This window comes from Sarcophilus harrisii, chromosome 4 (assembly GCF_902635505.1).
Source record: "Sarcophilus harrisii chromosome 4, mSarHar1.11, whole genome shotgun sequence".
Taxonomy (NCBI): domain Eukaryota; kingdom Metazoa; phylum Chordata; class Mammalia; order Dasyuromorphia; family Dasyuridae; genus Sarcophilus; species Sarcophilus harrisii.
The window spans coordinates 257,208,937-257,348,089 of NC_045429.1; the positions used below are offsets into that span (position 1 = coordinate 257,208,937).

The 139,153-nt window shown below is 34.7% G+C and overlaps 2 protein-coding genes across 7 annotated transcripts; both read left to right on the forward strand.

Annotated features, from left to right (window-relative positions):
- Window positions 1–9,018: 9,018 nt before the first annotated feature.
- On the forward strand, window positions 9,019–93,515 carry CILK1 (ciliogenesis associated kinase 1). Of its 6 annotated transcripts, XM_031964721.1 has the most exons (17): window positions 14,821–15,244; window positions 17,060–17,133; window positions 18,468–18,535; window positions 31,520–31,566; window positions 32,149–32,424; window positions 40,206–40,260; window positions 48,522–48,643; window positions 50,673–50,752; window positions 63,954–64,086; window positions 65,108–65,279; window positions 69,584–69,751; window positions 74,701–75,018; window positions 78,002–78,189; window positions 78,604–78,752; window positions 80,439–80,567; window positions 87,250–87,372; window positions 89,305–93,515. In XM_031964721.1, the coding sequence occupies exons 5-17, from the start codon at window positions 32,324–32,326 to the stop codon at window positions 89,457–89,459; spliced, it is 1,893 nt and encodes a 630-aa protein (XP_031820581.1). In that variant the 5' UTR covers window positions 14,821–15,244; window positions 17,060–17,133; window positions 18,468–18,535; window positions 31,520–31,566; window positions 32,149–32,323; the 3' UTR covers window positions 89,460–93,515. The 6 variants fall into 6 exon arrangements, with proteins under 6 accessions (XP_012404581.1, XP_023358804.1, XP_031820581.1 ...); XM_012549127.3 differs by lacking the exons at window positions 14,821–15,244; window positions 17,060–17,133; window positions 18,468–18,535 and adding exons at window positions 9,019–9,249; window positions 9,984–10,053; XM_023503036.2 differs by lacking the exons at window positions 14,821–15,244; window positions 17,060–17,133; window positions 18,468–18,535 and adding exons at window positions 9,292–9,581; window positions 9,984–10,053.
- A 7,054-nt stretch (window positions 93,516–100,569) lies between these two features.
- Window positions 100,570–120,132, forward strand: LOC100927091 (glutathione S-transferase). Its single transcript, XM_031964724.1, has 7 exons — window positions 100,570–100,674; window positions 106,705–106,809; window positions 112,247–112,298; window positions 113,391–113,520; window positions 114,313–114,454; window positions 115,314–115,445; window positions 119,322–120,132. The coding sequence occupies exons 2-7, from the start codon at window positions 106,723–106,725 to the stop codon at window positions 119,439–119,441; spliced, it is 663 nt and encodes a 220-aa protein (XP_031820584.1). The 5' UTR covers window positions 100,570–100,674; window positions 106,705–106,722; the 3' UTR covers window positions 119,442–120,132.
- The last annotated feature ends 19,021 nt before the right edge of the window (window positions 120,133–139,153 follow it).

A 139,153-nucleotide genomic window follows, 5' to 3' on the forward strand; every position in this document is an offset into this window, starting at 1 on the left:
CCACCAACAGCATCAGTTTTCTTTTTTGTCAGCTGTGCCAATATAATAGTTGTAATGTAGAATATTAGAGCTACTTTGGTTTTCATTTTTCTAATTCTTAATGATTGGGAATATTTTTTCTTATGGCCATAGATATCTTGAATGTCTTCTTATTAGAACTGCCTTTAATCATTTATCCATAAAGGACTGATTCATTTTTAGAATTTAACTTGGTTCTTCATATATTTTATAAATGAGACTTCATTAGACAAACTTGTCTCAAAGGTTCCTCTTCTCTCCCTCCCCATTTATTTTAAATGTAATTTAACCAAAATTATCAATTCTATCTTTTCTGATCCTCCTGTCTCTTGTTTGATGATTAATTCTTCCCATATCTATAGACCCAAATTTCCTCTTTGCTCCTCCAATTTGCTTATGATATAACCTTTAATTTAACACATAGTCAATATTACAAAGTATTTATTATGATTATTTCATATCTAGGTTATATCCATTTGTAGACCTTCTAGTTGATCTCCCTAACTCAAGTCCCACTCCTACTCCAATCAGCCCTCTCCATATAGCACCCAAAATGATTTTTTTCCCCTAAAACACAGATCTGACCATGCTAATCCTCTCTCCCCTACTTAATAAACTGCTTTGGCTCCTTATTAACTGCCTCCTACCACTACTACCAACAATTCAAATCCAGCCTTAATACAGTTACTTGCTGTGTGATCCTGGCCAAGTCACTTAACCCCTATTTGCATCATTCCTTTATCTGTAAAATGGAGACACATTGAAGAAGGAATGTCAAACCACTCCAGTACCTTTGCCAAGAAAACTCCACGGACAAAAATCCTTGGAGTCAGACACAGCTAAACAACAACTTCTACCATCAACAAACACCAACACACACATCAACACCTATACACATGGGTATGTGCATAAATCTAAATTAGCATGTAAATCTATTCACATTCTGCCTTTCTAATCTTATACATTACTTCCTTTATGAACTTTACATTCAGCCCAACAGACCTCAATATGCACAGCACTCTATCTCTTCTCTCCTTCCCTCCACCTCTTAGAATCGTTACTTTCCTTCAAAACTCAACTCAAATGCCATTTTTATATGAAACGACTCTTAATTCCATCCCGTCCCCACCCCTTCCAGCTATTAGTGTCTTCCCTGACCAAAATCACCTTATAAATTTACTTTGTTTCTACCAATATCATATCTACATCTTATCTCCCTCATAGAACATAAAGTTTTTGAGCTTGACAAAATGACTTCAATTTTGTTTCTGAATTCCCACTGCCTATGACAGTTTGGGCACATAATAAGCACTTAATAAATACTTGTTGATTAATTCTTCTTGAGCACCTCACAGTAATTTGGTGAACTGTGTTTTGAAGGTATGGTGATAGAGATCTATGTTCTGTCATTATGAAATTTTTGTCCATATTCTCTCAATTTTCCATAAATGTTCCAGAGAGTAGTCTATTCTTCCTAAAAAGCACTACATACATGTTGGCTCTTGGAGCTGTAGCCTATTATTGCTCGATGTGTGAGTGGCCTCCACCGTTTTTCTTTAATTATGTCATTTATGTTAATTATGAAAACCATAGTTTGTAATATAACACAAACTACTTATGCCTTTATATTTCCATTGACCTTTGAGTTAGTTGTAATTTTCTCTCAAATGTGGATTTTCTAGGCTTAATATTCATATAGCATTAACAGGAGAGTATGTTAAAAAAAATGGTTTTTTGAAGGAGGAAATCATTTGAGATTACTAAAATATCTGAGTAGTTTTTCAAATGCCACACAGTTGATTCTTCTCTACTTCAGTTTTGCTTCCATTTTGTCCATCTGTCATACTTATATAAATATATAGATATAGATGTGTAGATATATAAGCCAGTTTGATAAAATTGTGGTCTGGGGAATTTGTATTTTTTCATTTGTCTAATGTAATTCTAAATGTAATAGGTTAAACATATCCCTAATCCTGATAAACTGGGCAAAAGAGCAAAAGAGGATAGAGAGTAAGGTCTGTGGACTGGTGTTTTTTGTCCACTTTTTAAAGTACCAGTTATGTTATTCCTCAACAGAGACTTTCCACCAAGTTGATACTCAGATCTTACTGAAAAAATGGGTGCGAGGGAGTACTATACAAAGTATGTTGGAAAAAAATGAATTGAATTCAAGAGAAATGAAGAAAACCTGTGTGTGTGTGTGTGTGTGTGTGTGTGTGTGTGTGTGATCATAGATGGATTTTGTCTCTCTTTCACAGTGAAGTGGGCTTCCCCTTTCTTCACCCCTCCCCAAATTCTTCAAATGCAGTTGCTTTTAAAAACAGGTTGCAACAATGAGGTAATTTAGGCCTATTCTAGTACACTTGTGAGGGAGAGAGACATTTACGTAGTATTTTCACCTTTTTGTTATTGTTATTTGCTTGCTTTTTTTTTTTTCATTCTCATTTTTTTTCTCTTTTTGATCTGATTTTTGGATTACTTACTATCTAGGGAAGGGGAGTGAGAGGAAGAGAGGGAGAAAAATTTGGAATAGAAGGCTTTGCAAGGGTGAGTGTTGAAAGCTATTTTTGCATTTATTTTTAAAATAAAAAGCTATTATTAAAAATTAAAAAAAAAAATAAACAGGTTGCAATCTAAGAATCCTGAAAAGAAAATCACACTTGTTATTTGGGAAATCTCTAAGCACAAATGATCTTTCCCCTTATCTCTTTTCTCCTTGTCCTCTTTATACTTGACTCTATATAACCCAGGGTTTCTTAACATAGAACACATGAAGAATCCCCTGTTCTGGTAGATTTTGAGGATTCCATGTACTTATGTAGGCAAAAAAAACAAAACAAAACAAAACAAAACAAAACACATTTTCACTAACTCTTTACTGAAATTTAGCATTTCCTTCAGTTATGATTTTTAAAAAGGTTTTTCTGATCCATAAGTTTTATCAGACTATGAAAGTCATTTGTGACATACAAAAAAGTTTAAGAATTCTTGCCCTATAATTGTAATTATTCATTTCTTTTCAGCTTTATTATTGGTTGTGAAGTTAGATTCCTGATGGGATTGACTGACTTCCTACTTCATATTTTCATAATACCAAATTGGAAATATTCTGCTTTTAGAGATTTTAGCAAGTTTTTTTTCCCCCTATAAGATTTGTAACTTAAAATTTAGAGGTGACATATTACTACATCATTGTGTTGGGAAGGGGGGGAGGAAAGGGCAGAAAGTTATGAAAGTAGCATGTGCTTAAACACATTAAGCCTCAAATTGTCATAACACATTCCCTCACTTTCTTCTTCTCTGCTTTTTTCTAAAACTGGAATTGTGGAGTAGAGACCCTGAAATTCTAAAGTGATTTTTAGTTCTTAGGCATAAATACTCAATAATAAGGAACGATTTGGGCCATAGCAACATCTAAAAAGACATCGTACTTTTTAGCAGTCCAGACAGGTGCTTGAAGTATGAGGGCAACCTGAACTTGAAAGGGATACATAAATGGGTAAAGAAACACTCCGGACAACTTTTTATCAGGGATTTTGGGCATAATCTGACTGCCGATCCCATTTTGCTACAGATCCCTACATACACTGCTTCCCTCTTATCTAAATAAGGTAACAGTGAGGCATGCTGGGATCTGTAGTCTTCCAAATTAGTGTTGCATGCTGGATCTGACACAAGCTACTAATTCTCTACCTCTTAAAGGTCAAGTGCATTTATTTAATTTCTGCTAAGGTGCAATCTAATTTTGAGGCTCTTACCTACTCAAGTGTTCTCTTACTTTGAGAACCTAAATCTTTTAGAAACTACTTCAGAACAGGGAGAAATGCTCCTTTTCATGCTCCATGAAAAAAAAAATTAATTTATTAGTAGCTAGAAGTAGGGCCTAATGTTAAATCTTTTACTTTATCTTTTTAGGTCCAGGAAATATATCAGTTGGGAAATGGGGTTGAAGGTGACTGTCAAAGGAGGATGGTGACAGTGAGAAAGGGACAGACAGATAACAAATGCCAAATTTTGTATACCTGGGGCCTAACTGTGGATTCATACCTTGGAGCCCCTTCTTAAAATTGTGTTTTAGCACTAGAGGAACTAGAATTTAAACATAATCTCAAAATATTAATTTGTGTCAGTTGACAGTATATTTTTTTTAATCCATTAAGGCTAAGAAAATAAAGGTAGTAGGATAGAAAATTTTATTCCAAAGTAAGATTATTATATTTTGGGGGTCAGTTGAAATATCTGGTTCTTTTTTGATAATATCCCAAGAGTAAAAAGTGCCCTTGAGCCATTAGAGTTCAAAAGTTTAGTTAGAATATTTCATTAAATTTAGTTACAAATTTCTTGAGGAAATCATCATTCTTTCCTTTACTTCCCATTATTAAAATTCACAAATTCAGTTTTGAAATTAAAATGATATGGGGGAGAGACTGGAGACTTTATAAAGAAACAATGAATCCCCTGTCTTAGAATTAAAAAGATTTTGTTTGCAAACAGGATGTGAACAATTGAGCAGTCCTCTGAACCTGTCAACTTTCTGCTTGTCAAAATATTCCATTGTGGCCTATCCAGTCTGGGCCTATAGGTTTTATTTTGCTTGACGATGCTATAATGAAGTAAGAATTTTAAAAAATATTATATATATATATATATATATGTATATATATATATATATATACACACACACACATATATGATTTCATTAAAATAGCTAATTCATAGTTCTTGATTTTCTATTCAAAGCTAGTGGCCTAAATAATGTTCTCAGACTTGATTCAAGCATCAGTCTTCTCCACAGAGTCATGAAAATTTCCAGAATGTCTGACTAGTGGTTAGTTTCCAGGACCAGGAAGTACTCCACTTTTACTCTTTCCCCACCAAAGAAAAGTACAAGTTACCCACCAGGCTATCTGACTGCCTCAAATAGTATATTTCTTCAATATAATATTTGTACCATTGATTTTTAATTTATTTTTAAAGGTAAGGATTGAATTCCTTAAAAAAAAAAATGCTATGTTCATTATATACTTCAACAACAATACGATATGATGATCAATTCTGATGGACCTGGCCATCTTCAGCAATGAGATGAACCAAATCAGTTCCAATGGAGCAGTAATGAACTGAACCAGCTACACCCAGTGAAAGAACTCAGGGAGATAACTAAGAAACATTACATAGAATTCCCAATCTCTATATTTTTGTCCGCCTACATTTTTGATTTCCTTCACAGGCTAATTGTACACTATTTCAGAGTCCGATTCTTTTTGTACAGCAAAATAACTGTTTGGACATGTATACTTATTTTGTATTTAATTTATACTTTAACATATTTAACATGTATTCGTCATCCTGCCATCTAGAGGAGGGGATGGGGAGAAGGAGGAGAAAAATTGGAACAAAAGGTTTGGCAATTGTCAGTGCTATAAAATTACCCATGCATATAAATAAATGTAAATAAATTGTAAATAAAAAGCTATTAAAATATTAAAAAATGCTTTGTGTTAAGAATTTAAAGCAATTTGTTAAAGTACTTTTTTACCTCTCTACTTCTCTCATTCATTGATAAAGATTTCCTATTGACTTAGAGTTTGGATGGTGTATAGAGGTTGTTCACTCATTAGCTGGAGTCCTTAGCAGTGAGTGAAAATCTGGACAATTTTGATCTTATTTCAGAAGGAGTAAGAGTAAGAAGAGAGGAAATTTGTTTTCTTTTTTAATTTATCCTGAAAAACATTCTCCTCTTCCAGCTTCATGAATTACAATCTTTTTCATTCTAGTTAAATTCCTACCTTCCACAAGAAGGCTTTCCCCTTTCACTTTACTTCTAGTGCCCCCTCTTAATTATTTCCATTTTATCTTGCATATAACTTGTTTATACGTAGTTGTTTGCATGCTGGCTTCTCTATTAGACAGTGAGCTACCTTAGAATAGAGACTTTTACCTTTATTTATATATTTAGCACTTAACACTGTGGCACATAATAGACTTAATAAATGTTTATCAACTAACAAAAATGGTGAACAAAAGCAAGGAGGATTTATGCTGCAGTTTTTATTTGTCTTTTATGGCCTCTTCTTACTTTAGCTTCCAGAATTCTTTAAAATTGTCCCAGCTGCAATATTGGTGAATGAAGAAAGTTAAATTCATAAATAACAAAGAAAACTGGAAGGAATATTACAACAAAATTCCAAACTACATAATAAAACAAAACAAAAATCTTCAACATAGGAGGGGAAACTTTGGTTACTTATTTCATATTCTTAAATTTAATTAAAATATTTGATTACCTATTTCATATTCTTAAATTTGCAAATTTTTTTAAAGGGTCTCCTTCTAGTCTGTTACTCCTAGACATTCTCCTGCCATAAGAACTAACCTCCCTACTTTGTACGATATTTAATCATATCAACTGAATTGAATTAATGTGATTGAAATTTCTTGGACTCACCTTTGCAGAAGCACTCACTCTCCTTTAAAGTTGTGTGTGTGTTTTTATTAGATATGCTTATTTTCCTGAGTTTATATCGTTGGTATGTCATTAAAAAACTAGATATAGACAACTTTTGTTGTAGTTGAGTCTAATTCATTTTCACACATTTCTTAAATTTAATACGTTTGTATCTAGTAATCATTTAATAGGTATAACATATATATGTACATGTGGGCCTATACACGTATGTATATGCACACACATTTTAAAATTTATCCTCAAGTACTTATTAGCTGTGTGAGCTTGAGCAAGTCACTTAACCTGCTTGTTTAAATTTCCTCAGTTATAAAATGGGATAATAATAGCACCACCTGTCTCCTAGGGTTATTGTGAGGATAACGAGATAGAAACTAATATTTTAAAAATGTTTAATATAGTGCTTGGCAATTTGTAGGTACAATATAAATGTTAGCTATTATTATAATTATATATATTATGATGTGGTTGATATAAACATCAGATGATACTAGGCACCAAAAGTTGGTGAAGAATTCACAGAGACCATTCTCTTTGGCAAAAGGTAGATTTATTTAGAGGAATAAGTTACAGAAAAATGAAGAGATATAATAGACATTAGGAAATAGAGTGGGAGAACATATGAAAGACAGGTTCCTCAGAGGAACTCAGTTACCCAGTAAAAAGGGAGCACCCCATGAGATTGAGACATGTCCTTTATCTGGCAGGCTAAAACCTGGAAGGGACATAGCAGCCCAAAAGAGTTAGTTGGTTATAAGGAGAAGTGGGGTCAGGAGAAACACCATAAGGAATCGTGGGAATAGGAGGGTTGCCATAAGGTATGGTGGGGTTAGGAGATACCTCCTCCATTGGGAAGGGGAAAGGAAAAAGACACCACCAGGCAGAGTCCTGTGGCTGATTGACCAAAAGGAAGGCAACAGCCATGGGAAGGGGCCATAAATAAATTTATAGGGAGAATTTAACCTCAGGGACAAGATTGGGATTTCTGATAGGATATGGCAAGTGAGACTGTACAAGACCCTTATAGAGGGTGAGTTTCAGGTGTTTGACATACCTTGGATTTCTGACTGGACCACTTCCCCAGAAAGTGGGACCAAGGAGCTAAACTGATCAATATCAGTACCTTCTTCTTGCTTGCCACGGGGATCAATTCTTCAGTTTCTCTCTGCCCAACACATTATTCAGGACCTCATCAATTAGACAAATATTTATTTATTTATTTAATAGCCTTTTATTTACAGGATATATACATGGGTAACTTTACAGCATTAACAACTGCCAAACCTCTTGTTCCAATTTTTCACCTCTTACCCCCCCTCACCACCTCCCCTAGATGGCAGGATGACCAGTAGATAGTTAGACAAATATTTAGCAATGAATCCTAAAAATTATGAATCAAAATTCTTAACTTATAATTTATATAAATAAAATCCCAAATATAGTTAGTTCTTGGCTTTTACTTTTGAGTTCTATTTCAGAGATTTTTTTTTTTTTAGTTTCTCTAAAGCTAAGGGATCTCAGAAGCCTCATTTTAGGGATAAGGAAACCAAGGCCTAGACAGGTTAAATGACTTACACATTGTTAGAAGTCAGAGGCAGTATTTAAACTCAGATCATCTGACTTGAGCTCTCCTGTGTCTGTAGCCAAATGTTAGAATTTTGAAATTGAAAACAGTATCTATTTTCAACCCTTAGCACTATGTGTAGTTAAAACTTTACAATAATGTTGGATATATATTATAGCATCTTCTCTCTCCCATAGGGGTAAAGGTATATATATGTGAATTTGTATGTATTTATTAATAATATATTTACTCTGTGTCTACACACACACACACACACATATATACACTTGCTTTCCCTCATTAGAATATATATTCTTTGCAAGTAGCAATTATTTCATTCTTTGTATCAACAAATAAGAATACATATTGTTTGACAGTAAATCAATCGAATATTTATTAAATGGTCTATTATGTGTCAGGGGATGATGCCTTGGGGATATAAATACAAAGAAACAATCCCTACTTTCAAGGAATATACATTTTAATGAGGAAAACAAGTACACAAACTATATACAGAATAAATATTATATTAATAAATGCATACATATTCACACATATATACTTTCCACCCCTAGCCTCAACTGATCAGATGGTTCCTCTGGAAAATCTCCATTTAAGGGGTCCACTCAGGACAGCCCAAATCTCATAGATCTAGAACTCTGGACTTCTACCACAATCCCACACTGAACCTTTGTGTCTCTTGCCTCCAACCCCAGTCCCTTCTCAGCTTTTAAAATTTTTAATATGCTGAATTCCCCCATTAGAATATAAACTCTTTGAGAGCAAATACTGGCTATCTTTCTATTTGTATTTGTATTCCTAGTACTTAACCCAGTATTTGCTACATAGTAAGATATTTATTTTTACCATCTTTCCCCCTCTGTTTGAGGTTAACCCTAACCAGTCCCTCCCTCTTCCCTTAAAAGAAAACCGGAGGGCTACAATGTTAGAAAATGAACAAGGGTGCAGAAATACTCAAAACCAGCAAGGGGAGCTACAGTGTAACTTTGACCAGAGAATGCTACTAGTTGTCCCTGATTAGAAGCCACATTGGCTTTTGTTTGTTTTTCTCCTGGTGGGTGGAAAGCTGCTCTCTCTCCTGTGATATTTACCATGAGCTCGCTGGCCAGTCTAGGCCCGTTCACTCACAGAACCTCCCAGAGTCCGCAGGATGGACCTCATGGACTCTCCTAGCAGGGTGGGTACCACGTTGGTAGTTGTTTTCCGGTGGGGTAGGGGGAGGGCTGTCTCCAGGCTCTGCAAGACTGTGTTTATCCATTGCCCGGGGCTCAGCCTTCTCCGGTCTGCTTTTGAGAAGAGGATTTAGGGACTGGGAATGGCTGCATGTGTTCTGTGAGGGGGAATGGCTTTCTGCCTAGCAGATCTAATTGTGCAGATGCTTAAACGCCAGAGAAAAGGAAGGAAAAGATATCTAAGGGAAGGTTGGCTTTGCATGACTCCTCGCATCAAAACTCTGTTTCCTGGGAGACCGGAAGATTTAGATGACTGTTTTCCTTTCAGTCTTAAAGGGTGAGGAGACGCTTTCATGATCTCAAACCTTTTTTGGGGAGTGGAACCCCAAGTAGCTGCACATGGAATTTTCCCGATTAGGCCACTGACTGCTCTACAAAGGGGGAGGGGTGGAGGTCTAAGTAGCAAGCCTCACATACTTAGTCGCAACCATTTTTTATCGGCTTTGCAGATGGTGGTTTTATTTCCGATTTTAGCTGGAGTAGCTGTTAAGGAATAGTTATGTTTGGAGTTTTCAGGAGCAGTCCTATTCTTCATATTATCATGTATTTTTTTAAAAGTTCAACTCTGAGACTTTTAAATGAGGGCTTTTAAAAAAAAAATTTAATGTGACTGGGTAGATCAGGGAGGAGTTGGTTTAGTTGGACTTAAAACTAAGTCACATTCTTCTTTTTACTAAAGCTGGACTCTGCAGAGAGACATCTGCCACTTTGAGTGTTGAGCTTTGCATGCTGGGCTGAATTTCTCAGAGGTATGTTCGTTTTGGATTTTTGATTTTGATCACTTGGTAATGGTTAACCGGAAGTTTCCTATAGAACCGTCATTCTTACCTCTTCCAATGAATTAGATTGCTGGGCAGCCAGTCCAGTGATACTATATTGTTTTGTGATGATCAGATTTAAAATGCTTTAATTTTGCAAAGCTAATATGCCTAAATCACCAACAATAACTTATATGTGGTCTGCCTGCCAACTATGCCAGGAATTATTTGACTTTGAAATGTTAGACTTTGAGCTGTCTTTTGCCTTTCTTTGTATTCCCAGCTTAGTACTGAATTGGACACTTAGTAAGTACTTAATAAATGTTTATTGGCTGGATGATTTCTCTTTATCAATTTGATTTTTTTTCTTATTTGAGAGAACCTATACCTAAAGAGAAGCCCATTAGTTCTATTTATATTTTATTGTAGTTTTAATTCTGTACCACACTCCTCCTGAGGACAAACTATTTCATAAATACACCTCCTACCTTTCCTAGTTAGGAACTGTATATCTAGTACTAAGGAGGAAAAAATGAGAGCCTTTCAACTTTTTAAAATTATTGTTCAGAATTTTTACTTTTATTTTGTTATAGGATCACATGAGTGAGTCCTTAGGATATCTAATAATTGTATTTATTTATAGATGAGAAAATAGAAGCTAGGGGAGATTGGGTAATTTGTCCATATACACATATATCCTGAATGATGGAAATGGGATTTGAATTTAGTTCCTCTTATTCTAGTACTAGTGCTCTTTCCACCATATCTTCTCAGTTAATTAAGTCCATGAAAGCAGGATGAGTAGAAACTAAAATAGAGTGACTCATAGAATTTAAAGTCTTAGTGAACCTTAGAGATTTTACTTCAGCAGTTTTCAAAGTGTAGTCTAAAACTATTTTTATAATTATACCAAGGTTAAAACTATTTTTGTATAATACTAAGATTCTATTTATCTATTACACTATTCTTCTCTTTTCCAACTATCATTTTTGTGTAAGGTCAGATTTTCTTTTCATAGAGCAAAAAGAAACAAATATTTACTAATTACCTACTGTGTGCCAGGCACTAACCTAAGCACTTTACAAATATTTTCTTATTTGATCTTCAAAAAAGCCTTGTAAAGAAGGGCTATTATCATTATAACATTATTTTTGAGGAAATTAAGGCAGACAGAAGTTAAAGGATTTATCCAGAGTTATTCAATTAGTGAGTATCTGAGGTAAGAACTGAACTTAAGTCTTTTTGATACTAGGCCTAGCACTTTCTTAAACTAATACAACATCAAAAACAGATTTAATGCAGTAAGAAATATTGATGTGGTTTGAGCACCAATATGATGTAGTTAATGTAGACACCAGATGATGGTAGGCATCAAAAGTTGGGGTTCACTCATGGGGAGAGTTCACAATAGCCATTCTCTGGCAAAAGGTAGATTTATTTAGAATAGGTTGTACAGACAAAATGAAGGGATACACTGAGAATGATAAGTATGAAAAAGAGTGGGAGAGCATATGAAAGATGAGTTCCTCAATGGAACTCACAATTAAGCAGTAGAAAGGGAGCACCCCATGAGGTTGCAGCATGCCCTTAGCTGGCAGTCTAAATCTTGAAAGGGACTTAACACTCTAAAAGAGTTAGCTGTAAGGAAGATCAGTGGGGTTGGGGAAGATACCACATGGTTTGGAGGATTGGGTAACGAGAAAGACACATGAGCCAGAGTGCTGTGATGGACTAACCCAAAGAAAGCAGCAACCATGGGTTGGCCCATAGATTTTATAGTGAAAATTTAACCTCAGGGACAAGCCTGGGATTTCTGACAGGGCATAGCAAAGTGAGACTGCTCAAGACCTCTACAGATAATGGGTCTCTGGAGTTTGACATAACTTGGATTTCAGACTGGAGCACCTCCTCAAAGGGTGGGATTATGCAGCTAAACTGATCTCTATCAGTGTCTTCTCCCTGCCAGCCCCAGGGATTAATTTTTATCAATTCCTCTGCTAACCACACCTAACACTGAAGATCTCATTAGATATGAGAATCCAGCTGTCTTCTATTAAGTTTGATATTAAAGAAATTTTCAAAAAATATGTAAAATTGTGCTGTTCTTATTGCTAAAATTTTTTGTTTTGAAAAATAGTTATGTTAACTACTTTGTTAACATAATGAATTTATTATTTTAAATGAATTAAATATTATAAAATACCATTTTAAATTTCTAATACTATAAATATGTACATATAGACTACATATGTAAAAGCTCTTTAGGTTGTCAATGATTTTTAAGAAAAAAAAAGTTGTTGATACAAAAAAAAAAAAAAAAACATTAGAACAACTGGCCTAATCCAAACCTTTCACTGGCCCAAGGAAGCTAAATGACTTTCACAAAATAATATGTGACTTAGAATTTTAGTTAAAGTTCTTTGACTTAAAATTCATTGTTTCTGCAACTTACTGCCAAATGATAGACTTGAGAAAATTATAATCATACCTTTTGTCTTCTATTGATCCAATCCAAAAATAGATTTTATTGATATTGTCTATATTTCCCCCATATCCTTCCCTCTCCCCTTCCTAGAAAACTGTCAAAAGTAGGAGAATTTAGCAATGCATTACATAACTATTTTATCTACTTGAGTTCTTTTTAATCAATTCATAATGCTTGAATTATGTTGCTTCCTGCAGTGTCTAATAAAGATGGAAACTGCTAAGATCTCAAAACCTTGGAGTTATCTTTGACTCTCTTTCCTTTATCTCCTATATTCTGTCAATTACCAAGTCTTATAAACATCTCTTATACTCATGTGCATCTTTATTTCCATTGGTATTACCTCAGCCTTGCTGTCCATTAATTCTTTGGATTGCTGTAGCTATTTCCTAGCTGGCTTCCTCAACTCCAGGATATCTCTATTCATATCCATTCTGCACACAACTAGTAGACAACTAGTAGACTAATATTTTTAAATACTGCTCTCATTAATTAGTTCAATTCATTAAACATTTATCAAGGATTTATTAAGTACCAGTGTTTCAAAGAGAAAGGGAAGAAGAAGGAATAAGCATTTATATAAAGCCTACTACATTTACATAAAGTCAGGTATTGTACTAATTGTATTTTTAAAAAATATTATAATCTCAAATGTTCCTCACATCCACTCTTCAAAGTAGATACTATTATTTCCCCATTTTTCAGTTGGGAAAACCAAAGTATGCAGAAGTTATTTCTTGCTCAAGGTCATGTAGCTATAAGTGTCTTGAGACCAAATTTGAACTCAACTCTTACAGGATCTAGGCCCAGAACTCTGTCTTCTACACTATCAAGAAATCAAAATAGTCTTTGCCTTCAAGGATCTTATATCTTGCTGGGAGAAATAACAGGTGTATGTCAAAAACTATAAAGAAGTTAGAGAGAGAGAGAGAGAGACACACACACACACACACACACACACACACACATACACAGAGGGGGGGCGGGGAGAGAGAGAGAGGGAGAGAGAGAGAGAGAGAGAAAGAGAGAGAGAGAGAGAGAGAGAGAAGAAGAGGAGAGGGTATAGAGATAGAGCTGGAAGGAGGGAGCGGGCTAGGGCTTCTTTTATGGAGAGGCAAGGAAAGAATGCCTTTCCAAACACAAAGGACCATTTGGTGCAAAAACACTGAAGCAACAGATGTAATATTTTGTACTTTCCTCCTTGATAATATTGCTAGTGGAGAGGCAATATGGTATAGCAAATACAGAGTTGGCCTTGGAGTTAGGAAGATGAATGTTTAAGATTTTCCTCTGACATATGCTGACCAGGTAGCTCTGGTCAAGTCATTTAACCATTCAATGTCTCATATAGCTCTCTAAGACTATAAGTTGGAAAGCAAGTACACATTTGTATCAGTAAAGTGAATTTTCTCACTGAGAGATGCAAATATCAAATGATTCCATAACAGATCTAGCTTAAACAAAAAACAAAACCCACTCTAATACCATGCCCTAAAACTGCAATGATTTTGTGCCAAGTAGCAAGCTCCTGCCTTGCTTTCAAGGAATGCCATCATTTGAACTCATTGTTCACAGGCAACCCCTCAAGTTCCCTGGACTAGACAGGTTGGTGTCCTCTTTGTCCATACATATACTCTTCATTGCCACAATGTTTTCCTCTTCCTCTGCTTCTTATCCATAAAATGTGAGAGATTCACAAAGATTTCATTCCTGATCTTAGGGATTTGCAATCTACTTTAGAAGACCAGTCATGAAAAAAATAATTAAAGGGAAAAAATTATGACAGCATATGGTAAACCAGTCTTCTTTGCTGTCTTGACTTGTTTCTTGATTTAGTTTATAAACTCCTTAAGGACATGAGACTAGTCTGTATGAGCTCATATATTCTTCCTTGTCCTTTGCCTAACAGAATTCAACATTCTATAAAAATTGGCCCATTTCACTCATTTAGTCAACAAACACTTATTAAATGGACACTATGTGCCTGGCACTATGCTGAGTACTAGAGATAAAAAGATAAAAACAAAGTTCATGCCTCCAAGTAATTTACATTCCACTGGGAACAAACATATACATTGAGCAGTTTGGGGTTGGATATTTTAAAGAACAAAGCATCATGTTCAGTATGGATATCCAGAAAACTGAAGGTAAGGTGGGGGACACTATTTGAGCTTATAGGTTCTGACTACAGTGGCTTCTGGCTAAGACATTGCTCCTGGAGACACATTGTCTTTTTTTTTTTTCTCTCCACTTGAAACTAGCCAAGAATGCTAATGCCATTTTGTTTTGTTTTAAATTTAAAACTGCCTTGGTCTCTCCTTCCCACCCACCCCCACCTCAGTTAGGTTAGCCCTTCTATTGTGTATTCCCCTGGAGATTTCACTGGCATAGAACATTCATTTATGCTCTCACGTTTTTGTTGAGAGTGATGGTGAGGGGGATAGAATCCAGGAAGTATACTGTGCCCAGGTTCCTGTTCTGTAATGGTTTTTTGGGAGGTTCCTAAATACAATGAAAATTTTGTACATGCTACTTTGTAAACCTGTCCATAGTGTCAGATTCTGCACTGGCTTCTTTGACCAATTGGCTGGAGGAGCAGAAGGTGTTCCAGGAAAAGGGAATGAAGAGCAATTCAGAAATTTGCTGTTTATAGAATTGATCCTTGTTTGTGGTTTAGAGGAGAACACACAAATAGAGGTGCGCCTTTATCTTAAGCAGGCATTGGTTTTTGTTATAAAGTAGTACAATTGGTTACTTAGTCAATCTTTGAAATATAACTATACATCTTTTGAATTTAAAAAGTTCTTGTTTTCTGACTTGGGCAGTTCTCCCTACAAAGATTATTAACTCTCCCATGTATTAGAAAGTCATTGGAGCTTAAATTTAGAACCATAATGGACCTTAGAAGCTGCCAGGTCCAACTCCCCCATTTTACATTTAAGTAAACAGATTTATACAACAGTTAAATGACTTGCCCAGTCAGTGGGTATTGGAACAGGTGTTCTGACTCCAAATAGTGCTCTTCCCAGGATACCTCTGTTGTTAAATGAGGAATGATTTTTGAGGGTCCCTACAACTTCAAAGTTCATTGTTTCTATTTCTATACTCACTATAAAGTGTACTCAGTATAGTTGCTGTGAACATTTGAGGGCTTAATTTTATATTTGGATTCACATAATATTGATTATGCTAATGATCATATGTTTGGTGTTTTGTTTTATTTTATCCAAGTCTATGATTTCATTGGTATAGAGAATTCATGGTGAAGAAACTATGGATCATCACTAGACTGCAATTTATAGTTTTGTAGATTTGGCTGGGGGACTGAGAAGTTAAATGACTTGTCTAGGATCACAAAGTATCAGAGAAGGAACTTTGAGCTTGAGTTTTCTTGAGTCTGAAACCATTTATTGATCTATTACATCATGCTGCTTTGCAATTAATATCTTTTTATATTTTTTCTTAACATTTTTCTTCATGTCTAGTCTTCTAAAATAAAATGTAAGCTTCTTAAGGAAAGGGATTATATCTTTAGACAATTAATAAATGCTTACTGATTGATTTATAAATCTTTTTCATTTCCCACAGTGTTTAACTTTAAACTGAGTCTATATAGATTGAATTTAATAAATACTTGTTGATTAGTAATAGTTATTCTTATGACATCTACATACTTATGTTGAAGGTCTGGGTGGCATTGTATTAGATGAGTCACATTGCATTCATTCTAAAGGTGGGGTTTGACCTACATTAACTTCGGATAACATGTGACTGACTGGCCTGAAGGTTACAGTAAGCAATTATAGGAGCTTAGCACCAACAAGAGAAGGCATTATTGTATAATATCCAGGTGCCTATTTGCTCAGATTAAAAAAGTAAATATCTTTATCAACACCCAATGCCTTGGAGATCTACACAATAGTCTTGCCCAATTGTTCCTATATAGCATTTTTTTTAAAGAAAACGTATATCAAAAATGAACTCCACTAAGGTAATTCCCTCTCAGCCCTAGCAATTTGTTAAGTTTGTATATTCTAAATCTAAAATAGTAGACAGTTTGTTGAAGATCCAGTCCAAAATATGTTGAAGAGAAAAGGGATTGCCTACATTGTAATCATTAGCATTTGTGTATGTGATTGAGTAAAATATCGCTGGTGAATGAAAGCTAGTTGGCCATTTTGTTTAGCTATATATCCCATTATGAATTATTTTTTCAGAATACTGTCATACAAATCATGATAATTTTTTGAAAATAAGATCAATTACTTTTGTGTCTAATAAGTACACTATAAGAGACCTTCAAATTCATTTCAGAATCTATTAGGAGAAAAGCAGAATAGTTGAGAGGATGAGGTAATAAAATTAAAAGGAAAACAGAATAGCTATTATAATATTGAATATCATAATTAATATGATATTGTAATACAGGCAGTTTTGTAAGTAGTAGCAATTACTGTATGACAAAACAATCATGTCTCACAAAGTTCTTTTTTACTTCTCTTTGTGAAATAGATAGGATTCAAACTCATTTCCTACATGGGAGATATTGACAACCAACAGCGAACATCATCACTTATCTAATCAAGGTTTGTTTAAAAGAAATGCCAGATACTAAATCAAATAACAAAAAGTACTCTCTTGTGCCATAAAGCTTACAAGGGCAAACTTGAATATGAGAAAAGGATAAATTAGGCAGTGTAGCACCTATAAGCTTTCTAACTATAGGAAAACAACTGAATATTTAACAGTAAAAAATTTTAAAACAATTGAGGAATTACAAATACTATGTATGCATGGCTTTACATATACTGTAAGTAATGATACCTCCTGGAATACCATCGTAACTCAGGACTCTGGGATTGTACTCACATGAAGGATGCCTGATTCAGATTTAAGATGTGTTGTAGGTCCTTACTCCTGAAATTATAGCTTTTGAACTCCTATTGGTGCATTTATCTTTAAGTCAGTCATTTAACACAGTTTAACACAGACTGGACTTCCTGGTCCTGTTTATTTCTATAGTCCAGCTGACTATAAAGTTAATAGCTAGACTCTTCTCAATGACCAGAGTTCTTTAGAGAATGTTTTGTTCCTGGAACTAGCTCATTTTTTTAAAGACTGAGGATATAGCTGTTTTTTTCAGATAGGCACTAGATAGTAGCCTTATAATTCCATCAAATTGATGGAGGAACTTCTTCATGCCTAGTATGGAAGCCCTGCAGTGTATAAAATTATTTATATGTACTTTTTTCAGCAGTGAATGGCTACTCTCAGGTTCACACTTTTTTATTGTTTAGAATAGGCCATTCTGAATGTACGGCATTCATAGTATGAGCCACTTTAGGTCTGAAATGGGTACAATTTAAAAAGGGGCTTTTTTCCCACACCTTTACACATATTCAACCTTCCCATTCTGTCATATTTTAATTCTATAATAAGGTAGAAATCACATAATCATCCTACTTTTGGGCCTTTGTCATACTCTTTAGTCATCACTATTCTTGGGTCGCTGTTATTGTTTGTCCCTCATTCTTGGAAGAGAACCATGATATTAGGAACAGGGTGCCATGACTTGCAAGTAAATTGGATTTAAGTAAGGGAGGGCTGTGCAAAGTCACCAGCTTCACTCTCTCCTTCAGAGCCAGCTGGTTCTAATGGGAAGCTATAGATCAGAATGATTAGAGATGGTCCTTCTTGGATCACTAAGAAAACCAATGGGAAAGTAAATTAGAAACCAAATCTTATATTTCTCTTATGAAGATTTTTTTTCACTTCCTTTGTACTTAAAGCAAAAGGCTTTGCCAAGTAAGATTTCTTTTGTGAGTGAGGTGGTTTATACATGAGCAAAACTTGTATTTGTAGATATGATTTCCTTTCTTTTCAAGTTTCAGACCTGGAATACTTTGACCTTTTGTTTCAGGAAGGACCAGACAACTATGGCAATTCTAATTTAGTACCTTCCCCTCTTCATAAGGTTGGAAATGCATTGTGAGTACTAATTAATAATGATGCTAAATAGCCCTCCCCTCTGGCCCGAAGGATGTAAGAGAGAGAATGAAGGAGTAAAATAGCTATCTGTGGAGAAGAAGAGGGGGGAAAAAAGGGCAAACAAAAGACATTTACATGATAACTCTATTATATATTTAAAAGAAATGTCAAGTTGCACATAATACATTTGCAGTTTCATGTACAACCTTTTTAAAGTTCTGTTATGGAAATGCATGTTTTATTTCATAAATTAAAAATAAAATACATTTTAAAGTGTAACACCATAATTAGAAGGCTGACTAACTTTTTTCTACTTCAGTTCAGTTAATGTTTATTCTTTTTTTTTTCTACCCAAGACAGTGGCAAACAACTGATTGTAGCTTTCACTTAATTTTTTTTTTTTTTTTTTTTTTTGCTTTGGCAAAGATAAAAGCAAGTTAAACTACCTCTGACACTATTTGTGTGACTTTGGGCAAGTTGATTTCAGCACCCTGGGTAGGGCCTCAGTTTCCTCCTCTGTTAGATAAGGGATTGGACTATGGTCTCTGAAGTTTTTTTCTACTTCTAGATCTGTATAATCCTATGATCATATGATTTAAAGCAGGTCTCTTAACACTGTCTGTCTTCTAAATAAGAAAAGAGAAAAAAGTAAGAAGCATTCCAAACTTTTTTTTTCTCTCTGAAAATTAATGTGAAAAGATTTGAAGGAGACAAACCCTTTGGATAAACTTTGTGTTATTAGGCCTGCTTTTGGAAACAAAAAGTTTAATTTTATTCTTGTGTTTGATGGTTTTGAATCTGAACTACTGACTGAGTTTTATCTACTATTTATAACCACTATAACTACTAAAATATAACCAAGGTAGAAGAGAAGCTGAGTACAATTGCAACGATCACAGGATTGGTGTGTGTGTGTGTGTGTGTGTGTGTGTGTGTGTGTGTGTAATAGAAAACTGGGATTCCTAGATCAGAGAATCAATCCTTGCTGAGAGATGAAGTCTGTAATGAAGGATATCAATTGTGTGTGTGTGTTTTTTTTTTTTTAAGACAGCACTTTCCCTACTCCTCTCATCTGAGGTGACTACAACTTAAACTTATAATTGTATACTCTGTTGAATATCATTAACACCAAATAATTTTCTTCTTAAATCTACTTTCTCTTTTTTAGGCTCATAGATATAAAGACAGAAAGGAATTCATAAATTGTCATTGTCCTTAGGTGTCCCTATGTCCCTAAGGTGCAAAATGGGATAAGTCTACTACTAACTGTTACTGAAATTTGAATCTATTCTTGTATAAATCTCATCTCAGTGAAAACTGAACTTAGGCAATTAACTTTAGCTTTTCCTGTATAAATCTCATTTCTTTGCATCTTAGGGATATAGACATTTTTACAGAAGACTCAAATCAGCCAATGATATTAAAAAGAAAAATATATGGCATATTTTAATTCACAAAAGGGGAGGTCTTGTGCTTTAACTCAAGACATTTACTCCATGGGTGAGGAAAAAAAAAAGAGAAAAAAGTTTTGACTGGGTCTTCAGGGAAGCAGATTATACTTATATCACGCAAGAAGAGGAATTTGGGTCTTGGCTGAGATGCTCTTGAGTCATGGGCAAGAAGAGGAAGGGGATTGATAATGATCAAAGAGAGACTTCGTGGGGGCCCAGCATCCAGGTTATGCTAGGTTTTTCCTGACTCTATTTAGTTTCTGTCTTATCTCAAACTATCCTTTCTTAAACTAACCTAAGCTAGGGGCTCAACTGAATTATCCTTCCTCACCCTACTTTGTATTTACCCATATCCTTAAATTTTATCATGATCATCTCTTTGAACTACCCATGCTCATATCTCTGTCTGCTCATTCAATGTATTCATTTGTTAATTCATTCAACATATATAAAGTGTCTAACATTTGAAGAATACTATGCTAAGCTTAGGGATTATAGTTTAGCTAAAGCATGTTGGTCTCTGCCCTCATGGAAGTATAAGTTTGATTACGTGGCTAAGACTCAAACACGGATAATTATAATGCCCAATATTACATGACAAGTAACTTAAAGAGTTGAAAAACAAAATTCTATGTGTGATAAAGAGAGAGGGACAAGGACAGGCATTTCTCAAAATGTGCACAAGAGGAGGAATAGATTATAGCTAATTGTGTACATTTATACATGTATATGTGCATATATATACATACACATAGAAATTTTCTCCTTTAGAATGTGAAATTGTTTAGGATAGGGATAATGTTTTCTTCATTTTTGTAGTCTTCCATAGGCAGCTAGTTGGTGCAGTGAATAGAGTGCCAGCTGTAGAATCAAGGAGGACTCGAATTCAAATGTGGCCTTAGATTCTTACTAGCTATGTGACCCTGGGCAAATCACATCCCTTTTTGCCTCAGTTTCCTCATTTACAAAATGATCTGGAGAAGGAAATGGTAAAGTACTCTAGTATCATTGTCAAGTGAACCCCAAGTGGGGTCACAAAGAATCATGTATGACTGATTGGCAAAACAATAAGAAACCCCTTCATGGGGCTTAACACAAATTGCATTGTGTTTAATCATAAGATAGTTTTAAAATGCAGAATTATGTGTAGTTTATTATTGCCACACACACATACACACACACACACACACACACACACACACACACATATATATATATATATATATATATATATATATATTTCAGGTATCTTACGTGAACATGTAAGCTAAAGTTAATTGCCTAAGTTCAGTTTTCACTGAGATGAGATTTATACAGCAATAGATTCAAATTTCAGTAACAGTTAGTAGTAGACTTATCCCATTCAGGATAGTGAGAATGAATATTTGAATTTTGACACTGAATTCCCTTCTTTGGTGTTAACTAAAAGAAGGCAGAAGCTTATATGTCTGTTATAATTTAAGTTTAACTCTGCCTCTAGGTAGGGAGATGACCTAATTCACCATGAGATCTTTTTTTCTCCCATATCCTTTTTTTATCTCTTGATTTTCACAGTAGTTCAAAAGTCATTTATCTATATAAGCTATTCTGATGTTAGTCACCTATGTAGCACGGTAAAAAACAACACTAATTTTGGAATTAGAAAGTGTAGGTTCAAATCCTGTCTCTGATACTTATAAGTTGTGTTTGTTCAGCTATTTTTTAGTTGATGAACATTTAGATTGTCTTAAGTTTTTGCTATTACAAATAAAGTAACTATAGTTTTTTTTTTTAAAGATAGGTTTTCTTCCCTTTGAACTATCCATACAATATAATCCTTTTAACAGCATTACTGGATCAAAAAATATGACTATACTATATAAACTCAACTTAAAAAATTGAAAACACTCTCTACCCTGTTCTTTTTATGAGAAAAACTTGATCTTGCTTTATTTTTTATGACTATTTAAAAAATTTCTTCCCATCTAAAAGGTTTCATATTTATATAGAATGCAAATTCTTAGAAAAAATGTGACCATTTTTATCCCTGTTTTTTTTAATAAAGCTTTTTAATTTTCAGAACACATGCATAGTTTTCAACATTCACACTTCCAAAATCTTGTGTTTCAAATTTTTTTCTCTCTCCCTCCACCCTCACCCTCTCCCCTAGATGGCAAGTAATCCTATATATGTTAAACATGTGTAATTCTCCTATACATATTTCCACAATGATCATGCTGTACAGATCTTGCTTTATTTTTAAAAAATTATTTATTTATTTAGACATTCATTCGTTTTTATAAACTTTTATTATCTTTCCTTCTCAGTATTTCCTCCATTTGAACAATTAAAAAAATCCTCAAAACAAATCTACAGAATCCAGCAAAATAAATTCCCACATTGGCCATTTTAAAAAATATATGTCTGCAATGCAATTTGTGTTTTAAAACCATGACCCCTCTGGCGGGTGGGTGTTTCATCTTCAATTCTCTGGACTCATGATTTAGGTTTCTAATTTCCAAATCAGGCAAAAGTAAAGCTAAGGACATCAGGATTAGAGTTAGAGTCTGGCTTTAATTTTGGATGAGGTATTTAATCTCTTTGGGTTTTAGTTTCCTAATGTGCAAAATTTGAATGGTTTGACTATATGATTTCTAAGGTCCCCTGCACCATCTAAATCTGTCATGCACTAATATTAGTAACGTAATAATACAAAAAATTATCATTGGCAGATAATTTAGAGCAATGTAACTAAATTATTCTTTTCTTTTTTCTTTTTCTTTCTTTAAAACTTAAAGAATAGGAAAAGAAAAAAATACTGTCAGGTGCACAACAGAATATAAGAGAGGATTCAAAATATAAAGTAATAAATTACCATTTCTAGAAAGCCTATATAATAAACACTCCACATTGTATTCAGAGCTGTCCATTTTTTCTTTACATCCTTGTAGACTTTCTTTTGTTCTGTTCTGTGCACTTTTTACTTTATTCTTTCCCTCCCTTCCCCACCCTGAAGACTATAATTAAGCAATATTTGTATATCACATATACATATTCACACAAAAACATATCTACATAAATATCTATAATTATACACATATATAATACATATATACATTCAAGTGCATCTCCATAAGACCATACCATAGTATTTTTACTTTTCATTTTTCATTTTTATTTTCTGTTTAAATATTATAAACAAAACAAATAAATAAATAAATGAGAAATAATATTTAAAGTAACAAAAATGCATTAAATGGAATCTGGAAATTAGTCTACCAAGAAACATGTAAAATTTACATAAGTACAACCACAAAACAATTTTCAGAGAAGCAAATGAGGGCCCCATTAAATGGAGAGAGAGTCTATGTTCATGGCTATGTCCTTACAATCAGAGGAAAATGATTATTTCCAAATGATTTAAAGATTTGTTGCTTTACTAATGTAATTATCAAGGGGATATTTTATCAAGTAGCAAAAGTCAAGATTATTATATGAGGAAGTAATGAAGCTGAAATTTAGAGAAGGGAAGTGATTTGTCCAAACTGTGATTATCTGTAAATGAAATATCAGAGCTACAGACAGGTTAAGGTTCATGCCTAAAATGGTATAGAAAAAACAGAGCAGAAATTAAGAATTTATGATGCTAAATCCCATGGGCTCTTTTATTCCCCAGTAGTGATGGGTTGCATAGTACCAGCATTCTCTATAGAGTTTTGTCTTCCCTCCTCTTACAGAATTCCCATAGAGGAAAAAAGAGGATAGACAACTTTGTCTCATGCATATAACTGTCAAGTTCATTGGAACATATGACTTTTGCCCTCCTAGGGAAAAGTATTGAGTCTATACAGCTGATTACTATTAAAAAGTAGGTTTCACGTCTTTTCCAGTGATACCATTTTTCTGTATAGATCAAGGATTCTTAACCATTTCTATGTCATAGACTTCTTTGGCTTTTGAAGCCTGTCAGGAATAATGTTTTTAAATGCATAAAATAAAATACACAGAATTACAAAGGAAACAAAATTGTGCTGTAATACAATGAATAATCAAAAAATATATTTAAAACCAAATAAATGGATTCAAGGTTAAAAGCCCCTGGCGTCCTTTATTCTTAACTGACCACAGATGGTGTAATGACAGGAGATTCATTTTTACATAGAGACTGACAAATTAGAGCTGGCAGAAATGCTGCAAATATCAGCTTGCAGTGATGCTTAATCAAAAAATTAAGCCAATCTTGATTGGGCAATGAGACTTTCTCAGTCACCATCACTGTTTCCCATAAATGGGTTTAGGATTAATGATAACGATGAATACTTATATAAGCACTTTTCCTAGTATTTTAAGGCATTTTACCAATAGTAATTTTGGCAACCCACCATTAGGTACATAAATATTTTTGGCTTCATTGACAAATTGGTAAAATAAACATGGAGCAGTTTTGGTAAGCAACTTTTTCCAAGTGATACATGGAGTTGCTGAGGGATCTAGATGTCCTACCAGGTCTGGAACTGCTGACTCCCAAGGTGGCTGATGGAGCCATTGCATCTAGATGTCATTGATGGAGTTTGGGAAAGTACTGCTAATATTGCAATAGATATCATTCACAAAAGTTTTGCAGTTGTCATTGAGAAAATTCTGTACCTTCTCACCTCTAGTATACCTATGTTCCCTAGATCATCTTATACCAATGACAGGGTCCCCTCAGAGTATAGACCCTGGGCTTTGGAACTGTGACCTGTGAATAAGAGTGCTGCCTGATCTCTTCACCCTTTTCATTTTGAATGAGACAGAGGGTATAGTACAGGCTGGACAAGCATGAATGGATCATGATCATCACCAGATAACATTATCTCTCTTCTCCGAACCTACCCCTTGTATGAATTTCCCTGTCTGTATTGAGGGATGGTGATCATTCCTCAAATAACCTGGTCCCATAACCTCTTTCATCTCTACTCCTCACTGTCTCTTGACCAACTACATTTAATCATTTGCCAAATCATCGTTTCTATCTCTAAACATCTCTCGCATCTTTTTCCTTTTTTCTACTTCCATAATCACCCCCTTGGACTGTTGCAATGGTCTCTAATTGGTCACCTGCCTCAGGTTTCTCCCCTGTGTTATTCATCCACCACACAATTACCAAAATTATTTTCCTAAAGTGCACTTCAGTCCATGTTACCATATTAACCAAAAATTTTGTTGACTCCTTTTCTCTAGAATCAAATATTTTTAATTCATCTTGCTTAATGTACATAAAAATTAGTACAGTAGTACATGTATATAAATTATAAGTAAATATAGGGTGCTCAAAAGTCTCAGTAAGCAACAGGTTTGGAACAAAACTCTATTAGAAAACAGTGCAGTGCAGTAACAAGAAGTTGTTTAATGGATGATTGATATTTGAATATCAATTGTTACTTGAAATACTGTCTCCCTCTGAACTTCTATAGCTCCTGTTGTCTAAGGTATTGATATTTCAATGCATCTGTATACTATTTTTCTCAATGAGCTCCCTCCTCTAAATGTCTGTAACCCATTGTCTATGCTACTTATATAAAAATAACAGTTCTACTGTCTATAGATCTCTCCTCACACCAGTCCTATGAGGAAACTACTTGATTTGTCAGGAGTCCATACAATGGTCTTTGGAGCTTCTCAAAATTGATTGGGTATCAGTAGAGTCCAAAGGCTATCTATTTGCTTGTCTTAAGGTCTTGCAAAATGAGCAGCTTATTCTTTTTTTCTGATTATGTATTTTTTATTAGCTGCTTTTTTACTGTTGAAAAAACCTGAGGCCCAGAGAAATAAAGTGACTTCTACAACACAACTACTCAGTGTCTGAGATAATATATAAACATAGTCTCTCCTGAATCAAAGTCCAGTGATATTTCTATTATACTCACTCTCTCATGACTTCTTTTATATTCTCCACTGTTGTCACATACTATAGTTATTTTGTGTTTATGTCACTTCCCAATTAGATTTTTTAAGTCACTGCAATTAGAAACTATGCCTTATGCTTCTGTATATTCTTCACAGAATTTGGAACTGTACCTTCCTTGTGGTTTGTACTCAGGAAGAAATTGTTTATTGAAGGTGAGGGTGAAGTTCACTTGAGAGGAAATTGTTTCAAATATAGAAATCATGAAGTTGTTAGTAAATAGAGCTCACCTCAAAGCCAGAAGATCTGGGTCCTCCACATATTTCATGACCCTGAATAAATCACTTAACTTCTTAGTGCTCTAAACCGTGGTCTAGATTGAATGGGTTTCTGTATAGGGAATCCTTTGTACTAATGAAAATGACAGGATCAGTCCCAACAGTAAATAAGACAGAGGCATGGTGTAAACCCTGTGCAATTGGCCATTGTGTCCCTCACTGAATGATGCTCCAGAAATGCTGTGATCATCTATAAATCAAGGACTCAGTAGAAAGGTTTAGGTATCAGTACCATGTCACAAAAGGAATTTGGTAGGACTCCAATAACTATTTTTTCAAATAATTTATATAGTATTGGAGTTAATTATTCTTTAAATCTTTGGTAGAATTCACATATAAATCCATTTGGTCCTAGGGATTTTTTCTTAAGGAGCTGATTAATAGCTTGTTCTATTTCTTTTTCTAAAATAGGACTCTTTAACCAATTTACTACTACTTCTGTTAATCTGGGCAAGCTATATTTTTGAAGGTATTCATCCATTTCATTTAAGTTATCAAATTTATTGGCATAAAGTTGAGCAAAGTAACTCCTAATTATTGCTCTAATTTCCTCTTCATTAGTGGCAAGTTCTCTCTTTTCATTTTTAAGACTAACAATTTGATTTTCCTCTTTCCTTTTTCTAATCAAATTTGCCAAAGGTTTTGTTGGTTGTTTCATAGAATCAACTCTTAGTTTTATTAATTACATCAATAGTTTTTTTACTTTCAATTTTATTAATCTCTCCTTTTATTTTTAGAATTTCAAGTTTAGTGTTTAACTGGGGGGTTTTAATTTGCTCTTTTTCTAGCTTTTTTTAGTTGCAAGCCTAATTCATTGATTTTCTCTTTCTCTATTTTCTAAGTAGGCCTCTAGAGATACAAAATTTCCCCTTATTACTGCTGTGGCTGCACAGGATCATATATCTAATAAGTGTTTGAAGTGGGACTTTCTGACTCTAAAATACAGCTTTATCCACATTACACTTAGTTGCTTCCCTAGAAGCTGAATTGAATGATATGGTGGCAACTTGTGTTAGGAGTAAGTAAAGTCTCATTGTCATGGATACTTCCTTCAAGATTGTTGAAAATAACCCGTCCATTCTTCCTTACTCTATGAAAGTTTTATCCATGTCTTCTTGTCTATCCTACAGAGAGAATCCACAAAATGTGCTGGTGGCCTTCTATTTTCTAGTCCTTTATGTTAGTGCTCCGTATGGGGACTAATCAGGGAAAAATACATTGTCTCCCTCATTCTGAAGATTGTGTCTTTCACAATACAAGCTAAGATTGCTTTTTTTTGGTGGGGGGCTTACCATCTCACACTCTTGACTCATAATAAGCTTGTAAACCACTAAAACCCCCATATCTTTTACACTAATTACCCCTCTTCCACTCATACTAGATGAAGGAAAGGCACTGAATGTTGTTAACTTATCAATGAGACTTTTAATTTTATTTCGAGTCTCTCTTTCATTTATGAGCTAGGAAAATATTGACTTCTCTCTATTGTTTGGTGGGTGAACAGATGATAAGATAAAAATAAAAGAAAAATTAAATTAATGTTTGACTATGAATCAGCCATGTAGGGGTCATTGTGTTGTATTGAAATAGGGAATATGAAATATATCATTCAGACTCTAATTAGACTAGGGAGACTAGTTTTGGCACTTCCAAAAAGATGTGAAAAACCAGAGTCCACAGTCCCATCAAATGAGACATAGCTAACAATAGGGATAGAAAATAGGTCCTTTGAAGAAAAACGAATTATCTTAGAAAAGAGAAAGCTTAGGGTGATGATTCCTGGCCTCAAGTATGCACAAAGTTTTCATGAGAAGGCCACTGAACAGGTGTCCCTACCATGAACTTAGCTTAAAATTAAAGACCGGCAGAATTTGGCTAGATATGAAGAAGGCATTTTTAGTCTTTCCCACCAAGATAAAACTGAGGGGTCTCTATTCCTAAAAAATTTCAGGAAGAGAATAAATAAATTTCTCTCCTACCTAGTTTGGACAGTCATCTACTTGAGGGCAGATGCTTTCTCAAGGATATTTCCTGCTCTTTGTTTCAATATTGTGAAATAGTGCACAGATTTCAAATTTCAATTTCTAGTCAGTTAGTAAATTAGTGAGAACTTATATAGTAGTCTTTGGTCACTCTTATTTGCACAGGGACAAAAAAAAATTAGGTGTAGTTATTACATACTTTAGCCAGTTTACTATTATTATTATTATTATTAGTAGTAGTAGTAGTAGTTTTTTAAGACAGCTCATTGGCTCAGTAAATATTCCCACAAAAGTTACTTATCAATTTGATTCTAGCTTATATATTTCACGTAAATTAAGCTTTACCATATGTCATTCAAGTGATTTTCCTACAGTATCATAATTTCTTTAAGCACAGTCCATGTACATGAATTAGAGTAGTTAGATGTCATTGGTAGAGAGAGGGTATTCTTGAAATTAATGCGGAAAGTGAGACAACTTTTTAATGGTGATCAGTTTTCGTGACTCGATGCATCTTCTTAGGAGGACATTTAAAGTCTTAATTATGGTCCTTCCAGTTAAGTAATCTGTCCATGAATAAATTTCCATTTGTCCATTTCCATATTTCCACTGTCCAAGAATAAATTCTGTCCATGCAGAATAAAATCTGGATACTTTGTCTCTCAGTGTTTCAAATATATATATGTTATAGCCTTATTTTATCATGTACTGTTGAAGTTATTAAGGCTCTATGATCTGACCAACATTATTTTTTAAAATCCTTGCTCAGACTTATATGTCTGAATAGTACCCATGAGCATATGTAGGATGCATTTTTCCTCATACTGTCTTCTACTCCATACTTTGTCCTAGTTAGTCACTGGTCATATTCACTTTTCCTTTTTATGTCCTAATAAATTTCTTTGCAAAAATGGAATTTCTACATGTTTAGTGCATTTGGAATGTTGAGAATTTATGGAAAAAATTTGGGCAAAAGTCATACAAAATAAGAAAGCATGGCTAGATTGTGATCTACATAAGTAGAGGAAATCTCCACATTGAGGAAATCATAAAACCTCAAGGTAGTGATTTATGAGCTTCAACTTTATCTACTGAATTTGATTCATCTATTTATTTAGAAATATTTAGAAATTTAGGGCAGCTGGGTGGCGCAATGGATAGAGTGCTGGACCTGAAGTCAGGAGGACCTGAGTTCAAATCTGCCCTCAGATACTTAACACTTCCTAGCTGTGTGACATTGGACAAGTCACTTAACCCGAATTGGCTCAGCAAGATAAATAAATATTAAAAAAATGTTGATTACATTCATAAAGAATATACGAATTTAGCTAAGACACTGTCCTTGCCTCATGAAGTTTAATTTTAAAAAATTCAATTCTAATCCTATTCCTTTTCATTAAAAAAACAATATTTTATGTTTATATGACTCATTTCCTAAAGAACTTCCCTTAAATCCCCATAGGAGTCTTCCTATTACAAAGGAATATAGTTTAGTTACGCAAAACCAAAATAATATATTGTCCCTGCCTAATATATAGAAGATATACAGGACCCATCTCATAGAGCAGGTTGTTAAATTCTCAGTGTAAACAACTACATTTTGGAAATGAGCAAATGCTAGAATTCAGGGCATGATTCCTTATTTTGTTAATTGTCTAGATATAAGAAAACGATGGAGAAATTGTTAATAATTCTAGTTTAACTTTAAAGTGTTATAATATATTTCTGAGAGCCAGTTGCTAAACACTTTGCAGCATATTCCCTGTGAACATATGTCATATTTCACCTCTAGAATCTATGATCTCTCTTGAGAAGAGGAAGGTGCATTTTACTGTGAGGGGAAATCAAGATTGGTCACTTGTAGGGATAAGAGTACTCTTGTCTTGTAGTTTTTTCCTTTTCATTATTGTGGCCATTATATGAATTTTTCTTATGCCTGCTTTCTTTGCTTTGCATGAGTGCATATACTTCTTTCCAAGTTTTTCTGAATTCTTCATAGGTATAATTTCTCTCAGCCTAATAATAATCTGTTAATTTATATACCACCATTTGTTTAATCATTTGCCATTCTTTGTAACCATTTCATTGCTACCACAAAAGGTGTTTCTATAATCAGTTACAGCAAATGGTGACGTTTGAATGCTATGGAGAAGTTCTTTTATCTTGGTGTATACTTTCCAGGAATGATATCATTGATAATAAGATTGACACACACATTGCCAGAGCTTGCTCAGTGTTTGGAAGGCTCTGAAGGAAAGTGTGGGAGAGGAAAGGTATTAGACTGAATAACACACTAAAGGACTACAGAACCATTGGGCTGATTTCATTGATGAATGGCTGTGAAACCTGGCCAGTATACCAGCGCCATGCCAGGAACTGAATTGCTTCCTTTTGAATTCTTAGGAAGAGTCTGAAGATCACTTGGTAGGATAAGATACCAGACACCAAGGTCCTTTTTCAAACTGCCAAACATTCCAACTCTACTGCAGAGAGCATAACTCCATTGGGCTGACCACATTGTTCAAATGCCAAATGTTTGCTTGTCAAAAACAAAAGATTAAATATATGGAACTTTTCTCTCTATTTTTGACTTCATTGGGGTATAAGCCTAGTAGAGACATCTCTGGGTCCAAGGATATATATATGAAGTTCAGTAACTTTTCTAGTATAATATCAAATTCCAAAATGGTATCTCAGCCCATTTCAATGAATATTGCTACATATGTTTCTACTTCTTCAGGTATAATAACTCACATTTTTATAACAACTTATTTGTAAAATACATTCCTTGCAAGTATCTAGTGAGGTAGAAGATATAAGTGTTATTATCTCCAAATGAGAGAACTAAGCCTAATGGATGTTAAGTAAATTTTATAAATTAATAAGTCCAGACTTCAAAACACAACCCACTGCCTCTAGGGGGACTAAGACATAGGGGAATCTCAAAAGTTCTGGGGACAAGTAGATGACCTTGTGGATATAGTGCTGAGTCAGGAAGACCTGAGTTTAAATCTAGCCTCTGATACTTACTGACCCTGGACAAATCACTTAATCTCTGTGTTTGTCAGATAAATGGTGATAATAGCATCTATCTCCTAGAGTTGTTATGGAAATTAAATGGAGATAATGCATATATATGTACTTAGTATAGTACGTGGCATATAGTAGATACTTATTAAATGTTTTCCTTTTTAGAGAAGTTTTGAGTTTTAATAATTATTAAAATACACTATATATATTTTTTGTCTTGGTAGCTATTAAATAGCTTAATCACTTGTTAAAACTTTTTAATTGGTTTTATTTATTTTTCATCTTAATTACTTTTTAAATTTTATTTTTATTTTCAGTTCCACATTTTCTCCCTCCTTCCACTCCTTTCCCACCCATTGAAAAGGTAAGAAATATGATACCCATTATATATACACAGTCATGCAAAATATTTCTACATTAAAGCTTAAAGTGGCACTAGAACTTTTGGGACATGCTGTATATTCACAAATTTACAATTAGAATGACTTGGCCAGAGGCATCTAACAGATTAGCTCCAGTACTTCAATTTCTATTCTGTTGCTTAGCTAGTGAGTATCTAATAGTAAAAGTCATCCTGCATATACACCCATAAATAGTTTGTGCAGTGTGGGCAATTTCCTTCAAAATCTTGTCTGAGAACTTTAAATTTAGTCCTGCTGGGCTTGTATGTTTACATTGATAAACTTAGCTCCTTTTCACAAAGCTATTCTCACTTAGTGTATTCGACAGGCAGAGTCTGCTTAGAATGTGTTAGTCATCAGAAAAACATTGAATTGGAGCTGATTCATTATTGAGTCAGTGAAAAAAATGCATACTATTTTCCCACATCTTAGTATCTCTAGTAAAAAATGGGGAAGAATTTTATTTGACTGTAAAAAAAAAAAACCTTGTAACCTACATCACTGAAAATGTGATAGACTTTATCGTCATCTTTCCTTTTTCACAGAAGGCAGAAGACTGAGCCTTGAAACTATGTATTTGAGAGATTGTCACGACATCTCGAATACCTTGTGCTGGTGCTGTCACCGAAAAGTCTGGCTACATTCTGAGGAGAACTGCTTCCATGACAGGAGGGAGCAGTCTCAGGACTGAGATGAGTATAAAGCCAGAAGGGGCACACCATGCATAGATATACGACGATCAAGCAGCTTGGTGATGGAACCTATGGCTCTGTCCTCCTAGGAAGAAGTATTGAGTCTGGAGAGCTAATTGCCATTAAAAAGTAAGTTTGACAGATTCCCTACTGATGGCAAGAATTCTCACCCCCCCACCAATGCCAATTTCCATCCCAATTCCTGCAAGGTGGGAGTTCTGAGGTTCCTTGGTGCACTTGAATTTGGAATCACTTCTAGGTTTGAGTCTTGGTTCTACCACTTAGTGACTATGTGACTTGGAACAAGTCACTAACTTCCCAATTCTGGGTCTCCTTTTCCTCACCTATGGAACGATAGATGTCAAATGGATTTTCTTCCATGTTCTTCCCAGCTTTAAATATTATGATCCACAACTGTGTATGTTCAAAGCTCTTAATCCTATACCTCTTTCTTTCTTGTCTTCAATATTAATCAACCAATCAATCAATCAGTGATCAAAAAAATTTATTAAAGATTTACTATGTTCCAGGTATTGTGTTAAAGGATAGGAATGCAAAGAAAGGGAAAGAAAAAAACCTCTGCCCTCAAGTTACTAACATGCTAATGGGGGAGACTACATGGAAACAGTAATAGACATACATTTAAGAAATCTGCAGTGTAAATAAGAGGTATCTCCTAGATCACAGAAACAGAGTTATAAAATATCAGAGAAGGAGGATACCTCAAAGACCATATTAACCACTCTGTGCTTAGCCAAGAATTCCCCTCTGTAACATAGTCAAGAAGTAGTCATTTAGTCAGCTCATTCCTCTTTTAGATCGCTGTCATTATTAGCTTCTGATTCAGCCTTAGCAGTGACTTTATATATTAAGTGACAATTGACTTTGGGGTGCTTAGTGGGATTAGACTTAAGGATATCATAAGTTGTTTAGTGCCTTGTGATTTCTTAAAGGGTTCCAAACTCCATGCTTTCCTTTAATCTCCATGAGGATTGTAAGGTAGATATTGTAGGATGGTTATGATCTTCATTGTACAAATTAAATAATTCATAGTAAAGTACACAGGAGATTTAGGTTGTGCTTCTAACTCTGCTGCTAGCTCGTGACTTTGGACAGTTTTGCTTAGCTTCTAAGTACCTCAAGTTTCCTCATTAGAAATGAGGTTAATTCCACAAATAGTTGAATGGTAGAGAATTTTTGATGATCACCTGAGATGATAAATTCAAAATTTTTAAAAGTGTTATGCAGATAACTTATCTATATATATCTATATCTATATATATATGAATTGTCTATCTATCTATCTATCTATCTATGCATTACTTTTATCATAGGATGCAGGTATTTCCAATAGGACATATGGCCCCAAATAAGTTTTTACCTTCCTCTTTAAAAAAAAAAATTGCAAGTAAAGATTGATTTTAGGGCAATTAGGTAGCATAGTGGATAGAACATAGAGGAAGGCTCATCTGACTGAATTCATATTTGACCTCAGACACTTATTAGCGGTGTGACCCTGGGCAAGTCATTTACCCCTGTTTGTCCGTTACCTCTTTGGTAAAATGAACTGGAAAAGGAAATGGCAAGCCATTCCACTATTTTTGTCAAGAAACCCCAAGAGTTGGACATGATTGAAAACAATTGAACACTGTATATTTTAGCCAAACTATTATTGTCTGGGTAAGTAAAATTGTATATTTAACCAAATTATTTATAAATTTTCTTATTTGCAATAATTTCCAAAATTTTTTGGCATATCTAACACCTTGCTATTCACACATTTTGAGGACCACTGTTATAACAATTATTTAGCTGTGTGACCTTGGCTCCATTTGAAACCCAAAAGTAATAGTTGTTTTGGTACCTGCGTTCTTCCCAGTATTATTGCAAAATTCAAATGAAGTAATGTTTGAAAATTAAACCAGTCTTAAAACTCTATATAAATTACAAATAGTACAAGAGGTAAGTGATGGAGAGCAATATTCTATCTCTGCCATTAACTAGAATTCTAGCTGTGTTACTAGGTAAGTCATTTTACCTTCAGATAATGTCTTGTTACACAGTTTCAACTGAAATAATGCAGATAAAAGTGCATTGGCAAGTAGGAAGGACAGTACAAATACAAAATACTACTATTTAATTATAAGAATTCTTTTGTCCTTTTCCATACTATAGAAGACAGATTAAGACTAGGATAGAAAATCTATTTGTAGGATCATAGATTTAGAGCTGAAAGGGAATCTCAGAAATCATCTATTCCTATCCTTTCATTTTACAGATAGGAAAACTGAAACACATGGATGTAAGATGCACAAAGTCATATCATTTAGTAGGCATCAGAGGTGGATCTCCATTCCAGCCTGAGTTTAGCTCCTGATACAGAGTCTCTTGGGTCTAGTTTATTACAGAGGATTGAAGAAGACCAGGTTACAGTTCCCACTGAAATAAGTTGCCATTTTCCCTCTCTTCCATAAGTGATTCGACATATTAGGAATTCTGTTGGCAGATTCAAAATGAGAGCCAGCTGCTCTGTTGGAGTAAACCTCAAACTTCTTCATTCCATAGACCACAAAAGAATTAGAGGCTCTCAGGGAAAGAACTACACTGGGACTTTGTTCCACTGGGGGTGGCATGAATCCTGGTTACTCAAGAGAGTTCTTTGTAAATATTTCTGGAGCACCATTTAAAAAAAAAATCTTATAAACAGACCTACCAATTGCACCCCTATGAACTTGCCTTCAGAAAAAACAAAAATAGCTTTTAGATAGTGAGGATAAGGAGAATGTTGATGATGAATGTAAGAAAAGAAAGAAGGAAGTAGGTAGGTTAATATTTATCTCTATGATCCCCACCATAGGGACTTTTCTCTATGATTCAATCTTTTCTTAGTTACTTGACTTCCTTTATTTCATGTTATAAGAGAATTATTATCATTGAACTCTCAGGAGCCTCTTGAAAACAGGGATCTTTTTCTTTATTTTTTTGTAAATCCCTCATTGCTCAGGGTGGTGCTTTGCACATAGCAGAAATTTTTTATCATGGAAAATACAAAATTAGATTTTTAAATCTTCACACTTTAGAGTCAGAATTCTAGGATAATGTTTCCTGCCTGAGAGGTGGTAGGACTGTCACTTAGTTATGTCTAATTATGGCTTGTGGGATGAAAAAAATCTAAAGTTCACCTTTAAAATGAAACCCAGGAATTGGAGAACTTCTATCAGAAGGAAAAATTCTCAGAGTTTTGAGTGGTACTGAGAAAATTAAAAGTCAGTTATCTCTTGATTTTCTATCAATAAATGTTTGTTGAAAGAATGACTAAATGAATGAGGAGGTAGAGTGGAAAACTGGAAGAAGGAAAGAAAGTTTAAAATACAACATCCTTCATTAAAGCATTCGATAGCTTCCCTTCCTCTTTTCTGCTTATGTATCCCTTGCCTTGACCCATAAATCAGAGATGATGGAAGCCAACTTTGTAAGATATAGTGGGATAAACAATGTTATTTGATTTCAGAAGTCTTGAGTTCAAGTCCTGTTTGTCACTTAATACTTTCTTGACTATGGCCTGTGTTCTAAGCCTCATTTTCCTTATTTGAACTCAGACACTACTTACCTAGATAGTTTCTATAAAGTAATAAGTCACTTAACTCTGTCTGCCCAAGTTTTCTTATGTATAAAGTAAGGAAAATAATAGTACTTACATCCTAAGGTTGTAAGGATAAAATAAGATATTTGTAAAGTGTTTTGAAAACATTAAAGCATTATATAAGCAATAGTTACTATTATCATGATTCTCTATTTCTTAATCTTATTGAATACAAGGCTGAACCTTTGGATTGGAGAAAGGAAGAAAAAAGTTAAGAGATATAAAACTGAGAGAGATAATGATGATTTTTTAATTTTTAGAGTGCAATCAACCTTGTGAAAATTCTTCTAGTCATGTTTTGTTATTCCTTTTTTTTAACTATAGAAAATTTTTCTTTAGGCATAGTTATACATAAATTTAATTCCAAAAGTAAATTTAATCATTTTTTCCCTACATAAGCTATGATTAGATTTTCTAATTAAATTCTTCCACCAAGGAAGAAAACATAATCTTGTCAAACTGATGCTAGGGTGAGTGAAGATCTAAAAATCAAATGTATTTTTTATCTTATAAAGTTGTCAACAAACATTGCTCAACTTTTTCTCTTATGATTTAAGATACATGATTTTAGTTATCAATCAATTTTAGGATGGTCTTCAATTAAAGTTGGAACCCCAATCACTGTTCTATAAGACTTAGTCAAAAAATTGCTGACTTAAGCCTATTATAGAGTGGAAAATAGAAATTTCAGTTTTTAAAGGTAGTGGCTTGGGATGCTAGATTTGGCCATCAGATTATTGTTTGTCTTTTGTTTTCAAATAGGACCATGACATCAGGGAGGTGATGCTACAATATGCAAGTGAATTGGATTTAAGTGAGGAAGGTCTGTGCAAGGTCACCTCTCTCACTTTCCCCTCCAGAGCCATCTAGGTCCAGTGGTAAGATATAGATCAGAATGTCTGGAGATGGCTCTGGATGCAATGCGAGACCTTGACCTAAGGTCTTCAACAGGTCTCAGTTTGACTGAGTCCATACCCATTCAATAATTAAGGCTAGGTAGCAATTGAAGCAAAGAATCTCCTCTTTCACCTAGTCTAAAAATAAAAAATCTAAATAAACAAATAAATCCTGTTTATTTACTGACATTTAATAGTATGACCTTGGGCAAATCCCCAGACTTCAGTATTTTTAATGGCAAAATGAGGGAGTTGGAGTTAATGACTTCTAAAGTCCAATTCTATATTTGTGATCCTTCAATCTTATAAATTTCTTTGAGCTTCAGTTTTTTCATCTGTAAAATGGAATGGTATACCCATGGTATATCTTCTGTAGGGCTATTGTGAGGAATAAGATTTTTAAGACCTTAAAAAGGGCTAAGAAAATATCAATTATTATTATCATCATTGTTTATCATTCTCATAGGATCAAGAATGTAGAGTTGAAAGTCACCTCAGAGACCATCTTATCAAATCCTTTCCTTTTACAGATGAAACATTGAGACTCAAGGTCATGCAGGTGTTTTTTGTTGTTGTTGAGTCATTTCACTCTATGACCTCATTTGGGTTTTTTAGGGGGCTTGTTATTTCCTTCTCCAGCTTGTTCTACAGATGAGCAAACTAAGGCAAACAGGGTTAAATGATTTGTCCAGGGTCACCTGACTAATAAGCATCTGAGGCCAGACCTGAACGCTGGGAAGAGTCTTTTTGACTTCAGGCCTAGTACTCCATCTACCTAGTTGTCCTAGGTGGATTATTTGCTGGGTATAATTAATGACACATTTACATTTACATTTATTGGGTAGATTAATTTTGTTGCATTCAGTAACAGTGAACAGACATCCTGAAGTTGTTCATGTTTTTCATATCCTCCACTATGTCTATCATTATTCCTTATATATAGAAAATGTTTGACAAATATTTGTTTATTTCATGTGAAGTAACAGTGAAAAAAGATATAAGATAGTATTTATAGAGATTGGGTTTGACAGGATAACTACTGCCTTCCCCCTTGTCTACAGACTATTTAGAATGAAGCAATCAGTGGTTTGTGTCTTCAGAGCAAACTTTGCTTTTGAAATATAAGTGTACATTAAGCTAGGAAGACAGATAGGCTTGGTGACTAGAAGGCCTGGGTTTAAATCAAATCTAAAAAAATTACTAATTATAAGACAACTAGATGGAACAATAGACCTGGAATCAGGAAGAATTCAGTTAAATGTTTAGCCTCAGATGCTTACTGGCTTTGTGATTCTGGTCAAATCATTTGACCTTTGCCTGCCTTAGTTTCTTTTTCTGTAAAAAGAGGATAACTAAATAGCCTATCCCCTAGGGTTATTGTAAAGATAAAGTGAGGTGATGTTTATAAAATGCCATATTAATTCTATCTATTGTAGTTAGTTGTATGACCATGGTCAATTTATTTAATTTCTCTATGCCTCAATTTCCTCATCTGTAAAATGGAATAGGAGTTCAACTTTATAGTTTTCCAATTCTATATTTATGATCATAAGAGTCTGAGAGATTGGAGAAAGAAAAAAAAGCTTACATATACAATGTAGAAAATCCCACATCTGATTTCTCTTTGCTTACAGACATACTACTTTTAAAATCATGTATAAAAAAAAATACAAGGATGTAATTTAAAAAGCATTTGCTAAAAAAATCCATGTATAAAGGATGTATAAAGTTTAGATAAAATATAATCTCTGAGTTCTAAGAGCTGAGAGTCTAGTAAAAGAAAATCTGAACATCCACACAGAAAGCTAGTTACAAGATATGTTCTCTAATAAGGGTCCTAGGAACTAGAGTCCTGGGAATAGCAGCACCCTCTTTACTCCTTGGCTTCTAGTCTGACTCTCAGGGGAACAACACTTGTGGAGAATAGGCCCACCATTTCTGTTACCACCCAGACCAACTACCAGACAACTGTTGGCAAGCCATCTTGGCTAGAGTGGGAAGGAATCCTTGGGGAGAGACAGGAATGGTATCTGCATCAAATTATTACTCACTGTGGTTATTGTTCAATTGTGTCTGACTCTTTGTGATACTATTTAGGATTTTCTCCGAAAAGATACTGGAATAATTTGTCTTGAGGAAACTGAGGCAAACAGGGTTAAGTGACTTGCCAGGGTCACATAGCCAGTAAGTATCTGAGACTAGATTTGAATTCTCCCCATCTCTAAACCCAGTGTTCTATCTACTGTGCTACCTAGCTATCCATAATATGTAGGTCTTCTCTACTATTCTTAGACCCATGCTATATATACAACGGGGCTTAGATTTTTTTCTACTTGTAACCCCTTTTGGCCTGAGATATTTTAACATGACCCTAGATAAATAGGCATATAAAATAGGTATACAAATCAAACATTTAATGATAATAAGTTATAATTTAACAATCTCCACATTCAGTTGTGAGATCCCATATAGGTTCTTGAATCACAATTTAAGAAGTTGGGCTATAGGATGTAACCTGTTTTCCCTATAATTCATACATTAGCCTAATTCATTGAGATAGTATGAAGAAAAGATTAATTTATAATTATAGCCAAAACCAAAGCTGATTTAAACTATCTGACTTTGTTAAAGACTTAATAAAATCTTTGCCTTGGTCAGTGAATTAAAATCATAAATGCTAAGAGCTGGAAGGGACTTTAGAGGTTATCTTCCTCATATTACAGATGGACAAAATCATCATTGGAAATCTGTCACCAGGGGAAAATTCAGTTAGTGGGTATTGAGGGAGAATAATTTTCTTAGTTGAATGAAGTCATATAGACAATCCCCAGCAACTTCTAGGAATAAGAAGATGGTATGGGTGTAAGCCACAGCATTGAGATGGAAGAGAGATTAGAACCCTATGGCTTTTCATAGTGTCTGTGTAATGCCACAAGGAAGTATGTCCCTTTGGTGTTGGTGTCCTAGGACAAAATCATAGTTGCCATACCCTAGTTATTGTTCTATAAATGAGAAAGCTGAGGCCCTGGGGGCTTAAGTGCTTTGGTTAAAGTTGTAGAGCTACTTAGTAACAGAGCTGAAACTAGTACCTAGGTCTCCTGCCTTGTCTAGTTCACCTCACTGTGCCATATTATATCTCCCTCTATACTTTGTGGCATAGAATATAATTAATTAATAGGCCTTAAGATGAAATATAATTTAGAGTGATATAGAATGATGAGATTGTTTTGTAGATTTCCATTGGGTAGAAAGGACAGTCAGGTTTGTCCAGCTTATAGTAAAATAAAAAAAAAAAAAACACCTGATTTTTAAATGAAACATAGATAGTTGTTCTCACTAAATACACTGTCTGTTCCTTTCTTCTCTCTTAGGATGAAAAGAAAGTTTTATTCCTGGGAGGAATGCATGAATCTTCGGGAGGTTAAGGTATTTTTTTAAATATATGAACAAATCTTTTGTGTTAATGACTAATTTTCAACAGTTTGTCTCATAAACTAAATATGATTAGTTGTTGTAACCACAATCTTAATTTTCCATTTATTTAATGTTATTAAAACCTCTTCCCCCAAGGGAAACTTTGACAATTCAGAGCAGTCAATACATATAATGATTACAAAGTATTGTATCATTATCTACAGTATTAAATGAATTCTCACTGAGCACAAAGCCCCACACATATATAAAAGTTTTACTATATAATAAGCTAAACACATTAGTTCATTGCATTGTTGGAATGCTTATAGCTAGTTTTTAAATGAAGGTTTATTATTAATATTTATGAAAATTTGTTGTCAGGATGAATAGATATTTTTCTTTTTTTCCATCTAAAATCTTCATATCTCTTTTTACTTTTTCCTCTCTTCCTCTAATCCTTTACCTTTTTCTTTCTCCAAAATGACTTCCTGTAAAATATAATCATAATCAAGATAAGTATGTATTATACTTTTTATAATAGCATTTCTTATTTTGTTTTTTTTCTTTATTTTTCCCTTTTCTAAGTGAAAGCCCTGATTCAAGCACTCATTTGTATCAGAATAGTTAGCAACTCATTTTTATCTTGCCAAAATAGCTTTTCTTTAAGTTACCTAATTTAAAATGAAAATTATTCTTCTGTTGTCCAGTTTCTTAGCTTGCTTAGTTCACAATATACTTCTGTCTTGACATAACGCTATGTATTTCCTTTAAAGTGTGCAGTGGGAGGAGGAGGAAGTTAAACTCAAAGCCATGTATTATCAAAAATTATCAGTACAAAGTTCATCAAGGTGAAATCAAGTATTCTCCAAGTACATTTTTTCATGGAAAGGAAATTGTACTGGAACTCCTTCTTTGCTAGAATGAACCCACAGAAGCTTTCTTAGCATGACAGAATTAATTCTCAAATATTTACAATTTTTCAATACATACACAATTTTTATTTTGACATTATAATCTTTTCCTGATCCTTCAACATGCACACTGGTAGTGGTTGGTTAGTGGCAGTGAAGAAGAAAAGAAGAGAAGTCCTTTGTGCTGTTTCCCTCCCTAAATCTTCATGTAAAACTGAAAGTCTCCAACTACAACTTCTACTCAACCCCACTACCTTATGCTGATTGGAAGCATAAAGGGGAAAGAGAAAACATGATGAGATGTAGAAGACAGGGAGGGAAACAAGTCCTGTTGTATCATTTCTCTTTTACTCTCTCTGTCCCTCAATTTTTTTTTCCCTACTCCATGTTCTACACTTACTTGGATATCTTCTAGGCATCTCAAACTCAACAAGTCCAAAACCTGCTTATCCTTCTGACTTTTCTCTGTGATGCCATCATTCATTAATATTCTATTTTGTATATGAGAACCTTGTCCCTCAAAAACCTTCCAAACTCTTCACAAATCCTTCAAACTCTAGGAGCTTAAAAGTGGGAAGGTCTTACTTCAATTACCCAGATACTGGAGTAGGAGTTAAAATGAAGATTCATTCATTCAGTGTTTACAATGTACAGATAACACTGTGCTTAAGGAAATATAAAATATAGATTAAACATAGGAAGGTAATAGTATTGCCTTCTAATAACTTATAGTCTCATAGAAGGATAAGACATGCATTGGAAATTTACAAAGCAAATTGCTATATAAGGGATCATTATCATCTAAAAGGATTAGAGAAGGCTTTTTGAGGCAATTCGCTTTTGAGATGAAGTTTAAAAGGAGATAGAAATTCAACAGGAAGAGAGGAATGGAATAGATGTGCCAGAAACAGGAATAGAGCATAAACAGTGAGAGGAAAGTATAATAGAGTGTATTAGATGAGGAAAAGGAGTGATAGAAGAGAAAAAGGATAGACAATAACAATAATGGAAATGAATAAAATTAGACAAGCCTTGAAAGCTTGTGTGGTACTAAATTGTGGAGAGCCCATAAGGCAAGAGGATTTTCAACTTTTTTTAGGTCGTCATAGAAGGCCAAAGAACACTGAACATTTTTTAACATAAGAATGACCTAGATCTAGGGGTAAAAGAAGAAAAAATGATTCTGATAGAAAAGTAAAGAATGAACCAGAGGGAAAAGGGAGTAGAGATATATTTGTTATAACACTTTTATGATAAGCTCAAGTGAGTACAATAAGATAGATTGTGATAAGAGTCTACAATAGATTTGAGGCAATAGAAATAGTGAAGGGTAAACAAAGCGAGAGATGACCACTGAGATTTTGTTCATTTTATTTTCATTTTAATAAGCATTTATTTTTCCCATGCACCTCAACTTATAAGGAAAAAAAGAAAAAAAAAAGACCCATATAGCAAATATGTATAATTAAGCAAATAAATTCCCATATTGGCTGTGTCCAAAAAATATGTCTCATTCTGCTCTCCTAAAATGATTTATCACCTTTTTGTCAAGAGGTAGGTAGCAAGCTTCATTATCAGTCTTGTAGAATCATGATTAGTTTTTGCATTGATCAAAGTTCTTAAGAGTTTTCAAAACTCTCCTTACAATGCTAATCTATACGATGTCTATACAATGTAACTATATGAATTATTCTCCCAGGTCTGCTTACTTCACACTGTATCAATTCACAAAGTTGTCCCGGGTTTCTCTGAAACTCTCTCTTTCATTGTTTCTTATATGATTCATTGGAAACAGTATTCCTAAACTGCATTTATAAACTACAATTTATTTAGCCATTTCCAAGTTGATGGGCACTCCTTTAGTTCCCAATTCTTTGCTACTACAAGAAGAACTTGTATAAATGTGTTCTTGTGTATGGGTCCTTTAACTCTTTCCTTGTTCTACTTAGGGTATAAGTCTAGTGTTGGTAATGCTGGGTCAAAGAGAATGCAAAGTTTGGTGACTCTTTAGACATAGTTTCCAATTGTTATTCAGAATCACTGGACCAATTCTACCAACAATGGACTGGGGCAAATTGTGGATTTGAGGTTTATTTGCTTATTGGTGGTTATTGGAGCTGTGAGAGGGAGTGAGATTGATAAGAGAGTGTATATAGAAGAAAACCAGTGACAGGGTCCTGGGAAACAAAACTGTGGAGAAAGTGAAGGGAACAGAGATGAAGCAATGAAGAGTGTTATAACCCTGAAGCCAATCCATCAACAGGGGCCTACTATGTGTCAGACACTTATTACTTCCTGGGGTTGAAACAGTTTCTTTATTGAAGGGAGTTTGATTCTTTCAGGGGAGATATTGTATATACACATATATGTGATGAGTATGTGGATGGAGATATAGATAGACAGGCAGACAGATAGCTGTATGGATAGATACATAGATAGCTGGTTGGATGGACAGACAGAGAGAGAAATGGATGGGTGAATAGGTAAGTAGGTAGGTAGATAGATGGATGGAGGATGAGTGGGTGGGTAGACAGATAGCTGTATGGATAAATAGATCAATAGATAAATAGGTAAATAGATAGACAGATGAATGGATAGATGGATGGTGGATAGATGGGTGGGTAGACTGACAGACGGATGGATGGATAGATAGGTGGAGAGACAGACAGACAAATGGATCAACAGACAGACAAGCAGATAGATAGCTAGATAGGGCAATGGAGGGAAAGAGATTGTGGAGAACAATCAATACAAAGGCAAGGAGACAGAAGCATCATGTGTGAGAAACAGCAAGAAGGTCAGTTTGGCTGGGCCTAGAGTGTAGGATAAGCTCAGGATTGGGAACCAGACCTATAATTTCATTGATATGAGAAACTGTCAGATAAGAAACTAACCCCACTAATGAAGGTCAGCACATTTTCTGCAACTTTTGTCAATGCACAAGCATTTATTAATCATCTATGTGAACATTGTCTTATAACCTACTTAGAGCATTGAGAAGCTAAGTTAATCACCCAAAATTATATAGCCAAGATATGTCAGAGATGGAATTTGAGCTCAAAAAATGTATAATGAATATAAAGTAAGGTGGGGTCTGGTTGTAAAATGTTTTGAAAAACTAAACAAAGGTGTGTGTATGTGTATGTGTGTGTAATTTGTATGTGTGTATTCAGCTATTAGAGAGGAAGGAGTACATTCCAGCCAGTGCAAAGACTCAAAGATGGAGAATAAATGCAAATACATATCTCAAATTATAAAGAGAATATATACAGTATAGTACAAAGTAGTTTGGGAAAGAGAGACTAGTAATTATGGGAATCAGGAAAGGCTTCATGAGAGAAGTTATGCATAGTGCCCACCTTTCTTCTTCATTCTTTATGCATTACTTCCTTCCACCCACACTTTTCAATCTTACCAAACTTTTCTCTGTTCCTTAGCCAGACATTCCATCTTCCATTTGAATATAATAAATTCCTTGATAGATAAATATTTTATACTTATTCCTGGTGCTTGGCACAAAGCAGGTGCTTAATAAAAAAATTTTTTTTTTGGTTTTTGTTTGTTTTTTTACTCTTTGGTCCAGCACCAAGTGCCATTTTTTACTAGATAAAAACTTGTTATTAATGATAGCTAACATCTGAATAGTCCAGAGTTTATCAAGCTTGACAGGATTCTTTAAAAACAATGAACCTTTTTCAGAAGAAGCCCCATTTGAAAATAAATGATCCATGCCCTTGATGTAATTTTTCTACTCTGTGTTCTATGCCCAGTACAGCCCAGTCTCCCAAGGGGAGGAAGAACTTCCATCCTGGAAATAGTATTCAGGAGAGTTGTATGAGTGCACACATATGTGCAAGTGCACACACAGACACATATAAACACACATGCAAACTTGTGTGTGTATATGCATGTGGATGAAATTGGATATAGCTTGCTCCCAAGCATTAATTCTTCTCAAAAGTTTAAATTTGTAGGAACCATTCTCTTCAGCTTAACTAAGCAATCTTAGCTTAGGAAGTCCTCCTCCAGGGAAACTCTTTGCTTGGAAAAAACTTTGTCCATGACTTCATTTGTCTCTGAATTAATTTTTCTCTGGACTGTCTCAGTATTCTGAAATGGTAGGTTTATTGCTTATGATCTGTTTTAAGCCAACAGGCAGAAAAAAATGATTAGAAACAGTGAAGGGATTCAGTAGTCATTTGCAAATTGGCATTGTTTGTGCCTGTTACCCATGGAGCACAAGGAAACCAATCCAGGAAGGAGGTAGAATCAGCCAGCCAGTTCATGGCATTCCACACAGGAGGAGCAGGTTGAGCCAAGCATATGAGGCTGAACTGCCAGGAAAGTGCCTTGGCAAGAGTTTGTCTTTTAGGGATCAGGCCTCAAAGGAGAGTGGTTTTGCTTTTTAAAATTTTGTTCTTGTAAAAAAAATAAAAAAATTTTGTTCTTATTCACTAACCACCTTTTGCCTCATTTTCCAACTAATAATAATACAAGTACCATCTCCACCCAAGTGCTGAACCCTGGATGTCTCCCTTATTACCAAGTTTCTTTCTGTGTTCATATCTCTTTTATTTCAGTGTTTTCTTTAGGTAAAAGTTCTGAATTTCTCCTTTTTCTTAGAATGACAGAGCCAGTATGGCATAGTGGAACAGGGACCAACAACTAAGAATCAAAGAGACCTGAGTTCTAGTGTGGCTCTATTACTACCTAAAAACTTGGAAGTCATTTTATCACCTGGACTTTAATTTCCTAATCTGGAAAGTGAGGGGTTTGGATAACCAGATATTCCCTCTGGTCCCTTTATGATAACTATGGGGGGGGGGGGGAAATCCAGTGCACTTCATAACATTATTATTAATACATTTGATCCTTTTCTATTAGGGAAAAAAAACAACAACTGCAAAAAAACCAAACTTTTTTTATTTAAAGGATTTACTCAGCTGGCCAAGATTAATTTGTTTTTGGTTTTCTTCAAAGAGGACCAAATCCAGAAAAGAAATAGAAAATTAATTTATCTGACAGGTTTTAGTGACAAAAATGTGTCTGAGTTGTTGCTGTCTTACCAGGCTCCTGCTGATAAAAAAAAATTAGTTTTAGTTTTCATCATTAAACCAAACAGGTGGTGTAGACTGAATGGCTAAGCAAGCAGAAGACTGTACATTGTATTCTAGGCTATTCTACTATTTCTGATCACTTGATCCCCTCAAGAACCCATCTGAACCAGTCTGCCAACATGAGTGCCTTCCCTTTATCCTCTTGACCCCCTTCTCAGTACCAATCTTAACTGCTTGACTGTTTTTGAGTTAGATAACAGTAATTAATTGTTCAACAAAAGATCACGAGGCCCTAATGGCTATGTCCTGCTATTACCTCCAAGGTCTACTTCCTCCCAAGATCCCTATTATAAGAGTCATCCAGGTGGTAAATTGCATCAAGTGCTAAACTTTGGAAAGAAAAGAATTCAAATCTTGCCTTAGATCCTGGCTGTGTGACCTAGGCAAATAATATAATCTCTTTTGACCTCAGTTTTCTCATTTGTCATAACACCTACCTCATAGGATTGTGAGATTCAATGAGATAACCCGTGTAAAAGCTCTTTGCAAATCTTAAAGCACTGGATCAATGCTAGCTTTTATTAGCACTGTCATTATTATTGGACCTATGGATATAACCTAAGAAGCCTGGAACTTACCAGCTGTCTTGGTTATTAACTTTAGGGATTTCTGGACCTTTCTATCCATCCTGAAGCCAGCCTTTTTTTTACATGTGGTCTCTTTCAATTAGAACTTGAGCTTCTTGAGAATAGGGATTGCCTCACTTTTTATGTTTGTATCCCCAATACTTATCACAGCACTTGGCACATAGTATTTTAAAAATAATTTTCATAATTCATTCTCTTGTTAACTCATTATTGTCTATTTCTTCTGCTTTTGGTGCTTTTTCAGGCAAATGGTTTCTCTCATGTCATTCTAAAGTCATGTAAGCTCTCTGTCTCTATCGCCCTGTCTTTCTGTCTCATCTCTTTTTTCTTCCTTTCTTCCTTTTTTTTTCTCTACTTCTCTCCTTTCTTCTTCCCCTACAGTTCTAAGTGTTTCCTGCATGCTTCATAGAACTTGAGAAGGGGCAGCATAGTACATGGAGTAAAATACACAGAAGAAGATGGAGGAAGACTTAAGAATCTGGCCATCTGCCTTGACCTCATTCAGCCATTTCTACTTCAAAGTATATGCAAACACTTAGCTAATGATCTCAGCAGGAAGCAGCTGCCATATCTGCAGCTGGGGGGAAAAAAGGCAGCTTTCTTTATTGGCTCTTCTCTAGTTATTTCCAGATTCCTACATCTGGAAGCAGTCACATAAGCTCATAATGCGATGCTTGGTGTATTGTCTGGCATATAATAATGGGTATTCTGTAGTGGTTAAGGACCAAGTAAGTATTTTACAGTATAAATTGTCAAAATCTTTATTCCAAAGAAGGTTATTAATGATTTCCAAGAAACATTTCCTTCAAAAAATGCCCATTTATAATAATAACCAAACTCTATAAATAGTATTTTTGTGTCTAAAGAATTGCAGCAAGAATTCTTAACCTTTGCTCCAGAGTCTTGATTTTAGAAATATTTTGATAACTATATTTTAATATAATTGAATTATTTCATAATCCTATGCATTTTATAAATTTCAAAATATTATTCTGAGAAAGGGGTTCATAGGCTTTACCAGACTGCCAAAGGGGTCTGTGTCACACACAAAAATAAGATTAAAAAAAACCCTCAAAATATTCCTAAGTTAGGGTACCAAGATATATTGGACTTAAGTCAGAAAGGGCTGGATTCAACACATGATTTTAACAGTTGTTTATGTGACCACAATCAAGTCACTTCTCTTAACTTTAGATTTTTTCCCCTAATTATTATTTTGAAATTGACTCTCTCTGTTTTGTCTAGACTTCAAGTTCAATGATCAGTCAGGGACTCAGTCCTAATATTGATCATCTATAGAAGCTTTAAATTGCTCTGTTTCTGTGAGTTTGTCCCTTCTTACGCAGTCTGGCTTCCCCATGTACACTAATCATGGGAACCAGATTTAGTGTCAGCACCCAAACAGCCTTCACTATGCTGCAGCGCAGAACTCCTGAGCTCAAGTGATCCACCAGCCTCAGCCTCCCTTACCTCCATCCTCACTAATTTCCTTATTTGTAAAATAGTGATAATATTTGTTTTACCCATCTCAAAGATTCAAATGAGATATGTGTGATATGTAATCTTTAAAGCTTCTTATAAATGTTAGATGTTAATAAGTAGAAGATAAAAGATTTTATTTTTCTAACCAAATCCTTCTTCTTTCTTTTTTTTTCTAGTCTTTAAAGAAGCTGAACCATGCCAATGTAGTAAAACTGAAAGAAGTTATCAGGGAAAATGATAATCTTTATTTTATTTTTGAATACATGAAAGAAAATCTTTATCAGCTAATGAAAGAAAGGTACAGTTTGGGGAATTTGTTATAGAAAGGTCGCTTTAAAAATAACGGTTTGATCATGTATACTTATTGTGTATCTAATCTATATTTTAATATATTTAACATCTACTGGTCATCCTGCCATCTGGGGGGGGGGTAAGAGGTGAAAAATTGGAACAAGAGGTTTGGCAATTGTTAATGCTGTAAAGTTACCCATGCATATAACCTGTAAATAAAAGGCTATTAAAAAAAAAAAAAAAAGAAAGGTTGCTTTACTTTTGTCTTTTACTTGGTTAGTAATCAATCAATCAGCATTTCTTAAACATTTCCTGTTTGTCGTCAAGGTACTGTGCTAAGTGCTTTATAGAGACTATGCCTCTGACTTCTCTTTCTCCATTTTAATAGCTAAGTTACTTAGTCTGGGGCTTATGAAACTTCCTATTATTTGAAAGACTTAAGATGAGCCCAAGATTATACAGGAAAAAGACTCAAGATGCCATAATAGATGTCCACTTTAAATGGACTGTTCACTGGTGGTTATTCAAAGCATATAATCCAAATGAACATGTCATTATTCCCAAGAGAGTAGGCACAGCTTTATTTTCTTAGAGATTACATACTTCCAAAAGTACCCTCAAATTCTGTTCAATTTATTCATTGTTAACATATCTAGTTTAGCAAAAAGAAATTTACTTACTTTGCTGATCTTAGGTAATTGTAATTCTTAAGGCCATCCAGGAAGTTTTTTTTGTGTCAAGAATTCTTCATCTATCCATAATGGTAAAAATAATCTTTTTCCATTGTCTTATTATAATTTGTTTATGACATAGCCTTTTATGTCTAGATTATATATCCATTTGGAGCTTTTTGCCATATTAAGATGAGAGATGCTTTCAGCTTAATTTCTTCCAGATTGCTTTCCAAAATTTTCTTGACAGACTTTGTTGAGTAATAAACCCTTATCCTAATGATTTGTGTCCTTGGATTTAGTGAACACTGTGCTCCCATGTTTCCATTGCTTATGAATCTTACATACCCAATTTATTCTACTTATCAAATTTTCCATTTAAAATTTTTATTTAATTTATTCTGAACTTTAAAAAATGAAAATAATTCTTTTCTGAACTTTAAACACCCAATATAATTAGTATCTCTGTATATAAAATAGAATGTAAAACTGAGTGTCTTTTATATATAACTTGCTATTCCTTTTAAGTATATAATAAATCCAACATATAACTTTCAGAGTTGCCCTGCTTGCCTATGATTTTTTTCCCCATCCTTCTATTCTCTTCTAAGCATTGCAAAAACATGCTTTAATGACTCTATTTTCTTTTTTTTTTTTTCATTTTTCTTTGGCAACCCTATAGCCTTTCTATTTCTTTTAATTAGTATCAGATTGTTTTGATGACTACTGTTTGATTGTATAGTTTAAGATCTGTAACTTAAAAGTTACCATGGAGATTCTTGATCTTTTGTTCTTCTAGATGGATTTTTATATAAAGTAATTCTTTTGTAAAGTTGTTTATATACTATCATCATCATTTTTATTATCTTGGCATGGCCCACACATAAGTAATTAATTTTTATCCAAATTATTTAATAATACTTTATTTCTTTAAAAGTTTTTTTGTAGTTATATTCATAAGCAAAAGTATTATTTTATAGATTTATTTTATATCCTGCTACTTCACCAAAGTTAATTATTTCAATTAATTTTTAGTTGAATCTGAATTCTATAGATAAACCATCCTTCATCTGCATAAAGTAAAAACATTTGTTTGTATTTTTCCTTTACTTATTTCTTCATTTTCTTATTCTTTTCTTATTGCTATGGCTAATCTTTCTGGGCCTATAGCAAATAATAACAGTGATAATGGATAACTTTGCTTTATCTCCAATAATATTGGAAAGACCTCTAGTGTTTCTTTATTCTATAACTGTTATTTTAACCCCTTCTCAATTATTGTTATCAGAACTCGGGAACAGAGAATATATTTTTACATGTTAACCTAAACTTATAACATGATTTTTCTTTCTCTACCTAATACAGAAGCAAGTTGTTTCCTGAGTCTGCTATTAGGAATATCATGTACCAGATACTACAGGGTCTTGCATTCATCCACAAACATGGTAAGTCATTTGAGGCAATTATTCTTTTAAATTACAGTAAAGTGAATTATGTGACAATATATGTGGAAAGCATTGGTATAGGAAGGCTGAAGCATTGTTGATGGACTTTTGAGTTTGTCACCTTCCTGATTCCTGGATTTCTCAGCTCAATATTTGTCATGCCCCTATTTGCTAATTTATCTTATATCTGTGACCTCTAGCATCATTGTTGTTTTTCTACATCCAAGAGTTATTACCAGTTGAAAGCTACATGGCTTATTATTGGGGAAGCCATAGAATTCATGGTTCTTTAGGCTCATGTGTATTATTTAGAGCACCAAGTCCTCTGATTTTGTACATTAGAAATATAATTCTTTTCATCTTTCATTTTAAAGTCAAAATTGTTATTGTAGTTTTTTATAAAATCTCAAAAATTAAAAAGAACTTTGTGACTAACTCATCCAACACACGATAAAAGAAGAATCCCTTTTATAACAAATTTAACAAATGGTCATCTAGAATTTGCTTGAAGAGCTCAAATGAAAGGGAAATTCTTCTAGAGGTAAATCATTTCCCTTCTGGACTGCTTTGCTTATTGGGAAGTTTTTCAAGCTTGCCTCTTTGAATACTAACAGTGCATCATATCAGCCATCAGGCATTTATTAAATGCCTGTAATGTTCCAGGTGATAATGATACAAAGTCAAAATTGAAGCTGTCTCTGTTCTCAAGATATTTTTTATTCTCTCTAAGAAATCAACACATACACATACAAAAATAGACAAATGCAAGATAATTTCACGGGAGGTGGCAACAGTGGTTCAGGTAATCCAGAAAAACTTCAGGTAGAAAGTGGTACTTGACCTGAACTTTGAAGAAAACTAGAGATTCTAAGCAATGGAGGTGAGGAAGAAATGCAATCCATATCCTATAATTCATATCCTATAATTAATAGGATATATAATGTTAGTCCCTCATTATTCAGCCGATGGTCATCCACCTTGTTCTCTGTATCCTTTGCAGGCTTCAGGCACATGGAAGGTGTCCTGTATGAAATAAACAGGAAGCTCTCCATCTAGGTCTTGATATATGGATGTCTTAGTTAGCCTTGTCTGCAAAAAATGGATAAAACATATTCTGGTGTGTAAATGCTGTGCTTGGAAACAGAACAGCTTAAATTCAAATCCTGCCTCTGAAACTAGATAGCTTTCTAATCTTGGGCAAGTCATTTAGTCTTACTACAGTTTTTGGCAACTCCCATCAATTTATTTGCTAAGAAACAAGATTGTTCACAATCTGCTCTATGGAGGGAGTTCCCCACAATGATAGTTCCCTATTCTGATAAAATCACAGATGGTTCATGTCTTTGTGTATTAGTAAAGATCATAAGAAAAAGCAATCTGCCAGTTTTTTTTTTAATATTGTTATTACATGAGAATTGCCAGGATGTTTTTTTCTCAACTTTATTTTTTCTTTTTTGATTTTGTGTTGTAATTATTTCCTCATTTTAAGAGTAATATTGTCCATCTTCAATGAGTCTTCTCTAGAAATTAAGAAAAATAGTTAAGCAAAACAATTTCAACCTCTGACAATATTCCCTATCTACAGTCCTCCATCTCCCCTATCAAAAAGAAAGTGTGGTATTTCTTCATTTCTTCTCTGGAGAAAAAATTGGTTAATGTAGTTAAACATTGTTTTACTTAATTTTATCATTATTTTCATTTACATCATGAAGCTTTTTTCCCTTGGTCCTGTTAACTTCAATCTGAGTTGATACTGATAATAATAATAAATAATAGCCAGTGTTTATATAGATCCTACTATGTGCCAGGTATTGAACTAAATGATTTATCAATATTAACTCATTTTATCTCCTCAGTAACCCTGATAGGTATGCATTTTAATTATCCCCATTTTACTGTTGAGGAAACTGAGGCAAAAGAGGTTAAGCAACACTGCATAGCCTGTACGTGTCTTGAGGTTGGATTTAAACTTGTCTTCCTCACTCCACACCTGGAGCTCATCACAGAAGCCTATGTCTTCCCATATTTCTCTGAATTCATCTTACCATGGAGTACAATGGAGCATCACAGTGTTGAATTGTATGTTATTCTATATTGGATTATTCCCCTTGCTTTCTAGGGGAAGGGGGTGAGGGGAAAGGAAAGGAGAAAAGTTTGAAACACAAGCTTTTGAAAGGATGAATGTTGAAAGCTATATTTGCATGTATTTTTTGGGGGGAAAGCTATTATTAAAAAACAACAAAAAAAGAATTAAATGTTATTTTAAAAACAAAGAGAAGGAAAGGAAGTCAATTTAAATAATATGGAACTTTTGCAATCATTCTAATTAATGAGTATGTATCGCTTGGATTGAGTACGAGATGGAAACAAGACTTTGCTATTCCTGCATTAATCTTCATTGCTACTTCATTTAAGTGACTGCATGTCTCTACCCCAAATGTTATTTTATAATCTCTTCCTCATCACACCTATAGAGAATCTATTCATTCTGCTTAAAGTGATAGTGCAAATGAAAGGGACAGCCTTTTCTGACTTTTCTAACATTCCTGATCTACTACAAAACCCCTGCTGTGTTTTCTTTGCATTTTCTGGGCCTTCTCTTGCTTTGTGGTACAGCAGGGAGAAGTAGGTATGTAATTGTGGAACCAAATACGTGCTAGGAAACAAAGTTAGTAAAGATGTCTATTGATTGGGGAACAGCTCAACCAATTGTGATATATGAATTTAGTAGAATATTCCTGTGCTGTAAGAAATAATGAAAATGATGGATTCAAGAGAAACCTATGGAGTCTTAAATGACTTGATGCTGAATGGAGAAGGCAGAATCAGGGCAATAACAAAAAAACCACATTGTTTTATTTAATTTTATTGTTATTTTCATTTATATTATTGTATCATTGTGAAGCTTTTCCCCCTTAGTCTTACTAATTTAAATCTGAGTCAGTTGATACAATTAATTTATTGTTTATATAGTTTAGATAGATCCTACTGTGTTTCAGGCACTGTAATAAATGCTTTATCAATATTAATTCAGTTGATCTTCCCAGTAATCCTGGTAGGTAAATTTTAAAAATAACAGCAACAATGAAACTGAATGCTAAAAATTGTAATGACCAAATGTGGCCCTAAAGAAAAGATATGGGAAGATACCCTTCTTTACTTTTATTTGCAGAGATTATGGACCATGAGTGTGGAACAGTGTTCATGAAATTAGGCTTTTTTGATATGTTAATTATATTTTCTGGGATTTTTTTCTTCCTATTTTTTTTCCCTTTATTATAAAGAATGCTCTCTGGGAGGGAATGAGAAGAAGGATATAGTAGGAAATATAGATGATGTAAAAATAAAAGATATCAGTAGCCATTTTCAAAAAAAGACGTCTCTCTCTCTCTACAGACACACACACACACACACACACACACACACACACACACACATATAAGCAGATGGACCTAATATGGTTACTACGGAAACTATTGGATGCAAATTGTATTTATCATGACACTCAGATAAAATATTTAACATGAAACAGGCAGAAACCAAGGCTTCTACTCACAGATTTCTAGCAACTCTTAGGGCTATAATCTAATCATCTCATTTAATAAATGAGGAAATTGAGGCCCCAGCAGATAAAATGATTCGCCTATAGGTAACAAGTAGCAGACTCCAAGTACACTGCCATTTGTACTGTTCCACTCTGTTGTAAATAGAAGAAAACAAAAACTGGCGGGCACAGGAAAATGAATTGTTATGGAGAAAAATACTCATGAGGGCTAAACTACATTCAGTTTTTGTTTTGGGGGTTTTTTTTGGCTGTTCCCCAATCCATGCACAACAATTTTGTTTCCCAAAATATTTTTCCCTTTCTTCTTGCTGCTGTTCTAAAGCATAAGTGGCAAATACTAATGGACTCAGGTAAGAATGAGATACCCCTAATTGGAGTACTCTTTGGGTTTAAGATTTAAGCACTTATAGTGTTCTAGAATCAACAGAAACTTGCTTGAACCAAGGCAGACATGATCTTGGAGGAACTTTGTGCAATACATGTAGGGATTAGGTACAATCCCTAGGGACACTAAGTTATGGGAGGTCTGAACTCTCACTAAGGACTTGGATTTGAGGAGAGTACCTATGAATTCTAATGAAGGTACTAATAAAATAGTGATAACAGCTGTCATTTATATAGCACTTTAAACTTCACATTTGTAGGCACTGCAAATTAGAGTATCTGATCCTTATAGGGAAGAACCATTTATGATATTTTTCATTCATTTTTAGTAGTGTTTAACTCTTTATGATTCATTAGGGGTTTTCTCATCAAAAGATACTGGACTGGTTTGTCACTTCCTTCTCCAGTTCATTTCATAGATGAGGAAACTAAGGCAAATAGGGTTAAATGACTTACCTGGAGTTACATAGTTTGATAGTGACTAAGGCAGATTTGAACCCCATTAACACTGTATTTGGATGATTGATTTGCAACCAGTTCATGCTTTTAGACTATTTGCTTGGACTTGGCATTTTGAAAAGGAGAAAAGAGACAAGGGGACCCAAAGAACTAGATCTGAGAAATTAAACAGATAAGAGCCAGTTGGACTCGCCTGCAAAGTCTATCAGCAATCATATGTTTTGAAGCACAAATGGCAGATGAAAAGTTACATTTGATTCCTGGACTTGGGAGGATCTAGGGGCCAAGGAACAGTCAGAGATGGAGCCTATATATGGAGGAACAAACCCACTTCTTGCTCTTCACTTATACTTTCAGTTCCATGGATACTGCAGGTCTGGGCAAAGTGCCTCAACCCTCTAGAGACCCTGTGTTTTCCCACTTGTAAGGGAATTTTTTTGTTTATTTGTTTTGCTTTTTTTTTTTTAATAGTATTTTTTCCCAGTTGCATGTAAAGATAGTTTTTAACATTATTTTTTTGGTAAGTTTATGAATTACATATTTTCCTTTTTCCCTTCCTCTCCTTCCCCCTCCCCAAGATTACAATCTGATATAGATTATACATGTGTAATCATGTGAAACATATTTCCACATTAGTCATGTTGTGAAAGAAAAAATAGAACAAAAGGGAAAAATAACTGTGAAAAACAAAAACAAAAGTGAAAATTGTGTGCTTTGATCTGCATTCAGATTTTCATTTTTCATCATGAGTCTTTTGGAATTGCCTTGGATAATTGTATTATCGTGAAAAGTTAAGTCACTCGTAATTGATCATCACACAATGTTGATATTATTATGTACAATGTTCAAGGAGGTGCTATATATTTAGAAAACTCTCCCTGGGAGGTAGAGGCCTATTAGAGAAGGAAGGAAAATTGTCTTGACTGTTTTAGAGCATAGGTGTAAATATTTTATATTTTTAACTTTTAGTTAGCTAAATAAATCTTCTCTTGTATTGTAAATGTTACTAATTTGACAGCTTTCATGAAATATCAGGATCTTTTTGTAGCAAAGATCTTTATATTCCAAGGAAAAAATGGCAGGAGCAAAGAAAGCCAAATACTATTTTTCCCGAGGGAAATCAACTGTAGTGGTATGTTCCAAGGAGATACAAGTGCCTAAGATGGAACCTAGTTCTGATTTGTGTAAACATGAGTTTTTTCTGGCCACAGGTTACTTGCAAAAAACTGTTCCTGATCTAGCATCTCTATGAAAGATGGGGAATGGGTACATTTGGAGCTTTTTGATTTGTTTTAAGATTTTAGAATAACAAACCAGTTCCAATTGTTCAGGAATGAAGAGAGCCATCTACATGCAGAGAGAAGACTATGGGAAGTGAGTGTGGACCACAACATAGCATTTTCACTGTTTCTGTTACTGTTTGCTTGCATTTTTATTTTCTTTCTCAGGGCTTTTTTTCTTTCTAGATCTGGTTTTTCTTGTGCAGCAAAATAACTGTATAAATATGTATCCATATATTGGATTTAACATATATTTTAATATATTTAACCTGTATTGAACTACCTGCCATCGGGGAGGAAGAAGGAGGGCAAAATTTGGAACAGGTTTTGCAAGGGTCATTATTGAAAAAATTACCTTTGCATATGTTTTGTAAATAAAAAGCAATAAAAAAGACTAAAAAAAAGAGTTTAGAATAAGAAGATTAGGAATGGGAAGACATGAACAAGGTATAGAAGCTCTTTAAGAGGAATTTAAGAGGAAAGCCAGCTGATAGAGAGGAAAGGGCATTGGATTTGGATTCAGAAAGCATGGGCAAAAATTCTCAGCTCTACCACTGAATTCCCGTGTGACCTCATCATATAATCTTTCTAGACCGCAGTTTTCTCATTTTTAAAATGAAAGATTTGGATTAAATGTCTTCCGACATCCTATCCAGCTCCAAATCTTCAGACCAGAAACATCAACCAGTAAAAATGTCTTCATGGAGTTATTCAAAGTAATAGATGCTTAGTGGGAATGTCTACATTATTTGAATTTATTATTCATTTATAAATTTTACTAATAACTTTGTTTTTTGCAAAAGTCATTTCTAAATATTTCCCCCCCACTGATCATTGAAACTTTCTTTATAACAAAGCAAAACCTACTGACAAAAATGACATTAACATCAAATAACAGTATACAAAAAATTTCACATCTGTAGAAAGGCAATGACATAATAATAATAAAAATGACAATGATAATGATAATGATAGCTAGTATGTATATTTATATAGAACTTACTACATACCAGGTATTGTCTAGGTGATTTCCAAATATTATCACATTTGATCTTCACAACAATCCTGTGAAATAAGTACTGTTATTATTATTCCCGTTTTACAGATGAGGAAACTGAGGCAAAGCATGCTTTAAGTTTGCCCAGGGTCACATAGCCAGTAAGTATCTGAAGAGGCTAAGGTATACAAAAGTGAAATGATTTGCCCGGCTAGCAAGTGTCAGAAGTGGGATTTGAACTTTGTTCCTGTGACTCCATAGCTAGTCTTCTATTTACTCTACCATATCATCAAAGGTCATAGCAGTTAGTAAGTAAGAGAACTTAGATTTGAACTCAGGTCTGACTCTAAATTCAAATCTCTTTTCACCACTTCCTCAGATATATACAACTTGATAATAATTCTTATCCTTTATTGTCATGTTAAAACTTGGTGGAAAAATCAAGAGCAGAACGGCTTACAGAGTGATGCTCTCCTGGGTCCCATGCTTTCTCGTTACCTCTTCCTCAGTGTGAGAAAGTACACCCTGCCCCGGGTGAATAAGACTCCTTTGAGAGAGCAGAACTGTTCTACAGTCAGTTGCCATAGCTGTAAGTTCATGTCACTAATGTGTTTTTTTCCCCACTGGAGTGAAAACACAGCCTTACTTTAAGGCCACGGAAAAATGTCAGAGCATGTGTTTGTTGCTAGCATTAAATATGTAAATTGTCCCACATGACCACAACCTGCTGACTCATATTGAACCCTGAAGGTACTCATGAATTTTAGGGGACACTGGTTTTTATACTCTATTGGGAGTAAGCTCCCATGCAGCCCTAACTTGTTGGATGACCTTGAGGAAGACATGTTGAGAAGCAGTGGAATCACATGATTTGGATTTAGATCCTGGCTCTGCCACTGAACTTTTTGGACTTCAGCTTCTTCCATTTATAAAATGAGTGGATTGAATTATTATTTATCAATTGTTTTTCCAACTCTCTGGCTCTCCATGACCCCATTTGGGCTTTCCTTGGCAAAGACACTGGAATGGTTTGTCATTTTCTTCCCCAGTTCATTTTTCAAATGAGGAACTGAGGCAGAGTTAAGTGACTTGCTCAGTCACACAGCTTGTAAGGAAAATGAATCTTCCTGATTAAGTAACTTTTAAGACTTCCAATCTCTCTTCTTTCCCTAAATTTTCTCTGTGCTTTAGTTCCTTTCCATTTATGTTGGGAATAATATCTGCACCCTTCTTTCTTCTCAATGATGTTGTGGGTGTGAATTGAATAATATAATTATGGAAATGCATCTTCCTGATAAGAGGCAAAGCATATGGAAAAGAGCTGTTGTTATTTCTATTTACAGAAAATACTGTAAATACAGAAAATTTACTGTAAATAGAAATAACAACATCTCTTTTCCATAAGGTTTGCAATGGATACCTTTTGCTACCAGCACCTTCCATCTGATGTGGCATTGTGAAGGAGGGGTGGGAGCACCTGCTCTTTCAGTTGGCATTTTGCTTGCCTGGTCATAAATAGAATAAATACATGTATTAACTTCCTGCCAGGATAATAGGGCATATTCTTCTATTTTTTCAGCATCCTGAAATATAAAACTATTGTCAGTCAACATTTCTTAAATAATGGGAGCTTTTCAGAGCAGGAACAATTTTCACTTTGTTATTCAGTAGTAGCTGATAGCAAGTGATGAGGGTGACTTTTCCTGAATTTGATGCTCCTAAGATGCAAGCATATGTATAATAATGAGAGATAGCATTGTGTAAGGGTATATGGGGTATTCCAGAAGGACTAGCGCCTTTGGTGTGAGCCCTTTTCACGGCTTCCCATCTGCTTTTGCTATCTACCTAGCACTCAACTCTCATTTGTGTCTTCAAGAAGCTGTAGTGTGAAATGACAACAAGACTCTATAGACAAATCACTTAACTTCCTGGTTATTATTTTTTTTCAGTTGTTCGATTCTTCATGACCCCATTTGGAGTTTTCTTGGCAAAGATACTGGAGTAGTTTGCCATTTCCTTCTCCAACTCATTTTAAAAATGAGGAAACTGAGGAAAACAGGGTGAAGTGACTTGCTCAATATCTCATATATAATAACTGTCTGAGGACAAATTTGAACTCAGGAAGATGAATTTTCCTGACTCTCTTTATCCATTGTGCCCTTAACTTCCTAGAACCCTAAACAATTTTATTCATTGTGATATTTACCTGCCTTATTTTATGGATTTATAATTGAAGAGGAGTTAAATAATTTGCTCAAAAATCATAAAATATAGTGGCAGTCATAGTGATTATAAATGGGATCACGTTGCCATATCCTTTCTCATAGCAACTCTTGCACGAGGGCTTGCCCAATCCTTTTTGGGGCAGTTCATCCACTTTTGGTGTTTACCTGTTACTCATCTCCTACTTGTGTCTCCAAGAATCAATAGCATACATAGTGGCCACACCTTGGTAAAACCATTTCAGCAGATGGCCTAAACCAGGTTGGGGGTAACTGAGAGACCTCAGACCATGCAGTGACTGCTCAAACCATACTTGTGAAGACTTCCTCCGGTGGAATGGGCAGATGAGAACAATTTGTTCTAATGGTCATAAAGGCAGCTGAAGTTCAAACTTACAGCATGGTCAGACATTGAAGATGTCAAGGCCATCTACTATATCCTTGGTCATTGCCAGTAGACTTGACTTTTGTCTTGCCACTGGACTTGGATTACTTAGGAAGAAAGAATGAGGCTGAAAACTTTGTACAACTCTTTCTTATTTAAGTTCAATCAATCAAAACTTGCCTCAGACGTTTACTATCTAGTCAAATTATTTAATATTTCCATGCTTTGCTTTTCTTGTCTTTCTGATGAATTTAATGGTCCACCTCTAATCCTTTAGAGCTCCAGATCTGTGATCTGGATCCACAATGCAAGTCATCATTAATAAAGGAAACCAAAGAGTTCATTGTCCCATCTATGTTGGGATGGCCATTAAGGCCATTAATGGCCACTTAAGGCCATTAACACATGAACAATTTGGCAATTCTATCTTACAGGGAATGAGACTGAGGGAGAGATCTTGGATCCAGTTGCTCCTCTTGAAAATTTATAAGCATGGGGGAGTGGTGGACAAAAACACTCACAAACTGTTGTATAATAGAAAGAATATTGGACAGAAGCCCAGATTTCTAGTGTTTGTCTCTTTCTACTTGCTGTGTGATTTCAGGTTAATCACTTGGTGTCTCTGAAATCTTGACTTCTTCATTTATAAAGTAGATATATATAATCCTCAGCTCAACCTGCACCATTAGTTTATTGGAAAAAGCAAGGTAGTGTATACAAAAAAACATTCAAATGTAAAGTATTTATCTTTAGTAGTAGCAGTAAGTCATCATCATTCATGTCACGTGGATTGTTGCTATTAGAGGGAGTTGTTTACTTTAAAGAAAATTATTTTCTTTAAAGGGAGATGGGGTCCACAGAAGGTAAATGATACAAAAATAGTGACAAAGCAGACCAGAAATCAGGGCTTCTGAGTCCTCTGCATTTCCCTTTGTCTATACATGATAGTGCCTTTCTAAAATTATCATTACTATTTTTACCATAATTATGCTAATTAAATAATATTTATAATTTCATTAGTAAAGTTATCTTTTCCTCATCATAAGGGTTAGGGGTGCAATGCCCCTGAAATTTGGAAAATCCATGCAAAATTTTTTGGCCCTCTCTTCATACCAGGGAAGAAGCCTGAATTTTTTTTCTTTTATGGGGTGTACCTTATTGTAAAATTTGGGTTAAGTATTTGGTCATAGGTTCTTTGTCTTCTGCTGGTCTTCATGTGTCATCTGCAGCTTCTGCAAAAGTCCTTTCAAATCCCCATTTAATTTCTTATACTGACCCACAACATATTGAAACCTTAATGGGGAAAGTTGCCAATGTGGAAGGGGTGTCTGAATAAGGAATTCCTAGTGAGATCAGCTTCTCCTTTGCAACTTACAGTCTTAAAGAGCTAGTTGTTTGAGGCATGGAGAGGTTGAATTTCTTTTCCATGGTCATTAGCTCAACTTGAACCTACTTCTTCCTGATGTTGAAGCTGGATTTCTAGCCATTTTACCACAAGGACTCATTATCATTATCATTAATTACTGGCCTTTAGGAATTGATATAACATTGAGACCAAATATATAATCAACATATGTCTATTTCAACCATAAGTCTATTACATATACGTTACTTTTATGTAATTTTTACTTTTTCCCCCTACCCTAATGTGTGATTGAATTGAATTCTGAGGAGAAGAAAAAATGTTTATGCAGAAATTTGTGAGAATCCAGAGTCCTAATTCTAGCCAACAAAGGATCTCATTTTGGAGTGGGGTTGGAAGATGGTCTTGAAAGAAGATGAGGAGAGGTCTTGACAAAATGGGAGATGAGTAGTGTCTCACAGTAGATAATCGAAGAGGGTGATATATAGTGAGATCCTATCGCAGGAGTGCTGGTTAATTTAATGTGAGTTACCTAGCTGGAACTAGATTAGCATCAATAGTGAGAAGAATAACTTTGATATGAGATACTATTAAGAGTCAGTAGAAGGTTGAAGGTAAGAAAAATGACATGACAATTTTGACCCAACCAAAAAGAAAAAGATAACAATAATCAAAGCCTTAGCCCAAAATTTAGCTAAGAGAATTAAAAGGTATTTTTTTTCACTTGACAGCATTATGTAGATAACTCAGTTCACCTTAAATAATTCACTTTTATTTACTTTTTCCTAAATAATTATGCCCTATTTTACATATCTCTCTTGTGGTTTATAATGTTTTTAGATATGTTATTTTATTTAATCATTCCCTACCATTTTCCCTACAAATAAAAACCAACTCTGTGATGTTGAGTGATTTGAAATTAGACAATTAGTAAGTGGCACACTTGGCCTAGAACCTACCCAGGTCTAGTTGCTGAGTCTAGAACTTCTGAATCTAAGTTCAATGCATTTTTCACTGTCATACTACCTGTTAAATAAGGTTATCTATAATTTCCTTTTCAAAATATCAGTCATTAAACATTTATTCATCTCCTACTATGTACTAGGCAATGTGGTAAGACAGTGGTACTTAAAGGTTCAACAAGAAAACATCTTTGAGTTTCTAGACCTCCTCTCCAAGGTTACCTTCTGTATGTTTTGCTAGTGGTTTGTATATGATTAAATATGTGTATGTTGTCTCTCCCATTAGGTGTAAGCTAAACAGAGACTATTTTGGTTTATCTTTGTAAAAAAAAAAAAAGTATCTGACACACAATAGGTGCTTAATAAATAATTGCTTTTTCTTTCTTTTTTTAGTTTTTTCTTTTCATTTAGAACTTAAATACAAAATAGGAAGAAAAAAAACAGAAAAAGAAAAGGCATTGTCATATGCACAGAGAACTTACAAGAGAATTCCAAATATGAAACAATAAATTTTCAAGAAATTGTATCTAATAAATACTATACATTGTATTCAGAAATGCCCATCTTTTCTTTGCCTTCTTGTAAGTTTTTTTTTTGTTCTCTGCTGTGCCCTTTTTACTTTATTATTTTTCCCCCTTTCCCCTTCCCTCCCTCCTCCAAGAAGGCTACAGTTAAACATAGATATATTTTTAATAAATGATTATTGATTGAATGCTTGTCTAAAAAGAATTAGAAATTATATAACCACATAATGATAATAATTCACATTTATATAGGACTTTAAAGGTTTGCAGAGTATTTTATGTGTTATTTTATTTGACCCTCACAATTGTCCTTCTAAATGGATACTATTATTATTTTCCCATTTTATAGATGAACCTTAAAGCTGTTAAGTGGCTTGCCCTGGGTTAGACTTTTAATAAGTAGCTGAGCTGCAGTTGTAAACTATGATTTTCCTGTTGCTTAGTCCATCAATCATTCCACTTGTTTATCCTGTTTTTCAGTATGGTTCAGAATAGAGGAGTAAAGATCTAAGGGAGTCCTTCAGCAGTATAAACAAATCAAGAATTGTTCTCTAACCTCATAATTTTACACATTCTTTAGCTAATTCCAAAAGAGAAGTGGACAATCAGGCCTTCAAGGACATCACATGAAACAGGGTTATTCTGTAGGACAAAGGATCTAGGAACAATTATACTAATTGTTAGAACATATGTTTTTCATATCCTTGGTAGGCGTTTATAACTTTCATTTAGTTGTGTTGGTAATGAACCAGCCACTTTTTCATACTGAAACTAACTCATCCGTATCAGAGTTATTTTTCTTGGCAGTGTATATAAAAGGCCATTCATAAATATTACCCAACTTAATACTGTCTGAATTTGGTCAGTGTAGTAGGCAAAGGCTTACCGCTTCAGAATGGCAAAAAATGAAATCACCAAGTGAAAGTTATATATATATATAAAATGTGTGTGCACATGTATACATATACAAAGTAGCATAAATGTAACATTATGCAGAAGTTACACAGACATGAAATCCTAATACAGATTGCTCATGGATTATGTTTTATTCTTTTTGTAGGTTTCTTCCATAGAGACTTAAAACCTGAAAACCTCCTTTGCATGGGACCAGAACTTGTGAAAATAGCGGACTTTGGATTAGCCAGAGAAATTCGATCGAGGCCACCTTATACTGACTATGTGTCTACAAGATGGTGAATACTATTTGTTCTCTCTCAAATACATAAAATAATATTTATTTAAAGGAAGAACCATCATTGTAAGGATGCCATTAAAGTTTTTATGCTATAGTAACATTACCATTTTATTAAGAGAAATACTTTGGATAGATATTATTACATTATATAGAATACATAGTTCATATTGTACATTTTCTGCGAAGGGCATTTTTTCCTGGTTTATTCATATATATAAAGAATATTTCATTGATAAAGCATTTTTGCCTGAAGGCACTTGAGTTGCAGAGATATTTGTGTAGAATGAGTATGCTTTGTAGACTTATCTGAAATAAATACAAAGAAATTTTGAAGAATTACTCATAACTCAAAGGTATCATTGTAAACCATAACCCATGACTTCTCCAAGACCCTGGGCTCACATCTAAGTTTTATGAGCCATGAAGATCAGTTTCTCTTTTTGGAAGAGTAATTCCTTTGGAATTATTCATAACCTATAGAAGGACTCAACATAGTAAATACATGTTGTGTATAGAACTGCCTTTTTCACACCATGGAAATTCAGAAGATGCAAAGGGCTCATAGTATCTCATAAACAGATATAGAGACATATATAGCATTGAAGCAAAAGAAACTGAATGTGGAATTTTTATTGAAGCAACTCTTTCTAGACATTCTAGGAAGTCCCATTTTCCCACAGTGCCCTACGTTGCTCCCCAGAGACTCATAGTATCATTCTATGTTTTATAGAGAACCTCATAAGAAAAACTTCTTGCCATAATGTTGACTCTAATATGCTGATGCTGATACTTATGAACTATATCTCATATGATATAATACATGTAGCCCAGTGCATTAAAATACTGTATTTTTTCACAAATTCATCTCTACTCATAAACTGTGACAGGTCTATATTTCATATTTAGCTAAACAAAAAAAAATGAAATTTATAAATTCTTTCACTGGCATTAATTACATTATTTAATTTAAATTTAAATTAAGGAAAGTAATAATTAGCAATTCACTTTTGTTACCCTAGGTATCGGGCTCCAGAAGTTCTCCTGAGATCTACCAACTACAGTTCTCCTATTGATGTCTGGGCTGTGGGATGCATCATGGCAGAAGTTTACACACTACGGCCCCTCTTCCCAGGTGCCAGTGAAATTGATACAATATTCAAAATTTGCCAAGTACTGGGAACACCAAAAAAGGTAATAAGGTGGGATCTAGGTCCACAGGCCGAAGATTTTGACTTCCTTGGGTCTCACCTACTTAACTTTCTGCATCATTAGCAATGTTGCCCTTCCCATTCTTTTTTTTTCCTCCTCCCTTTACTTCTGTAATCTCTAACCTGTTCCTCCTTCCATTTCTCTGACCATTTTCCTGCCTTTTTTTTTTTACTTACTTGTCTTCCTCTGTTGCCCTTTACTTATGGGTTTCCCCTGAGCTTCAGACTTCAGCCAACAAATAGCTTATTCCTTCTTAGAGCTGTCATTTTAGCTTTCCCCTTTCAGCAAGTGACTCCCATGCTATTTGACTGGTTTCTCTTCCACAGCACCATTTATTGAATATTTCACATTAATATCCTGTCATCACTTCTGGCTCAGGAAATTTAGACTAAGCTTCATCTTAGTAGCAAAACCTGGTCCTCTTCCCAATTTCTTTTCATCCAACATAGAAATTGTACCATTTTCTCCCCTTTATTCAAGCTCCTACTTTAGAAGTCAAACATAACTTCTCCCTTTTGTTTAACCTCCATATTTAATAAGTCATCAGGTCTTAGGAGACCCAACTTTTATAATGTTTCCTGAAAGCATCATTTCTTTTCTATAACCATTTCCATCCTAGTTCATCTAGGTTTTCATCATTTTGCCATAATTATCACAATAATTTCCTAATTTATCTTTCTGAATTTAGGTAGTCAGATAGCACAATGGATAGAATACTAGACCTAAAATCAGGAAGATTTGAGTTCAGATCTGGCCTCAGACACTTCTTAGCTATGTGATCCAAATATGCAAATGTGATCCAAAAATGAAAATCATTTTTAACCTGCTTGCCTCAGTTTCCTTTACTGTAAAATAAGTATCATATAATAATAGCACTTAGTTCCTAGGGTTGTGATGAGACTCAAATAAAATAATAAGAGTAAAGCATTTAGCACAGCATTTGGCATATAGTAGGTATATAATAAATGCTTGTTTTGTTTTCCATACTTTTTCCATTTAATCTCTTTTCCCTCTAGTCCATTCTGCATAATACCTACCTTTTTTCTGTCTATCTGAATCCTATGACTCTTTTAAGATACAATTAAAATCTCATACTTTTCATGAAGCCTTCCTTCAATAACCTAACTTATTTTTATTTCTCTTTCTTCCTACCTCTCATAGTCCTTATTTTTGTAAAAACATTTTTGATCCTTCGGGTCATTGTTTTATAATAACTCTAATAATTTTATTTCAGATTGATATTTAATTTTTGTGCTGTTATTTTTTTTGTGTGTGCATGTGTGTGCACTTCACCTTCCAACTATAGTATAAAGTCATTAACTAGAAAATTCTGTGTTTTTCTTCTTGGTATCACCCCATTCCCACAAGTACCTAACTCAGTTCTCTGCCCAAAGTAGTATTTGCTTTATAAATGAATGAGAGCAAATGAACAATTACTATATATTCTCAAGTTCCATAATTTTCATATTGTTGCCTATACCTGACATTGCCAAAGAATAAGATATGCCTACCAATGGACTAAAAAGATTCAGAAAGTCTCTGCCCTGGGGGAGTTTGGGACCCAGGAAACTTACCTGCATCTGGCCAAGGGAAAAACTCTCTGGATTCTCCTCATGTAGAAGCTACAGTCAATCATATAAAATAATTCTATTTTATTCTAGATAGATTCTAAATAAATTCTAAATTTCTAGCTTGTTCTGGTGGTGATCTATTCATTCCATGACACTTCTGGTCTTCTGTCTTCTGCTCCTTGGTTGGTTAACACAAATTGGGAGGAAGGAGAAGGGCCTCAGTCCATAAATATGTTTCCCATTCCCAACACTTAGCCCCCAGAATTGGTGATAGAGGTCATTTTGTTTTAAATCAGGGTGTCCAGCAGAATGTCCAGCATTCATTTTGGGCTACTGAACCAACTTTAAAACAAAGCAAACAAACAACCTGTCTGTTTACAGCTAGTGGAGATAGCAGTGAGGTGTCAGTAGATATAAAATAGCAGCTTGCTAACAGGAGCTCTCAGAAAATACAGAAGAAGAGGAAGTAGGAAAGGCAATTGTGAACTAGAGAGCAATGGAGTATTTGTAGAATATCTTTGTTGCTTCTGTATATTCTCATTCTGATCATTTAGTCATTTTTGTAATGAATAATACTGTGGAACCGTGGTCCTTTAAATGGTTTTTGTCATGTTGCAAGGCAAATCATATATCCAACATATTTCAATTAGCTATTATTAGCTATATTCAATAAAGTTCTGATATTCTCTAGATCCTCCAATTACCTTGTATTTGTGTGGGGCTAGGTTTGGAGTCAAAGGAGTCAAAGGACTCAAATTCAAATCTCAGCTTTTTCACTTAACTACATGTGTAATCTTGGGCAAATCACTTAATTTCCAGAGTGTATTTAGACAAAAAAATTCTTTTTCTTTTCTTTTTAAATTTTCCATAGTCTTTTATTTTTCCAAATACATGTAAAGACAGTTTTCAACATTCATTTTTGGTAAGACTTTAAGTTCAATTTTTTTCCCTTCCTCCCTTACCTCATCCCTCTCCAAGGTAGCAAGTAATTTTTTATAGGTTAGATATGTACAATTTTTTAAACATATTTCCATATATGTCACAATGTGCAAGAAAAATCAGATCAAAAGGTAAAAAATCATGAGAAAGAAAAAAACAAATAAACCAACAAAAAAAGGTGAAAATACTATCCTTTGATCCATATTCAGTTGCCATAGTTCTCTCTTTGGAGTGGATGGCATTTTCCATCCCAAGTCTACTGGAATTTAAACAAAAGCTTCTTAAACTGTGTGGATCATGACTTCATATGGGGTTATATAACTGAATGTGGGGGTCATGAAATTATGATTTATTATTAGTAAATATTTGATTTGTATACTTATTTTATATATCTATATACCTAGGGTCAAGTAAAACTTTTTCTGGCAAAAAGGGTTTGGGACTGGAAAAAGTTTAAGAAGCCCTGATTTTGAATAGATGGTTCTTAGGGGCTCTTCCACATAATCATCCCTTAACTAGTGATCTGTCTAAATGTTATATTCTCCCATTATAAAATGTAGTATCTTTTGAGCAGGGATTGTTTTCTGAATTTCCAGGCTCCTAACACAATGCCTTGTACCTATTAGGCACTCAATAAATGCTTATTGAACTTAATAGAATAGGTATTTAAATTGAATTGAATTGTATTGCTACAGCTTGTGTAGATTTTAAGATTGGTGCTTGTCCAATTCTATTGGTTATAATCATCCAAGAGACATTTATTAAGCACGTGTTATATGCCAGGGCACTCCACTAGTTGATGGGGATTTTATCAACAAAGTGCAATAGTACCTGCTTTTAGGAAAAGTTTATATTCTTTCCAGTTTGTTCAGTTGTTTCAATTCTGACTCTGTGAACCCATTTTTTTTTTCTTGGCAAAGATACTGAAATGATTTTCCATTTCCTTTTCCAACTCCTTTTACAGATGAAGATTTAGAGAGGCAAATAGGTTTAAGTGACCTGCCCAGGGTCACACAGCTAGTGTCTACAGGACACATTTGAACTCATGAAGTCTTCCTGACTCTTGGTATAGCACACTATGTATTATGGCACTACCTAGTTCCCCATTCTTTCCAGAGAGTATCTTAAAGAGTTTGTACCCTACAACAACTGTGTTCAAACAAAAATAATTAGAGAAATGATTAAAGAACTAGACTTGAAGGTGACTTTGGAGACCACTTAATCCAATCCTTTCACTTTACAGAATTGGAAACTGAGATTCAGGGAAGTTGTGACTTTCCTGAAGTTGCATAGAGAGCAGATGTCAAAAGTGAGACTTGAAGCTGAGCCTACAATTCGAGAATCAGTGTTCTTCTTACTAGACACACTGCCTCCGGTATCAAATGAGATAACATATTTTAAGTACCTAACAAACCTTAAAGTTTTATTAAAATGCTAGCTTTTATTATTAATTTTCAGTAGCTATCTTCTTTGAGAAAGAAAAGAACAGTTAATATTGTCTTTTATAATCTTATCAACCATATTCTTGTCTTGTTCTTAAAGATTATCTTTCAAGGCTAGCTTCTACCTAAAATTGTGGGCATATATAGAATGTATGATGCTTTGGGACATTGCTTTGCAATAAGTAATATTTTTATTTCATATTGATATTTAGTATCTCTCTCTAGCTCTCTCTCTTTGTCTCTCTCTCTCTCTCTCTCTCTCTCTCTCTCTCTCTCTCTCTCTGTCTTTCTCCCCTTGATCATCAACTAAGCAAGGTTTTTTTTTTCTTTTCAGAATGACTGGCCTGAAGGATACCAACTTTCTAATTCCATGAACTTCCGCTGGCCTCAGTGCATCCCTAATAATTTAAAGTCTCTGATTCCAAATGCCAGCAGTGAGGCAATTCAGCTCATGAGAGACATGTTGCAGTGGGATCCCAAAAAGCGACCAACAGCTAGTCAGGTTTTCCTTCATATTTCATTACTCAATATTTTTCTTATAACATATTTCATCATTGATGTGGAAAGTTTTTCTTGGTTTTTTTATGATTTTTTTTTGTCCAGACCTATAATTTCATTAACATCAGCATTTTTGGGAGTAGGGTGGGAAAAGACCCCTTTCCTCTCATATAGAAACTATTTCCATTAATTGAAATTGTGATTGACTTGTAAGTCTTTGAGATTGAGGCACCAAAGAGTTAAGCAGATTGTCTAATGCTTATCCAGCTATTTTATGGCAGAATCGGAACTTGAATCCTGGGGTCCCTAGCTCCAAGGTTGACCCATTATTTATTGTAAAATATTCCATTTAATTCTACAAATATAATTAGAATTGCTTTTATTGGTGCTTTGAATGAAATGTATTGAATCCCATATGTGCTCATAGGTAAAATGTAGTCATTTAAAATACTAAGTTTATAATGATTACAGGGAAGATTTTTTAATACAAAAACAAAATTCTTTTGGTTTTGTGTTAAAAAAATAGAGACATTATACATGTTATCAAATATTAAATAATAATGATGATGATATAAAGAACAATAGTTTTTGGTTTAGAATAACTGGATCCTAATTTGAAGAAGATTCCCTGAGGTTTTTAGGCATTTAAAATTCTAAAGCTAATAGTAACTATTTCATCTATTAAATGTATATTATTGGTTTTATTGGCTTAAACTGATCTAAACAATTGAGCACATACATACATGTGCTCCTTCTTCAAAGAAAGAAATAATCTGTTCATTTTTTTTTAACTAGAAGTATAATTTTATCAGTGTAGCAACTTGTGATGAGGAAACTCCCTCAACCAATGCAAAGCAGCTCCTGTTCTACAATTAGTAATTCATTAAACATTTGTAAATTAAATACCTACTATGTGCTAGACATTGTGCTAAGTATAAAAAGTAGCAAAAGTCAGTCCTTGGTCACAAGGAATTTCCTAAAAAGGAAATAATTTAAAAAGGGAGGGCACTGGAGTTGAGAGGTTAGAAAAGGCTTCCTGTAAGAAGGTAGTACTTTAGTTTGGATTTAAAGGGAACTAGGGAAGCCAGTACGTGGAGATGAGGAGGGGAGAGCATTACATCCATGGGGACAACCAGAGAATCAGGAGATAGGATGTCTTGTTCGTGGAGCAGCAAAGAGACCAGTGTCACTGCATGAAAGTGTACAAAAGTATAAGAAGACTGGAAAGGGGGAGATAATATTTTGGGAATATGTATATACATATGTGTGTGTGTGTGTGTATACATATAATATATAAAGTATATTATAAAGGGCCTTGAATGTCTAACAGAATTTTGTATTTGATTCTACATCTATGTGTATATACATACATATATGTATGTGTGTGTGTGTGTATATATATATATATATACACACACAAATTGGTAATATATATATATATATATATATATATATATTGAAGTATACTATGAAGAGCTTTGAATGTCAAACAGAATTTTGTATTTGATTTTATATGTGTATTATATATATGTATGTATACACATACATACACATAGAAAATTTTATTATAATATACATACATATGTGCGTATATATATGTATATACAAATACACACACACACACACACACACACACACACACACACATATATATGGAAGTATATTATGAAGGGACTGGAATGTCAAACAGAATTTTGTATTTGATCCTGGAAGTGATAGAGAGTCACTGGAGATGACTGGGAGAATGTGGGATTTTAGGAAAATCACTGGGACAGCTGAATGGAGCATAGATCAGAATGGGAGAGACTGAAGAATGTTAGATTCTTTAGCAGTGGTCCATAGGTTAAATGATAAGGGCCTGCCCCAGAATGGTGATCATGTTAGGGAGCAAAGGTAGTGTGTTTTAGAATTGTAGCAAAGGGGAAATCAATAGTATTTGCAACAGATTGGATATGACATGTGAGAGATAGTGAGGATGATATCTCAGTTGTAAGACTGAGGGCCTGGGAGATTGAGTAATAGGTAATAATAGCTGTAAAATGACGAATAATTTGTTAATTAATAATAAAATACCATCAGGTTAGTGTGAGAGAAGAATATAGGATAAGATAAAGTTTTTCTGGATTTTTTTTGTGCCTTGGGTTTTATCTGAGGGCAGCAAATTATAAAGTAGTTGGAGTCTCTACCTCAAAAAAATAACATTTGTATTTGCAACTATTTTTTGTTCTTTTTCTTCCCTTCCCTGTAACAAGTGAAACAAAATATTTTTATAAAAGAGATTCATGAGAAGTTTGATGCAGGCCCTATATAGGGTTTTCCATATAATTATGACATTAATTTTTAATGTTACTGGGCCTGGAATGCCAATGTTCAAAGTAAAATCATTAAAGACAACTTAGGGGAAATTGTGTCTTGATGTTATGTCAGCAGGTGTTCCTTTTTAATAATGAAGTAGTGGGTTTTCAGTTAGTTCCAGATATATTAGCACAGATTCTTGACATGGTAAAGGGTATTCCTCTTTCACAATTCAGCAAGAAAAAGGTCAAGTGAAACAGAAAAAATGAAATCAGCTTCCTTCCTTGCAATAAATAGACTGAAGAAAATAAATGTGTGGTACTTTTTAGAGCAGTTTCCATTTTTAAAACAAATTATAATGTAAAAGTCTAGAACTTAAGAAATCAATCCAAGCTATCTAGATAGCTCCTAAAATCCTTCCCAGCTTTAAATCTATGAATCTTTCAACAAGGAGCTATCTAGAAGAAACCATTTGGAGAAGGACATCCAGAGAAAAATAGCCAGGATGGTAAATAGTGTGAAGATCATGCCATATGAGCATCAATTGAAGAAATTATTGCTGTTTAGCCTGTAGAAGATGATGACTCAGGTGCTATGTGATAGTAGTTTCTTAGTTTTTGAAGGGATGAAAAGAAAAAAGAAAAGACAAAAAAAAGAAAGGAGAAAGAGAGATTAAAGGTGGTTTGGAAGGGAAGAATTTAGGAGCAGTGGGTAGAAGTTGCAAAAACATTTTTGGCTTGGTAGTCAGGAAAACTTTTTTTTTTAAAAAATGAGCTGTCCTAAAAACAATAGGATGCTTTCTGGGGGCAGTAGTCCCTTCCATTTCTAATGTTCTGTAATTCTGATTTTGCATAATAATTTTCCAATAGTTGTCAGTGGCCAAAATGTCACTGACATGAGACAGTTTTTCTATGATGTTTATTTAGCAGGACAGATTTTTAGAAAGCCTCAGTATCATTTCATTGTGTGGTAAGACTGTGTTTCTTTTTCCATTATAAGAAAATATGGAAAGAGACTCAGATGGCTCAAGTGATATATTTATGACACAAAATAAAAGAAGAAAAAAAGAAAATATGGGAAATCATTGATGAAACAAGAAATAGAGTGTAAAACTATAGTCTCAATCTGATCTGCTTTTCAATATTGATTTCAATAATTGTTGATAGTGGATAATATAAAAAATATTTATGACTGGTACATAGAAAAGCCATGATAAGATCTTAAGTCATAGGAGTTTACTATTTGGAGTATTCTAGTTATCTTAGAAAGGGAAAGCTCCATGGGGACAGTATCTGGCAACATTAATATGACTGCACTGAAATAGATGAGGGCCATTGTTAGTTCCCTTAAATCTGTTTTATAATTATGACTCATATAGGGAAGTGTGATAGACCTAGAGTCAGAGAGACACTCACTTGAAACCTGCTTCTGATAATAGCTATGTGACTTTAATCATAATCTCTATGAGCCTCTGTAAAATGGGAGTGAGATAATCATAGTTGTAGTACCAATCTAGGCCCCAAGTGAAATACTAATGTATGTTAAGCACTTTGTAACTTTAAAGGACTTGTAAGTATTAGTCAAGCAACTGGCATGGTTAAGTTCTGTCTCAGACACTTACAAGCTATATATGTTTCTGGGTAAGTCATTTATACCCTACAATTCTCTTAAAACTATGTTATACTCTTTCAAAGAACTTACCATTTTTAGGAGGGATGTGAGGAGTGAGGGAGAAAATTTGGAACTCAAAAATTTTTTAATGAATATTAAAAATTATTTTTACATCTAATTGGGTAAAATATCATTTTTTTTTTAAAAAAAAAGGACTGTAAGTTATAGATGAATTGGCAGTCTTTGTTGTTGGATAGAAATTCCACATCAAGACTTTCCTGCAGTAGTGAAATTTTAGATCTAGACTATGGTTTCTTGACTTTTGTTTTTCATGGATTTCTTTGGCAGCATGGTTGAAGCCCATGGATCCCATCTCAGAATAACGTTTTAACATATATAGGATTATAAAAGAAATATATTATATTGATATACAGTTATCATAATAACTTAATTTTTTTTAAGTTTACAAGTATCAGATTAAGAATCTTTGCTCTGTTTCCTCATCTGTAAAATGGAGATAATAATAGAAATTACCTTGAAGTGTTGTTATGAGGGTTGAATACAATAATATTTATAAAGTACTCTGAAAATTAAAACATGTTATGCAAATGCTAGCCATGATTATTATTATGGTTGTTACTTTTAATGACATTTACTTCATAGGATTATTGTGATAATTAAATGAGATAAATTGCTAACATTTACATAGTTTCTGTTATGCTAAACTCATTTGATCCTCAAAACAACCTGGGAGATAGATAATTATTATCCCCATTTTACAAATGATGAAACAGACAAACAGGTGAAGCTACTTGCTCAGGGCGACATGACGTGTTTGAAACTGTATTGGACAGGTGCAATGCCCATATTAAAAAATATATATATAAAACAGTTTCTTGACTTTGCTGTATAAATGCTAGATATTGTTGCTGTTGTTACCAACCTCACCATGGTATAAGAACACTTAAGAAACTTGGGGAGAACCTTTGAACACTGTCCCAGGAAGAATGATCCTTTATCTAACTGTGTCTATTTTATTAATTTCAGGCACTTCGATATCCCTACTTTCAGATTGGACATCCCCTAGGCAGCACTTCCCATAGCCTTCAGGAAATGGGGAAACAACAGAAAGAATTTCATGAGAAAATGGGACCACCATCCCATTTTAAACCTGTACCTCCTGCAAATCCCCCCGCCAAACCACATCCCCGGATTTCTTCTCGACCACACCAGCCAAGCCAGCCCCCCCAGCATTTCATATACCCATACAAGTCAGAGGCTGCCACAACAGATCCTGAGATACAGAATGAAGAGGACCAGCCTGGTCCAATGCTATTTCCAGCCCTCCACAAGATTCCTCAGAATGTAAGGGAACTTTTTAAAATCCCTTTCTCAGTTATTCGGTCCTATTTTCATTACCATTCATGATCCCATTTTGGGGATTTTCTTGGCAAAGAAACTGGAATGGTTTGTCATTTCCTTCTTCAGTTCATTTTGCAGATAAGAAAACTGAGGCATACAGCAATAAGTGACTTGCCCATTGTTTTTGCCATTCTTTAAGCTAGCATTAAAATACTTATTCCTGGCTTAAGTTAGCTTAACATTTATAATTTTGTAGCTTAAAGAATGGCAAAGACAATAGTAAACAAAATGCTCTCTCTCTCTTTTTTAAACTTTCATTCATTTCCCACAAATGCCAACAATAATAAAAGAAGGCGGCTAGATGGCTCAGAAAGACTCATCTCATGATTTCAAATTTAGCCTCAGACAACCTATTAGCTGTGTGATCTTGGGCAAGTTGAAAAATTATAAATGTCAAATTAAAGGGAATGTTAGAGAAACTAGAGGGAATCTTCCTTTAACAGAAGAGGAAACTAAGGACAGAGGAGCAAAGTAACTTATCTAATGTCATGCAGCTATTAAATACTCAAGCAAAATTTGAACCCAGGGCTTCCTGACTCCATATTTGAACTCAAGAAGAAGAGTCTTCTTGACTCCAGGTTCAGCACTCTATCCACTACACCACCTAGCTACCAACCCTAACTCACTGTCTGATATTGGCCAACTCTTTTCTATGCACTATAACATGCTGTGTCTAAATTACAAAGAGACAAATTTAACTTATTTCATTCAATTAATTATTCAATCATCCATGAAGCAGCTGTTTCCTAATTTGTGAATTGTAGGTATCTTCCATTTTTAAAATGATGATGAGAGGAGGCAATGTGGTATTAAGAGAAAACTGACTGGTATTAGATTGATAATGATAGTCAGCTCTGTGATGTTGGCTAACTCATTTAACCCTTTTGAGTAGAAGCAAATTTCATCTTGATATAAGGAAGTACTTCCAAACAGAAAGAAAGTGGGCATCCTTGATAGATAATAGGATTTCCCTCAGTGGAAGTCTTCAAAGACTAAATGAGCCTTTGGATACATTGTACAGGTCTTTATTTTTCAGGTTGACCTAGGTGGCCCTCAAAGTGCCTTTTTCCAGCTATAAAATTTTATGATTCTATAATTTTATTTTTTTAATACTCATGCACAGTAGTTATTCTTATTCATTCAATATTGGTTATTTACTGAGAACCTCTGGTATGTTGAGCACTATTTTCAACACTGAAGAGAATATAAAAGAAGTAGAAAATGTGGTCCTTGGTTTTAGAGAAGTTTATGTTCTGGTTGAGGAGATAAGAGATAAGGGGGAATACAAGTAGGTGGGGCAATGGGCAGAAGACTCGACCTAGACCCAGAAAGACCTGTTTTCAACCAACCTATATGACCCTGGACAAGTCAATCTCTATTTGCCTCAGTTTCCTCATTTGTAAAATAAGAATCATACTAATCCTTGCCTCCCAAGGTTGTGGTAAGGATCAAATGAAATAATTATAAAATGTCTAGTACAAAGCATAGTAAATGCTATATAAACATTAGTTATTTTTATTATTATCATTGCCTCAGTTTCCTCATCTGTAAAATAAACTGGAGAAGGAAAAGACAGACAATTGTAGTGTCTTTACCAAGAAAACTCAAAATGGGGTTATGAAGAGTTGGAAATGACTGGAACATTTTAATAACAACCAATAAATGAAGGCATTGGTAACAAATAGTTGTTAATAAGAATTGTCTCTCTAGGGAAGAGGGGAGAATATTGTGTGTTCTCTTTCACGCTCAATTAGCACAATGGTTACATAGACCTCTGTACCAGATTTGTATGTCCTTGCATAAATAGTGATCAATCTGAATTGTGTTAATTTGAATAAATAAGCATAGAATGAAAAGCTAGTCTTCCTAAAGTTGTAAAGACTCATTTCTAACTTTTTACAAATTCATTTTTAATGTAATTAGTCTTCCATAGTAGAGAAATGATATAATCTGTATTATCCAAGATCAAGATAATAAGTCTAAGAATCCTCTTCCAAAAAAAATTTCCTCTATCTCATTGTAATTGCATGCAATAGCCCCAGTCCTGTTCTTATTAGAGAAGCAATGTATTGGAAAGAATGCTTGATTTGAAGTCAGAAAACCTGAATTCACTTATAGAAAACCTGTGTAACCTCTCTAGAACTAAAGTTTCCCTCTATATAAAATGAAAAAAGAACAGTTTTAACCCCTCATCCTATTTTTGCAAATCCTTTTTAATTTTGAAGACATTTCTCGAAGGGCCATCAAAATGTATTTCTTGGGCAAAAAGGGGTCATGAGTGGAAAAAGTTTAAGAAACCCTGACTGATCTATGTAGTAAGTCTTCAAGCCTTTCCATCTTTAAATCTAGTATCATTGATTTGGTGATAAGGGGATGCAGTAACTATGCAGGTCGGTAGTATAATGAATTGAGTGTTAAACTTTGAGTCAGAAGTCAATTCAGATGCTGCTTCAGACACTTATTTAGATATATAATCGTGAGCAAATCACACATTACCATGCATATAATAGGTACTTGATAAATACTTGTGGACTTTACTTGACCTCTTTTAGCCTCAGTTTCTTCATCTGTAAGATGAAGGTAATAGCACCAACCTTACAGATTGTTATGAAGATCAAATGTGGTCATATATGAAGACTTAAAAGCGTTAAGTACTGCTTGTTATTATTAATAACAGACTAATTTAGAGGCTATAATGTGTCAGATATTGTTCTAGGTCTGTTGTTCTAACAGCAGAATAGTCCTAGTCCTCAAGGAGTCTACATTGTTCTAGTGGGAAGGAGGAAAGCGCATTTGTGCAGATAAGCAAATATGAAAATTAATAAAAATAATCTGACAGTGGGTGGGAAACACTAATGAATCTTTGAGAAGAACTTTTTATACTGAAGGTTATCTTTCTTCCCCTCTCCCCTTTGTGTGTTTACAGAAAATTTTGGCTGGCATGGAACACCCAAATGGTGAAATTAAACCAAAGAGTAGGAGGTGGGGCCATGTTTCCAGGTCAACAAAGGATTCTGATGATTGGGGTGACTTGGATGATCTTGATTTCAGCCCTTCCCTCACCAGGACTGATCTAAAAAATAAGAAAAGACAGAGTGATGAAACTCTCTGTAGGCAAGTTTTATATTAGAATTTTTCCTTATTTTTATTTCATTTGTGCTATCATTTCTCAGACTTAATGAATATGGTATACAAGCCCTGCCATGTTTTCCCCAGTTGGAAAGATTTCTAGGACTAACTCTGGTAATGGATTTATTTTTATTTTGCTAAGGACCATCTTAGCTAAATTCAGACATTTATTACCTGTAACTGGGTTGCAAGAAGATAAATCTTTTATCTTATCAGCTGGCTATGGCCATATATTGAGTGGTATGGGGGCTTTGATAAATGTTTGTGGAAAGCATCACCATTACAAAATCAGAGATACCCAAAGTAGTGATCTTAGACTGGTGAGAATCACTGTAAAGATCATTATTCTGTAAAGATCATTACTCTGGTGCTAAAATAAAGCATGTTATTTTGTTACAGATTTGAGAGTGTTTTGGACCTGAAGCCTTCAGAGCCCATAGGTACTGGCAATAGTGCACCCACCCATACTTCCTATCAGCGACAAGACACTCCAACACTGCGATCTGTAGCCAAGCAGCATTACTTGAAGCACTCTAGATACTTGCCTGGTAAATAGAAATTATTTATCTTTAACATTATAGGCACTTAATAAATACCTATTGATTGATTGGTTGATGAAAAATCAATGATGTTTCTTGTCCAAAAAAAAAAATCTACTTTGGATAGCAAGACAAATCTTTAGTGGACTATGTAATAACAAATGAAAACACTAAAAGAATAGTTGTTGAAATCCATGAGTCTTACGGCCCATCCTATGCCACATAGTTGGACTAAGATGGGAAATTTGAACATGGATATCTTATGGAGTATTCTCATGACTACCTACTTATATGTCATCATGATCTGCCATTTAAAGTTCAGTGAGCAAAAAACCCATTCGATTTCCATTTTCCTTCTGTTAGATTTAGGTATAAAAATAAGAATGTGGGACTATATTTTTAAAAGAGTTGATGACCATCTTTTTTAAGAAAAATGGGAGAAAGTTGAACACATGAAACAAATCCTTATAAAAGTAACTATTGACATTCATGTTTCTAATGAGAAACGGAAGCTCTAGCTGGAATAATATTCTCAGAATAAAGGAAAGAACTATCTTTTGATCTGTTTAGGAAAATCTTCAAAGTAGTCTTCCAATGTACAAATCCAAGTTATCTGCCTTTTAGCCGTTTAAGAAATTATATTTCATCTAGGAAATAGTAATAGATATTTTTGTTGTTCAGTCATTTTTCAGTCATGTTTGATTCTTCATGACCCTGTTTGGGATTACTTGGCAAAGATAATGGAGTGATTTGTCATTTTCTCCTCTGCCTCATTTTGCAAATGGAGAAAACGAGTCAAGCAGAATTAAATGAGTTGTCTAGGGTCACATAGTATCGGAGGCTAGAATTAAAGTCTGGAAGGTGAGTCTTCTTAACTCCAGGCCCAGCACTCTATCCACTGTGCCATCTAGTTGCCTACTAAGAAACAGTCACAAAAATTATGATATACTGCTCTTAAAAATCTTTTCTGTTATATAGGTCAAACATAGGTTTAACTGAGTGGTTACCAGTTAGATTAAGTATATTGAGTCAAAGGCAGAGAGATAATATGTTCAGGAAGCCAATTCAGGAAGATTTAAAGTTGGTGCCTTTGACATTTATTAGTTAAAGGCAACTGGGTGGTACACTACATGGTATGCAAAACCTGGAATCAGGAAGATGAGTTTAACTGAATTCAAATCCAGCCTTAGACACCATCTGTGTGACCCTGAACAAGTCACTTAATCCTGTTTGCCTCAGTTTTCTCATCTGTAAAATGAGCTAGAGAAGGAAATGGCAAACCATTGCAATATCTTTGCCAAAAAAAAACCCCAAATGGAATTATGAAGAGGTGGACATGGCTGAAAAATGACCAGATAGTAGCACCTATTTAACCACTGACAAATCATTTATCTTGGTTGCATACTCTCTTTCTTATTCTCACTTTCTAATCCAAATCTGATGACTATCCAGAAAAGCTTCTCTTTGCATACCATAGTTCCATATGGAAATAGCTAGTAAAGTGTGTATGTGTGTAAAATATATACATTTATCCAAAGAAATATAGTAGAGATAAGGAGATAAAAGTCAACAAGACTTGGCAACTTTTCATGAATGGTTTTGTAGGAAATTAATTGTTTTGCTTTTATATTACTGCTTTTCTGAACCCTGATGTAAGATTAAATATACAATTTGCTTTTAATTGTTTCCTCTTAGGCATACCTATTAGAAATGGTATACTTCCAAATCAGGGCAAGGATTTTCTTCCACCTAATTCATGGTCTGGATCTAGTCTCTCTGGAAAATCTTCAGGGTCAGTATCAGGAATCAGCAGAATGAATTCAGGTAAGTAATAATGAAATGTCCAAAGGTAACAAGCAATTACACTGGATTTAGCAAATTCATTAAAGCTCTTAATGCAGTCAATGCTCTTGTTTTTGCCCTTCCATATTTTAATGTATTCCACTTAGCACCTTCTCTTGGGTAGTCTGTAGAAAATACTGACAATATTCCTTCTCTTTCTATCTCAGTTGATTTTTCCATTTAAATGTTCTCTGCCATCCTTCCCCTACTAATTTCTACATTTTCTCATGTGAACATACCTTCTTAATGTAAAATTTACTTCTTCTCCTTTTGATTAAAATTTATCTTTAAAGGGAAAATTTCCAGTTATGAATTCCATCCAACTATGAGGTTGAATTTGTTTACTGCTATTGGAAATTCAATTAACCTTGTCATAGAATTATCTATATTTTAAGCATATACATAAATTTAAGATCATGAGATTTCTTTCTCTCTTCTTAAGCATCACCTCCTATGAATTATTGCTCTTGTTGAAGAGCAATTGTATAGGATTCAGTAAGATTCTTCCCATACCAGCTCATCAGAATATTGAGATTACCACCAAAATGATGGGGATATGGGGTGAGACCCAAAAGTATATTGGAGTGGGGCAGCTAGGTAGCGCAGTGGATAGAGCACCAACCTTGAAATAAGGAGGATCTGAGTTCAAATGTAACCTCAGACACTTAATACCTCCTAGCTGTGTGACCCTGGGCAAGTCACTTAACCCCAGTTGTCTTGGGGGGGGAAATATATATATATATATATATATATATATATATATATATATATGTTATGGATTATCATAAGTCTTCCAAAAAAATAGGTTTTCAAATCAAGGGGCAAAGATTTTATAACACTGCTAAGAGCAGTTTAAATTCATAATCTTTAGCAAGCAAAAAGGATTTTACCAATTAACAAGGAAAAATGATATAATATGATTTTATGGTCCCCCAATTTATGGGGGGCTTCTGTCTGGCAATAAGTCAGTGATTCTAGATTTTCTGCCTCAGGAAACTCTCACATCCAATCTGTCTAATTCTGACCATTCCTTAGTAAGATAGCTTCTGACTTTAGGAAACTCTTACAGATCCTGAGACAATAGTGAATAAGACCACTCCTCAATTCATTGCTGACTGGTAATATTCAGTAATAATCTGGTCAGTCGAGAACCACTCCTTCCAGAGACCATTTCCTCCTACCTATGAGCCATAGAGTTAGCATATCTATGATTGAAAGCTGGATAAATGCATCTCCTTGTTTCTGTTCTCTGCTGAATTCCCTTACAACCCACTTTGTAATGGCATTACTATTGCAATAAAGCTTTGCCCCTTGACTAAGTAGATGGGTTCAAGCCTGCAAATTTTTTTGAGATACTTTGCAACACTGGTCTGGGGCTCCAAACTTTTGGGCCCCCCTTTCCCAAACTCAACAGAAAGAGGAGTCCTCTAGTGGAACTCACAATCAGGAAGAAGGAGCCATTAAAGGGAAGATGCCAGGAAATGTAAGCATGCCAGTGGCAGGTTAAATTCATAGAAAAGTCAACAGATTAATCCTAGAAGGCAGTTAGCAGGGGAAGGGGATTATGGTATGGTGGGCTAAATCTAAAAGGGAATTTAGCACCCTAAAAAGAATTAGCAAAGACTACAGTATGAGCAGTTCTTTTATAAGGGAAATATAACCTCAAGGATTTGACATCATAACTTGGCTTTCTGATTGGATACAATAGGGTGGGGTTTCTGGAGACCTCCCCTTGCATAGGATTGTAATCAAAAGTCCTCTTGAACAAAAAATCTATTTAAGAATGAAAGGCCCACTTAAAGTTGAGCTCATCCAATCAGTGTTCCTCCCAGCTTGCCTCAGAGAATAACTAAACTTTCAGATTGTGATTCAGTGATTTCTCAGCTAATATCTACCTAGTGATTCAGGCTTTCTCAGCAAAGGTCTACCTAGCTACTCAGGACCTCTTCACTCTTATTTCCCTTCCATCTCCCATTGTAATGCTTTTCTGATCAGATTCACAAGATCCCTAGAAAATATATTTCTTGATCATCATTTGTTAGATACATTCCTTTCTGACAGAAAAGCTTTTCTTATGATTTAAGACTTGGTCCAGAAGATTAAATTCTAGTCTTAAATACAATCGTTATATTACTATTTAAAAGTTTGTCATTCTTATATTTTAAACGAGTCAGGAAATAAAAATCCAGTTTTCAGACACCATCTCCTTCTAAAATTTATTTAAAAAATTTTCATTTTGTAATTCTGTCTTTTGTTTTTATATTACTTTTGTTGTGAAATGTATTCGTCCTCTAACCAGTGAGCTATTTTTGTAACAAAGAATAAGAACAGGAAAAAAATCAAAATATTATGCCAAAGCTAAGAAACATATCAGTTAAATCTAACAGATTATGTAACTTTCTGTACTCATAGGACCTTCCTTCTGAAAAAAAAAAGTAGGGAAGTGAATTTTTTAATATCTTTCCTAATGACAATTAGTCATCCTAATTACATGCTGTTCAGTTTCTTTGTTATTGTTTTTTCCATATAGTCATTGAGCATGTTGTTTTCCACGTTCTCCTTACTTTACTCTGTATCTTTACGTATATATTTTCTAGTCCCTCTCCCGATTCTTTGTAATCACCATTTCTTATAACATGGTTCCATTCATATACCACAATTTCTTTAGCAATTCCCCCAATTGATAAGATACTTTCTTTTTCTTTGCTACTTTAAGTGCTACCATGAATCTTTTGGTGTACATAGGAAGTTTCTGTCTTTCATCCCCTTAGAGAGGTAATCAAGTAATAGGATCTCTGGGTCAAAATTTATGACCATTTTCATCACTTTTTAAAGCCGAATTTTAATACATTCAGTAAATTGCCAAATCTTAATATTTTTATACAGCATCTCTCACATCAGATGCCGCCTGAGGATTCAGATAGTCATCATCTTGGTTGAGTTCAACTGCCTCATTAAATCTTGCATAGACTATTACAAAAGAATCTTAATTCATCTATTTCATTCAAGACTCATTGCTCCAATCCATACTCTACCCAGCTGCCCCAGTGATAATTCTAAAGCTCATCTCATCATATCTCTTCCATGTACAATAAATTCCAATGTCTCTCTATTACTTTTAAAATAAAATATAAATCTGGGTAGTTCTTAAAGTCCTAAGCAATCTTTCCAACTTCAGGAATATTCCCATTCCTGAATTTCACCTCTCACTTCCATCTCAAACAATATTTCATTTACTTTGAGACTCAGCTCAAACATTACCTTCTACAAATAATACCAATTCCCTCCTTTTAATTTATGTGGAAGTGGATGTCCCACTTTCCCCGTGGATCACTTTTCTATAAGTCAGTTCTATAAGGGATTTTTCCCACATATTCATAATCAGAATTTTTTTAGTCAGGTTACAGATCAAATTTCTTAAAGAACTCATAATGCATACTTTTGAGAAGGGAGATTTACATGTCAGTAAAGTAACTCAGAGAACTTAAATGTAAATTAACAAGAAGTCTCTTTGTATGCTAGTAATTCACTTCCACTATCCATTTATTCAGTACATTTTGAGTCCTGGATGCCCCATGTGGTTGTCTGATCCCTGGATATCTTCTCTTGTACAATGCTAGAATAGGCTTTCATTCTCAGGGTAGCTATAAAGGTGCTTCTCTCATTTCAAGTCATTTGTAGAAGTTTCTAGTAATTCTGCTAAAATCTGCTGCTAATAACAAGACTTAATGCTTTTGAACACAATCTCTTGAATGTAGTTCTCCAATTCTGAAACTTCAGAGAATTTCAGAGGTTTTTTCATATACCACTTGCTGTTTTTATCTTTACTTAAATCATATGCCCATAAAAGAATCTTTAAAAAAAATTTCATGTGTCTAACATGTAAAATGAACTTTTCTGTCTTATAAAATTATCAGATACTTTGAAATGGAAAAATAATTTCACTTTCTTTAACATTATTAATACAATTTTATATATAAGACCCTTAATTGAATTTCAAAAACTCATGTTTTGGAAATATAACCAGAACTTGAATTTTTATACTAGACATATTTGGAAGCCAATTATATACATTTGTATATAGGTCTTAGAGAAAAAAAAAAAAACTAATCCTGTTGCTTTCTTAAATTATATCATTCCATTTAATTAGAAAACTTTTACATTCCATCTTTGTCTTATTACTTTGTCTAATCCCCCCTTTTATAGGATATCATATCTATATTACAATTTGACCACAAGTACAGATTAAAATTGTAAGATTTTTCATACTTGTATCCTTAATTCAGAAATATTCCAATATGAATTTATTAATCAATAGATTCAATATTCTATTTATAAGACTTCTTCTGGTCACCTGTCCTTGTAGAAATTTTCTATGAGAGGAAAAGGAGATATAGTTATAATAATGTCAACACTCCTTCCCTAAAGGGCACAGACTGAACTGACATATCATAACAAGGAAAAAACTCTCTTAGCTCTGTTTGAGTCTAGTCACAGATTATATCTGACAGCTAACGATACAGCCATAGAGTACCAAAAGCTAAAGCTAAGGATTAACCAAGTTGGGCAATGTCTTGTTCCATAAGGAAACAGCACAATGAAGAAAATGAGTCTATAAGATTCATGCTAAAGTCATCCCCAATACTTTCCCCAGGCATGCAAATTCACTTCTAGCAGAATGCAAACATGATTTTCTACTACTGATTTCATGTCATTCAGACAATGATCCCTATAATCAAAATTCAAAACAGTAATAAATTGCATTCCCAAGAATTTTTACCTCAAATAACAAAATTTCTTTAACTACAGCGTAGTTTGCTCGAGTATATTTACTTATGTTTCACTTAATAGTTAACAATTTTTTTATCCTTTACTTACAAATTAGAACTCCACATTCTGTTTCAGACATACATTAAACATCTGATAATTAGGCTCATATTAATATGTTGAAGTTATATCTTTATACCACCATATACATTTTCATAATTTTTATAAGTGACCATAAAAAATTTTCAAGTTAAAATTCTTTAGTATAGTTAACTTGTTATGATTATCTATTTTAAACAAAAATACACCCCATTAAATATTTTCAAATACCTGTTTTTATCACATTCTTTTAAAATCTCAATTCATAATGTATATTAAAAGGAAAGTTAATTTCTAAAAATATTACTGACAGAATGGTTTCCCAAAGTATTTCATGATATAAGAGAATTCTGAATTCAATAATAACATATGCAATATCATGTATTTAAAACATGAAACAAAACTTATTGCCAGTCAGATGATGCCAATTCAGCCAAATGTATTTCTAAATTATCCTACATAGAAAACTATTAATCCTTCTTATGGTTGTAATTTTATACTAATCATATCTACAATCTAGTATGCAGTAAATTCATTTACCTCTGAAACTTTTGGCCCTTAATATCTGGGAGAGAGGGTACAAATTTGATCTAGTTCTTATCCATATCTATCATAAATCTTTATGCTAAACAGCCTGTGGAACATTAGAAGTAAGAGAACTTGGCAAGCTGGTAAATTCCAGATAAGATTTGATTCTAAGGGATGTATTGATCCAACTAGCACATGAAGTGGGAGTGTCAATCCATTTAGTGCTCACTCTACTGAGTTCCCCTCTCCCTACTCTTCTGTTTTAAGTGGGGCAATCTCAGAATATGGTATAGGGAAAAGCAATCCCCTGAAGGAACAGAATGGTGAAGAGAATCGAGAGCTGAACTTATATCTATATAGGAAGACCTATCTTTGAATTCTGTTTTAGAAACTTATTAGCTATGTGTCCTAGAACAAGTCATTTAAAAACTGAATGTCTTTGTGCCTCAGATTCCTCAATTATAAAATAAAGGAGTAGAATTTGATGGCCTCTAAGACTGAAATTTATGACCCTCAGCTAAGTGAGATTTTCATACAAATGGAAGCATGGGGGAACTGAGACTGATGAGAAACCAGAATATGGGTTTCATATCATCCACTCACTGAGTGTTTTACTTTAAATTGTTTCTCTTTTCCTTTTTTTCCCCCTGAGTATATATAATTAAATTTGAATGTTACTTGTATATATGATGAAACCCTATAGTGTACCCCATTTCATGCTCTGTATGCTAAATGTATCTTTCTTGTTCATCATGGATAACATTTCATCTCCCATCTTTGTCTTTGTCTAAACTATATTCCATGTTTAGAGTGCCTCCATTCTCACCTCTTAAAATTCCTAATTTCCTTCAAATCTTAACTCGGACACCATCTCCTACATCAAACCTTTCCACCTCCATTCAGCTCCAAGAGGCAGCTAGGTGGTACAGTGAATGAAGTGTCAGACCTGAATTCAAATTCAGACACTTACTAGCTATGTTTTCCTAGACAAAACACTTCACTTTTTCCTCAATTGTAAAATAGAAATAATAGCATTTACCTCCCAGGATTGTTGTGAAGATCAAATGAGATAATTATTATAAATTGCTAGTACTTTATAAATGTTAGCTATTAGTAATAATAGTACTCACTTTCCTTTCCTTTGGAATTATTTTTATCTATATCTTTATTATTGTATGCATGTTATTACCTCAAAATAGAATGTGAGCTCCTCAGAAAATGGTTTGTGGTACCTCACTAATGGACTTTCATTCCCTTTGTTGTCCACCAGTTGTTTCTGGCTATTCAGGATCTGGCAGACTGACTGGTAGCTATCTCCCTCCATTTCTGAAAAAAGAAGTGGGTTCTGCTGGACAGAGGGTGCACCTAGCTCCTATTTCCGATCCTTCTCCTGGTAAGTTCAGTTAACACAATGCATTAATTGTGCATACAAGAGGTCCATTTATATATTCCACAACAGCTAGGCAGAAGCTTCATTTCCCAACAGGGAAGACTCAATGTCTGTTAGAATTTCTGGGCACTTCCCCTATCCCGCTCTCGAAGACTAGATGAAGAGAGACAATTGGCTGGAATGGGGTGTGGGGCAGTCAGGGAGAGTGCTGGATTGGGCACTTCCTAGGAGGCAGAGTCTGAAAGTAGATGGCTGTGTTTCTGGAAGATGGTACTTTGCTATCTTTCCCACCTTTCCAGATACAGAAGAAAATAGTCTATACACTGTTTGATATCTTTATTATTTTATAAGCAATTTGTTTGAAGTATACTACATTCTCCCCTCTTTATCTTAGAATCTTTGATTTTTTTCTTCAAAGCTCAGCTGAGGTGCTACCTCAAGACAAGGGAGTCTTTCTTTATTCTCACTGCTGTATTAACCAAATAGTGGCACAGTGGATAGGACTCTGGATCTAGAGGAAAATCAGAGCTCAAATCTAGCCTCAAACATTTAATAGCTATATCACCCTGGGCAATAATGCAGGCAGTATAGTGGATAGAGCTCCAGTCCTAGAGTCAGGAAGACTTATCTCCCTAACCTCAGACACTTATTAGCTGTGTAACCCTGGATAAATTACTTAATCCTATTTACCTCAGTTTCCTCACTTGAAAAATGAACTGGAGAAGGAAATGGCAAACCACTTTAGTATCTTTGCCAAGAAAACCCCAAATGAGGTTATGAAGAGTGAGACATGATTGAAAAACAACTGAACAACAACAACAAAAAATAAGGAAAAAGAAAAAAAAAAACACTGAACAGTAGAGATGTAATTTAGAGCATATAATACAGAGGAGGTAGGCAGGTAGGCATTCAGAGGAGGTAAGTGCTCAACCACCTCCATGTTGTGACTATTTGTGACATGGTTAAGTTGCAAATATAGTACATTAAGTAACTCACTTAACCTCTGTCTACCTCATTTTTCTTTCTTTTTTCTTTTCTTTCTTTCTTTCTTTTTTTTTTTTTGCTGAGGCAGTTGGAGTTAAGTGACTTGCCTAGGGTCACACAACTAGGAAGTATTAAATGTCTGAGACCAGATTTGAACTCAGATCCTTCTGACTTCAGGACTAGTGGTCTATCCATCAACTGCCCCAGCTCATTTTCTTAAATATGAAATGGAAGAAAAAATAAAAGCATCTATTTCCCAGGATAGTGGTGAGGATCAAATGAGATAATATTTATATTGTTTATACCACTTATGTTATTATTCCATCATGTCCGACTTTTCATGACCCTGTGGACCAGAACATGTCAGGTCCTTCGATCCTCCATTATTTCTCAAATTCTATCCAAGTTCATGTTTATTGTTTCAATGACATTATCCACCCATATCATCCTCTGTCATCTCCTTTTCCTTTGGCCTTCTAACTTTCCCAGAATCAGTCTTTTCCAGTGAGTCCTTTTTATTACTATGTGGCTCAAGTATTTAACCTTTAACCTCAGTATCTGGCCTTCCAGTGAATAACCTGAATTAATTTCTTACTTAGTAAATGCTTGATTTCTTCCTTTCTCTCTCTCTTGAACTCACTTTGCATATATTTTGTATTTAGTCACTTGTGTTCATTTTATATCCCCCAGTAGAATGTAAACTCTTGGAAGATAGGAACTATTTTGGTTTTGTTTTTATATAGCCAGTATGTTTCACAATGTGGTGTACATTATAGGTGCTCTGTAAATATTATTGAGTACAAAGAAGCCCAAGTAAAACCAGATTCTAGTTCTTCTTTCCTTCCTTCCTTTCTTCCTCCCTCTCTCCCTCCCTCCCTCCTTCCCTTCCTTCCTTCCTTCTTTCCTTCCTTTTTCTTTCTTTCATCATTCTTCTTTTTTTTTTTTTTGTAGGTTATGCTTCGCTGAAGTCTGTGAGACCTCATCATAATCGACCCCTTTTCCATACCCAGCCCAGAAGTACCCCAGGATTATTGCCTCGGCCTCCTGCAGCCCAGCCAGTTCATGGACGTACTGACTGGGTTTCTAAATATGCATCTCGACGATGACAGACATGAAGCACTTTGCACTGAAAAGCAGAAAACTTTTCATCTGATTGGTGAAGGAAATTGTCCGACCTGCAATAAGCATGAGAAATGACAAGCAAAGGCCTCCCCCCAACATATTATAGTTATCTTCTGCAATTAAGATATTTCAATATTCCTTTTTTTAAGTTTTTAAAAAATATTCATTTGAATCCAATGTGTACCTTTTTTGTACAAATTTATTTTGTTCTATAACTGGGTCTTATTATTTTCTTAAACAGCAGCATTTTGTATATAGGAAATTATGTTTTGACATTTTATACAGGAACCTTTATAATGAACTTTAAAAAAAAGACTCTTAATTTGGGGGGTGGTATCCAGGAAATATTTTATACAAATAAAGAAATGCAGTGAAACTAATGCAGTATTGCAATATAGGTGCAATTTAGGGCTGTGTGATACAGGGGCATTCACCTTCGCCTTTTGGCTATTTGTAACATGGTTAAGTTGCAAATACAGCACATTAGGCACATCTGGCCTACTCTGACAAACTGGTTTGGTTTTAGTACTGTAAAAGTGATTCCCAACTTTTTCAGATGCCCTGTTTTCCTTGATCTGAGTTTGTAGCACCATGATTCCCCTCTCCTAAAAGTATTATAGCATTTCTTAAATTTCATTTTGAAAATTTTCTAGCATCTTTTGAAATTATTGGAGATACCCTAAGGTATTATGAAGGCAGGTTTGGGGATCACTTCAATTATTTCTTTCTTTTCATTTTTTGAAACAGATTAGTGGAGAGTAATCCTATAAGTAATTGTGCACACACACAAAATTGAATTTTTGTTAAGCAAAAGCCTGTTAAATTTAAAGGCTAACTTGGGCAATTTGACTCTATGTTTCTGCCCCACAATGAGTGCCAGCAGACATAGCCAGTGGTTTTTTACCTTGGCAAGGGAGTTTCCCCCCCTTCATTCCAAGGGGAATTTTTACATATATTGCACATCTCTAGGGCTGGTTAGGATTAGACAGTATGTAATCCACCCTCATTACCAGGTACTTCATAATAACTTCTGATAAGCAGAAAGGACTTGGGCTCTCTCTGATTTGCTGGGAAACCAAATTTACAGTAATACTAGTGTCAGTAATGTGCCACATTTGAACTTAACCATTAATTTCTCTTAAACAAAGGGAAGATATACTGTATTTATCTGATAAGGCTGTTCCTGAGAAAGGAATGTTTACAGCATATTAAAAATGACAAAGCTGGTTTGTAGGCAAAAAAACAATGGTTAAGACCTATTCTTGACCCATTTTGGTGCAATTCTTCTGCTCCTTTGATGGACTTCCCTAATGGCAAAAAATTATTTCCAATGAAAACAAAAATATTTGTGGTTATTTGGGTCCATACCTGTGCTTTCATTTTCAGGAATTTTCAGTGCAGAAACTCCCTTCACAGATACAGACTAATAATTTATCTGCAACTTATGGTCTTAGAGCTGATTGGGGCTTTTGGAGGTATTATCACCTGCCCATGGCCACTCATCTAGTAGTACAGGACTTAAATCCAGTTCTAAGGGCAACTTCATGCTGCCTCTCACAGAACATAGGGATTTCAATTGTTTTTGGAAGTATTTGAACTTGATTAACATTTCAATAGTAAATGAACTTAGACTCAGTATCTAAGTTAATTATTTACAGATTTCCCAAGTTCAAGAATCCCACTTTATAAATTATTGCTTCATTGTATCAAGTTATGTCATGAAAAAAATGATCAATGACTTTCAGAAGTCTTGAATTTAAAACTGGGAGTATCTTGTGCACTGTGAGTTACCTGACTCAAAAATTAGCAGTTATACCTATCAGCTAATCTAATGCCGTTAGGTGAATTCAAAGGAGACAAAAAAATATTTTTTTAAAGCACTCAGTGGATATGGGTTTGGTCTTTTGGGCTGTTATGTTTTATTGCTGGCAAACCAGCAGCAAAATTTAAGAAAGAAAATGATATCTTTATATAAGCAAGCACACTTTGCAGCTGCATTCATTTATTTTATTGTATTGTGTAACCATTTCTTAAAGCAACATGAAATGTTTTCAACAATGGCTTTTTTAGTGTACCAGTGAATATTTATTTTCTAGCCTACAATATTACAAAAATTTAGTTTACATAAAGATGAGCATATACTGATTTGATGGGGGAAGCTGTTTTCACATTGTAAACGGTGCCCCTGGGCACCATACAGTACCTCCATCAAGTTCTAATTTATGTTGAATTCATTGAATTTTATCAATTCCAAACACTGGATTTGCATGTTTTCCAAAAGACAAATTCTTATTATAGGACTACAAAAAATATTTGTGTGATGTTCTGTTAAGACCGAGCTATTAGAATTCTTTTCTTTTTTTTTTTTTTTTTCCTTTTTATTTACCTGTGTCCATCAGAAGTTCCAACAGCTTTCCCTGGCAAAGCCCGATGAAGTTACCTGTATATAAGGAATAGAGCTGTTCCACAAAAGGGACTGCAATGGTCATTTTAGTAATTACAGTGTCTCTGTCATCTAACTGCTGACTGCAGTCATATAAAGTGCTCTTTTATTTGCCAAATGGGTAAAGGACAAACTGTGTATTCCAACTTTGATTAGCAGAGGCAAATGATAACTTTCTGTTAAGTAGAAATGAATAGCTGCACCTATTGTTAGCTTTTGTTTTAACAATATTTATTTATGATACAAGACACACAAAAAATGATGAGCTTGATGGTATCAATTTATGAGTATACCTCAGCTAATCACCTTGAAAAAAAAAAAGCACAGCAGGCTATCAGTAATGGCCATAGATTCAGCTCTTGTACTATGTCCAAATATGTCTAGAAATAGCAATTATAATTTTAAATGCAAATGTAAGCAATACCCCTGCTTTAAGAAAACCCAATATTTGGAAAAACTGGATTTACAGGAAAGATGAATTAGTGATGGTGGATAAGGGTGTGTGTGTGTGTGTGTGTGTGTGTGTGTGTGTGGTAGGATTGGGGGGAATATTGGGAATGATTTATTTTGACTTTCTTTCATCGATCCACCACCCTTATGCATTAGGATTATTTAGGGAAATTGAGTAGACAACCTTTATGCATAATGCTGACTCAATCCCTTCCCTCTTCCGTGATTAACAAAATCAGAACCTGACCCTTGATTTACATTTACATGTAGTTCTTGCTTTATGTGAATTATTGTTTTCAAATATAGGTCATGTCAAGAGAACTCCCAAACTGTGCATCCTTTCTAAACAAACTATTTCACTCATAGAAATTGCATCGGTCAGTCATTGCTTTGTGCCATTTCCAAGAAAGAACGCAGACTGGCAGCAGCTGCTCACAATGTGACCAAAAGCAATATGTTCCTGAGAAAACATTTCAACATGCAAGTCTTTTATATACTTTGACGCAAACTGTAGCAACTTGGATGTCCAATAGATGTTCTTAAGTTTTTAAAGATGATTTAAAAATTTTCAACTTAATGTACTGTACTTTTGTATAAGTTTATGTGAGAAATCTTTTTGTAAATATGTTAAGAAGCTGAGTCCAAGGGTGAACAACACATTAATCCAGAATATCATTTTTCCCTGGGTGCCCTGTGCTAATCATTTTGAACTAAAAAGCTGATTTGATGGCTTGGAATCACTTCAGCTACCCAATCAGTAAGACCATTTAATTACCTGATTATTTGCAATAACAAAAAAAAAAATGAGTGAGATTATATTTTTAATGCAAAGAAACAAATAAAGAATAGAGGAAGTGGGAAATGTCATTTGTGGAGAAAGTCCACAAAATCTAATACTCCACTTCAAATAGTGTGTTGTATGGCCATTTAAGAACACCCATTAGCTTTGTGTAAAGAAAATTCTACTGGCCCAAATAAAGTTACTTTTAAGAAATGCTGGCTTGAGGGTTTTGTTTCTATATTTGCTTACATTCAAGGATGAAATTGATATTTTATAATTTTACTCACTGTAAAGTTTATCCATGATCTTAAAATTCTCTTGGACCTTAAACATATTGCATTTACAAAATAAAGTTGCAGCAATTCACAGATGTTTCTCCTCTAATTTGGGAGTTTCATAATTTGACTTTTTATTCAGTCAACAGAAATGCCTTCTATGAACCAGGTTCTATGCTAGGCTTGGGGGACTATAAAGAAAGATAAGAGACTGAACCCAATCTTAAGCTCCTCACAGTCCAATGGTGGAGACAACACACAAACAATATGTACAAATAGGATATATACAAGATAAACTGGGAACAAGTAAGAGAGGACAGGTACTACCATTAAGAGGAATCTGTACAATCTTGTGGAAGATGGGATATTAATTGAGATTTAAAGGAAGACAAAGAAGCCAAAAGATGGAGATAAGTAGAAAAGGATTTCTAGGCATGTGAGGACAACCAATGAAGATGCTGAATAAATTGAGCCTCAGTTTATTTATCGGTGAAATGATGATAAAAAAGAGACAGAATGTCTGATGTGAGGAATAACCAGGAGATCAATGTCACTAGATTTCAAAATACATCAAGTTAAGGTGGAAGGAAACCAGAAAGTTGCGAGGGGACCTGGTTTTTAAGGGCTTGGGATGCCAAATAGAGAATTTTATAAATGATTCTGGAGGTTATGGGGACATACTGGAGTTTACTAAATATGAATGTGTGTGCGTGTAGTATGGTCACACCAGTACTTTAGGAAGATTAGCCAGCCAGAAGACTTTTATAAATATTAAATTTAGAATTCATTTTAAAAATTGAATTCTAAATTCCTCTCATCAAGCCCCTCCCTCATCCACTGATAAGGCAAGCAAAATAATATCAATTATACATGGAAAGTCATGAAAATCATTTTCATGTTAGCCTTGTTACTAAAGAAAAAAAAAAGACAAGGTAAAATATAGTGAGAAAAGTATGCATAAGTCTGTACTGAGTTCATCAGTTCTCTCTGGTCATGAATAGCATTTTCCACTGTAAGTCTTTTGTTTTTATTATTATATTGCTGAGAATAGCTAAATCTTTCACAGTTGATCCTATTGTCTACAAGATTATCTTGGATGGGTTTGTTCACTTCACTTTGTATCAGTTCAAAAAACAGAGGAATTTAAAAAAAATCCTGTTCAGAAAATCTGCTTTTAATGCATTCTATTATGTGTAGGCTTTGATTTTCCTTGAGAATGGCCCCCTAAAGTTATTTCTGTAAAACCATAGCTCACAAGCCTCTGGTATTTCCCTTTCATTCTGACCATTAATTCTGCATTAATTCAAAATAAATATATCTAATTAAATAGTATTGTTGTTAGTTGGGTCTGACTGTTCCTAACTCCTTTTTAAGAGTTTTCTTGGCAAAGTTACTGGAGTGGTTTGCCATTTCCTTCTCCATTACAAATGTATCTTCCCTGTATCTCCCATCTTTCCAGCTTTTTCTGTTCTGGAACCATAATCAAATCAACTCTGACAAAAAGAAAAAGGGTGCTACCCTTTTAGGGCCCCACTTAGTTTCTTGGATAACTTTCTAAAACAAAATTCTCCTTCCCCCAACAAGGTTCCATGGCTGGAGTTAGAAAGACTCATAGCCTTGTGTGACTCTAGATTTGAAACCTATAACTGCTTCAGTTTTCTTATCTGTAAAATGGGTAATAATAATAATATTACTTACCTCCCAGGGTTGTTGTGAGAATAAAATGAGATAATATTTGTAAAGGTGCAGCTAGATTACTAGGTGGCTAGAGGGCTGGACCTGGTTGCAATGAGGAAGATCTGAATTCAAATGTGACTTTTAGCCTCTTAATAGCTATGTGAATCTGTCCTAGATATTTAATCTCTGTTATTAGTGGATAGAACACTGGAGCTATAATATATAATAAAAATAGATATAATAAATTGAGTTCAAACCTGATCTTAGACACTCACTAGCTGTATAATCGTGGACAAGGGTTGTCTTATCCACTGAAGAAGGAAATGGCAAAGCATTCTGATATCTTTGCTAAGAAGACCCCCATGGACATTATTGGTGGGCTGTGACCCATGGGGTTATAAGAGTTGGACACACTGAACACACACACACTCACACACATACACACGCTATTATTATTCCCCTCTCCCTTCCCCATTGCTCTTAAATTCTGCCTTCTAGGGCCAAGGAAAATAAATCTGTTCTGTCTTCCAAATGACAGACTTTCAAATACTTGAAGCAGCTATCATGTCACTCCTGAGTCTTGTCTAAGCTAACTATCCTGAGATCCTTTAACTTACCCTCACTCATATAGCACTTTGTTCCCTGCAGTTCTCCAGTGTACTATCCAGGTTATCACCCTTGTTCATATTATAACCCTTTACTTCTGTGAGTGCAGGAACAATTTCATATCTAAACTTGGCAGCTGTCCCCATCCCTTGACAATAATGTACACATAGAAACCATTTAATCAAGTTTGAATTAATTTATTGTTGAAAGAATGTTAGTTAATAGATTGAAAAAAGTTTGCCAAAGTGTCTGCCTTTGAACCCAGGTTAAATATATCAACATATATATGTTTACTTGGATGAAGAACACAGAGAGCATTATTTTTTAAGCTGCAGATATAATAAAGTTAGTAGGCATATCTAATATCTTACATAATGAAATCAGGATTCAAAAATCTGCCCATAGATTAGAACAGGATTAAGAGTAAGATGAAATATAATAGGGACAAAGAGAAAGTCCTATTGGACTAAAAATTAATATGGGAGAATGATATATCTAGATATCAAATTCACAGAAAAAGACTATTTTAGAGGTTGTATTTTTGACTTGAGTCCAGTAGATCACTGCTAAAAAAGGATGCTGTATTGGGTTACTTAAATAGAAATATAGTACCCTAGAATGATGGAGGAGATAATCCTTGCCTTGGCTCAAAGTAGGAATTCTTAACCTTTTTTTTTTTTTTTTTTTTTTTTTTAATATCATGAACCTCTTTGGCTGTCTAGTGAAACCTATGGACAGACCTCTACTAAGAGTAATATTTTAAAATAATTGAAGGAATTGCTAAATTTCATTTAAAGGTAAATGAAAATAAAGATGCAATTCCCCCTCACACACACACATACCAAAGTTCACGGCTGCCTTGAAATCTATACAGAGACTCTAAATTAAGAATATCTGGCCTATGGAATGCATTTGCTTCTGTGTGATGCACTTTTTTTAAAAACTTACTTTTCTCAACAGTATTTTATTTTTCCAGTTACATGTAAAGATAGTTTTCCATATTAATTTTTGTAAGATTTTGTGTTTGTATCTTTCCCTCTCTTACTTTTCCCTTCTCCAAGATAGCAAGCAATCTAATATAGGTTATATATGTACAATCATTTAAAAAATATTTCCATATTTGTGATGTTGTGAAAGAAAAAACAGAACAAAAGAGGAAAAAAAAAAACATGAGAAAGAAAAAGCAAACAAGCAAAACAAAAAAAAGGTGTAATACTATGCTTCAATCCCCATTTAGTCTTTATAATTCCCCCTCTTGAAGCTCATGGCATTTTACATTTCAAGTCTATTGGAATTGTCTTGGATCTCTGTAGTGCTGAGAAAACCTAAACCTATCATAGTTAATCACCACATAATCTTGCTGTTATAGTGAACAATTCTGCTATTAATGCTTGAGAGAAATCCAGAAGTGAACAGCACAATGAATCTTGAAACCATACTAAGCTATCATTATTCAGTCATGTCTGATTATTTGTGATTCCCATGGATCAACTGTACGTAGGATTGTCTTGGCAAGGATACTGGAGTGGTTTGCCATTCCCTTCTCCAGTTTTATGCAGGCAGGGTGAAGTGACTTGCCCTATCACACAGCAAATAGGAGTCTGAGGAAAACTTTGAACTATGATCTTTCTGCCTCTAGACTCAGAGCTCTTATCTACTTTAGCACATGTCCCATTCCACAAGAGAAATCTTTTGAAGGGAAGCAAGGTAAATCTTCCAAGAAAAGACGTAAGATAAACATTAATTCCCTTCTTCTCTTGCACTTACATATTCTAGCCTCCAATCTCTATTTTTCAAAATTCGGTTCCTAAGACAAAGCCTTGTTCAAATGCTGATTCCTCCACAAAGAGGTATGATCATCCACTCAGTCTTGGACAAGACCTTGGAAACAGTATAGTATATGCCTCTTATTTTAGCCTGAGGTCCAAAGAGAGAAATTAAGTGTTTAGTTTCTTCCCCAATGATAAATTAGTGCCTGTGGACTTTTGGACTGTCTAATCGATGCATATTAAAAGTGAGGGAAAGGGAAAAAGGCCCTGTTTGTAGATTAGTTTATTCTGTTTTGCAACCAACATAAAGAAGAGTCACCATTGCAAAATATTTTCCTGATTGCAAAATAAAATTGAACACAAAAGGAGCTGGCTGCACTACATTTGGCACATTGTAATTTTCTGATAACTTCAAGCTTTTCCCTGAAACTAAAACTAATTTTTAAAAATTATTTTCCTTTTTAAAAGAATTATGAACTAAATGAATATAAACATTTCCATATGCAAAGAAAAATAGTTTATACTTGAAACCATGAATGTTTCATGGATCCCTCCTTTTCCCATATACACATATACAGAGAGTATATATATTTTGGGTGACATTTATATATATTTTATTTGTTTATATATTATTTATTTACATATGTGTATATAAACCCACACACATGTTGTCTTTTGTAAACAGTCGTTCTACAAGCAAAACACAAGCCGATGGTACAGGTATTTTCCCATTATTTTTTGGACTTTCTTTCATTGTTTTGTCCCCACATATACTCCTACTACTGTAACGTAGCAGAAAAGTTCAAAATTAATCAGGAATCTATTTTTCAGAACTACACAGACTACATGCTCATTTCCTTTTCTCTAGGACAATTCTTTAAATAAAATAATAACGATCACGTTTTCTCTAAATCTTCTTTTCTAAGCTGAACCACTCTAGTCCTTTCAAACTTTGCTCATGCGGCATTTCTTTGACTCTCATTACCTATGCCACCTTCGGCATCCCCTCTAGAACGTGAACTTCCCTTTTAAAATGTGGCTTTCAAAACTGCACTCAGTGACCCAGATGTATGTAGTCTGGGTGCAAAAAGTAAAAGAGATCCATGGGAATCTCTGGGTGAAGACTAAAATCTCTGAGAGCGAAATAGGATAATGGAAAGAACACCTAATACTCTGTTTCAAATGTGTATAATTTAGGGTTTAGCAGTATTAAAAAAAGTAACTTTGGAAGAAGCTTAAATCTGCCTCCTTGTGGCCAAAATTTAATTTCTGCTTTAAAGTTTTTCTTGTTTTCATTGAGAATTTTAATGATGATCGACAGAAATTCAGTTTATTGGTTTTTTTTTTTTTTTTTTTTTTTTTTTTTTTTTTTTTTTTTTTTTTTTTTTTTTTACTGTGGTCTGTCTCTGCTTTTTGTCTCTTCTCCATCTGTCTCTTGTTTATCTCTCTCCACCACTCCCCACGCCGTCTCTGCTCTTTCTCTCGGTTATCTGTTTCTGTCTCCTTCTATGTCTACTCCAGTTTGCTTGCCAGCCTCATTAAAAACAAAACAAAAACAACCCAACCTGTCTTGCAGATTGAATTACAAGATCGGTGTATGTTTTTAGCTAGCAAGCGACTAAACAAGTTAACTTATAAGATATTTTGCCTTTATTCAATTGATATTTTCTTTTAAATTCTGTAATCATTACATTTCATTTGTATTCCTACATAAATGAAGTTTTGAATTGGGGGATTCTGGGAATTTTGCAAAAGGAAGGCAGATTCCTATTTCCATCTTTATTCCTGCATTTTAAAAAATTGCATGAGGAATGCAGACTTGGTTGTTTCTTGTGTTTTTCGCAGAAAAGGCACAAAAGGAAGACAGATTCCTATTTCCATCTTTATTCCTGCATTTTAAAAAATTGCATGAGGAATGCAGACTTGGTTGTTTCTTGTGTTTTGCGCTGAAAAGGCACAAAAGGAAGGCAGATTCCTATTTCCATCTTTATTCCTGCATTTTAAAAAATTGCAAAAGGAATGCAGATTTAGTTGTTTCTTGTGTTTTTCGCAGAAAAGGCACAAAAGGAAGGCAGATTCCTATTTCCATCTTTATTCCTGCATTTTAAAAAATTGCATGAGGAATGCAGACTTGGTTGTTTCTTGTGTTTTGCGCTGAAAAGGCACAAAAGGAAGGCAGATTCCTATTTCCATCTTTATTCCTGCATTTTAAAAAATTGCATGAGGAATGCAGACTTGGTTGTTTCTTGTGTTTTGCGCTGAAAAGGCACAAAAGGAAGGCAGATTCCTATTTCCATCTTTATTCCTGCATTTTTAAAAAATTGCATGAGGAATGCAGACTTGGTTGTTTCTTGTGTTTTGCGCTGAAAAGGCACAAAAGGAAGGCAGATTCCTATTTCCATCTTTATTCCTGCATTTTAAAAAATTGCAAAAGGAATGCAGATTTAGTTGTTTCTTGTGTTTTGCGCAGAAAAGGCACAAAAGGAAGGCAGACTGCCACGTGCAGCGCCTCATTTGGATGTGTCTGGAGTCTTGGAAGCTTGACTACCCTACGTTCTCCTACAAATGGACCTTGGGAGCTTGTTCTAGCAGGGGAGCGCAGCTACTCGTATACCCTTGACCGAAGAACGGTACGCCTCTATCGGGGAAGGTCGTCCTCTTCGACCGAGCGCGCAGCTTCGGGAGGGACGCACATGGAGCGGTGAGGGAGGAAGGGGACACCCGCCTAGCCAGCCAGATCAGCCGAATCAACCCTGGCGATCAATGGGGTGACAGATGTCGCAGCCAGATCGCCCTCACATCCAACAGCCTCTTGGGGGCGTTCAGTATATAGGGCCGACAAATGAGTTTTCTTTACGTATGGGGTGACAATTTGCAACGTGACTATAAGAATCTCAAGGGGCATAGTTATATCGCTTCCGTAAGAACACTATTTTTGCATCTTTTTCGAATACTTGGTTACAGCTGAATTTCTTTGCAATTTGGGATGTTTTTTATCCTCCCCATGATACTTTGCAGCTGGGTTGGGCATGCAAAATACCAGAGTCACCATTGGTAGACTTCTCCCAAAGTCCTCGCCCACTTCTCTTAATTGCAGCTCCGCCCTGTGCGCCTAGCCTTCCTTTCTTCCTTTCGCGCCGAGGATTCTCCTTTTGGACACCAGCTGGCTGGCAAGACCCTCTCCACCAGCGGCGGACGGTGAGAGTGGGCAGAAGTCTTTGCCCTCCCCGGTCTCTTCCTCCTGCCCCCTCGCCGCCTGGGCTCCGCTTTCGCAGCTAACTTTACCTGCTCCAGGGCCTCCGCAGTCCCCTTGCGCTGGCTCCACCTGGGCTCCGTCCCCTTGCCCTGCTTCCATCTGGGCTCCGTCCCCTTGCCCTGCTTCCATCTGGGCTCCGCGGGCTGGGAATAGGTCAGGGCACAAGTGTTTGGAAGCTTGCGGTCTGGGACCGGCGGGGAGATTTATAGCGCTCAGGTGGCAAGGGGCAGAGGAGGTGAGAGGGACTGGTGATATCCATGGGCATGGGGCAAGGGACGGAGTGGGGCGGGAGACAGCGTTTAAGGGATGGGAGACGTGGAGGAAGCATGGAAAAGGGGATGGGAACCTGGACGCGGGAAACTGAGAACTGGACCAGAAAGCATTGAGAAGGGGGCAGAATGTACGGGGCGAGAAACGAGGGACTGGATGCAGGGGTCCGGGGTAAGGAAGAATGGGACAAGATGATGGCAAAGAACTGGAAATTAAAGAGATGCCCATTTATTAGGGAATGGCTAAATAAAATGTAGCTGTCATGGAATGTACGGTAAGAATTGAATGGGTTGGTTTTAGAAAAACGTAGACTTTCTTGAAATAATGAAGAGTGAAATGAGCAGAACCGAGAGCACAATGTATACAGTAACAACACTGATTCAAAGAGTAACTAAATTGTAAACGACTAAGTTACTCTGAGTATTATAAATACTCAAATGAACGACATTTATGTGAAGAATAAAAGAAATCATTTTTTTTTTTAAAGTAAGAGCCTTAAGATTGGCAAATATAACAAAAAATGAAAATGTTGGATGTAGGATGGGATGTGGAAAAACTGGGACATTAATGTTGGAATTGTGAACGAATCCAACCATTCTGGAGAGAAATTTGGAACTACGCCCAGAGAATTATAAAACTGCCTACTTTTTGATCCAGCAGTGCCATTGCTTGGTCTATATTCCAAACATCCAAAAAAAAAAAAAAGAGGAAAAGACCTAGAGTTATTGCAGCTCTTTTTATGGTAGCTAAGAATTGGAAATGGAAGGGGTATTCATCAATTGGGGAATGACTAAACAAGTTGTGGCATATGATTGTAATAGAGTATTACTGTACTATAATAAATGACAAGCAGGATGATTTTTTTGCGGGGGTAAATAGTATTTTATTTTTTCTAATTACATATAAAGATAGTTTTCAACATTCATTTTGTAAGATTTTGTTTCAATTTTTTTCTCCTTCCTTTTCTTTCATCCCCCCTCTCCAAGAGAGCAATCTGATACAGGTTATACATGTGTAATATTTGAACATATTTCTACTTTAGTCATATTGTGAAAGAAGAAATAGAACAAAAGGGAAAAGCCACCAAAAACTCAAGACTTCAAATCCTTTCTCTAGATGTGTACAGCATTTTCCACAAGGATGATGGTTCAAGAAAAACCTGGACTTACATGAACTGATGCATAGTGACGTGAACAGAACTGGAAGAATGTTGTGCACAGTAATAGTTCAGTGAAGAATTGTGAATGATTAGACATTCTTAGCAATATAGCGATCCAAGATGCTCCCAAAAGACTAATGACAAAGCATACTGTCTTTCTCCAAAGAAAGAACTGATGTTGTTTAAATATTAACTGAAGCATGCCATTTTTCAGTTTCTTGCATTTTTTCTCTTATTTGAGACTTCTTGTACAAAATGATTAATAGGGAAATAATTCCACAAATATAACCTATAGCTGCTTACCGTCTTAGCGAAGAGAGAGGGAAAAAGGAGAGAGAGATATAATTTGGAACTCAAAACTTTAAATAAAATTTTTTAAAAGTAAAAATTGGACAGGGTTCAGGGAGTAGGAAGCATGGGGCAGGGCACATAGAACATGGAATTTTCCAGAGTACAGGACAAGGGATATGAGATTGGCTATAAGGGGAAATTACAGAATCCCAGAAAGGTGGTTTAAAGGGTTGGGGGGTGGAGGATGGGAAGTAGAAGCAATGGGGTGAGGAGATCTAAGTCATTGTTGGGAGTTGCTCTGCCCTTTGTTTGACATTGTTTGTGCACACAGAGAGGGTTCAGTGTTGTATCTGATTCTCAGAGGCTTATTTTGAGTGTAAGAATTTGTTTGTTGTTTATTTTGTTTTGTTTTCAGGGGAATAGACTGCCTTAAAATCATTTTGGGCTCTTTGTCCTTGTTGTTTGTCCTTTGTTCTCCAAGAGGACCATGACATCAGGGAGGTGGTGCCATGGCATGCAAGTGAATTGGGGGGCTGTGCATCCTCATTTTTTCATCTGGAAATATTTGGAAAATAAACTTTCACTGTGGGATTACTTTTTTTTTGTAACAGCTGGCAATTCTCCTGTCTTGATTTTGAGGTTATATTTTACCAGAAGTTAAATTCTTTTCACTACAGAGATGATCTCAGTCTAAGAGCAGGAGTTCATTCAGCAAAAGGAGTAGGAAATCAGGAAGACTAAATTCAATATTCATTAGGGAGATTGGTCTGTAATTTTCTTTTTCAGTTTTGGTTCTTCCTGGTTTAGGTATCAGTAACATATTTATGTCATAGAAGGAACTTGGCAGGACTCCTTTATCTGTTTTTCCAAATGATTTACATAGTATTGGAATTAATTATTCTTTAAATGTTTGGTAGAATTCACTTGTGAAATCCATCTGGCCCTGGATGGAAGTCTAAATTAAAGCTTTTGTGTATTCAGCAAATATTGACAGACTTTTGGAGGCTCTGGGAGAGACCCAAAATTTGGATAAGATTGAGTTGAGAGCTCCATGCCAAGTATGAGGAAACAGGGAGTCTAGTCAAGACACTGAATCTCAAGATGTTTTGTTTTCCTCATCTATAAAATCGGTGGGATGGTAGATTCTTAAAGGCATGTGCCTTTAAAGTACTTTGAAAAATTGAATTACTGGTATAACTTTGGCTACCATTTAAATTTGCTTTGGTGAGGCTGTAGAGGGAGAGATATTTGACCTTTGTTTGAGAAGGAGTGCTGCCTGAATTTCCCTGGTAACAAGTAACTATTTCTTTTGAGAAAGGTCTTTCTTTACCTAAAAGGCTCTACAACAGTTCCAAATCTGAAATTGTTAAAATAGTTTTTGGGAAACTATTGGAAATAACTGTTAATTTTCCCTCCCGTGAGATAATGCATTAAATGTTTTGAAGTATGAAAACTTTTCTTCTGGACAAAAGTAATAATAGATGTGGATTCTGAGGAATTAGAATGTTCTGGTAAGCACTTATTCTGTGAGTAGATTGTCCCTATCTTTTTTTTTTCCTTAAATAAAAATGGTGCTAATCCAAAAATGCTTTCCCCATAGAAAGTTAGAAATATAATGGTTAGTTGGTCAGACTAGACCAGCTCAGTCCATGAGACCCAAAGAATCCCTGTAGGATTGGCTGATTTGGGGTGGGCAACCACTAAGGTTTATCTCTAGAAAGTTGTCCATCAGATTGATGATTTGATGTGAGAAAGCTAAGGGATGCAAAAATTCAAGTCTGCTAAACTGGGGGGTGGCAGGTAAAGATTTACTCATCTTTTGAAGTATAGAATATATTCTAAAACTTAAAATTACTTTTGTGCTAGGAATATGTGACTTTTCTTATACCTTCTCTTCACCTTTCCTCCCTACAACTTCCTTTTTTTGGAGGGTGGGGATGGGGCAGTTTAAGACCGCCCCAGTATCTTGTTTACTTTCTACCCTTTCATATTTCCATAAGAAATGTATTTTGTAAATGGATACAAATCATTTGGTTTGTAATTAGTGTTCTGCTATATCATCCTGACAGACTGTAGCCATCTGTTTAAAAAAGGATAATTTTAGTCCAAAAAAGTTTCTCGTGGACTGGGATTTCTCTATTAAAAACTCAATTAATTACATAATGTATCTTAATTTTGTATCTTTTTTGAGATATGGGACTTTGTACTAAGTGTACATAGTGTGCTTGGTGAAGTATTGAGGGAATGATGGGGATTTTCTTGTTTAACTCTCACTGTTCTTGTTAATTTTAAGTTATGGAATCACAAAGTCTCCTCAGGCACATAATCTTTTTTTTTTTTTTTTTAAATAAAGCTTTTTATTTTCAAAACCCATGCATAGTCTTCAACATTCACCCTTGCAAAACCTTATGTTCCAATTTTTTTTCTCCCTCCCTTACCCTCCTCCTCTAGACAGCAAGTAATCCAATATATGTTAAACATGTAGTTCTTCTATACATATTTCTGCAATTATCATGCTGCATAAGAAAAATCAGATCAAAAAAGGAAAAAAATGAGAAAGAAAACAAAATGCAATCAAATAACTAAAAAAGTGAAAATACTATATTGTGATTCATACTTGGTCATCTCTCTGTGAGCAGATGGTTCTTTCCATCACAAGACCATTGAACTGTCCTGAATCACCTTACTGTTGAAAAGAGCCACATCCATCAGAATTGATCATTGATAATCTTATTGTTGTTATGTACATTGTTCTCCTGGTTCTATTCACTTCAGTTAGCATCAGTTCCCTTTCATTACTCTTGAAGACACTTGGATTACATTCTTAATCCTAAGTGAGGAAGAGAAAACGGGGAAATAGGGAAAGGATGGGTGGGGGTGAAGAACTGACTGAATTAATAGTTGTGAAAAATGAAATTGGGCAATTATTTTTAGGCTTGATTTAGGGTTAGGGATTGTGGGAAATAAACTTGTTAAATGATGGAAAAGGGGGTATATTTCAACCTCACTGGTATATAAATTGCTTAAGACCAGGATAATAACGATAGCTAGCATTTATATAGCACTTACTATGTGCCTGGCCCTTTACAAATATTATCTCATTTGATCCTCACAACAACCTGGTTCCTAGGGTTTTACATTTTACAGCTGAGGGAACTAAAAGCAAACCCATTAAGTGACTTTTCCAGGATATTATAGCTAGTAGCTGAGGCTGGATTTGAACTTGTTGGGCTTGACTGCAGACCCAGTTCTATCTACTATGCCATCTTTGATTTCTAACTGTCCAAGAATGTATTTTGCACTGACAAGTACTTAGTCAATATTTGATGAATTAAATTAACTCATCTCCTTATGGTCTGGTCTTGAGCAGGATGCATCAGTCTCAGTTTCCTCATATATAAAAAAAACAAAACAAATCCCCCCCAAAATTGAGGTAGGTCCTTCTTAGCTTTAAAATCCTTTCTTCTTCAAGTCTTTTCAGAGCCTTCCTAATCCTTTCTTTTCCTCTTTTCTCTCTTGGCCTTTCTCCCCCAGTATATGTTCTTTTACTGTTCTTCTATCATCAAACTTGTCCTCTTCTTATTTCTTCTCTCCTTAGATAACTGAATATTTATGAGCTTTATTCAAGGTTGTTAGCTTTTTAAAAAAAAAAAAAGTACATCCAGTTCTGTGTTTTAAAAAGAGGTCACTGGGAAGCAATGATTCCCCACCCCAAAATGCAGATAATAGAGGAATACACTGTAAGCAAATATTGTTATTTTAAACAGTTCTTCTTTTTCTTGTTGTTGTTAAATGGAGAAAATAATAGTACTAGGATCATGCATTTAAGGCTGAAAAGGACCCTAGCTACCACCTAACCCAGTTTCCTCATTTGATAGATGAAATAATGGAGGTCCAAAATGACTGACCTATCCAAATCCATACAAGATAGTTGGGGACCATGGTTTATCTCTGGTGCTTCTGTCTCCAAATTCAATGCTCTTCCTTTTGCATCACAATTTTTACATATACTTAGATGTTTGTCTTATAGTTTTTTATTTTATGTATATGTCTATCTTTTTATCAACACTGCATATGCTGTCTTTTACAAATATATTCCTGCCTAACACAATTGATTATAATGAACCAATTTTCCACCAATGGCACATACTATCCAAATCAGATCAAGATTTCAAATATTTAATCTGTATGCATAGGATCATATTAAGAACAAGAAATCCAGTCTCATCTGTTATTTTTTGGTCTTTTTCAGAAAATCTGAAACATCATAATGGCAAGTAAACCCATCCTCCACTATGTTAATGGAAGAGGCAGAATGGAATCCATCCGATGGCTCCTAGCAGTAGCTGGAGTAGAGGTTTGTCTGATTCAGAGTGGGAAAAACTTTCCAAAGAGATTTCATTGTTTTCAAGGTCTGGAACATCTTAGAGAGAAAGAAGCTGTGACCTAAATGTTCCTAGTTATTACAAACAATCCCTCCCTTTAGCCAAGAGATGTCTTTCCCAAAAGTTGACTTGTACAAATTGCTATACTTTTTTTTTAAGAACAATTTTACTTTCCAATTGCTTTTTTTCTTTATCATTTTAAAAATACTTTATTATCACTCTGGAGCTGTAAGACTCCTCAGAGGATTATTTAATCCAATCCTCTCTTCTTATAGATGAGAAAACTAAATCCAGACCAATTAATGACTTTCTAAAAACCTTCAGTTTCCAAACACTGGAGTAGTATTTAGAGAGTTTCCTATGTGCAAGGAATGAATCAAAATTTAACAGTGGCGTTCAAGGCTTTAGTTTTCTTAAACTAAACTAGTTTTCTTGAAACCCTTAGTGTAGGGCCTAAGACAAGGTACTGTGGTCTCTGGGAAGGATTTGAATCCCATACATTTGGGGGATTATGAAAATATGTTGATACTTTAGCATTTTCAATGACTTTGTTTAAAATGAAATACCTCTTAAATAAATAAACCATGATGCCCTTTGAAAAGTGGAAATTTATTTTGCTTGACTATGAATATTTGTTATAAGAATTTTCTTTTCTTTCTTTTTTTTTTTCCAATAGAAAGGGAAGGTACTTAATTTAAAAAATTTTAGATTTAAAAGAAAAAAGGAAAGAAAAATCACGCTTCCTGTGAAGCTAAGAGTTTCAGTTTTCACTGTAACTAACATATTCTTTTACTTGTCAAAAAATCAATACCTACATGCTATAGAGGGCCGAATTTTCTGACATTAGTAATATATACATTTATATAAAGATAATATTACAAATTGTCCCTTGGGTTCACTTGTGGGTTTTCTCCTTGGTGATTGCTCTCTTGCCTTCCCCTAGTCTTGGCTCAGGTTTTCAGTGTCTCTGCCAGGTATTTAATGAGTAACCGATAAAGGGTATTTCACAAGCTAGTCAGCAAATTTATAAATTAAGTAAGAGAGTTTCTACAAAAACAGACTTGCTTTACCATTATAAAAATTGAATAATCCTTCTGTGATTTCTTTAAGGTATAATATAGCTCCAACTCTTACTTGTACATTGTATTAGTTAGAACGAAACCCCTTTGTAGCAGAGCAGAGTTGGTATGAGTCACTGTGGCCAAAATATATTATTCTTCACTTGGTGACCAGCCACACAGGAATGACCCATTCAGAGGTTAACTAGGTACATCCTTAGATGACAAACATCCAGTTTGCCTTTGAGCATACAACCAAGGCTTTATGGCTTAGATGGACTTAACTCATTTCCAGTCACCTGATACAGCCTTCATAAACTCAAGTTAACCTTCATTTTAACAAAGTCATCAGATCAGAACTTTGACAAAAGAGTAAAATTCTTATTATTATAAATAATTCTTTATTAACAAAGTTTTTAATGAATTTTAATTTTACTTTCTTTCCCAGAATATCACTTTTCTAAGTCTTCCAGGGAACCATCCCTTATAATAAGCATAGAATAAAAAAAAAAAATAGAGGGGAGAAAACAGTTTAAGCAAAGATAACCAATATAGCAACTCAGTTCAATATTATATATACTGTGTTCCATACATACAAAAAAAAAAGCAAAGCAGGGAGATGAATTCTAACGTGAATTATTTCATAAATTAAAGTTTTACAATGAATTTCCTCTGAATCATATCCATACTAATGTCCTTATTAATCTGTTTCCTTTTCTCTTTGCATCCTCCTTTCTGTGTATTCCTTCCTCTCTGCCTCTATTTGCCAGAAACCACTGTTAAAAACAGTCCAGTCTCTACCAACTCATCCCACAGACTGAAGAAAGGAGACATATAGTTAGTCTTTGTGGGACATCTGAGTGCCGTTGATACAGAGACTTATCACAAGTTATCCATAGGTTAGAAGCTTATTGAAGCCATTATCCATAGAGCTGTAACTCATTGATGATGTACCTATCAAAGGATTATTTTTTGAGGCCATGGACTCTGTTTTCTTTCTTTCTTTTTTTTTAATATCATGTGATTAATACAAACACCTGGCACCTAGAAAAGACTTAATATGTAGTTGCTATTAATTTTTAAAAAAAAATTTTTTTTAAATATTTTTAAATTAAAAAAAAAAAACTGGTGAATTTTTTTAAAAAATGTAGATGCCTGTGGGATGTTGTGGTAACTCACTCTACAACCTTTTTCTCTGATCTCCAGGAGATAAGATGAGTTTATATGTTTAAATGTTGATGATGAATTTGATTAGTACTAACAGAAGCCACAACTGGTCCCCAAGCATCTGAGATATCAGTCATTTAGCCTGCATGATGAGATCCCATTTTGGTTTAGTAGCAGTGAGTAAAGTAGAGATTTCATTTTCACCATCAGCAGTGTGGAGGGTGAGGTTGCTACAGACTATTACTGTCAGCAGGAACACTAAACCAAAACAAAAATCTCTGAATGGAGTTGATATTTGTGACTTAGCTGTCCCAAATGGTACTATTTCTCCAGCAGCTATGAACAAGAGCAGGGCTTCTGATCATGTTCAGTAGGAAGATTTAAAAAGCTTCAAAAAACATTTCTTTCAGAAATGAGGTCATTGTAATTGATCTTTAACCTCAGCAATTCTCCTTTGAGTCTCTCCTGGGACAGTTTGGGTACCTGTCATGGTTATTTAGGGCTCTTAAATATGAACTAAAGACACGGAGCCAAGATGAGGGAGATAAGTTATAACTGCCAAATTTCTTCAAAAACTGGGTATTTTTTAAGCACAATTTTTTCTGGCTGCCTTTGGGCACAAATCTGGGTGCTTTTTAATCACTGCTTGGGCTGGTGACTGTTAGCACAAATCTGGGTGCCATTAGGCACAACTTGGTTTTGGGTATTTTTTGATGTGTAAAACACAAAAAAATACATCTGGGCACTCTATGGGAAGGAAGGAAACACACCTGATCTGATCCCTCTGGTTCTATTCTAGAGTCCAGAAGCCTGGTTAATCTTTGAAAAGGCTGTTTGGGTATTTGTGTTTTGGTGAGGGAGAGATTGTTGAACTGAGAACTCCTCTCATTGCACTCCTGAGATATCAGGAGGTTGCCCCTAGTTTGTATTTGTTAATTGTTGCATCTGTGCAGACTGTTTGTGACTTGTCTATCTGTTGTGTTGGTTTAAGAATTTCTGTTAAGTTTTTAAGAACAATGATTGAAGGATTTGGCAATTGGACATTTCAAGATTACAAAGGTGCTTAGCATAAAACAAATGCTTTAGGAGTGTTAACTTTATTGGAGTTAATTGTAACCTGTTTGCACTAATTTTGGGAAAAACAGAAAAACCTTGGCTGCTTTTAAAATCTGCCTGTTTAGAAAACCTGTTAGAAGAAAAAAAGGGGTCAATAAAACCTCATTTGGATCAGGTTGCAGCTGTGAATTGTGGGAAGTAAGAGATAGAGAAAAACAAGCTGATGTCAATTGCTTTAAAAAAAAAAAAAACTGACAAAGAAATAGCCTTTTTATCTAGTCAAATTTTTGAAGGCCAGTTTTATATGTATTGAGGAAAAAAAAATAGTAACCAAATGGTAAGTCAGTTTGTCTACAACATTTAATTAGAATTTAGGGAAACTTACTTAAGTGGGGAAAAAGGGTATGGCTAAGTGTGCATACTTCCACACCCAGATCCTTTTTGAATCCTAGTAGCGGGATTCCCTACCCTGTCTGGGCAGGAATGGGTGGGGCCATTTCAGGTCTTAATCTTCCCATTGCAGTCTCTCCCAAGCACACAGCACAGTTTTGGGATTGGTCAGCATGCCTTGAGCACCGCTGCTCCCTTTACAAGCAGATGCTGAGTTAAGTGTACAAACGAATGTAGACCTAATTCACACTGAACTGTCCATCTCAAACTGGGTTCCCTGGCTGAGATGGTGCTCCAGAGCTGCAGAGAACCTGGCATGCTATTCTTGCAACAAAGAGGCCTCTGTGCCGCCCTAAACAAGTTAGCAACTCTGTGGTTACCAGAGAGAGTCTTGCCCTCACTCTAGGTCCTAGCACCTTTTCTAATCTTATTTTAATTTATCGGCTTCCAGGTACAGTAAGTCAAAATCATGGTGCTGAGACCCTCCAAGATGATTCAAGAATTTAAATACTCACTATAGAGAGTATGGAAATATTATGCCCTGAATAAAAAATAAAAATTATTATAGCCCTACCCCCGACCCCTTCCTTGTCATTAGGACTGGGAGAACTGAGTCAGGAAAAACCTTGAAGCTCTGACCACCTTTACATCCCATTGTGTCATAAACTCCAGGTGTGTTATCTTGGATAATTTCCCCTCTGTTTTGAGTATTGCCTGTCTCTTGCCCTCAACCTTCTTATCTTAATCCTTATCCTGTCCGGAATTCTTTTCTGAATCCTTTCCTGGAATTATGGTTTATCTGCTCATCCAGTGTTCTCACTCCCCTTGTCTGCCTTTGTTTCCTTTATAAAATTGTATATTCAGATTATGTATTCTGTTTGCAAACCCTAGTTAGTTAAAACCCTATATAAGTTCCCTGCCTCAGTTTGGGCCAGAATGATTTGGACAAGAGTCCCATCTCAATAGACTAGCTTAAACTCTCCACATTAAAAGATTAAAAAGCAATCTCTCTCTTGCCTCAGTTTTTCTGGTATTACAATATGAATCTACATTGGATTATTTGCTGCCTAGGGAAAAGAAAAGGAGAGGAGGGAAGGAAAAAAATTTAGAACACAAAATTTTGCAAGGGTGAATGCTGAAAACTGTCTTTGGATGTATTTTGAAAAATAAATAGCTATTATAAAAATACTTTGCAAACAATAAAAAAATAAAGATCAAATGAGATAATATTTGTGAAGGATTTAGCATGGTGCCTGGCATATAGTAAGAGTTTAATAAATGTTTGTCTCTTTCCCTTTGTATAGGTTATTCCTTATGCCCAGAATTCATTGCTTTTCATTTCTATCTTGAAGAATTATAAGTTTTCTTCAAAGCTTAGTCCAAATACCATTTGCTCCCCCAAATTCCTTCCCTCAAAATTGCCTGTATTTATATATGTACACATATATATGTGCTTATATACATACATATCAATATGCAGGTGTGATTTATTTATATATGTGTTATATATTTATATGTTTATGTATGTATATTATCTCCCCTGGTAAAAGATTAGCTCTTTGAGGGTTTGGGCTAAGTTGGGCCTGCCTTTGCATCCATAAGGCCTAATACAATATCTTTTATGTCATTGGCACTTAATAAATGTTTGCTGATTAATTGATTCTTATAACTTTGTTCACTCTCTTGAACTGCCTATGACATTTTCTAATATCATCTTATATTTCTGTTTTTGTTTTAGTTTGAAGAAAAATTTTTTGAAACAAGAGAACAATTGCAAAAGTTGAAAGAAAGTGAGTATAAAAAAATGCACTTGAAATCCTGGAAGGCATCATTATTCAGTGGAAAGCATGGTGCCTTTGGAGTTGGAGCATCTCAGTTTGAATCCTAGTATGCCTGCCACTTACTATCTGTGAGACTTTGGACAAATCAACCAAATTTTATGACTCAATCTCTGATTTTGTCTTAGTTTTTATTAAGCTGAAGGAAATCATCAAAAACACTATCTTAATAAAATGAGGATGAGAAGAACAAGTTTTTAAAAGGAAAATATGTTTAACTACACTATAGGATGATTGATACATAAATAGGTTCTATCTGGTCTGCCCCCAATGTAGTACACATGTTAGTATTAAGATGTAGCTCAACATGGGGCTGTTAGGTGGTACAGTGGATAGCATTCCAAGTCTGCAGTGTAGAAGACCTGAGTCCTGGATAAGTCATTTAACCCTATATAAAACTATGTTCACATAATATATATGCAGGTCAAATTAGTCAATGGCTTTAGTTTCATTAACCTAATATTCTAATTAATAATAATATCAATATCAACAACAATAAGATTGATATCAATAATATGAATATTAGTTAAATAATGTAAATAATCTCAATATTAATATCAAAGTGCATTTATATAGCAGTTTAAGGTTTGCAAAGTATTTACAAATATCTTCCTTCACAGAAATCCTGAGATAGAGATGCTATTATCCCATTTCCTGATGGGGAAATTAAGACCTATAGAAATTTGATTGACTTGTACGACTCACCTAGCTAATAGATATCCAAGGCCAGATTAGAAATCAGGTCTTTTTAAGTCCAGGTTCAGGGCTCTATCCACTGTGCTGTGTAAGCCTTTCTGTTAAGTTCCTCATCCACCCCAAAATGCTATAAATAAAAGTCTCCTTAAGAACTAAAAGGGTTGTAGGCAAGACCAACTCCCCATTTGCCTTGGTTCCATTTGGTGAGATCTTAATCATTCCTTGATAATTCTTTTTAATTTTCTTGCTGGTTTGCTGCCCCAGGGCATGACAGAACAGTCTTGTAGTTTGTGTGAATTACTGGATGCCAGCAATTTTGACTTTTAATTCTATTGTTCCTGTCCTCAGCTGTACTCCTGTTCCAACAAGTGCCAATGGTGGAAATTGATGGGATGAAACTGGTTCAGACAAGAGCTATTCTCCACTACATTGCTGAGAAATATAATCTACTTGGGAAGGACATGAAGGAGAGAGCACAGTACTGTAGCAGTTCTTTGCTTGCTTGGGGGTTAACTTGGCTAGATAGTTAACTGGCCCTTCTACAAATAGACCCTTGATTTTTCTGTGTGATACTAGGTTGAATAATGAGAAAAGACTGGAGCATTGTCAGGAACAATTTAACCTTTGATTGCTTTGCCTAGCTTTTGATTCTCAAGAGTTTGGAAATTTAATGCAGGGATTTAGGGTTCAAAGAAGCCCAGCCTTCCTTTTTTTTTTTTTTTTTTTTTTTTTTTAAATTCTCTAATTCTTCAGTAGTGGGATCTTTCAACACATGCTGGGAAAAGTAGTTGCTTTTCTTCTTTTGGAGATAGGAAGAAGAGACTGGTTGGGAGAATGGAGAATGAATTATCCTCCCTGACTTGTTTCAAGATTTATCAAGGGGATTTAGGGGAATGGGGTGGGGTTCAACTTTTTTTTTTCTAAGCAGTATTATATTTTTCCAAAAAGACATAAAGATAATTTTCAACATTCATTTTTTCAAAAAATTTTATGTTCCAAATTTTTCTCCCTCCTTCCCTTAATTTTCCCCTCCCCAAGACAGTAAGCAATCTGAAATAGCTAAAACATGTACAACTCAGGGGGATTTAAAATAAAAAAGAATTCCTTGACTCCACAAAATACCTTTCTTTCAAAAGAGTTTAGTCTTAGTGAGTGAACAGGCTTCCAGGTCCCCCTGCTACTGTGGTTCAAGGATGCTTAGTTGGGGAAGCCAAGGAAAGAAACATTAACATTGCATACCTTTTATTTTATTTTTATTTTTGTTTTTTAGTATTATCATGTATTCAGAGGGAACAATGGATCTGATGGAACTAATCATGATCTACCCTTTCCTGAAAGGAGAAGAGTCCAAACAAAGACTCGTTGAAATTGCTAATAAGGCTAAAGGCAGATACTTTCCTGCTTTTGAAAATGTAAGTGACAGAAAATCTGATGCATTTAGAATGATGGAACAAGAAAAAAGGATAGAGGAACAGGAGTTAGATCAGGTCCCTAAATGATTTTTCCTCTGCTCTGTGATTTTTTTTGTAAAACTAATCTCAGGAGAACATGTTTTAGATTGCTAAGAACTCATGATAGAGCACCAAGAGGCAGTTTTGCATGCTATATGGTGATCTGGCCTCAGAGGCATCAAGACCAGATTCAGGTCTTATCTCAGATATATGAGGGATGTATATGCAGGCCACTTAAAATCTCAGCTCCAGGCTGCTACTACTGTTATTTACTTTTTTTTCCTCTTAAAAATTTAAAAAAAAAATATTATTATTATTGAAGGTTTAGGAAAATCCTTAGAAATCCTTAGAAAATCCTTAGAAATCACTTGAAGTCCCTCTGCCCTACTCTTCTTTCTCTTGTAAAAAAAATTTTTTTTTCCCTAAAGAGGTAGCATTATACAGTGGAAGGAACACTAGATATATAGTCAGTCTTGCCTCTGTCACTACTTGTGTGACACTGAGTAAGTCACTTAACCATTTTGGATCTCACCTTCCTCATCTGTAAAATGAAAGAGTTATATTAGCTCTAAATTTATGATTCTGTGGATTTATAATATATAGATATATCCCTTTAAACTTAGGTCATTTGAGAGGAGAAAAAGTCTGGAATTTAATGGTAACATCTCATAGAGATTCCAGCTTGATGTTGCATTCCACTAGGCTTTGGACAGTCTCCGCCATTGCTATGTACTCTGCTGTTATAATTAATCCGTAACTCCTCCATATGTAAGTAAAGTGAAAGACATCCTCAACATTCTCCTGTGCTTATGTCATTCAGATTTTGAAGGCTCATGGACAAAATTTTCTTGTTGGTAACCAGCTGAGCATGGCAGATGTACAACTGTTTGAAGCTATTTTAATGGTAGAAGAAAAAGTCCCTGATGCACTCACTGGATTTCCTTTACTCCAGGTAATGAAAACATCAAGTTTGAAAACTGACTTCTTCCTTAAACATCTGATGATCAGTTGGCTTTCAATTTTAAATCTAGTCAGTAAAATTATAATTAGGAGATGAACAAAAGAATAACTGACAAGGAAGCAAAGAAAAGATGGACAGTTACAAATATAATGTCTTCTATTATTATATATACTTTCTTAAAATGGAAATTATTCCTACATATTTTGAATATTCCCTCATGTTCTGCTAGGCACATGTCAATGGTTTTTTTTTTTTTCCTTTTTCTCTCTTTTTTTCTTTTTCTATTTGTTTTTTTTTTCTTATTTTGCATTTACTTTTAAATTTTAAAAATGGTGTAAAAGAATTGTAATTAGAAGTTGGATTAAAAAACTGATTCTGCCTCTTACTAAGTAGGTGACTTATGGATAAAACACCTTTTCACTTTGGACTTCAGATTTCTTATCTGAAAATGGATAGTTGATTAGGTGTGGTGGCAAAGGCTTATCAGCTCAGTTACCTGGGAGACAACTGTGGGATCTCTTGAGTTCTGGAATTCTGCATTGGACAATGCAGATGGGCTATTCACACTAAGTTAGGAGTTAGAAGTGGTTGGAGTGGAGCACAAAGTAGAATAGGTGATTGGTCCCTTCACTTTTAGGCTGCATGAGATAGGGAGACCCAGTCTTTAAAGATAAATGAGGAGTTGGGCAAATGACTTTTCATTTACTTCATATATACATATATGCAAAAATGTATATAAGCATTTATATGTATGTACATATGTGAATTACATAGATTGAAGTAGGGATAGAGAAGGATTGAGAATTGAATTCCCAACAGCCAGTTCTTTTACATAGTAAGATTATTTGTACTTAAAAATTGCTTTATCTTTATTTTTCTCCCAGCTGCCTCATGGACCCAAACTTTCCTTGTTGACCTAAGGAAACATTGCTAAAATATAAATTTATCAGTCTGTTCTGTATAAGCTGAAGCATAGGAAGGAATAGGATAGAGTCAGTTCTTAAGATATTGGGGAGTTTCTTTTTTTCTAAATCTAGAGAATCTCAAATTTAAAACAATGATGTCTAAGTACAGACTTGATCTGGGCACTTCATACTAGACCGCTGCTGTGGTTATGGTCCCTTTGCAGAGAGAGAAGCTTGGGCTTGAACTGTAAACATCTGATTCAATTTTATTTGCCACTTGGCTTAACTAAGGAGGGGGTCAGGGTTCACCCAGCTCAATTTTGCTCACTATTTCACCATTCATTCCTCCCCTTGCACAGAGAGATATCTGAGTCCTCATACTTTTCCCTACCCTATTTCTTTGTCTCAGTGCTTGACCAGATCAAATTCCCCCAAGTCCTTTTGGGCCAAATTCCTTTATACAAAAATGCATTTTTTAGTCAGATCCAGAATTGTCTTGATCTATCTGGAAATGGTGGACTACTCCAGTATCTTTAGCCAAGAAAACCCCAAATGGGATCATGAAGAGTCTCACATGACTGAGATGACTGGAAAAAAAAATGTTTTTTATTCCTTTGATTATTCTCTGTAATAAACAAATATTGCACCAAATGGAACACAGCCATTTCTTCATCTAATCTCTACTCTGACAATTGTTCTCTCAAGCCTTCTCATGATAAAGCACATGGATCTTTTTGGTCTTTCCTCTTCCAAAGTCTAACAATCCACTATATAATTTGACCAAGGTCACATGAACACCTGATTGCATTTACTATTCCCAAGACTCCAAAACATAGATAATTCCAAGAGCAAACAGAGGTAGATAGCTTATCAGGTATTTATGTAATAAAGATAGGGTTTTTAGTGCTTTATTTTCAGGACCTGTTATTTTCACCTGAGGATTTTGGGGAAAAGCTTTAGCAATATAGATCTTGTCTACAACCTTAGAGCAAAGGTATTCAAACTTTTTGATGTCAGGACCCTTTTATGCTCTTAAAAATGATAAAGAGCCTCTGCCCTCCACCTCTACCTCCCCCCCCCCCCCCAAGAGCTTCCAAGTATGTGGGTTATATCTATTGATATTTCTCTTATTAAAAGTTAAAATTTCTTTAATATTATCAAGAAAATAGGGTTTAGACTTCAGAGACCCCATGAAAAGGTCTTGGACAGCTTTAGGGGTTCCTGAACCACACTTGAAAAACCATTGCCTTAGTCATTTGGGCCACAGAGAGGTTAAATGACTTCCTCTTGATCCTACAGCTAGTGTGGGTAAGAAGCAGATCTTTTTTAATTCCATTGGGGAGATCTGTCAGTTCTTAAAATACTGGGGAGTCTCTCTCTTTTTAAATCTAAAGAGTACAGACAAGATCTGGCTACTTCATGCTATACTGCTGTTATGGTTATGTGAAAAGCTGTCAATTGTCATTTATCAAATATATTGGGGATAGATATATACATATATACAAAGACATATATAGCATGTCATATTATAAATGTATATAATGTGTGTATGTATATATATATGATTGTACATACACACAGAGATACAAACTTATTAATTTTGATTCCGTCAATGCCAGGTTTTCCCATTTTGACTCTGATGCTTGTCCTTGCAACCATATGTTTGGGGCAATTAGTTGGCACAATAAATAAAGTGCCAGGCCTGAGTCAGAAAAATCTGAATTCAAATGCAGTTTCAGTCACTTATCATCTATGTGATCCTGGGCAACTTCTCAATATGTTTGCTCAGTTTCCTCAACTGTAAAATGGGAATAAAAATAGCACCTACTTCCCAGAGCTGTTGTGAGGGTCAAACAAGAAAATAATTGTAAAATTCTTGGCACATAGTAGGCTCTATATAAATATTAGCTATTGTTATATTAATTATTATATTGTGAGGAGAAAAAATATCTATTATTATAATGTAAGGAGAAAAAAAGATTTATTAACCAAATTCAGGTTTAGAAAAGAAAATTCATGTTGAAAGATAATCACCTAGATTTTTTAAGCAAATTGTTTCCAAATGTTTTCAAGTAGTTTATATTTAGTTATAAGGTTTTTCTATTATTACAAACTATATTTTTGTTAATTCCCTAAAGGTAATTCTAGTTGTATAGTATGTATTTCTTTGACCAGTGTACTTTATACAGATAAAGTACTTATGTAGTAGGAGGCCATAAAACTATGAGTTTTTCATTAAAAAGTGTAGTAGAATTGCAAATAGTGTAGTAGAATTACAAGAGCACTGGACAATCTGGAATTGGGATTCAGGAGGAGATCTGTGTTAGAATTCTACTCTTGATGCTTACTAGCTGTATGCCTCCAGACAAAGCACATGATTCATTAGTCAATCAATCTCTCCTTTGTTCTAGGAAAAAAAAAAGATGATCCTTACCCTCAAGGGGTTACAATGTAATGAGAGAAATGACATGTTGGCAAATTACATACAAACAAGTTATATACAGGATAAATAGGAAATAATCAGTACTAGTTACATAGGATACAGTGGATATATCAGGAGGTCCTATGTTCAAATGAGACCCAAGACACTAGTTCTATATGACCCCTGGCAAGGTTTGTTCTCAGTAAGAGACAACATGCAAACAAATACATACCAAGCAATCCATATACAGGATAAATAACAAATAATAAATAGATGGAATAATCAATAGAGAGAAAGCCCTAGAATTTAGAGGGATTGTCACAAACCTTAATCTGGCTTCACAATTTATTAGCTGTTTATCTATGGGAAAGTGACTTAACTGATTTTAGTTCACTCAGATTTTGATTATTCATTAAGACTATCTTCATTTTCAATAGTGATACCCCTGAATTTGGGGGAGTCTCTTCCATTATCATTTGAATTTTGTGTCATGAGGTTTTTTGCATCAACTGACTTTCCTTTCAATTTTTTTTTCTTTAGGCATTCAAAACTCGAATCAGTAATATTCCAACAGTTAAGACATTCCTGGCCCCTGGCAGCAAGAGAAAGCCTATGCCTGATGCTAAGTATGTGGAAGATATTATCAAGATCTTTTTTTAAAACAGCAAACTTTCCCATGGAGAGAGAGATTTTGTGTATGTGATTACTTTGTGATTCTAGGACCCTTAATGCCATAAATCCAATCATGTCAGTTCTAATACTCTGTGAGATTTGCCTAGGTATAGCTACTCTCCAAAATAGCATTTTGGAGGAACCCAATAAACCCAGGAAAGAGATAATAGGGGAAAATATTCTCCTTTTCTCAGTAATCCAAGAATTAGAATGTTCGTTCTAAAAACTTGGCTTTGAGGTCTCCGGTGGAAGCATTGATCTAGGTGAATGAGAGCATTCATTCATTTCTTGTCTGTTTCTGCACCTTAGCTTGCTCTAAGTTCTCTCAGGTTCTTCTGATTTACTCTATAAGCTTCAGGGATATAGATCCTAGACCTAATCCTCTCCATCTGTTCCCTGAACTGAGTGAGACCTCCACCAGCTACATGCTCTTCCATCTTCTAGAAGTGACCTTATCTAAACTGCTCCAGCATCTAAGACATCGAGTGCTTACTGAATGAATGAATTCTGTATCATGTTTTTTGTGCTGAGCATAGCATTCGAAGTTGGGCTTCTCTAATTGTTGGGGCCTAATAAATAGCAAAATGTTAGTTAATGCTACTGATCTGAGTCACAATCACCTGTACTGTGACAACAAATAAAACAAATATGTATCAAATAAAGGCTTTCTACACACAGATCTTTGGCTTATGTTTTAATTTTTGCATTTAAAACTGAAAATGGGCAGCCAGTCTGTTTTATTATTTTTAGCATGAATAGATTGAATGTTCTTTACAAAGTTCTTCAGAAGATAACATTATTTTAGGGAGGCAGGGAGAATAAGATTTGGGAACATGGGAATGATGATCCTATCTCTTCCCAAGGCTATGTTAATAATTTTTCTTTTAATTGTGAGAAACTCAAAGTTTGTTTAAGTTCTAAATGATAGTTTATGAAGAATTTTCCCCTTCTCTAGATGCTTTGTGTATAGATACGTTTAAATGTATTTCAGGAAGGGGATGTGGTTGGTATCTTCGATCATGGCTCCCGTAGCTGAAATTTATATGAAAATAAGAGACCAGAGATCATGATTCCTGGAAAGAACAAACAAAAACCCTAGTCAGAGAAAAAAAATGAGTCCACGATTGAAGGTATTTTGCTAGAAGAAAAGTCAACCAATAAAGGAGTCCCTATGTATATAGCAACATGAGCCTGAAGCATCCTGTCCATGCTGTTCCCATGTGCTGTATTCATCCAGTCCAGAAACTACATATATAGTGGATAGGAATAGCCAAGAAGAATATTCTGTTCCAATATGGAATAACGGGTAAAAGACAAAATTTAAAATCAGGAAGAATTGGGTCTGGTTTCTGATATTTACAAAATGTGTGATCCTGAGTAAGTCACTTAAATGTCTCTGAACTTCATTTGTAAAATGGGGGCTGGGATGATGGATAACTCCTAGGGTTCTCTCTAGCTCTTATTCTGTTATCCTATGAACCTCCATTTTTCTTCTCCCGTCCCTACAGATCTTGGTGACATTTTGAAGCTTTTTCATTCGTAGGGTCAAGTCGACGGCATTTGGCTAGAAGGCAGTAAATAGTGGAAATACAATTCCCCTGCATCAGCATGGTATAGTGAAAAGAGAGGGAGCTCAAGAGTTGGTGGACCTGAGTTCAAATACTGCCACTAAAATGACTTTATGATTTTGGGCAAATCACGTGATCTCCATTGTTTCAACATCTATAAAATGAAGAGATGCCAAAGGACTTCTGAGATCCCACCCAGTTCTAGAGCTATGATCCTATTACTTCATGGGTTGAACAGTCACTGAAAATCTAGCAATTTAGACTACCAATTTTCATGCTATTTGGTTTTGAGGCTTCTTTAGTCTCTTAAAAATTATTAAGGACTCCAAAGAGCTTTTGTTTATGTGGGTTATACCTATTAATATTTATCAAATCAAATTAAAACATAACATTTTAAGATATTAATTCATTAAATAGCAATAACAAATCCATTACATGTTGTTGTATAATAACAGTTTTATGAAAATGGCTATATTTATGAAACAAAAAATTTAGAAGAGTGGTAGTGTTTTACATATTTTTTCAGGTATCTTTAATGCTGTGACTTATATGACTTATATAGGGTTTATATATGGCTCCAAAAAACTAGCATGCACAAAAGCCACACCCCACTAAAACCTTCTGGGCAAAAAGGCTAAACCAGTTTAATGGCAATGACTAAAGTAGGATATTAGTGAGTTAAGGGACTGTCTACTCCAAACATGGGATAGAAATCCCATGTGAAATGGGTGGATGAAAACAATTTGTTCTAATGGCCATGAAGGTAATGTTGGTATATCCACTTTTCATGTATTTCTTGTCCTAGTTTCAGTTAAATACCTTAAGGATAAAAAAGCTTATTGGGTCTCTTGCCAACCTTCTTGAAATTTTTCTTTTGTCTCCCATGCTTTTTCTTGATTTCTGAGGTATCTTCCAATATTTTCTTCCCTACGGTTCATAATGAGATTACACTATTCTGTTGATAATTGAGGCTGAGCAAGCCATAAATTTTGCTTTCACAATTCTTATTTCTCTTTTAAACTACTTGATATTGTAATGATTGAAATTAAATTAAACTGAGATAACAAAACTCCAAACATATCTAATTTATTGATAAAGCTAGCAGTTACCAATAATAGGGGTCCTTAGCTCCTTAGCAAGTCAAAAGATGCTGAAATGGGGTATAGTTTTATACTATGGGGTTATATGGGTGTTATAGTTTAGGGAAAGAGAATAAAAATAGAATAGCACATAGGTAGAATGTATGATTAAATCATCTGGTTTCTACTGGTAAGAAAGACGAGATTTTTTATCCTGGTTGCTAAGAAAAATTTATTGGTTGTGTCCACTCTATATTTTTGCAAGGATAGCTAAGAGTATAGAGATGATAGGTGTCTTTAACATAAAGATAAAACAGTGATTTACAGAAAAACTAAACTTCTGGACTTCTAGTCTTCTAAACTTAACTCAGAGATAAAGAAACATGATGTAAACACATATGAAAGATTGGTACAAAATGTCAATTACAACAACATCCATTTGATTTTCTCAGAGTTATCCTGTTTTGGTTTTGTGCTCTCAGGAATCCACAAGGTCCTCTGCTTCTTTGGATACTGATTGATTTTTCATCATCTTGAAATAATTACTGAGATATCTGGGCTTTTTTAGCTGATCTGGAAGCCACATTCCCTTCTGTTATTGATATCTAATAGAGTGATCTTCCTAACATGTCATTTCTCAATAAATTGCAATGATTCCCTATTTCCTCTAGAATCAAATATAAAATTGTTTTGCATTTTCTTCCTCCTTGTCTTCTTCCTCATCCTCCTCCTTCTCTTCTGTATGACCTTTTTTGGACCTCATTTGTCCCGTCTGTAAAGTGAAGAAGTGAGCGGATTGAAGATGACTTTAAAAGTGCCTTCTAGCAGTAATATTCTATGAGCTACCATCTGAGAGTTCTCTAGGTATTAGTAAAAATTACAATTCAAATTGTAATTCTCCCCAACAAACACGCGAGGCCGCCATAGAGCTAGCCCTGTGAGTAGGCAAGAAGATTACTTTCAATCTGGTAGAGCCGAATTTATTGAATCAGGAGAACTAAAAGGCAAGAAATCCATGAAACTAGAGCTAAGACCCCAGAAGAAGGTTGCTATGACTTTTGCTCACATTTTTCCCATTATTTTCAATTTGGTGAATTGGATTTTCCATCTTTCCCATTAGCTTCAATTTGGTGAATTGCATTTTCTATCTTGGTGAACTGGTTCCTCCTTTTTCAGTCTTAGGGCCATTCTATTGTCTTTCTTTTCTCGTATATTCAATTCGACAAACATTTACCATGGGATCCTATGTATAAAGTTATGTCCTGAGCCTCAGGGTAGCTATAACACAAACCCATTCTGATCTAAGCAAGGGAAAAAGATAACACAAATAATCATGGAATGAGGGAGAAAGAGTTAAAGAGTCAGTATGAAGTGATGGATTGGAATCAGGATAGCTGGGTTCCCATTCCAATTCTGCCATTTACTGGCTGTGTGACTGTGGATAAGTCACTTGACTTTTTTGAGTGTCAGTTCCCTCATTTGTAAAATAAGCAAGTTGTACTACAAAGCTTGAAACCTACTATCCTAAAATAAGTGGAAAGAAGTGGTTCAGGTAAGATGTTATGAGAAATATGAAGAGATAGAGAGAAAAATACAGAAAGAGACACATAGAGAGAAACAGAGAGCAAGGAACTGAGTGGATGCCCATCAGTTGGAGAATGGCTGAATAAATTATGCTATGTCAATGTTATGGAATATTATTGTTCTTTAAGAAATGATCATCAGGATGATTTCAGGGAGACTTAATGAACTGATGCTAAGTAAAGTGAATAGGACCAAGAGAACATTGTAGCAACAAAATTATGGGATGATCAACTCTGATGGATTTGGCCTTTTTCAACAATGAGATGATTCATGCCAATTCTAATGTATTTGTGATGTAGAGAGTCACGTCCATCCAGAAAAAAGATTGTGAGGATAGAACATGGATTAAAATAGTATTTGCACCTTTTTTTGTTGTTGTTTGCTTGCTTTTTCCCCTTTTCTTTCTCATTTTTTCCCCTTTTTTGTTCTGATTTTTCTTGTGCAGCATGATAATTATGGAACTAGAGATAGAAAAAATTGCAAATGTTTAACATATATTGGATTGCTTGCTGTCTAAGGGAGGGGGTGAGGGAAAGAGAGAAAAAAACTTGGAACACAGGGTTTTGCATGGATGAATGTTGAAAACTATTTGCATGTATTTAGCAAATTTAAAGCTATTTTTTTTTAAAGAAGTTTACTATCTAGTGGAGAGCAAGGAAGACAATATTACAATATAGACCTAGGAGATATAATTTTCAAATGTTGTCAGGGTACCAGAATGTCTCATACTGCCTCAGCTGAGTGAAAAGTCAGGACTTAGAAGATATAATTTCACCTAAAATAGAGAATCACCCACCATGTTAGGAAACCACAAAACAGCAGTGCTAATGCAAAAGCATTCAGGGAAAGAAGTGCCCATAGAAAAGCTTTCCCTCTCTCATGTACTTATGACAGGATTAATTTTTTAATATTTGGATCTCAGAAACAGTTTCTATGTCCATGAAAACTAAAACTTAATAGAGGAGGGATACCATACCCACAATGTTTTGTATAAGAAGTATTATTCCTATTTCACAGATTAAGAAACTGAGACCCACCTAAGTAAATTGATTTAACTAAATCAGACAACCTGTTTATGTCTGGGACAGGACTGTCTTTCATAGCTACTAGACAAAAGAGATAGACAACCTTCAATTTTGAGAAGATCCTTACCAGGGTCTCCTCACCTATTTATCCCTCTGATTCAACATAAGCCAGTCCCAGACAGCCATTTGAGGATCCAAAATATATACCCAATAATGTGTCAAAGGAGGGAAGGGATCTTGAAAGCTATCTAATTCGGGTGTCTTTATTTTACAAATGAGGAAAATGAGACCCAGAGAGAAATGAGTGACTTGCATAGATTGCATCACATAGACTGACAGAGGCAGAATGTCCACTTTACCACACAGTCTGTCACTGGTGGACACTTGTGAGTGTTAATTTTAGGGAAGATAATGACTGAGCACCTAAGGTAGGCCAGCTATAATTGTCCTCTGGGGAACCTGTTCAGAGAATTGAAGGAAGTTACTTTCAGGCAGTGACATATTTATCTCCATTGTTAGCTTTTCAGGATGAAAGTTTATACTTTGAAAATCAGCAAATGCTACAAATCACAACTTAGCGTTTTGTTGTCTAAACTTAAGAAAATGTTAATAACACAGACTAAGCTTAAAAGTCTGTTTGGGATACATTTTTCAACTACCCCTCACTGATTGTTAAGCATTTAACAGCACATCTCCCCCCTCAGTGTTTTGGAGGTCTCAGTTTCTAAGACCCAGATCTCTATTTTTATATATTTATTTTCATATGGGAGATTTTTATTTATTTATTTCTCACCTTTCTGTCTCAGTTTCTTAGACTCATATCTCCATGTTTATCTATTTATTTAAACCCACAATAGGTGGGCTTTATTTATTTTTTTTTTTACCTTTCTGACTTAGCAATCAAGGAACTTGTATCCAACATTCCTTACTCTCTTGATCTCTTTTTTAAAAAATGCTCTTTTTTTCTCAATAGTATTTTATTTTTCCAAATACATGTGGAGATAGTTTTCAGCATTCTTATTTGTAAGATTTTGTGTTCCAAATTTTGTCTCCCTCCTTTCCTTATGTTCCCCCCCCTCCCCAGACAACAAGCAATCTGATATAGGCTATACATTTACAAATATTTTAAACATATTTCCATATTAATCATGTAATGCAAGAAAAATCAAATCAAAAGGGAAAGAAACATGAGAAAGAAAAAAAAAAGGTGAAAATACTATGTTCAGATGCACATTTAGTAGGCATAGTTCTCTCTCTAGATGTGGATGGCATTTTCCATCCCAAGTCTATTGGAATTATCTTGAATTATTGTATTGCTGAACAGAGCTAAATCTGTCATAGTTGATCAGATATCTACTTTTAAAAGAAATCCTCACAAACAGAAAAAATCAGCCATATTAGAGATCTATTTACACAGAGATTAGGATCACTGGATTCAAATAGATCTAGAGATTAGTATCAGTGGATTCAGAGCTGGTAGGGATTTTACAGGAAGTCCAACTCCCTGATTTGACAAATATGGACAAAAATTGACAAATGAGGAAGGAGACCAAGGGAGTTACAATGATTTGCTTAAAATTACCATGTGGAAAGTGCGTCTTTTCATTGCACTGAGTTGTTTATCCTACAGAAAGGTAATGCATACTCCTTTATGTTTCTTCTTTTCTCTTTCCTACCTTTTGACATTTTTTATTTGTTAGATGGAGGGAACAAGGGCAGCTAGAGGAAGTGAAATTCCATTCAGCCTATTTGGTCTCAAGTGAACAGGTTTAGTAAAACCTTCAAAAGGAGAGGCTGCGGGAATCATAGCAAGAGAAATTGTGAATTTAGTTTACCCAAGTCACCCTTATCAAGAGAATGAAATTCCACAGAAGGTCAGACCCGTATCCTATAACACCAAGGGTCGTTTTTGTTCTGTCATTTCAATTTTGAGATTTAGGGATCTAATACAAATCACCCTTATTTCCTATCAATACCATAATCCAACATAATTCTGTTTCCCATAAATTCACAATAACAGCATTTATTTATATATTATATATATAAATATATATTAAGATATTATTAATTATATAAATATATAATTGATTATAATTAATTAAACATTAATAGATGTTATTTGAATAACGTGGTATACACACACACACACACACAAACATTTGCATATATATGCATATGTATATATAACACCATGTTTCCAGCTTGTGCCTTTTATGGCTAAACCAAAACCAGTTTTATGGCTGAACAAATGGTTCTTAAAGGCAGAAGACCTTGTCATGATAAATATATAATCATAGCCAAACAGCTATTGGGGGCTTCGGTTTCTTCATAAGTAAAACAGGAATACACTTGCATTGAGCTAATGGGGTGCAGTCATACTCTCCTTTTTTAAGACCACCAAAATGATGATGTATGGGGGTGATAGCCCAAAAGTGTGCTAGGTTATGGGTCAGTGTCATGTCATGTCAAAAGAATTCGTAGGCTTAGACATCCTTCAAATTAAGGAGAAAAGATTTTTATTACATTGCTAAAAGTGAGCTAAATCATAGGTTGTTTTTTTTTTTGTAAGGAAAGGGATTTTAGCAATTAATAAAGCAGAAGGCAAGTTCCCTAGCAGGAACCAGAAGGAAGATGCCATTAATGATATTTATTATCATTTATAGGCAGGCTAAATTTTAAAATAAATTTAGCAAGGATCTACCATAAAAGCAGATTTTTTTTTTTTACGGGGGAAATATAATCTCAGGGGTTTGACATCCTAACTTGGCTTTCTGATTGGATAGGTGGAGTTTCTAGAGACCTCCATCTGGGGTGGGACTGTAATCAAAAATCCAAAAGGCTCGCTTAAGGCTGAGATGATCCCATCAGAATTTCTCCTCTATGCTTCAGAGAGTGGCTAGATTTCCAGATTGTATACTATAATTTAAGCTCTCTTTCAACACCCATCTAGCAGCCCAAGACGTCATCATTTGTATTACCTACCTCATTAGGGCAGTAAGAAAAGTATTTGACAAATAATGAATAGAATGATGGACCTGGACTCAAGGCAGTCCTGTAGCTATGTTATCCTGGACCAATCACTCAACCTCAGTTTGCATCAATTTCCTTAATTGTAAAATGAAGTAATAGCATCTGCTTTCCAAAGTTACTGTGATGATCAAATGAGATATTATCTCTAAAATACTAATAATGGTACCTGGCACAGAGTAGACATTTAAATAAATGTATATTACTTTCCTTAAGGAACTATATAAATGGGAGATGATGATGATTATTGTTATAGTCTCACTCTACATCTAATTATTCACCTAGGGCTATAATGTAGAACATTTGTGTACAATGTTCTGGTTCTGCTCACTTTACTTTGCACCATTTCATATAAGTAAAGATCATTTCTTCTGAGTCTTCCATTTGAAAGATGAAGAAATTGAGACCCATGTAAGAACTTTCATGGAAATTTGCTCAAGGTTACACAGATAATAAATGTGAGAGCTAGAATTTGAACTTAGTTCCTCTGACTTCAAAGCCAGGTTTTTTTTCCACTATAGCTTAAGTATAGAATCAGAGAATACAGCCCAGAATACATCTTGGGTATGATTACAAAGGGGCCCTGATAAATAACCCATGTTACTGAGTTACACTGTATGTTCTTCTTTACATGGGTGGGGCTTCTGATATATTACTACAAGTCCCAAGCTTTCATTCTGTCAAGAACAATGGAGAGACAGCTCAGGAATAAAAGGTTAGTGGTATTTTCATAGAAATGTCTTAAGATTGGGTCAACAAGAATAGATTTATAAAAATGCATCTTTAACAGCTTAATTCAGCAAATCGGCTACTTCGGGAATTAATTTCTTGTTTCTAGATTTCACACCTTAATGCTAATTGACTGTTTTTATGCTTGTCTATAGAAGAGAGAAAATCCCATCTGGATAAGTGTTTAATTCATTTGGTTCAGAGATAATCCTGACATGTGGATAAAAAAAAAAATACAAGGCAAATTGTTTTATATAAGCAGATCTAATAGGTATTTTTTTTTTGGGGGGGGGGGCTTGCTTATTCCAAGTCAGCAATTTGACAGTATCTCAAAGTTTGGTGTATACCTGTTATAAGTGTGGTGGATGGGCAGTTTGTTGAGATGAAGGGGGATGAAGAGTTTTTGAAGAAGAGATGGAGAGGAGGTTTTCCAAGTTTGCCTCTCCCTGGGGAGATACAAATGATAATTAAAATTGCAGTGAATTAGAACTAAAAGGCTGTCTTTTTTCTTAATAATAAGTTAAAAAACCCTTCCTGCCTGCTTATATAAATTCATCATTTTTAGCTGGCTTAAGCCATTTGGAGTTTTTAAAAAAATGAGGTATGAGTATGTAAGGCTGATTTTGAATATCCATAAATTGATCCTGAAGGAAAATCCCCCAAATAAGAATTTGATAGGCAGTGAGATCATTGTTGAAACAAGGGTATAGCTTCCCATTAATCTGGCTGTTCAAGTTTTGATCTACCTTAAGACATGGGAATTTATAATCATACCATATATCAATATTTCTAAGAGCTGCGCTTTCCTTTCTCATAGGAACTCCCTTCATAAATGTAGAAAGCAAATCCAGCAGAGATGGAAATGTTTTCACCTTGCTCCTGGTTGTAGTTAAGAGCTTGATGAGGCTCTCATGATTTTTCATATTTTTAAAGTGAATCAATGCTTTTGGTCATTCATGTCCCCAAGTAGACAAGTTTCCCATTTTTCACATGTGAAAGCTCTGTGACACTGTCCCAAACTGTTGGTTTTTCCTATCTGGCACCTTCCACTCTTGGAGTGTTTCAGTAACATATGACAGATAAAGTTCAATTTTCTCTTATCCTACTAGAATGGAATGTTATTTTCTTAAAATAATGACAACTTTTCTATTAATGATATACTGAGGCTATAAGTGTGGATTCTGCTTCAGTTTGCCCAAGAGCCTGGGCTGCCCTGATAACATGCCTGGAGAAAGGGATGTTCTAATCTAGTGGTTCTGCCAGATCTGACATATTTCTCTCTTGACCAGAAAGGAGGTTGAGGTCAATTTCTTTAGGGTTTGGTTTGAATATTCAAAATTGACTTTATCAATAAGTATTCAAAAAACATTTAGTAAGCTGTTATTATGTGCCAAGTGCTATAAAAACCAAGACCAGTCCATGCTCTCAAAGAGTTCATATTCCAATAATTACTTTTTACGTATTGTTTTATCTGAGAGGGAAATCTGGAAGAGTCTCTTCAAAAGCTTACACACATCTGGGTTTGCTTTATTCTCCCTTCTAAACATGGTACCCAGTAATCTATTGCGTCCTAGAAAATCCAGGGCAGTCTGCAAGATTTTTTCAGTGATGCTCTCTTCACAGTGGAATAATGCTCATTAGATCAAACATGTCTTTGTGTGGATCTTCATTTATTCCAGTCTTTAGTCCTTTAATAATCCAGAAGCCTTTTCTATAGCTTATCCTCACACCACAGTGTGGTATCCAGCTTCTTGTTATGAATAAATGAATAACTAGATGTGGTGATATACACCTGCAATCCCAAATATAGAGAAGATTGAAACTGGTGGATTTCTTGAATTCTAAAAGAAAGGAAGGGAGGGAAGGAAGTAGAGATGAAGAGAAGCAAGATTTATTAAGCACCTACCAAGTTCCAGGAACTATGCCATTTCTTCCCTCTTAGGTTTTTTTTTTATTAAAGCTTTTTAATTTTCAAAAGATATGCATGGGTAATTTTTCAACATTAACCTTTGTAAAGCCTTGTGTTCCAATTTTTCCCTCCCTTCCCCATCTCTCCCCTAGAAAGCAAGTAATCCAATATATGTTAAATATGGTAAAATATATGTTAAATCCAATATATGCATACATATTTATACAATTATCTTGCTGCACAAGAAAAATCAAATAAAAAAGGAAAAAATGATAAAGAAAATAAAATTCAAGCAAACAACAACAAAAAGAGTGAAAATGCTATGTTGTGGTCCACACTCATTTCACATAGTCCTCTCTCTGGAGAAACACCTTTCTTTGGCATCAGTATGGTGACCCTTTGAGAGCAGGGATAACTATTTTTTTTCCTTTTTGGAGGGAGAAAGTAAGAGTTAAATATCTGAAGATAGATTTGAACTCAAGTCCTTTTGAGGTCAAGGTTGGTGTTCTATCAACTATGCCAACTAGCTGCCCCCCAAAATATAGTCTTAAGCCAGTGAATTGTAAAGCAATGCAAAATAAATATCACTAATGAATATTGATTCAAAAATTTAAAATAAAATCTGAACAAAAAGACTACATCAACATATACCCCAAAATCATTCGCTATGATTAAGTTGGAATTTTACCAGAGATGTAGAAAGGCTGAATATTAGGAAAATAATATCAATTAATAATACAATTAATTACCAATGTAAAATAGAGTAGATTAATAATTTGAATTAATGATTAATAAACTAATCATGCAAAACCTTGAAATAGGGCAGCTAGATGGTTCAGTAGATAGCGCATTGGGGCTGGAGTCAGAAAGACTTATCTTTCTCAGTTCAAATTCTGCCTCAGACATGTATCAGTTATTTGATCCTGGACAATTCACTTAACCTTATTTGCCTCAGTTTCCTCATCTGTAAAATAAGCTGAAGAAGAAAATGACAAATCACTCCAGTATCTTTGCCAAGAAAACTTTAAACAGAGTCATAAAGAATAGCACACAAATGAAACGACTGAATAGAAAATAGAATAATGACAAAACTTAAAAAACTCTAAACTACAATGCTTATAAAATGGCCACTAATCCCACAAGCACTAAGTCTTTGCAAGAGGTTAAGCTCAAAGGTTACAAATGCAAAAATAAATGCTACAGTGGATAATTCTAGAAGGGTACACTTCAGAAAATTTTATCTTGGGTCATATACTTTACTATCCCACTATCCCATCACAAGAAGTGCGGTAGAGAGAATAAACCAGTCTGGGTGGGAATGATTTGGTTTTAAGTCCTGAAAGCTAAGGACCTAACAGAATAATTACCTGAATCTCCCATAGTACTGAGAACATCCCTAAGCACAGAATCAACATTCAGAAAATGAAACTTTCAATAATCAAATATATCATCAAATGAGTTATCTGATAAACTACAGTGTTACCTGATCCCAGTCTTTTTTAGGAGGTACCACTGAACTGTGAGGTTTAGTTCCAATTTGAACACTCCTGTTAAAGAAGGAACAATCAGTATAATTATAATGACTAAGCTTGTCCCTAAAGAAAAGATTAGAAAACATTTCATCCTCCCTTCTTTGCAGAAGTGGAAGACTATAGGTGTGGAACATTGCATATATTGCCAGAGTTAACTGATGGGTTGCTCAATTTCTCCAAGTTGCTGAACTATTTTTTTGTCAAAAGATATATCTCCTTGGATAGGAGGGCTACATTAGGAAATGACCATGACAAACATAAAGGATATGGATAAAAAATTATTTGGGAGGAGGGAATACAACTTCTTCATGACTCTTTTTAACAATGAGGTGATTCAGGCCAATTCTAATAGACGTGATGGGGAGATCCATCTGTACCCAGAAGAGATTTATGGGGACTAAATGTGGATTGCAATATAGTATTTTCACCTTTTTTGTTATTGTTTGCTTGCTTTTTGTTTTCTTTTTCTTTTTTTTTCTTTTTTGATCTGATTTTTCTTGTGTAGCATAATAAATGTAGAAATATGTTTAGAAGAATTGTACGTGTTTAACCTATATTGCATTACTTGCTGTCTAGAGGAGAGGTGGGGGAAAAGGAGAAAAATTTTTTTGCCAGGATGAATGCTGAAAACTATCAGCATATATTTTGAAAATAAAAAGCTATTATTAAAAAAAAGGAATACAACTACTTGTGATATATATATATATATATATATATATATATATAAAATGTAGATATATAGCTTAACTACACATATAAGCCATGTTTATCTTATATACATACACATATGTAGGTATATATATATATGCATTTATGTATGTATATATATACACATATATACAGATATCTATGTGTGTGTTTATATATGTATATAAATACACACACACACATATATAAACACACACAAAAGCTAAAAGTCAAGGTGACTAGAACTCATCTCCAAGAGATTGTTTTTTTTTCCTATTTATGTTTCTTGGACCTTAAAAAACCCCTCTATATTATACAAAAAATATACATACAAGAAGTATGTGCATCCTAATTAGCCATGCAAGTCAAAGATGTCCATTCTTGTCTCTGAGAGTTAGAAGCAGCGGAAAGGCAGCTCTGGGAAACCATTTATGCCCATAAGGTCAGATTAGATCAAAGTAGCCCTAACAATTAAAGCTAATATTATTGATAGCTGGAGAGGCAAAGGAAATAGGACCCCTTTTCAAATTCACTAACCTAAGGTAAGCTGACTCTAGGTACCTGTTGAATAAATTTGTTAATAAATTAGGTAAGAATGCACATTGATAGAAATTATTTTGTTATCAGGGGCTGCACTAATGGACTTAGTCATTTTATCAGTTTTGTGTCTAGGGGAAGAAAGGACTTATCTGACTATACTAGCTAGAGGTAGACAGGTTTCACTCAACTATCTATTGTAATTCTTTCATACAGAGACATTGCTTCTGGCTTGACCATCTCATCTTTGATTGTGAACATGTCATCTCCTAGAGAGAGGTCATCAGGTGGACTTCTTTTACTTAAAGACCCAATTTGGTCATCTCCAACTAAAACAAACAAACAAAAATGCTATTGTCATCTTTTTTTTTCTCTTAATGGCTTAAATGTATGTGACACTTTAGAGGAATTCAAGACATTTTCCTCTCAATAACCCAGTGAAGTAGACCATGCCAATAGTTGGTTTTTAAGAGACTTAGAGAAATGGCACATTTGGTCCTGTGGTGAAGTGAAGGGTCAATTTGAACTTGACCTTCCGGCTTCTTAGCCTAATATCTTTTCATCATATTTCATCATCTACCCTCATTATCATCTGTCCATAACACCACACCCTAACTATCCAAGCTCAAGCAATTCACTCTCATTATTTTCCAGCTAACTCACCTTAGGCATTGTGTGATTAGGGATTTCAATGGTATGTTCTCTATGAGCTCAGCACATCAGATTTCAGGTAAAGCTGCTCTATTCAGAAAACATTCTCAGGTCTACAAGCTCTGTAGAGCTTACTCTCAGCTGGAGTGGGGAGTACTGGGAGGGTATGGCTCAGAATCTGTGGGTATCAGATTTTACTTAAATCAAGACACACCTGATAAGGATCAAAAAGCCAGCTCACAAAGCCACACTTGAAAAGGTAGAACCACAATAGACTTGTGATGGAGAAAGCAATCTGCATCCAGAAAGAGAGCTGTCATGAGTGAATGTAGATCATAACATAGTTTTTTCACTTGTTGTTGTTGTTGTTGTTTGCTTGTTTTTTGTTTTCTTTCTCATTTTTTCCTTTTTGATCTAATTTTTCTTGTGTTTCATGATAATTATGTTAATATATACATAGAAGAATTGTACATGTTTGTCATATATTGGATTACTTGCTTTCTAGGGGAGGGGATAGGGGAAAGGAGTGAGAAAAATTTGGAACACAATGTTTTGCAAGGGTGAATGTTGAAAACTATCTTTGCATATATTTTGAAAATAAAAAACTATACAAAAAAAAAGAAAAGAAAAGGTAGAATCATTCAGCCTTAGTTTACAGAGAGAGTCAGAACTCCTAATGTCTTTGCTGTCTTCTGGAAATCTCGGCAGTCCTCAGGGTTCCCTTTGTTACCATCTGGGTTTTTTTTTTTCTCACTGGTACAATGCCTACTTTGCTGCACCTGCTGTTTTGATTTGTGGTACTATTCTATTCTCACAATGAAGATAATTGATTTTCACAGCTATCCCTTCCACAGGGCAATTTTCTCCATCGCAGTTTCACTATATCTCAAGTTGGTATAAAAAATTAAATGAGAATTTTTGGAGAGTTTTGCAGAAGCTGGACAAGACACTAAGGCCAGAAGATAACACAGAAAAAGTTTAGAAATTCAGAAATGCATGAAATATATTATATCAAGATATTTTATTTTTTTAATATTATAATAATTCAGAATTCTTCTCTGTCATGAAGGAAAGCCAAAAAATTTTATGTGGATTTTCCAGATGGCGGGATGGCACAGCTTGATGTGGAAGGAATATGTATTTGATTTTATGAGGAGGCAGGGTGATAGAGGGATGACAGAGCTAGGATCCCTGGGTTGGAATCCTGAACCTGACACTTCTTACTAGCATTATTTTGGTCAAGATAAAAGAACTTTGGGCTTCAGCTTCCTCATCTATAACATAAGGGAATCAGACTAGTCTTGGAGCTTCCTTCTAGCTCTGAATTGATGTATCTATGAATTGTGCCATGGTAGGAATAGAAACAGAGAGGAGAGGAAGAATGTCAAAGATATTGTAGGAGGGGATTTCAAAGAACATTGTAACTAATTGAATGTGAGAAATAAAGGAAGTTTCCAATAGAGAAAGTTCATTCAGTTGAAAAGCAGTCCCACTGACAGAAATGGCGAAATCAAAAGGAGGAATAATTTTAGGGTAGAAAGAAGGTAATATGATATAGTGGGGAAAGAACTGTATTTGGAGTCAGAAGTCCTGGGTTCAAATACTAATTCTCTTTTTTTAGCTTGGGTCCAGACCTGCATGCCAGGTCGAGGTTGTATTGCTACCATGACATTATTATTCTAGTTCATCCAATCTGAAACTTAGACTTTGCTTCCTGGACCATATAGATGTGTTTTACCTTATATTGCTGATGCTCAGGCCTCCACATCAAACATATCCCATCTAGAAAAAAGGGCAGTAAAACTGGAAAGCACAGGGACAAGAAATGCATGGGAAAGCAGTTCCTCAAGTCTTGTCCACTCATGGAAAGGGAATACTCCAGGGCACTGGGCCATCCTGGGATAGGGGACAGGCTGCTAAGCAGGAGAGAAAGTGTTTCTCTGTATTATATTCAATTTGAGAAGCATAATAGCCCAGTTGCTGGGCATTTCTGGGATAAGAAATGGATTGTTGTTGGTGGTCAGTTGTTCAGCTGTGTCTGTGACCTAATGGACCACATTCTATTCTCCATTATCTCTCTAAGCCTTTTCAAATTAATGTTTATTGTTTCCACAACATTATGCATTCATTGCATCCTTTTGCTGTTCACTTTTCCTTTGTCCTTCCATCTTTCATTTCCAATAAGACCCATCTTCTTATTATGTGGCCAGAGTATTTAAGCTTCAGCTTTAGTATTTGACCTTCCAGTGAATAACCCGAGAATGGATTGATTTGATCTTATTACTGTCCAAGAGACTCTCAAAAGTCTTCTCTAGCACTACAATTTAATTCTATGGGACTCAGCTTTCCTCATAATATTAGTTAGACAGAGAAAGATAAATACATAGAGATGGAAATAAATATGAAGATAGAGATACATAGATACAGACATATATAACATGTATCTCTATCTCTCTCTATCTGTATCTCATATCTGTACTTTGCTACTGGAAAAACCACAGGAAAGTTGTGGGTTGGCAGATTGTAACTTTGACCATTATCAATACTACTTAATCTGCATTTTAGTAGCTCTGGCAACTGAATGTGCCCCAAGTACCAGGGTTCCTACTTATATCTCCAGCTTCTTAAAGTGTGAGTTGTGACCCCATATGGGGTCTCATAACTGAATATAGGGAAGGGTCACAAAATAATGATCTATTATTAGTAAATGTTTGATTTGAACACCAGTTTTTCATTCTATATATCCTATATATCCAGGGTGGCATAAAAATTTCTCAGGTGAAAAGGGGTCACCGATGGAAAAAATTTAAGAAATCCCAGTCTAGACAATCTCTAAAGTCTCATCCAACTCTAAATTCTATGAATTAAAGCAAATGCACGCTTCTTTGTTCCCCAAATGGGGCTTAAGTGACACTGTTCAATGAAATTAAATAGAGATCAAGGGAAAGAGAAGGGATACAAGAAAGATTTGAGGTTAGCTGGAAGCTTGAAGAGGCTAGTTTTGAAATATTGCTTAAGAAGCATGTACTATGTAAACAGAACTAGGAAAATTAGATACACAATGAGTAGAACAATGTACACGGAAAGAACAATGACCACAAAATAATTGAAAGTAAACATTGATGGATAATATGGAGATGTTTTGCATGACTGGACATGTATATCAAATTTCTTGCCTTTTCAAGGAAAGGGGAGGGAAGGAAAGGAAGAAGGGAACGTAGAACTCAAAACAAAAAAAAAGTTTTAAAATTTTGTTTATATAAAATTGGGGGAAAAAAGAAAAAAAAATGAATATTGAGAAATTGTAAAGAAAAAATTCAGCCCCAAAGAAGAGATATAAGAAGGCATTTTCTTTTGCTCTTTGCAGAAGTCAAGGAATGAAGTGTTTCATATATCAGATTTTTTTTTTGATTCATTGAACAGTTTTCTTGAAGTTTTTTTTTTCTTCATTGAAAATAATCATTTATTATGTCACCTCTCTGGGAAGGGGAGGAGGAGAGGAGGGAGAAATATAATATAAGAAATATAAGAAATACAGGAGAAATCTAACTGATGAGAAAAAAGACATCAATAATTTTTTTAAAAAGCTCTACTTAACTGTGTCCAAAATTAGGCCAGGAGGTAAAGGAAATGCAAAACAAATATTAGACACAATTTCTATCTTCAAGAAGCTTACAATCTTTTATATGGAGTATACCTGGAAAAGAAGTGTGCTAAGATAGACTTCAGGTAAAGATCTTAGCTCCAAAATTTTTAAGGTGAAATCATTTAGAAATTAAAGTGAGGTATTTCAATAACAGGGATTTATTTATTAGATTTTGGAAGAAGTTATCACTAAGATAAAGTCTAGTTGTAAATCTGTAGTCCTATGAATTTACAATCTTTTTGTGGGAAATGAGAGGAAAGATCTAGGGGGGACTTTCCCTATCTAAATATTGCTAGAATGGTACATGTTTGTGCCTATATTTTCTTTATCATTCCAGTGGTATTATATTTGCAATTATCCCAAGGAAAAGGGCTGTCTCAGAGTTAGAAGAAACTTTTCATAGTGTAGTTACAGTAAAGGGAGGTGAAAAGGAAGAAGAATTAGTAATTTTCTTAAAAATAAATTTGACTCCCTAATTCAGACAAGATTAGAAGGGAAGCAGAAAACTGGGGGGAAAATTTTACACCCAAGGGTTCTAGAAGATAAAACCTTATTTTTAAAATATAAAAAGAATTGATTCAAATTTGTAAGAATACAAGCCATTGTCCAACTGATAAATAATGGTCAAAGGACATGAACAATTTTCAGATGAAGAAATTAAAACCATTTCATTTCAAGTCATATGAAAAAATGTTCTAAATCACTATTGAATAGAGAAACGCAGATTAAGACAACTCTGTGGTACAACTACATATCTCTCAGATTGGCTGAGATGACAGGAAAAGATAATGATAAATGTTGGAAGAGATATGGGAAACTGATACATTGTTGGTGGAGTTATGAACTGATTCAACCATCTTGGAGAGCAACTTGAAACTATGCTCAAAGAGCTATAAAACTGTGTACTCTTTGATCCACCAGTGTTTTTACTGAGTTTATATTCCAAAGAGAACATAAAGGTGGGAAAGGGACCCACATTTGCAAAAAATGCTTTTGACAGCCTTTTTTGTAATGGCTAGGTACTAGAAACTGAATGGATGCCCATCAGTTGGAGAATGGCTGAGTAAGTTATGATATATGAATGTTATGGAATATTATTGTTATATAAGAAACTATCAGCAGATAATTTCAGAGACTCAGAGATAAAGAAAATATAGGCACAAACATGTACCATTCTAGCAATATTTAGACAGGGAAAGTCCCCTTCACTTGCATGAACTGATGCTAAGTGAAGTGATTAGATCCAAGAGAACATTGCATACAACAAAAACAAGATTTTGTGATGATCAACTCTGATGGAAGTGGCTTTTTTCAACCATGAGATGATTTAGGTCAATTCCAATGATCGTGTGATGGAGAGAACCATTTGCACCAGAGAGAACTGTGGAGATTAACTGTATATCACAACATAGCATTTCCACCTTTTTTGTTGTCATTTGCTTGCTTTTTTTTCCTTTTTGATTTGACTTTTTGTGCAGCTTGATAAATATGGAAATATGTATAGAAGAATTATACATGTTTAACATATATTGGATAACTTTTTGTCTAGGGGAGGTGGGAAGAAGGGAGGGAGAAAAATTTGAAACACAAGGGGGAATGCTGAAAACTATCTTTGCATATATTTTGAAAATAAAAAGCTATTATAAAAAACAAAAATTAGTTTGACACAAGATTTAAAAATATCTTTTATTAAAGACTTTCTCTTTCTCAGGTAAGGAAAGGTAAG

Bases quoted from the DNA above. Each gene is read 5' to 3' on its own strand.
- LOC100927091 (XM_031964724.1), top strand. From the start codon at position 106,723: ATGGCAAGTAAACCCATCCTCCACTATGTTAATGGAAGAGGCAGAATG. The intron at 112,299-113,390 runs GTGAGTATAAAA...TCCTGTCCTCAG, and splicing joins ATTGCAAAAGTTGAAAGAAA to CTGTACTCCTGTTCCAACAA. The intron at 113,521-114,312 runs GTACTGTAGCAG...TTTGTTTTTTAG, and splicing joins GACATGAAGGAGAGAGCACA to TATTATCATGTATTCAGAGG.
- CILK1 (XM_012549127.3), top strand. From the start codon at position 32,324: ATGCATAGATATACGACGATCAAGCAGCTTGGTGATGGAACCTATGGC. The intron at 32,425-40,205 runs GTAAGTTTGACA...CTTCTCTCTTAG, and splicing joins GAGCTAATTGCCATTAAAAA to GATGAAAAGAAAGTTTTATT. The intron at 50,753-63,953 runs GTAAGTCATTTG...TTCTTTTTGTAG, and splicing joins TGCATTCATCCACAAACATG to GTTTCTTCCATAGAGACTTA.